This window comes from Phalacrocorax aristotelis, chromosome 12 (assembly GCF_949628215.1).
Source record: "Phalacrocorax aristotelis chromosome 12, bGulAri2.1, whole genome shotgun sequence".
Taxonomy (NCBI): domain Eukaryota; kingdom Metazoa; phylum Chordata; class Aves; order Suliformes; family Phalacrocoracidae; genus Phalacrocorax; species Phalacrocorax aristotelis.
This window is the reverse complement of record NC_134287.1, coordinates 11,793,025-11,937,203: the sequence shown is the minus strand read 5'-3', so window position 1 is coordinate 11,937,203 and position 144,179 is coordinate 11,793,025. Positions and strand designations below refer to the sequence as shown.

The 144,179-nt window shown below is 45.4% G+C and overlaps 2 protein-coding genes and 2 long non-coding RNA genes across 14 annotated transcripts; 1 reads left to right on the top strand and 3 right to left on the bottom strand.

Annotated features, from left to right (window-relative positions):
* Positions 1-25,207: 25,207 nt before the first annotated feature.
* On the bottom strand, positions 25,208-47,055 carry LOC142063850 (uncharacterized). The gene is made up of 3 exons (XR_012662919.1): positions 46,805-47,055; positions 42,000-42,141; positions 25,208-26,942 (listed from the first exon to the last, which is right to left on the bottom strand). It is a non-coding gene; the product is annotated as an uncharacterized LOC142063850 (long non-coding RNA).
* A 1,906-nt stretch (positions 47,056-48,961) lies between these two features.
* On the bottom strand, positions 48,962-65,865 carry LOC142063849 (uncharacterized). Its single transcript, XR_012662918.1, has 4 exons — positions 65,322-65,865; positions 54,605-54,732; positions 52,274-52,457; positions 48,962-49,059 (listed from the first exon to the last, which is right to left on the bottom strand). It is a non-coding gene; the product is annotated as an uncharacterized LOC142063849 (long non-coding RNA).
* Positions 65,866-65,971: 106 nt separating this feature from the next.
* SMNDC1 (survival motor neuron domain containing 1) lies at positions 65,972-76,125 on the top strand. 2 transcript variants are annotated; one of them, XM_075108143.1, is made up of 6 exons: positions 65,972-66,106; positions 66,754-66,873; positions 70,553-70,695; positions 72,641-72,802; positions 73,903-74,056; positions 74,393-76,125. In XM_075108143.1, exons 2-6 carry the CDS (start codon positions 66,754-66,756, stop codon positions 74,528-74,530), a joined length of 717 nt encoding a protein of 238 aa, XP_074964244.1. In that variant the 5' UTR covers positions 65,972-66,106; the 3' UTR covers positions 74,531-76,125. The 2 variants fall into 2 exon arrangements, with proteins under 2 accessions (XP_074964244.1, XP_074964245.1); XM_075108144.1 differs by lacking the exon at positions 65,972-66,106 and adding an exon at positions 66,555-66,573.
* On the bottom strand, positions 74,853-141,300 carry MXI1 (MAX interactor 1, dimerization protein). Of its 10 annotated transcripts, XR_012662916.1 has the most exons (8): positions 141,006-141,277; positions 130,384-130,516; positions 117,751-117,807; positions 113,836-113,865; positions 112,651-112,753; positions 88,064-88,178; positions 86,693-86,864; positions 74,853-85,306 (listed from the first exon to the last, which is right to left on the bottom strand). XR_012662916.1 is itself a non-coding variant. In XM_075108136.1 (7 exons), the coding sequence occupies exons 1-7, from the start codon at positions 141,187-141,189 to the stop codon at positions 85,143-85,145; spliced, it is 855 nt and encodes a 284-aa protein (XP_074964237.1). In that variant the 5' UTR covers positions 141,190-141,254; the 3' UTR covers positions 74,853-85,142. The 10 variants fall into 10 exon arrangements, 6 of the variants coding, with proteins under 6 accessions (XP_074964237.1, XP_074964243.1, XP_074964238.1 ...); XR_012662917.1 differs by lacking the exon at positions 117,751-117,807 and having other exon boundaries at positions 141,006-141,270; XM_075108136.1 differs by lacking the exon at positions 112,651-112,753 and having other exon boundaries at positions 141,006-141,254.
* Positions 141,301-144,179: the final 2,879 nt, after the last annotated feature.

Genomic DNA, 144,179 nt, shown 5'->3' with positions numbered 1-144,179 from the left:
ACCCAGCTTCATTTCACTTGCCTGGGAGCCCATATGCTTCGAATGCCTCCTCCTCCGCCGCCTCCTCCTCCGCCTCCCCCTCCTCTGCCTCCTCCTTCGCTGTTACTGGTGGCACCAGGGATTTACGAGGCAGCAGGGAGCATTTCCTAATATTGGTTGGGTGTAACTTTCCAGCATGACTGATTGTGCTATTAACTGTGGCAAAGGGACGAGCACGAGTGGGCAGGCAATGGAGAGCGCTTCAAACCCTGGAGATGAATGATAAGTGATATTAAATAGTTCTATGTATGCAAAATAGGCGTTTGAAGCTTGCAAGGCTATTGTTACAGACGTTGCTGTGTTTATTAGAAAAGGGGAAAGCTATTTAGAAAAGTGGAGCCTGTGCAGAAAAAATTGAGATCTATGTAAACAAGACAGAAAGGAGCTGGGACTTAATGGAGTTGCAGGAGAGTTCTAAATCAAAGACTGGGGTAAGGGAGAGGTATGGAAGAACACACAGTGTGGTTGAAACTCTCGGATCTCTCTGTTAAGGGTTAAGTGGAAAACAGAGAAGACCAGTCCCAGTAAATGAAGCCCCAGTTAAGTAAGGTGCACGTGCACACACAGACACAAAACATGCAAAAATAGATAGTAGCCCACACAACATTTAAAACCATTTCTGTACAAATGTCAGAGATTTGAAAATAAAGGAAGATGAACTAGAACGCCTGGCTTTAAATAAGGATGTTGGCAACACATGTATCTGGGAAACTTTCTAGAAAGAACTAATTAGTAAATACTATTATACCAGGTTTAAACAGTATAAATGTCAGAACAGTTCATGCCAGGGAGGGAAAGACAAGTAAGTGACTCAAGTTCTCAGAAGATCTACATAGACTGAATGTACCAAATTAAACATTTACCTTTAAAAAGGGGAACCACATAAAATTGAGGAAATTCGTTGAAATCAGCAGCTAAAAACAGTAAAGCACTTGTAGATGATATAAGATTGTTTAACGACACTCTACAGCAGGCTTAGCATTAAATAAAAAATATTCAAAGAAACAGAAAAAGTAAAGCAACATGATTAAACCATGTAACACTTCTGAGATGTAAAAATAAATTCTTCAAAAAATATGATGTTAAGGAAAAAAAAGAACACAAAGTCTGACAAAATGGATGTGAATCTGCAATAAAGTACAAGAAAATGAAAAGCAACTTGCTAAAGGCATAAAACTGAATGACAAGACTTTTTCAAGCACAGCAAAGGCAGGAGGCTGCAAGAGAGTTTGTGGGGTCTGTGACCGATCCGCATGTAAAAGGAGCACTTGAGAGAGACAGGCCGCAGTAGAAAATCAAAACAAATTTGTTCTGTTGGTGTTCCGGTGGAAGCCCCGCGCTGGGTTACTCTTTAAGGATGATCAGTCTTAGGGGGCAGTTTCGTGACACCTTCAACAGGACCAGGCCGAGGCTGCTGTGACTTCTCCTTTCTCCTTGGTCTGGCTCTCCTGTCCCGGTCAATTCCCACGCATCAGCGCCGGTCGTTGCCTGATCCCATGGTGAGCTGGCTCAGGCAGTGAAAGCAGACCCAAGCGATCCACCGAGGGGACGGGTGACACTGCACACAGCCTGGGATGCCAGGTAGCAGAGGCAGGCTCCAGAGCCAGGGACTCCCCGCCTCAGTGTTATGAACAACCAACTTTCCCAGGGAGAAGTTTGATGGGGAATTTCCAAAACCGGGGGATGCGCCACCAGCTGGAAGCTCAACCCAGCACGCAACAAAAAAGACATTATGAAGGAGCTGTGAGAGGGGCTGAGACCTTGGACATTAATGCAAATATGTTCCCGGGTCTCCTCCTTGCCAGAAAATGGGCATGTGTTGGAGGAACACCAGGACTATGCCATAAATATATCCGGGTCTGCTGCTGCATGTGGGAGCCAACAAATCTCTCCCTGCTGAGCACAGAGCCAGCGCGGCCCATCAGGTTTCCGCACCACACCGTATCTGGGTAGCACTCAGCAGGCAAGGAGGAGCAATGTATTCAGGATGTGAATGTGACATTTTTGAGCTGGATGGTTCAGAGACAAAGCAGGTGGACGTCAGTCAGTCCACCAAGGTGATTCATGGAGGCTGGTAAGGGCTGGTATCCTTTACCTGATGCAGAACTGACACAAAGCAGAACATTCACTCTCCCCGCCTCATTGAATTCCTAAATAAATTAGGATAATATCCACCTCATGAGGTTGTCTCAAGTATTAATTGATATGACCAAAGCTTTGAGATTCTTAGATTCACGCACAAATTATTTAAACAGCTTTTAAGCAGTTCTCTTTTAAATGTGAAACAGACATGGTTACGTCAAGGTCCTTTCAATTGGCTATGTGACCAAGATGAAAGTGAGGGCCTGGAGCTGATCATCTTCAAAGTGGGAGCACCTGGGGTGGCTGCTCTGTGTGGGTGCCAAGCACCGCACAGGCACTGGAAATTCAAAACATTCCAGCTGGTGATTTGTTACACTAACCTTTTTCATCTAAGTTAGATCAGGCTGTGAATCAACGTGGCACAGACTTCCTGCGATGGACAGAACCACGCTGCAGTCATTTAAAGTAGTGGCATACTACAGTTGTACCCTTTTAATTTCTGAGCATTTCTGCTTATCCAATAATTAAACAATTTAAAAACTTTCAGTTCTCCCATAAACATCTGCCACCAGCAATTACATTTAGCCATGTCTCGGCAGGTGTTAGTTCCATAAGCAGTTTTTTGTGATCATTTCTGTTTTTTTAACGGTAGTTCTCCAAGACTTTATTTGGAACCATGTTGTGCTATCCCAAGGAGAAAGACAGACTTTGTACTTTATCCAGACCCAAGTATAGGATTCTTTGAAACCAAACACAGCCAGAAATACAAATAGATGACTGTCACAATATCTGACATGCTAACACTAATTAAAACAAAATTAAATGACGATAATGAGCCTTTGACAATTACCTCTTTTCCTTAATTTTGGTTATTTGGCATTTCCTAGCCACATGGATCTTCCAAACTGAAAATTCAAGTGTTCATTTTCTTCTCCAAGTGTCAGCATGCTCTATCTGAGGGCCCTAGAGACTTTCTGGGGAGGTATGGTTGGAAATACTGTCTGCTGTCTGTCCCAGCCGAGCTCCTGAGCCACGCTGGTATGGAGGGCACCCGAGGTTGGTGTTCAGATGCTTCTGAGTGAAGCTGGAAATCTTGGCAAATGCCTTGGATGCACTGGGTGCTTGATTCCTAACATCCCTCCCTGAAACATCACATGGTCCAGTCATGCCATATGGTCTAACAAACAAGCTTAAGGTTTAGGTTGTTGTTGCTTTTTCAATCAGACCTTAGGTCACCATCCATTAGGTCTTAGGCACTTTGAAGCTCATGCATGTAATTAAATCCAGTTAAATAAAGGCTAAAATCCATCTTGTCTTTATACCGTCTTGAGTGCTGACCTGGAATAAGCTGATGTTGTGTTTGCACTTCTCAGCACTCCGCAGTGGAGATCAAACACATCCCATTTCTCATGTTGGGACTAATAAGTGGCTCCCGGCTAATTGAACCTCTCAGCTTCCATGATACCAATACATGCAACACTCTCATTTCCAAATATTTTAGCCATTTTCATGGCTGCCATTACTGCAGTCTCTGATCTGTATCATGGTCTTGAATGCATATATACTCATCACATCTCTGTGACCGACAGCTGCTCTTTTGCCAAGAGTTCAGATGGACATCTCCAGGCCAGAGAAGAGAATACATGTCCCACACCAAGGCAGACACCTTCCAGCTCCTTGGAGTCGCTGGCAGCCAGCACAATCACTGCACCAACTTTTCTTTCCCATTATCCCTCTAGCAAAAGACATGGGCCACACCCCACTAGCACGTATGAGCATCTTACCATGGGCTTCACAGACCCTTTGCTGACTTCAGCAAACTCGGCTCAAACCTCATTGCTCCTGCCAGCCTTCCTGTGTTCCTGGACTTTGCAGGGTAACTGCTAAGGACAGAAATAAATCCTTTGTTTACTCTGGTAACTGGAGAGCTGCTTTAACCTCTGGCTAAAAACAGGTGCATTTTCCTATCAGGTTCATGAGTCACTCATCCCAGGAAAGACTGGTGAACTTGGAAAGCCTAGCACTTACTGAACAACAGGAAAGGATGACTTTTTAATTGAATGGTGGCAAATTTCATCATCTGGTTTTCCTGGGTGGCTTTTTTTCTTTTTAAGTCATGTTAAGTCATTGGTTTAACACAGCTCAGGCCTGTTCCTTGCAAATTCCTTTTCTGTGTGGTATTTCAGCATCATATCCAGTTTGGGATGGAAAACACTACCGGTGTTAGACTCCTACAGGAAATAGCAGGTGTAATATGTGACTACATAAACAGTGCAGGCAATTAATATCTCTGTAATAGATTTTGTGCTTGGTCCAGCATAATCAGACCTTTCAGCACAGGGACTTGTATTTCTTTTTTTCCTTTTTTTTTTTTTTTTTGTTTAATGTGAAAACAAAGTGCTCCCTTTCTACAAAGCTATTTTCACAGAAAACAGTATCGCATCTCACATACCATCTGGCCAGCAACAGCCAAGGAATTCTTAAAAGGTGACCTTCAAAGGTGACCTCTTTTTGAGGAATTAAAAGAACCAACCTGCAATATCTTTCCTCTCCAATTTTAACACTAGAAATTCAGGTCTCAGCACCCTGTTTTTCCACAGCTGAGGACTTATGACAACATTCTGAGAAGCCGCTCTGGGGATGTTTCTCCACTGCACAGTTAACTCACGTTCTGACTCAAATTAAAACCAGTGGTTCTTGTCATATACAGAGAAGAAACCTCTGATGGGGCTAGGCCGTGCTCCTGGTCTAGGCCAGCTTACTCGGTTGGCTGTGGAGGGCAGAATATGGGACTGGACCTTACCTGTTTTGCACTGTGACTGCAGAGGGGAAAATTAAATAAAAAATCATTTGAATACTTGTGCTTCTCCAATGCACCTCCTCTAGCTCCCCTTTGGCAACCAAGTGGCTGCGAAAGAATCCTACAGCCTCTGAGCACCAGAAAAGTCTGGCTCCATGGCCAGACACGCAGAGATGAGCACAGCATCGGCAAGGTCACAGAGATATGGGCAGGTCTCTGCTTGAAATTGGGCAAGGTTAACTGTGCAGAGAAAACAAAGCTTGGTGGGGAAACTGATTTTTGTGTTAAATCTCTGACGGTTTTGCTAGTGGCTCACTAAGTCAAACGTCTGTGAAATAAGAAGTCACTTGGTCCCTGCATGGCAGCGATATTCAAAAGAGTCCTCTCTTCATGTCTGTGTCCTTCGAGGAAGATCAGTGCATGAATGGTGAAGAGAAGGCTTAACATTCTTGGCACTGCAAATGAAGCTGATAAGTGTATCTTTGGTGTAACAGAGGAAAACATATATAAATCCCTCTCAAGAGAGCTATACAGAGGAACATGAGCAAAGCATCTCCTCCTTTACAAAAATCAAAGGGGTTCTTCTTTGTTTTATATCATAAACCACAAATATTTCCAGTTCCTGCCAGGCCCTACCCCATTCTTCCCTCTCCCCCTGCCCTGCCCCACTTCAGGTCGCTTTGAATGACAATGGCACTACTTACAAAACCAACAGAAAGTCAATTACCCACATATATCATTGCAGGGTTAATTTTTAACCTCTTCCAGCTGCACAGTCAGCTGGCTTGGTAAGACGTGTTCCTCCAGCCAGTGATAAAGCGACAGCTTTCCATTCCTGTTGTGCATGATTTGGAGGCTCCTGCATGAAGTCAGAGTCCCGCAGAGCTGCACTGCCTGACCACCTCCCTGGCCCAGGCACACACCAGGACAAGCAGCAGAGGCCAGACGACTGCAGAAACCTCCTGTGCCCGAGGGCTGCAGGGATGGATACAAGAGGGAAGATGAGATGAGTGCAATACACGCATCTGAGAAAAGTGATGTTAATTTGGGTCAGTATTAGTCTTAGAGGTCTACAGGAAGGGTGTCAGTGTCACAGCCAGTGCTTGTTCACCATGACCAAAGGCAGTGTCAACAGGCTTACAGGGAGCAGAGCACTGGCCAGTATCTGTCCATGAGCTCTCCAGGGGCCACAGACCCCAGACTTGGTGGAGCAGGCGCTAGCACGCACTATACACTCACTCCACACCATTAGAGAGAGGATCTGCAAAGCATAAGTAAACTCTGGTGGGCCAGGAGTCAGTCTTTGCCTGGCTCACACACGGACCCACAGCCTCACAGCTGCAGCAGCACAGAGCCTGCCACTGACTCAGCTGGGGAGAAGCACAGGGACAAGCATCATGTGGGGTCCCACAATGTGGGGAGAGCCCAAACAGAAAGGATCCTGCTCCCCTCTGCCACCTCCTGCAGCCTCAGTGCCCAGCTGAACCAGCTTGCTACCCCTGCAGGACACCCAGCTTAGAAAAATGTGAAATAAAAAAATATAGAAAAAATATAAAATGAAAGGGATGAGCAGGTATTTTCTGGCATAGCAAATTCGTCCAAAGCATTCAAGGAGCACCAGAACTGTTGTAAATGGTGGGAGAAGGTGACAAGGACCAGGATTGAGGGGGAAGAAAGATTTTCTCTCTGGTGATGGGTAGCTGCTAAAATACCTTGCACCATGGCAACATCAGTACCTTTAGGTTGTGTTGAGGGAACAGCCACTTGAAACTGCAGATTTCTGAGCTGAAGCAAGACAGGCAGTGCCTGCCCTCTCCCCAGCTCCCTCCTTCAGCCTTCCCTGCAGCTGTACCCTGTGTTGCCCATGGCCACCAGCTGAACCAGGACTAGAGCTGGCATGGGGGAGAACGGATTTGCACTGGATCCAAGTGCCCGTGTGATTATGGCAGGAGTCTAACAGCAACAAGGAAAGAAAGATTTACACCTTGCTGAGAAACATTCTATAAAGCCAGTGAAGTTTTGTCTAGCCTCTTTCTGGAGTTATGCCCATGCACTTTTCAACTGAAAAACACTTTTCTGCTTCTCAATTGAAGAAAAGGTATGACCATATCTGTAAAACACCCCTAACTGCGGATGGCCCCAAGTACAAATACTTTTCCCATAGGTGTAGAACAGAATCAGAAAAACGTAATGAAAGAAAAGTTCAAAACAACCAGGTTGGTGATGCCTGTGCAGGCAGCAAAGTCTCAGCCTCCAGCCCCACTTCCAGTGTCCAAGCTTGTGCATGAGTAACCCTCCCAGCTAGATGAGGCTGGAAAGGGAGTTTTTGACAAGAAACCTGCCTAAACAACAGCCCTAGCACTGCTAGCCCAAACTGTGTGAGAAGTCAAGAGCAAAATTCAGCAGAGCGTGAAACAGAAGCGGCAATGGACTGCGCTCAGACATAAAAGTGACCATATGTTCTGCTTAAAAATAATGACTCGGATTTCATCTGTCCTTAATACCATTAATAAGGAAACTGGTTATGTTAGTATGTCTTTTTTTAAAAAAAGAAATACTACTACTACTAAAAATACCTCTACTTCAGTGACAATTTAATGAAAGCTTCTCAATTCTCAACACTCCTGAGCCCTATGGGATTAGACCACCTTTAGGGCAGCCAGTGTAACACGCCATGTGAGCACAAACGCAATTATTTCCAGATGCCGGCTTGGAGGCCAGTACCCTCAGAAGCCAGCTCAGCTTGCTATGGGTCTGATCTACTCCAGACACTGTAAACCAGGAGTAAGAATCCACCTCTGCTTCCGCCACCACCACTGTCAAGCCAACACCATCTCTGCTAACGGCAAAGAAAAGGGACAGATCAAAAGCAGTGCAAAAAAAGACCTTTTTGTCCTGCCAACATTACCGATTGAAAGCGTCAGAGAATGGGAAGGTGGTAGTTTGGTATGTTTTCACAGCAGAGAGGGGAAGGACGTCAATCATACAGAAAAATGCACCCTGCAGCTCTTGTGGTGCTGTAACACACATACAGAATATTGATAAATGGAGGGCTGAGACTAGGGTGGACAGTGAGTGGGGAAAGCAATGATGACAAAGGAAAAGCTGATGGGGAAGGAGCCAGGAATTGATTCATATGAGAAAATTAGGAGCATGTAGTTAGCTTTATCAGCTGTCCACATGCAGGTGAAGGGCATAAGTGGGCAGGCTGGCCAAAGTGACAGCCTGGCTGCAGGAGGTATAGGTTGTTCATCACCACGGAAAGGGTCAGGTGAGGGACCGCAGTTTGATGGGAGGCAATGGCTTTTGTTTCTACACTGCTCAATTTAACCCAAACCAGCCCAGCCCCACGCACCCATCAGCTGCTAGGCTGCAATGCAGACCAGCCTGAAGCTCTGTGGTCCAGCCTCCAGCAGAGACAGAGCAAACGGGTTTCTCATTGCCATGTACTACCCTCTGCCCTCCACCCTGCACGATGGCTAGGGCCAGGCTGATTTAACAGGATTCTCTACCTTTTGCAGGATCTGGTCCTTCAGAGGTCCACAGGGTGAGGCCAAGACATAAGGGAGCAATTTGCAGGGAGAGAGAGAAAATCCAGTGATGGGGAATCCTTCCCCCCTGCAACCAGGAGAAGCGGCATGGCCTCTCTGCATGCCCATAAGTGCTTCTTCCTGGGAAGTAAATTGCTAGTAAATAAACCAACACATATGTCGAGGATTGGTTTGTTTTTTACAACCTTTCCAAGCACTTGGCAGCTGTAAGGAGGGATGGGAGGATCTAGTTTTGGTAAGAAATTAGTGAAATCTCACAGTTCTTGTTTATGTGTCAGGCTTTGAGGAGCCAGTGGTGAGCTGGGGCTGTCCACAGCCATCGGCAGGCCACGAGCAAGTTGTGCCTTAACCACTGTGGGGGAGAGCGAGTCGGAAGAAAATCCCTTGTGGATTCCCAAAACAGCCACTGGCTGATCTGGTCCTATGGTGACTAATAACAACTTGGACTGATTTGACACTTTGTGGCTTTACTGGAAAGTTACCTTTTTTTCCTTGCTTTTTTTCCCCCAGTATAAAGAGGCCCCCTCCCCTTGCTGGGTTCCAGGGAAACACAGAGGAAGCTCAAACGAAATAACAATTTACTTCAATGCTGTAAATGTCACAGCATTGATGTGCTCATGAGTGATGGTCATGGGAGGGAAGTGGGGAAATTCATTTGATCTGTGCTAAAATGTCCTAACTAGATAATGTTCAGATTTGGCATCTCAAACAGGCCCCACAATAAAGAGGGCCAAGAGCAGAGATCAAAAACACACGCTGAAGAGGAGAAATTTAAGCCAATCTCTGTCAAAATGTAGTGCGAGTGGGCCTCAGTGCACCTTGCTCTTGTTCAGCTTTGCTAATTATCCTTCCTGGGTTGGTGGGTTGTTTGCTTGGCTTTAAAGTACTATTTCCCTGGTCTCTGGTTCAAACCTATTACACCTGCTCTCCAGGCTTCATGGAAGCATTATCAGCCTTCAAAACCTCCTGCATTCCTCCTCCATGCTCCTATTCCTGCATCACATCATCCCCCGCCAGCCCAGACGCATCAATTAGAGGATGACCCTAAGGCACTCATACGATGCCATCAAAAAGCTGCCGTGTCACCTCCTCACACCACTTCCTTGGCATTTGTTCCTACAATTCCCATTTTGCTGGAAGGGAGGAGCAGGAAAACAAAGGTGACCTGTGCTTCTCCAGGACATAGTCGCAGCAGCTCTTTCTGTCAAATTAGTAAGAGGAGCTGGCAGAGAAGAGCCTGTTACTCCAGTTCTGCCGGCTGCCTGATGACAGAAGCAATTGATCCCAAATGCAAATAAAAATGTTACGAAATGAGTAAGAGTCAGTTGTCCTTAAAAAAAGTTTGCAACCAGAAAACTGCATTTTTTTCTTTCCTTAGTAACAGGTTTGGAAACAGAAATAAATGTGTCAGCTGAATCATCTGGAGGTGTTTAGTCTGCAGGTTTCTTGAAACAATACTGAAAGATGAGGCTTTTAAAAATTGGAGAAGAGGGATACAAGCAAGTTGGACCCTTCTTCTTCCCCTTTTCTAAGCATCCTCACTTGCCTTATCAGCATATGTACAGAAAACACAACAGAGGGAATTCAAGAAATGCTACATTTTTTCTATCAAGTTCTGAATTTTCCAACATCAGTCTTTCCGAGTGGGATGAAGAGAAATTTTTATTTTTTTCTCAAGAAACAAATAAACAAAGAAGCCACCCACAAAGCGTAACACCACAAGCCATCCAAGTCGTGGCTTCAAAGTGAGCATTTCATGTAAACCTAACGTCTAGCTTTGTGAAATTGCTTCTGAGAAATGCTCTAAGCCACAAATAACTCAATTATAACATTTTCAGACCTGAAGTTCTCAGGATTCATACTGCTTTGGGGCATTTGCATTTATCTCCTCCCTCACTTCCTAGTTTGCTACAGCAAATGTTTCAGAGTTAAATGCAAATAATCTGCTTTCCGTGCCGACTATAATTTTCAAGTAGACAGTATTGAATGGGGCGGGGAGGAGAATCTATCTTGATTTTTTTGGTGGCTTTGTCCTGAATAACAAAGACCAGATGGGTAATTTCAAGCAGAATAATTTTTATGTCTGAATGGGAAACACAAAGAACAAATGAGAGCAAAAGCCAAGCCTCCTGCGTAGCAGGCCCCTCCTATGGCAGCCCTCAGAATGAAACATGAAGAGTATCCCTGCTCCTGCAGACCCCTTAGAGACAGAAAGCTTCGGAACACTGCAATGCCTTTTTAAAAGACACTTCATAGCTATATGAACCAAATTTTAAAATGTGTCTATTCCTTTGCAGATGATATAGGATGGATGAGCAGTGAAAGGCAAAGCGCTTTTTCACTCTATTAATATAAACGTGGCCAATCCTTTCCTTCTTGTGCAGAGACTCTTGTGTGCATGCACTTGGTGTGCAAATAAGCCAGTGCAACGTTATTCTGACTTAGTCTTTACCTCTTAGCAAATGGCTGTAATAGGGAACAAACATTCCTGTGATTATATCTTGCTCCAGTCTCCAGTATTTCTTCCCATCCCTTTGCTATGACTTACTTAAACAATTATTTCTACACTTATATCATCCTGATGCTAACTGACTCACCTGTACCGATTAAACTGTTGTAAAGGGATTATCTCCATCTAATCCTTGTGGTCCTATAGCTACACATTACAGCAGCATTTGAAATGCACACAAGCCAACTCAACCTGTGTGTTTAACTTACAGTTTCCTTCCTTGTCAAGGTGTATGTGGCCTCCCTTGCCTTAACAAATATCTCCCTATTGCTCCCCTTTCCAAAACTCAACCATATTCCCTTCTCCATCTGTGTCTGCTCTTTTACCAGCTACCCAGCCTCTAACACCCTTTCACTGTGCAAATGCCTCTGAGCATCTCATGCACTGAACCCTGTCTGGGTTTGTACCTGTCCCTTCAGTATAACCAGAAGAGCATCCATGAGCTGCTGCTCTGCTGGACACACGCTCCAGCCAGGGCACGGAGAGGAAACAGTCAGTCCACAATGGCAAGGCCTCTTTTGATTGTTTATATTTCTTGCAAATTTGCATATTTTGGAAATAAAGACAAGCCTGAAGCTGTATGACCATGGCCCCCTCTTCTGCAGCTCTCCCTCTTTAACGTGTTACATGTCATGTTGCGAACTCTGCTCTGTGCAGTGTCTCTGCTCCCAGTTTTGTAGATTGACATGATAAGCCTCCAACAGTGATTTCAGTCTGAATGACACGATAATAAATAACCAGTAACAAATAAACCATAATAAGTTTCCACAGGCTTACTGAGTATACCTGAAGGCTGCACAGCAGCGTCCCTTGTGATTGCTTGAAACCGGCAGATCTAATACACCAAGACTTGTAGAAGCCTGGAAGTAAACAACCTCTCTATGGCACCACCCTATGCTCCACCCACCAACTCTACTTTCCAAAAACAATGGGTGGTGAGTGAAAATGAAAGGGTTAATTTCTCTCTGTCTCTGGTTAACCTTTCCAGGCTATTCAGTTTCCTTTCAGACTCCAGCCCATCGGAGGCATGTGAGGTGAAGGATAGAATTACACGCTGGGCATATTTCCTGTACTTAGTGGGTGGATAGAGCACAACTTCCGCACTAATAATGTCAAGGTAATTAGGACATCCTGCAAAACCTGTAACAGGGAAGAAATAACCATTGTTTATTGTAATTTCTATTGCTGAGGTGGTGGGGTCCCCTCACACCTCTTCTTGCCCTTCGTTTTGAGCCCATCTCTACTTCAGCGGAGACGCAACTGGGCCAAATACAAGAACCCAGGATCTGCAATATGGACTTGGGCTAAGATCTGATTTTTTTTCCCAGCCCCACCCCTCCTCCCATCCTGGCCTAAGGGCCTGAAGCAGTCACTGAAACTGCACCTCATGCGAGCCTCTGAGCCACCGGGCTGCAGAAGCACATCTCTGGCTCAGCAGTGAATCAGTTTATGAAGTGTGACACAATCCCAACAACATGGATCAAGGGCACATCTCACACACTCCCTTCTTCCACGAAGGAGACTCTAGCATAGTGGTCAGGATGACCCTCAGGCAGATGAGGGAGAGCTCTAGAAAGGCATCTCCCTGCTCATGAAAAGCCCAGTGTGCAACAGCTTCTCACTAGAGTAACTTCTCCTTCCAGCTTCTTCTAGAAAGAAATGCTTCTTGCCTGGCTCCTGAAAGAAAAGGCACCAGCACCGACCTTCAAGCATTATGAAGCCCAGCAGCCCCCTCCCAGGCCATGGGGGCCACAGACTGGGGTAAGATTTAAATAATTCTGCTCAGTGTTTCCTACTGGCTCCCTTAAAAAGCTCCTTTATTTGATGTAGGCTCTGGTGGATGCCATTTAGAGGAGTGGAGCTCTTCCCATGCCCTTTGGGAAGCCAGATTTTGGAGAGAAGTAACAAAATTTTCTTGGGGCCAGAGAATGTAGCTGAAAAAAAAACCAGACAAACTTCAGGTAACTGAAACTTTTTTTAGATCTCTGTTTCACAAGATTTTTAGCAGCAGAAAACTGACCCTACAGGTTTGCTATGAACTGCCTCTCCTCTCACTAAAAATATGCCAAGGATGATATGGTTGCATGGGCGCAATACTGGGAACCAGTTGGACGTGCAGCCCAGGCCCCCAGCCCAGGGCTCTGCATTCGCCGAGGGGGATGGATGGGAAATGAGACAACCACAAGACAATGTGCAAGCCTTTGCCTCTCAACAAAAAGATCCTCTGCTTGTCTTTTCTGGCTGCAGTCACCACGGCCTGTGCATGCACACAGATGCCAGCACAACCCATCCCATATCACAGGAAGCGTCTACGTGGTCAGATGCAGACAGTCATATGGCAGCTCAGCCTCGCCGGAGAGCTGGGGCTGCTGTGTTCCTGAAGCCATTCAGATGCATTAACAAGGACTGTCTCAGCATCACTTAAGCCTTGGCAAGGGAACGTGACTGTGCAGACGTATCCTTGACCAGGGCCGCTAGGTACTAATGCGTGTGTATGCTGCCCAGCTAAATGGGCCTTACGTCCGTAATGGAATACAGATAGTGATCTGTTAAATTATTGCTCTTTCCTTTCGTAAGATTTCCTGGTTGCTGATGTTTGTAAGCTCTTCAAGGAAAGCAACACTGATTTTTCCTCAGGTGGAGGATTTCAGGATGCCGCGTGTCTCTTGTTTGCTTCGCCAAACATACTTCCGAGAGTTGTGGTTTTGCACACATTGCAAGCACAGCCTGCATCAATATCCTTGTGGGAATTGTGATTCTAATTAATGACAGAGTCCTTCTAAAGGTGTCTCTATTTAGCTCGTACATAAGGGCAGTCTGCTAGGAAATTTCCCTTCCCTCTCATGTGGCACAAGCTGTTGCCATCTACAACAGTTATTGACAATAATTCTGAGCCTATACGGTTAAGTGCACTGCTGCTGGGCTTGGGGGTGAGAGCCACGTGTTGTACACGCCCTGTCTGAAGGGGCTTGTGTGTAGTGAAATTATGCACTTGCTTTTCAGAACTGCCAGGTTTTCAAATTGCGCTTGTGATTGTCGTCAAATTCGGCCTGTTAAAGAAAGCTGTGCATTTCAGATGTGAGGGAGAGGCAGGGAAAAAGGATCTCGGGTCCTGAAATAATTAAAGATGACTCTGAAAGAGTCTGAAAAGATTAGATTGTGAAAATAAGTAACAGCATAAGTCAACACAAGATTGCTAGCAATCAGAAGATAATGGTTCTCTGTAACAATGCTTTTCACCCTACAGAATAATGTCGTTGTCTAAAGGCTGGTCTCCACTCAGAATTTACTAGCATAATTACACTGCTAAGAACACCACGATAGCTCTGTTTGGATACACTTAGTTCTGAATAAGAACATTCATATGGGGTGGAAATACTGGTGTAATATAAAGTATAATTATTCTGGTAACCTTCCCTTCCCTAAGGAAATAAAAATCTTGCCTGGTTCATTGTACGCACTGATCTTAGAATCAGTCTCCTGTGTGCAGACGAAAGAAAGAGCACATGCACCCAAAAGACAGGTCCCCCAGCCTGTGTGTTTCTCTATCTGCCAGGCTAGAACCAAAAAGCTGAGACTTACAGAAAAATCCACCTTTCCACAAAAGTCTGTAAGGAGGAGACTGGTGGCCGAAGTGACTAAGTAACAGCAATGCCTTTGGTCTAGCTCACTGTTTCCTCTTTGCTGCTACAACGTGGGAATGAAGCTGTGGGATAACTGGGGGTGGGAGAGCTGCAATGGTTGGTCTGGGCAGTGCCTTTCCCTCAGAGACTGAGAATTTCATATACAAAGCAGCCTGTGCCTCTCAGCCTTCTGGAGGAGGGCAGGCGGCAGAGGTTAACAACTGACCCTAATCCTTCTGCCTGGGAGGGGGGTTGAACTGAGGCAGAGGCAGCAGAAATTCCTGCTGACGGGTCCAGAAGGGTCACCTAGTGATAGACTTGAGCTCTGTCCAAAGTCTGAAGAATGTCACTGCTTGCCAATCTTGCTAGGCCACTGAAAAGGTGGGGATTTCATGGGGCTGCTCAGCTACAGGATTTTCCACCCAGTTTTCTTCAGAAAAGGAAGACCTCAGCCACTTGGGCACTGCAATCCCGAAGGTCATCTGTGAGCAGTCCATGACCATTCCCTGCCTCAGCACTTTGCTTAACTCAGCCTGCAGTGACACAAGTTTCACGGGTTTCAGCCACTTCCTTTGCAATGCTGCCTCATAGATATCCCCACAAAGAATGCCATTTCCTTTTGCTAAGCCTTTCTTGCTGATTCTAGTCATGCCCAAGTAGCTATTCTCCTGTCTTACTTACTCATCCTTTGAAGACACACAGCTCCTAAGAGAGGCAGATGCCAGAAAGCGCTCTTAGGGGTCCAGCATTAGGACATGAACACTTAGTTGCTGCAGGCCTTCACGTCCCAAGTCTATTGCACCAAATCCACTAGCAACTACTAATAGCAATGAAAGAAATGCTGTCTTTTGCCCTAGAGACTCTCAGCTACTTGTTTGTAACAGAGGGCTTTCGAAACAAAGCAGAGCTGTCATGGCTTGGATACAGACCAGACTCAGTTCTGCTCATTGACTGCCTTTCTAACAGAGAGAAGCAGCTGCCCAAGACTCAAAGTTCTTCAGATGTTGATTCAATTTGTGCTCAGAGCTGTGTCTGCCCTCAGGAGCTTGGAGATGTTGGATAGGTATAAAGAAGAGCATCTGGCGGAGGTTGTTTGGAGCAGCTCTGCTGTCTGCTCACAGCTGCTGGAAAACAGAGTGGGGCAGGATACAGTGAGTGAGAGAGGCCTACAGAATAATACTGGTCATAGTCACGTTGAACAAAACGTTGTGAATTTACCAGTGGAAACCCTTATGGAGAGAAATGAGTCACCAGAGAGCCTCACAGCAGGCTACAGACATCACCCAGCTCTTAGGGAGGAAACAAACTCCCTTCATTGTGCAGTGCCATGCAACCAACATATCTGCCTCTGGGGACAAGCATCATGTCAGGAAAAAGCATCCAGACTGGTGACAAGCAAAGAAACTGAGATGCCTTGCAAGGACCCTTCTTTAGACGCCCTCTCACATTTTGCATGGTTTTATAGAATCCCGAACGGAGCACGTTGCCTTACGTGATGCCGTCTGATGGAGGAGACCAGCTGGAGCGTTCAGAAACTACACGGGGCCTCACTGAGTGGCTGAGAGCAGTGTAGATAACCTGTGCTGGAGCTCAGCTGCCAGATGACATTGGGACTTTCATCAGACAATCAAAGGTCACAAAAACCATATACATATTTTAAAATAATAATTTAACTCCCTCAGAAGAGACATGAAGAGTCTTCTTTACACAGTTATTACAGCTTTGTATAGCTCCAGTTGGTGAGAAAACCTTAAAAGCACTCGTCTTATAAAAACAACCACAGAAGAAATATTTCCCATCTCAGCTATCCGTCTGTGAACATCGCAGAGCTTGGACTTTGCTTATGAGAGGCCCTGGATGTCAGGAGTGAGGTAAGTCTACTAATTCCCCTAAATCATGCCTCCTGGTTCTTCAGAGAAAACAGCAGTCTCACTAAAGACATATTGCTTATTGTCGTTGTCATTGAAATTTTCACAAAGAAGAGAAGCAGAGCCATTCCTCACCAGGTGACCCTATAAGGGACATCCTGTACAGACATGCTAACAGACCCCTACCCCAGCTCAACAGACATCTTGAATGATCATGAACCCCACAGGCACCTTGTCCCAAGTCTAAGTGCTTGGAGGCACAGCAAACAGCAGAGATTCCCCCTCAAGCTCTGCATGGGAGACTCATGAAGTCACATCTGAACTGAAAAGCAGGGTCGGCTGCTTTTTTTTTTTTTTTGCCTTAGTTCACCCTAAAACAATCCTTTGACTTGATGCTAAACCAGTCCCACTCCTGTGAGGACACAAGTATGTTCCAGCGCCACCTAGCCACCTTGCCTTAGAAACACGCAGAAGCACCTGAAGCATGAAAGCCATTGCAGAAGTTGTCCCTAAAAGCACAAACCTCTCACCACCAAACCCAACTGCCAGCACTGGTCCCAACGTACACCTTGGCTTGGCAAGTTTGCTAAAGGAATCTTGAACTATGTTGGCCAGCAAGTTCAGTGCTACCTAGAGATTGAGTTTCATATGCCTTTGCTACCAGAAGGGAAAAGATAACAAGGGAGCTATTGTGTCTTCAACTAACTTTCATTTCAGGTTTTGTAGTTCCTTTGAATGAGAAGCAAGAAGTGAAACCTGAGTGTGAGGGTGCAGTGTAAATCCCCAGATAGATCTAATTAGATGAAAACTAGAGTCTCTGTTCAGCTCCTTGATGTGGCTTGACTGGCATCAAAGCTGGACTTGGTGAGAGAGAAGACTTTGCAAACTACTCCAAGCAGGAAACACAGCCAGCGCTTGGAGGTAGGATGGCTGTGACGTGCATGGAAGGAGAACCAGTGCTAACACAGACTAGCAGCTTTCAGTAAAGGATTTGTTTTCATGATCAGTTTAAGCCAATCTGAGTCTGCTTCCTCCCTGCCATACACTGCCATCAGCTCTCTTGTGTGGGTGCCGGTCATCACAGGGTTAGGTGCAGTGCCAGACTGGCCTTCTGATGCAGTTGAAAATCAAAATCCTGAAAGGAAGAGTCTTCATACAGGTAGCAACTAATCCTTCTCCCCATCCCAAATGCCAGCACCAAGAAGAGAGGTGGCAGGAAGATGTAGCCAGATGTTCAGGGGATGGCAGGACTGCTTCTTTTGGCCACAGTGCAAACCTAAAGCATAAATCCACACTCCTAGCACTCTAGAGAAATCATTTAATTCATAACAGCTAGCAGAGTACATGCTCAGTGTCCCCACTGAGTACGCTTAACTCAGACGTGAACTTTCATGTGAAACATTAGAAGACGACATAGAGGAAACCAGAAACTGAACTGCAGTAGCAACGTAAGAGTGCCACCTGTAAGGTGACATGTTTGAATGCTGACCTTTTTTACTGAAAGTTCACTCTGCATCTGTCACAGAGTAATAAAAATAGATATTTGTTTCATCAATTGCAAACCAACCTGCTTTGTGTGTACTGAGGATCCTCAGCATTGATATGATACAAATAAAAAAATTCCAAGGTAGAATGGTTTACTTCTAAAAAATTAACAAGCAGTATTATTTGGGGATTAATTATGTACACACATACATATATATAAATATACATAAAAATAAGCAAATCAGTACACTGCACAATTCTTTCTGGCCTCATGTGGGTTAAAGGCCACTAAATTTTAGTGGAAGAAGTTTTGTGACAGCAGAGTTTTCCTTCGTAGCAAACACTATGGCAGATGTCAGCACAGGCAGTTCTGTAAAGTTGGGCTGATGTGAAGCACCAAACATCCCAGTAATGAGTTTCTGAGAGTATGGATTTGTGAATGCCTAATTTTAGAGAACCTGGGAGTGGTATCCCTATTCCACTTGCCTGAGCGACGGCAAATATCTCATGAGCGTTCTGTACGTCTGAAAAGAAATAGCCTCTGGTTGGTCCACCTTGGTTCACTGGTCACCAGAAACTGGCCACAGAAGACTGTAGCCTAAAGCTGCATGCTGAAATGAGACATGCATTTGCTTCCCAAATGAGCAGTTCATCGTCTTTAGCAGGGAAAGCTGCAAGGGAAACACAACAGCTACTATCTCCTGCCTTTGGAGACCATAAAGCAGTACTGTAAGCACTCATTTCAGAGGCTTGAGCCTGATGCCCTCAACCCACAGGGCTCCCTGTCCAGCAGCATAAGCACTAGTTGAACATAGGGTGTCCTTTTAGCAAATATCTCAACCCTGATGGGATGGTCTCTCCCAGCAGAGACTTAGTTTAGGCAGGAGCCATTCAGACATTTCCCCCCAAGCCTCTAGCACAGATGCCAGTCAGTGCAAAGGGCACCGGCGGTTCTTGGCAGCGTGGAAATGCAGGTCACAACTGCCAAGTCATAGGAGAGTGACTTGAAATGGCCAGCTTGGCATGTCCCTAGGACCACAATTTCCTCACTACAGCATGTGGACAAGACTGCTTTTGCCAAACCTCTCTTCAGAGACATAAGGTAACAGTTCAACTTTCACCCATTGTCCAACTCTCCCTGTCCGGAAGACTCACTGGACTGGCAGAAAGCAATGGTGTGATGTTACTTTCTTGGGTTACAACCCATCACACATTTAAGAATTTGGCCTTTTGATTTGTAAATGCTTTTTATTTTCATTTGAAAGGATTTTAGTGCAATCTGGAATCTGTGCTTTCCCAACCACTGGAAAAGCAAAAGGCTCAAACTTCAGTCCAGAACTTGGTGAGGAAACCACTGACAGGACCCAGTGTTTCCAGTTTTTCAGATCTAAATGCTGACACCAAACCTTCCCCGCTCCCCGATGTTACATGAACTTTGATACAGCTGCTTCAATAGGCAAAAAGGCGGCGACAGCTGAATTGCAGATCTTCCTGTATCACTCCTGCATCACCTCTGCTTGCATTAACCATGGTAGGGCTGGACTCTCCATCTCTGGATTTTCTAAATGAAAGCAAGGATGTATTTCTGAGGCATGTGCTTTAAAAAAAAAAAAAAGCCAGAAGTTATTGAGCTCAGCACGAGGATAAGCAAGATGAAATTCTCTCTAAAAGCATGTTTCAAGTCTGAACAGCAGCAGATCATTTCTGTGTTATAAACCAGGATAATGGGAACACAAATGCAGTTGCTTCTTAAGTGATCCAAGTTTGTTCCCTTGAAGGAAAAGGAGGAGTGTTGTACCCATGGTTTTTCCACGAGTACTGAGTCAATCTGGTCTGCAACTACCAGAGAGCCAGGAAATCTGTCCTGGTCACCCATCTAGTTACCAACCTTCCCAGATCACCACTTGAGGTAGCAACATGGCAAATGAAGGAATGATTTGATGTCACACCATGAATCCAGTAGAAATTTATTTAGGAGGCTCTTATTTACAAGTAGGCTGTGTCAAAGCAAGTCTGTAAGAGTTACTTGAAAGTTACTAAAACGATCACTGAGCTGATGCAGAGAAGGGCTGAGATGTGGGTAGATTCTCTCTATTTAGCAGAGAGAGATAGAGAGGAGTTGGCCTGGCAGCAGCCTTTTCTGTATAATAACATCACAGTGACAGGAAATGCATGCTGTTTTCCGGTATTGAATTTCTAATTCTGGCATCTTGCTTCCCTCAAACAATTTTTGTCGTGTATGTAGCTGCACTAAAGCATTATTATCTTTTGAAAGCCTGGTTTGCAGCTTTTTGTGCCGTACTCGAACACAAGCAGTTTTTTGGCTTTGTAAAGAGTAGCATATTATTGCTTTGTCATCAGGAAAAATGGATAAATTTCTTTTAAGGCAGAGAGGAGTTGTGGAGGGAGAGAGAGAGGAAACGTAAGTCTGTAGCTTATTATCAGCTTGATGGGGATACTCTGCTGGTTTTGTCAGTAGCTCTACAGCTCTTATATAATATTTTTGGGCAATGGCCAGCTCAGCCTCACAGAACTGTTTTGGTTAATGTATTTGGGAAAGTAGGAGAGGATTTGAATATATCCAATATCTACGGGTAATGGAACGAAAGACAAAGATGATGCAGTTAAAGCTGCAGCCCACGTACACAGCTTCTAAACACAATCCTTGAGAAAGGGATTTTATCAGCAACTCTTCCCTGGCTATGTATGGTAAAAGTACAACTGAATGCTGTGACGGCTAGGAATCCTGAAGAGCACCCAGGGCGCCCCTACCCAAGGAGATAACACTTTGCGTTAATCCGCCCCCCAGTACCTCTGGTGGAGTCCCACCTGTACCCAGCACAGAGGCACAGTTTGCAGAGCGGGAGGGGAATAAGCATTGTTTTGTATAAAAAATACCTCTTACTAGAACAGCAGCATAGTCACAAGAAGCTTTACAACCCGCCTGGTTAAAAACAAAACAGAAGTAAACCACCCACCTAATCAGTGTAGTTATACTAGTACCACACCCCCCTGCCACCTTCAACAGGACACCAGGCTGGGTCAGATGAGCACCTTGCAGGGAGGCCTGTGGTTTGACATGCCAAACAAAGTATTTGGAAATTACTGGATAGCAGGAATCCTGAGCTCAGTGTATGCCAGCCACCAGAGACAAAAATACCCCAGCATTACATTATACCTATAGCACTATTTATGGCATATATACTTACCTAGGGGTAAAAGGGAATTACTTCTACTGTGAAATATTTTTCCTGCTTCAAAATTACCACTCTTTCAGTAAATACTGAAAAGCTACTGGAGATGCCCCTGTTGATGCTCTACTTTGTTAAACCTGCTCTGGTGCGGTAACTATCACTGTGCCTAAAGGTGGTTGCTCCCTTTGCTTGTCCATTCAGGCAAAGTGAGCGTGCAGTACTGTAGTTTTGGGCTTGCTGAGCAGATGACTGCTTTGAATAGCCTGAAGTCTGTCTCTAATAACTGAAGCATCAGTATCAAATTATACTATTCCTATGATTTCAGGATACACCTAAAGCAACCAGCTGCTTTCTCGGATGGTCCCTTTCAACTGTACCTTCAACTCAATCCAGCGCACTTGCTATCATTTCAACTCCCATATTTGAAGCTGGTGGGCTGACGCACGCACAGGGTGCAATGTCACCAGGGACTCCTCAGTTCCCAAAAGTACCAGCTGGCACCAGGAAGGAGAAAGGAAATGGTGAAAAGTCATTAATCCTGGTGGCATTAAACCTTGACATTGCATCCCGTGAATAAGAACAGCCTCATAAACCCCTTTGTGCCTGCCTGGGGATTTGCAATTTCAATTTTTAATTTATGAGAAGTGGCCAAATTTAGTTTCAACCTATGACACTCCTCTGTCATATTTGTTCCCATCTATATTCTTGATTCATCCTAAATTAGCCTATGGCCCAATCCAGACTGTAACAGTCAAGGACTCAATTACAACTTGTGTTGCAATCAGGTCTGGGAACAAGTGATTTCCGTTTTGTGGCGTTGATGGGAACTGTGCCCATGAAAACTTGAACCCAGACAAAGCCAGATGGTCCCATCAACTCCCTTGATGGGAGAGAGGAGCGGTGCTGGCAGAACTCCTTTTGCACTGTTGTGCTGGACTATTATGAAAGCAAATTTCTTTCCCCATCCTTTAACCCAAGCTCACATACACATTTTTGGTGGGTGGCACATCTGGCTCTCAAACTTATTGTTTCTCTGACTGACAGTTGGCAGAGGTTGGTGGGTGATTTTCATGACAAAAAGGCTTTTGTCTGGTGCTCCTTTCCAGCTAGCAGATGAGAAGCAAAGACGCACAGCAATATTCAATGAACACAGCGCAGCTCTCTCCAGGAATATTTTCTTTTTGAGCCTTTTCTGTAACAAAAATGGTTTTTCCACTGAAGTCTACACATTTCTGGAGAATTTTTATTTTTATTTTTTTAAAAAAATTATATATATTATTACTGTTACTGAATAAACATAGATATTTTGTATTTTAGCCTGTCTGCTGGGAAGACTCTTCAGCTCGAACAGCCTCCCCGGAAGAATCTCAAAAATGAATGAACAGATTGAACACAAGTCTCAGCCTGATTCCCCTAACCTGTCTAAGCAAATTCAGCTCAGGTCTGAACCTTATAAGCGTGAACCAAACAAACTTCCCCATACTGCTCTGAAATAGGGAATGACCGCCTGCGTTATATAAAAGATTATTTCAGTCTTGCACAGAAATCTGTTTGCCCAAGGTCACAAGAATATTCTGGCAGAGGCAAGAATAAAAATCTTGATTTCTCGTCTCCCAGTCTGCCCTTTAATCAACTGAAGTCAAGCAAGTACCCTGGGGAAGGAGATATGCAAGCACCACACCAAATTGGGAATAGGAGGGGAAGAGAATCTGACATTGTGACAGGACAAATAGTCTCTTCCTCATGGGAACTGTATCTCTAAGGCCTCTTCCAGCAGATGCTGGAGCTCAAAGAAAAGGATGGTCTTTGTTCTTGTACCTCAGAAGTGCTGGGAGCCCACAGACAAGCTGTAAAACATGAGCACCGACATTTCCCACCCCTTCACTGACATCCCAGGAGAGTTCACGTCTGACACCAATTACTCCACTCGCTCCACATGGTTTTCAAATACATACCAGCAAATATTTAAGGTGTGTTTCTTTTTTAGCAACTGCTTTTCTCTATGGCTTAAAGAAATGTCCATTAATGAATGGATAAGAGAGGAAATCAACAGAGGAGTGGGTGACTTGCTCCCATACCTCACTTCCCAAATCGCTTCAAGACTTTAACTGTGAAATAATTCTTCAGCATGTTAAAATGCATTAAAGCAAAGCTTGACTCCAGGCTTTGGCTGCCCAGCGGTGTCCCCTTATGTCTCCCAGCACACCAACCCCAGCAGCTGGCACCCATGCCCCAGGTTCTCCCGCCACCTCTGGCTGGTGGCTCCGCACTGACTCCCTGCGCTGCCATCCCTTCATTGCTGTACCCCGCTGTGATACAGGCTAGTGCTAAATAGGAGGTTGCCTTCGTGAGAAAGGCCAGAGAAACAGAGAAACAGGAGAAGGGCTACTTTGCAGTGGGGCCCTTGTGTGGCGGCAGGCTGACTCCACCGCCACGGCAGTCTGGGAGGTTTTTTTTTACCTGCCTCTGAGAAAACCTCCACAAAATGATGAAGTAGCACCTGGCTGCTGAGAGGAAGAGCGGGCTGGTAAACCTTAAGAATATCGTGCTTGCTCAGAAGCACCCTTTGACAGAGTACTGACAGGCACTGTCAGCACACTGGTTTTCTAATCTGAGTTTGGGAGGGGCTGAGGGGATGCAGTAGGAGGAAAAAAGTGTCTAAATGTGTAAAAGGCATGTGAGCTGTTAGACACCATGCTGTCAGGTGAGTAATCAAGACCATCCAGGGCTTGCCTGGATTACCACTGTTGCAGCAGTGCCTAGAAACACCGGTCCTGGCCTGAGCTGCCCCACACTCCTCAACATGGTGCAAACACAGAACAAAGATTGTCCTTATGCAAAGAGCTTAGCAGAGGATACCCCAACCCACAGCACCACCAAAGCCTCCAGTTGCTGTCAGTACACTGGCTTGTTCAGGTTAGGAAAAAAAAACCCATCTGTAAAAGCCTGTTGGGATCTTTGGACAAGATCCAGAGCCCCTCCTACAAGGCATCTGTAAGAAAAAATAGGTTATATTGCATTGGCCTCTGAGGATAAGTCCTCAGGATAAAGCCTGGGCCTGCTTAAATTAGCAGGCATTAATACCAACAAGAGTTCAGGGTTCATCAGTCAAGCTAATTTGTTGAACATTACCCTGCTGTTGCTTATCTGGGATAATCTTTCCTGCTGGAGGAGGGCACTGGCAGGCTAACACACTTGGTCCCCCTTTGCATGAACCAGTTTTATCTTCCAGCCAGTGCTCCTGCTCTATCATAGCATTTCTGTTTAAAGGTGGCCACAGAGAGGGAAAAACGTGTATCGGTGTCCTTTTTCTTTCCATTTCATGATGTACCAAGGAGACAAAGGCAGCTTACTTCCTTACGAATACTGTATCTGTGCAGTTTCAGCAGCAGTACCAGAGGGCTGATATCATGATAGGGTGAAACAGAGGGTTTAGGAGAAAATCAGTTTTGATTAAAATCAGATTTGTGAAACTTGTTTTTTGATAACCCTGATTTTCATTTATTTTCCCAATATACACAGGAGAAAATGTTGTGTGGGAGATATGCCTGCCTCTTCCATCAGAAGCTGAGAAAACTTCTACTTATCAATTCACTTGTGAAATTCTCCAGCAAAAAAAACTGCCGGAAACTTTTCAAAAACACAGAACGTGCAATATTAGAAGGAATCCAAAAATAACCCTTCCCTTGACAAAGCCTTCAATGAAGGCAGAGTAAATTGTGACCCAGACTGCTTCAGCAGGGAACCATCAATGGAATGGAGCAGGGGAAGGGCTGAGGGACCACGTGTTCACTGAAGCATATGGTTACCAATTTGCTGGACATATGTTGTATTTCTCACAGGGCACAGGAGGACTTTTGGATTAAAGGGTGTAAATCATTGGTTATCATCATAGAATTAAGTTCTAGTCTAAATGTACAGAGTCTAAATATATATACCTTTTTCTCCTCAGAGATCTCTTCCCCTAGTCACAGCTCAAAAAAACCCCACCAATCACACTGTGCATTGCTTTTAAGAAATAAAACAAAAATAACTGTTCACACAGACTTTCTTCCCTTTATTATAATCCTTTTTGGGAGGCAGGGAGTGACAGAAAAGGATGTGGAGAAAGTAGAAAGATAGAAAAATGTCTTGGGAGATTTTATCCCATAATTTCCAGAGGGAGCCATTGATCACAGATGTGCTTTTACACCACAGCAACACCTAATTATTTTTCAGGACTGTTGCAATACATGTTTAGGAATCTCTGAATAATAGAACCATATGGTAACATTGTCAGAAGGAGAAAATAGGAACCCAGAAGGCTGTGGGGAGGGAGAAGGCATTAAAACGTGCTGGCTGTAAATAGAAAACAATTTGTCAAACAAAGAATGAGGAAAAAAGCAAGAATGTGAGTTGTTGAAGATAAAGGTTTTCTTCACATTCTCTGGAGAAGATTCCAAAAGCCTCATTCTTTGTTTCCCAGCCTTTTTGCTTACAGCCATTCCCAGAACACCTGTCCTGTGAGACTGGGTACTGTGCTGTCGCAAAATTTTTGGAGGACTGAGGAGGAGCTTGAGCAGTTGTTTCACACCAGGGCAAGACAGCTGGACACAACATGCTCGGGGAGTTCTGGATGTGCCATTAGTTGTGTGAGGTCTGATGCTTCCATGAAAGCTTCTCCTGGTGTCCTGAAAGGTGCTGAAGCAGCTACAGAAATATGGGACGCTTTGCCGTGGAAGCTTTTCACTTGGGACAATGTCTGTCTGGGTAGAGATTGCCCAGGCAATCCTGGTGTCTGCAGCTACACAACCGCACAAACACAGACTGGAGGCACCCATGCTCTTTCCCGAAGAAGTTAAACCAGGACCCCCTGAAGGGTTTGGCTCTCACAGGCACACTGTAAGAGCTGAGGACTTCCACCTCTTCCTGGAGCATCTCAGAAAGAAACAGACGTGTATGTAATGGATAACACGTATGGGATGGGGTAATGTGATACGTCCATGATGGTGTCCACTCTACTTTATGTACACTATAGTTATGGTTCACCCAGAGCCCAGGTCCTTCTGATGCTCCACACTTGCATGTGGGCTGTGACATATCCCGAAATCCCAAACACCTGAAGTCCTCAAAATCCTCCTGGATAAAATGTTCACTTAGAAAGAAGAGAACTGCTTGAGGAAAACCCGTGCCAAATAACAGGTACGACCATGCTGGGACATCACCACACCTGAGCTCCCTTCCCCCGACACCCTACACCCACACTGTGAAGTGGGCAGGTCAGAGCTCAGCTTCAAAAGCAGCCGGGGCTCCAATCAGCCTCACACAGATGGACAAGAAAACACGTGCTAGAAGTGTGTGTGCACTGGCATAAGGGCTCCTTGTTTAAGCGGTTACAGGACTGGGAGCTACGGTAAGTTTCCAGGATAAACCTACAACACAGCACCAAACCCAGGAGACACAGGCACACACACAAGAGGAGGCTTTTTCCACGACACAGCTTGAGGTGAAATAACTCCACATGCTACTCATCTGCGTGGGCGTTGCAGTGCAGGAAATCCACCCTGCTGAAATCAAGGCATCAGAAGGTGACTGGGGCTGTGCACAGTGGTGGAAGGAGCCCCTTCTGAACAAAAGGATGCCACTGCAGTAATCACAATGTCCCCAGCATGAGGCAGGGGCAACCGTAATTGTGCAAAGTGCTCTTTATTCATTATGCTTCACTGAAGATGTGCTCTTGACTGTGCCTCTCAAAAGAACTTCAGGGCCACTTCTTTCTTGTCCTCAGCAAGATGCAATTTCCTCTCTCCTCCTGGAAAGTACATTTAATCATTCTGCAAGGGACCAACGAGTTCAATTGGCCCAATGAGCTAATTTTAGATCTTCAGATGCACTTCAAATACGCTTTATGAACAGGAAATATAAATGCTAACAATTTTAGGGTCACTTTTTTCCAAGGGGCCCAGAATCCTCACTGCAGCTATGTTCTTTTGCATATATAAATAACTAAAGTCACAAATGATAACTGTTAATTATCTGCCTAATGTGCAAAGAGCACCAGGTAGCCAGATCTCCAGAAGGCATTCCCTGCAACCACAGCTGATAGCAGGAGCAAAATTGGAAACTGCTTCCCACGCACAGGCCCATAATGTCACTGAAGGACTGGAAAGGGGAAGGAAATATGAAGACCTGTGTTCCTCCCCTCAAAAACCCCCAGACCTAAAGAACCCAAAGAAAAGCCATGAGAACTAACTACCCAGCCTTTGAGAAAACCAAAAATGACTACACAGTATTCAAGAATATTCAGCTGAGTCAAACTCTATTCAAAAATAACTACAGATTACATTAAGATACATTGCCATCATCCTTGCTTAAATTAGTACGTTTCAAAGAAATAAGAACAAACTCTTCATGCTTATTTCTTTTATTTTCGTTAGCTAGCTATAAAGGAACTAGTCTGGTGTCATGGTTTAACCCCAGCTGGCAACTAAGCACCACACAACCACTCGCTCACTCCCCCCTGGTGGGATGGGGTAGAGGATTGGAAGAGTAAAAGTGAGAAAACTTGTGGGTTGAGATAAAGACAATTTAATAAGTAAAGCAAATCTGCACACGGAAGCAAAGCAAAACTAGGAATTCATTCACTCCTTCCCATGGGCAGGCAGGAGTTCAGCCATCCCCAGGAAAGCAGAGCTCCATCATGTGTAATGGTGACTTGGGAAGGCAAACACCATCACTCCGAATGTCCCCCGCTTCCTTCTTCTTCCCCCAGCTTTATGTGCTGAGCATGTGGTCATACGGTGTGGGACACCCTTGGGGTCAGTTGGGGCCAGCTGTCCCAGCTGTGTCCCCTCCCAACTCCTTGTGCCCCCCCAGCCCACTCGCTGGTGGGGTGAGGAGCGGAAAAGGTCTTGACTCTGTGTAAGCCCAGCTCAGCAGGAACTAAAACATCCCTGTGTTATCAACACTGTTCTCAGCACAAATCCAAAAGAGAGCCCTACACTAACTACTATGAAGAAAATTAACTCTATCCCAGCCAAAACCAACACATTTGGACACAGGTAATAATCTCCTTATACACTAGGAAACTCTTCACAGGCTGGTTTACTTTGCTCAGACTCAGTTTACTGCTGATACTTAAAGCAATGTAATGTTTTTCAGTGAGCTGTCATTAATCTTGGCCCACGTAAATCCTTCTGGATTGCCTCAGATGGTGGCTAAGGAAGGAGGTGACCATGTGTTAGCCAGGCCTAGACTCACCTATTTCTCCCCAGCAAGACCCAGACTTGTCACTCTTCCAAACACGTTCCAATTTGACATTATTGTCCCGCTTTTGCTTACCGTTGCCAGCTTAATCTCCTTGTACCTTCTGGCTTTCTTTAGCCATTACCACTTCCTAGATTTCTCTTTTTCACAGCATGAGTTTTCCCAGATTTAGAAGTCTGCCCAAGCCAAACCTCAGTGTTGATTTCTGCCCAGGTTTTTAATCCTTCTAAATCAATTTGTATTGCCTTTTGTCAACATTGGTTGCCACAAAACCTCTCCTATCTTGCCATGATCAGCTTTTAAGTATTTTGTTAATATTTTTTTGCTCAGGGCAGAAGAGGAACATTTTAAATTTCCAGTTCAGCACCAGCAAAGCCCAGCACACTGCTCAGGGGCCAATGCATTGCACAGGAAATACGTTCCCTATAGACATTCCTAGATGATAGAGTGGAACTTGCATGTGACAGACCAAACTTGGTTTTCTTAGTGACTCATAAGGGATTTGCATCTACAATAGACACCCAACATAACAATAATTACACTCCTAAATCCTTAACAAACCAAACCACTGAGAAAGACTTCCCAGATTCATTTATCAGAAAAAAGTTCAAGTGATCGCTCTGCTGCTGCTGTGTTTATACATCTGACCTAGAGACACTGCTTCCAGACTAAGAGCAGAGTTTCAGTTTTCATGGTTCGTTTCACCATTGACTTATCATTTGTTCTTTTACAAGGGGATCACAGCAAGTGCCAACAGAGAAGGTATTTTCTGTAGATGTTCATGGGAACAAGAGAAAGACCCAGAGCATCCTATAAAAACAATAAAACACATGAATAAAGACTTGTTGCTCCAGACACAATGGGCGATAGAAAACGAACACTGCAGACCCTAAGTAGAGAAATTCATTGGGTACTTTGTCTTATTTAGGTTTCCCCATCTGCTTGCAGAGATAGCCCCATTGTCTGAACAGCCAGTATACACAACAGTCAGTATGCCTTAAACTGTGTGGCTATAACACAGCCACCTTAGATATAACGTATAGCTTTCTGGATGGACAGCAGTTAGTCTGGGGAAGCCTTCTTAATGGTGACATGAATTTGAAAACACTAATTTCTTAAAATCGTGAAGGTGACAAGTGGATTCAGTTAATTCAGCCTGTGATCTCCTATTAGCCGTCCTTGGCCTACACCTGCTATCCAGTTTTCTGGGCAAGAATAGTCTCCATGGAGCTGAGGCTGGGGGCTTGTACACACTCCCTTGGGATGCCGGTCTTGGAACCCAATTGTCCCTGAACCCACTCTGTCCAGCACACTTTGTGACCCAAAAGATAATTTGAGGCCACATAAAACTCTGTAAACAGGATGCATTTCCAGTCTCTGCCATAATGCTAGCGAGTAGTGGGTATGCAGCAATTGATTCACGTTTCCATCATGTCAGCTCCACTTAGCACCCTGTCAGTTTCTTTTTTGTCACACCACTGACTAACCTGAGAGAGACTAACATAGCATGAAGCAAGGTAACATGATTGAAAAGTCTGAGAGATACTAAACCAAATACATTGCAATGGACTTTGTACCGCTCTAACTGCTTTTCCTCCCTCCTCTTTTTTCGTTGAGAAGAGCGCAGGTGGGGATAAATGTGGTAGTCAAAAACAGAAAGGGCCTTAAAAGAAAATCATGTGACTCCCTCAGTCCAGTAACTTGAAAGCTGGCCTTTATTTGGGAAAGTTTCCAGCAGTGCCAGTAAGCTTACGGAGAGGGTAAGAGAAGACCTCGGTCCTACCCAGGGCCTTTCCCACACTGACGGTGTAGGCACTGCCACTGTTCAATGGAGAATCCCCACAGATGACTCAACGAGCTAGACAACATTTATTAGCTACAACCTTCATTTTCTTCCCTTTCTGCTAAACCTGAATCTGCTCTGGGCCCTTCCCTTCCTTTCATTTCCTCCCCTGGCCCCTGTTTTGACTATTGCTTAAAGTATGATGGCCTAAAAAGTTCTCTTCATTCGTACCCATAAAGTCATCCTCACGTTGGGACATCAGAAGGAAAATGATGCTCCTATCCACAGCTTTCAACCCTTTCCCCGACTCAGGTTATCCAGTGCCATGACTCTCCATTTCTCTCTTGGCTCCTTGGCATCCTTGGGTGCTTTACACCCTGTGATGCAACCAAAGAACACTGGTTATGATATATTTCTGTTTTAAGCTACTCCAGTGTTCTTAGTAGGCCTTTTGCTGACGAACTGCTAATTTCTTCAACCTTAGAGTCATAATGTCTTCCTGAAAGACAGACAGAAAAGACAAAAAGACAAGAATACGAACAACTTGCTTAGCATTACCACCAAGATGTACTTCAAAACTACAGAAACATTCACAAACTCCTGCACCAAAACCTTGCTATGATTAACCAAAACACAGCCATTCTGTAGCATTATTAATGACAATAAGGGGTAAAGTTACAACCAAGTTTCCACTGATTCCACAGTCCTGCAGCTCCGTTACATTGGTATCTTAGTAAAGAAACCTTAGACATCTACTTAAAATCAATTTTTCCACAGAAATACTTTTATGAAATTTCTATAAAATTAGAAAAAATTAACACAAGTGCGATACTGCTACATCTTTGCTTTCATAGAAATGGAGTCTACAGTGTCTGTTGGGACACAAAAAATACCAGATTTTGCAACAAGCAAACCTAATTTTTCTCTCTTTATGAAGTTATTTTCTAACTCAAGCTACCTTAACAATATTTTTCTACTTCTTACTTTTTAGTTTTATTAAAGTTCTCGTATGTGCCTTTAACTTCCTGACTTGCCCTGGACTTTACATGTCTTTTTTGAGGTTTCATTTCAACCTACTTCCCCACCCCGATACTTCAGACTCTTTCCACAGCATAAAAATACATCTTTTTTTGGTGCTAGCCATTCAGAACATCTTCTGGTGTTCATATTGTTCATCCACGTCCTTCCGTGTTGACTCATCTCTGTGACGTCCACTATTATCTTTCCTGTCATTTCCAGTTCATGCCTTAGAGCATTATGATGTGTTTTCCCTTCCACACTTACGGTCGCATATGGTTTGGAAGAGCGAAGTGATAGAAAATAAAGGGCTTTCCTACTGATCTCATGTCAGCTGGGTTACTTCACGATGACACATTTTTCATCAGAACCCCCACCAAAACCAGAGGAGACCTCTGTTCCCCCCCAAATATCAGCCTTTCTTTAGCTGGATGTCCTTAATCACCATTTGTTAATTCGCTACATTCCCACTCAGTGCTGTTCTACACAGGTTTTTGTGCTTGCATAACTTTAGCGGTTAAAGTTGAGCCATTTCTCCATGAAATATCTATAAAACATAAGCTTTTAAAAAGTGCTTACATGTCATTAATAAGTCTTACTGATGTAAGGACCTCTATTCCTATTTAACTCCACCTGTTACCAGAAGGCTCACCCCTTGCAGACCTGCCCACGGGTATGTGGGTAGCCACGCTGGCACAGATGCTGCGCATAGACCAGGCGCAAACGTATGATGGACAACACTTCTGGCACTTAAGCCCTCCTGCGACAGGGTCGCCGAGGGTGCTGGATGCTTTAGGGGTAATTGACCTAATCAAAGGACACAACAAGTAGCTACACTGAGATGTTTGACTGAACCTACCCATGCCAGTCGTTGTCCTTGGTAGTTCCATGGATTTTGGCAGAAATCACATGCTTGTGTGGCTGTTACCATAAACCAGACTAACCAAGGGGTTCCTTTACATGAGATAGATGAGTGGATAACAGGTGGTGCTTAACAGACCTGAAATGAGTAGTGAGAGAGTAGGATGTGATAAAAAGGCATTATTTAGGGACACACAGAAAAGAGACAAATCAAATCATTGACAACAGCGACCTGAGGACAGATAGCATGCCCAGGAAGTAACAACAGGAAAACAACAGCTTATGTTGTCACCTACTGCTGTCCTGCAATCACCTTGTGGCCTCATCTCACTGCCATCAGCAGTGACCTGTGCAGCTATTAGCACTGTTGCTAACTCAGCACTCTGCTCTCTTATGTCACACTTAAGTGTGACAAGTACTTCATGGTCTGATCATAACTTGGCGAGGAGGTATGTATCTCCCACCAACACTTCTAACGGAGAGGTCTTTCACCGTTCTCCTAGATATCATACCTGTGAAAGATATCCTGGATATGGTACCCACAGATATAATATTGGAAGAATTCCTGATAAAAATTAAGTAAAATCATGGTGACCTACAAAGCAAGCCTGAAGGCATCGCCTCACTTCTTGCTGGCCTACAACACCGGGAAGGTAAATTATTGCATGCTAACATTGTGCTTGGCTCTTCCCGTGAACTGCAGTGGTGGCAGCCTCCCAAAGCTAGGGACAAGAGCGGAGAGGAAGACCGGCAACACCCAGTCCACTCTCACATAGGCTGCAGACCCCTGTGAAAGCAGGTCTGCGATGGGGAGGAGTTTCTGACCTCCCGTCTTGCACAGCCGATGGTCAGTGAGCACCACCACACAGCCCGCTCTCTCCTCAGCTTGAGCTGAATTGACGTTTCAGCCACATGTTTGTGTTCTGCTCCAGGTCTGGGGAGCTGCTTGCTGTTTTGGAAATCTGAGGAGAAGAGAACCAGCAGCCTTTGGAGACCGGTCAGCAACCAGTCGTACACCCAGACAGCTGGACTGATCCAAAAGAGACCGTGTTTGGGAAGGGGAAAGCTGCAGGGAATCAGCTTTGCTCAGCAGCAGCTGATGTAACATCTCTGGAAAGCAAGATAGGCAGAGAACTCTGATGCATCCTCTCTCCGTCACAAGAACAAGAACTGGGGAGGGAGGGTATTCATACAAATGTGGGGAAAAAAGCAGAACAGAGGGAGGAAGGAACAAGCAGACGGGGAGGAGGAGGTGCTGAAAACCGGCAGGGGAACAGCTCTTTCTGGGAGAGAGTAGAAAGGATTTTGCGTTGAGAAAAGCTGTTGCCAGTTATTTTTGTACATATTTTAAAGTTCACCGAACCCAGCTCTGGAAGTTGCATGTTGTGTTTTTGGCTGGCAATATCAACATACCATATGGAGAAGCCTCAGTTTGAGCTTTACAATATTGTTTGGATTTGATATTGACGTATTTTCATTACTGAACCTGCCTTGAATTGTATGTTATTTCTTTTGATGTATGATGTAGGAAACAAACCCATAAAACAAAGAAGCAAAACCTAGAAACAACAGAAGAAATGCACAGGGAAATTCCTGTATTTTGAATTAGGCCTGAAATTCATTGACTTCAGCATTCTGTCTTTAACAGCGTCTACCAGACACTGTAGATTCCAGATAAGAGGAAAAGGCAAGAAATACTCTACTACTGTAGAGACCATGGATGCTGTTTCTCCATCTGTTTGTCCCATAATTATTGGACTGGTTCCCTGTTTTAGGGATTTACTGAACTAGTGGGGTAAAAGGGGGAACAGTCTAAAGATAGTCCTTACATTTACTGGTATAGTAAGAAATTAAGGGCAACAGCTCCCACCTTCTACACTCTGAGAAGATCCTTAGCGGAAAATAACCTGGAACAAAAACTTGGAATGGATGAAAGCATAGAGGCTGATAGGAGTGAAACATGTAGGGAACAGAAGAACCGGAGGTCCCAAAGACATGAGAGCTGAAACCACTTTCTAGTTTTTCTACTTGTAAAGCTTTTATCTTGTAATGTTTTATTCTTCTGCTGAAATTGTGCTGTATGTACTGCAAAAAGCTCGGGGCTTTAGTCACTCCAGACCACTGATCACAGCTGCCAAAGGCAAGATTGTCAGGTAATTAAATGCCATGCAGCTAACCTGCTGACCTGATCACAGCACTTGGTGTTGGAGCCTGGGGACCTGGTCTAAGGTGAGGAGAACAGCCACGGCCTTTTGGGCCAGCCAGCTAATGCCTGAAGGGAGCTGCTGGGAAGAGCTGGACAAGTCAGAGGGTGGGTGTAAATCTCCAGCCATGAGAACCACTGTGAAGAGAAGGGCAGCTTGCTTTGCAGATCCAGCATGCTGTAAACATACCAGTTAATTACGTGGACTGCTGTCCATGGGGAACATGAGAATACCAGGACGCAACTTCTGAGCTGCATGGAGGAGCTGCAGGAATACAGGGGAAGTCTATGGGAGGCCAGCTTCATGAGGCCAAAACTGGCATTTATATATCTAAAGCTGGTTTTGGAGGTTTTTAAAATAATGCATAAAGATTGCAAACTTTTTAGAACATGAATACTGCTGACTTCATTCTCCATGTGCTTAACACCTTGTGTCCTTGTCCTCAATAGCGTCTCTCATTGTTACTGTAATATGAAATCCAACCTCCAACAGTACCCAGCAACCACCCTGTACTAGATTTGAACCCAACAGCTGTGCCGTGAAAAATTTTGTGTTTTGTAAACCTCTCTTCAACCAGCCATTGTCCGTAGTTGATACTTTTTGCTACAACCGGCATTTTAATAAACCGTACTTTCCACTGCTAATTACCATCAGCAGCATGAAATCAAGCAGTACTAAAAGACCCTCCCATGCACCTCTTCCTCCTCCTTGCAGCCCATGCCGCACCAAACCGCATACTTGCATTTTCAGAAACTGTTTGCCTGAAGTGTAATTGAAGACATACAGATCATCTGTTTACAGTAACAAATTACAGTAATTTCAGTGAGGCTTTCGTGATAATTTCACTCCTAACGTGGCTATTTTTGATAGGCAGTTAAAACACAAGAAAGATATGATGAGATGATGAGAAAACTTGCAAAGATGTTAGATGAAGAAGGAATACTGTAGTAATCTTTGCTATATCTATAAGAGAAGCTATACTGAAAAGAGCCTCTTTTCCCTTCCTGGAACTCTAGATGAGGAAATTACAAGTATGTGATTACTGCACTGTACTGTGTGATACTACATCTCTGTAGCCAGTGTGGGTTGTGCTGTGCAAGAGAGAACCCTGCTAGCCATGATCCTGCTCCAAAACCTCTCTTGATCATCTCTCTAGCAGCAACTCCTGCACTCTCTTCCATTGGCATCTCTGTCTATTCCTTAGCCTTTCTACAGGCTACAGAGTATATCCATCTTCCAGGTAGCTGCAGGAACCGTGCAACACAAGTTCAAATTGCTGCTTGATTCACCTCATGAGATCTTATACTACGGTCTGCATTTACTAGAGCCTGGCAGCATGGGGTGCCCAGCACTCTGCCACAGAGCCAGAAACATGAGGGCCTTTAGCACTGGCCTCCTGTCACCACAACTTGCAGAAAGTGTGGTGTTAGTAAAGATTTAGAAGGAAGCGTGACAGCATAGGGAGTTATTCCATTGTGGTTGGAATCAAAGGATCCCTGGAGAAACAGCTTGTTTGTTACACTGGGCACAGGCAGAGAAACTTAGAGACCAGTAACGAATGCAGAATGGATCTCTGATCTTGTAGATATTCACTGCAGGGAAAAGCTCCACTGGATTCAGTGTTTTCAGGCTTTTCCTGTACAAGTGGGTAAAAGGAAAGGGAAAAGGCATAGATTCATTTTTTATTGGCACTACAGGTCACAATCAAGAACTGAAGCCACACCTTAGGGAAAAAAAGAAGAAAAAAGAAACACTGCCCTTGATAGCATCACTGATATCACTTACTTAGACTTTAGTTGATGTGACTGATACCCCACTAGCCTGCCTACCTGCTGCTCAGTTCCTAACACTCTGCTGCTGGTGCTTCTGAAAAAATTTTCCACCTCTGCTTGTGCTGGAGTGGGAGCAGTGGGATGGAGAGAGAAAAAACCACTGCTGAAAAGTCAGCCCTATCACTGTGCCCTCATTTCTACTTATAAGCGCATTTGTGCAACAGTAACCCAGCTCTGTCATTTCATAATCTTTAAAGGTATTTATCACCACAAGCACTGCTGAGGTAGGAAGCAGTCATATCGTTCGCTTCGCAGAGCAGGTCAGGTAATTTACCCAAAGACAACCGAGACACTCAGGTCTGCCAAGCCAAGGTATGGTACTATGCCACCTTCCGTCTGGTTCAGCTGATCTCTGTTCCTCTCTGTTTTCTCCCATGATTTCAGAATATCCACCAGTTTATTCTCAGTTTTAAAAGAAATTAAAGCAATTATTTGGACAAAGAACAGTTTTTCTATCAGAAATCACAGCTGAGTACATTAAATCTTTAAAATATGAAAAGTCATTCTGGAAGCCAAATACTCTGAGTGTTACTAAATGCTTTGTTGAAGTTCTTAAAAATGAGCCATAGTCCAAGTCCTATTAACAGATTACTGCTGTTAGCAAAATTCTTTTCATTGCACAAGGAAGAATATGAAGCATTAATGAAATTATGTAGATTAATAGGGTATAGCAAGTATTACTCAACTACTCTGACCCCATCAAAGTAACACAGTTATTTTTACAAAGCTATTGATCAAGCAGAGACAGCTGGAAAACACGGCTTACATTGAACACAAGGGCTTCCTCGTGCATAACTATAGATTAATTTAAGAGAATAAATGTACATATAAATTTGTAATTTTGCAGGGATGGAGCTATAATGAACTGCAAAAAGTTTCTATATAAAAGAAACAGTAACCTAACAGGACAGAAAAGCAGCATCTTCTAGGTAGAAGACAGTTCTGGAAGAAAGATACTAAGTTCTCACACTCATCTCAGAAAGATAAGACTTCACATCTTTTACTCTTCAAGCAACAACAGGTTATACGCAGAAGAGATGCAAACAGAAAGTTTCTATCAAAGGTCTGGAATTGTCCCATTTATAAGGCAGATGAATTGACCCAGGGGAAACTCAGGTCAATGAGGGAGTAAAGTAGCCTTGCAAAACTGACTTGGTAATTTTCAGATTGTTAGATTTCAGTTATATTTTTTAACTTACCTGCCCCCCCATCTCTAACCTTCTGGCCAGAAATGAACTACTGATCTTCAGGAGAAACAGCCAGGTCGAACCCCCTGCACTTCTCCAAACCCACTTGGCACGTGGGAAAGAAGGATGGTTCTGCGATTAAGTCAAATGAGAGTCGGATTCTGTTGCCAGCTTCCTCTGTGACTGCAGGTGCCTAAAAACTGTAAGTCATTCCTCCTGCAGAAGAGAGGCTGCGGAGGAATTTCATTCATCAGCGTGTATGAGCATGCTTGGGTACTGGAGCATTAGCGTATGACAAAGTCTGTACGTGCAGGACATCTGCATGGTACCACTACCACTGCATTTGAGTTCACCCCATAGACCGTAAGCCAGGCCTCAGACACTCCTCGTACTGAGGTATGCTGTTGCAAAGACAGGGTCAACACACACAATGGGATGCAACGTGGATTGCACTGCCACAATCAGTCCCCAAATTTTCATTTGGCCCTTGGACAGGATTTTACTTAAAAAAAAAATCACTTGAGTGGAAAGAACATCAAATGGAGATCCAGCCTGGCAGACATCACTGTCTACAGCCAACAATGTCCATTACAAACACAGGAAGCAAGATGCTGTGAAGCATATATTGCTTCAGCTGTATTTTTACCTGTATTGCATACAGGCATTTCAATTTCCTATCTCTCACCTATTTATACTGTATCTGTAAGAGTTATGTGAGCTGGTGGCAAGCTCTGCTGTCATGTTGAAGTTGAAAGGAAATCAGAGATTCTCCTACAACAAATAAGCTGAGGTAGATAAATCATTAAGATGATAGAAAGGGGAGCTCTCTGGCTCTGCCTCTATTTCTGTAGCACACCTCTGAAAAGGCAGCTCTGCTCCAGTCCACCATCAGATGTAGGTGTAAGTGGGAAGCAAAGTTCACAGCTTCACAAAGCATTTTATAAATGCTTTTCTAAGCACATGCAGTTATCATTTGCCTCAGCTGTTTAAACCCTTGCATTCAGAGCTCTGCTCACTAGAGTAGCTCAAGCTACACAAGAAAAATTTAATTAAAGCTTCACAAATATTTCTGTAAAGAAAACTAAGTGAATTCTGTGCAAGCAAAAGGAACCAAACTGACTGACATCTCTGTGAGCTGAATTCCCTCATTTACTTACAAAGCAGTCCAAGGGCAAACACAAACCCAATCTTCCTCCTACACAATATGTATCAACCTGAGGAACCTTCTAGGAAAGGCAGGAAAGAATGCATCAATTCATTCAATCTTTTTCTGTCCTAACACTACCAGCCAAGGAGACGTAGCTGCAGAGGGGGAAGGAAAATAAAAACTCTGTGTGAGGCAGACCCCTGTCTGTTACAGGGGATTTGATGAGGGCCACTAAATTATTTTAGATGATCTTTAAAAAAAAAAACAAAAGAAACAAAAAAACAAAACCAGGAGGCATTCAAAAAGCAGGCTTTCTAATAAGGAAAGGATACACACACCTACCTATCATGCCCTTAGATGCTTCCTTCGAGGAGAGACAGAAAACAGCACAAAGAAAACTTACATTGCTGCTAGAGCCATATGAACCTTTTCAGTAGCAAAAGTGCTTCAACCTCCAGATATGCCAGGAGGGAAGTGACATTTATGGCCCTATTGAAAACAGAAATAAAGAAAGCAATGAAGAGACCACTTGTTTCCCCTGCTTTCCTTCCTCTCTCACCGCCCCCCCCCATACCCTCCAGGAAGAAAGATTTTACTCTCTTTTGACTTTTCAGAACAGCTGGTCTGTCTCTAACAAACGAGATACCCAGAAGAGGAAGTTTAGGAGTCATCGAGCTGCTAAAGAGACCCAGCTGACCTCAGGGCATCACCTCCCTTCTATTGGAGAAACCCAGCCCTTCCTAAATGCCAAAGTTGAGGCATTTCACTGCAGCACTTCAGGGAAATCTCTGTTTTGTGGCATGTATATTGCTAATACTTCTCGTCATTGCTCATATCCCACTCTCCGTTTCATTTGAGGAATGCAGGGACAAACTAGCTGCTACTGTTTGGATCATTACACCACTGAAAACTGCTGTAAGCCTGACACACAAAGGGCTATGATTTTAGGTAGAAATTTTAGAGTCATTTCTAACAAGCAGTATTTTCTTACTGGTATAGAGGTGTGTCATTTGCATAGTTATTTAAGTAGTGTTAGGTTTCCCCTAAGCAAAAGGAAGCAAGAATTTCAGATCAGAACAAGAGCTGATGCATTTCAAACCAGATTCATAAAAAATGCTTTCATGTCAAGTGTTGCCATGGGTGGGGAGAGCCCCGCCATTCTGCACAGCTAAGAAAGACTTTCAGAGATAATAGAGTAATACTGACAGCAGGCTGTCCGCATCATTGTTCCACATTAGCAATAGTGCGAAATGAGAGCTACAAAAAATGCCAGGGCAAGCAGAGAGACACTGTGTTCATTAAGGGTTGCAGATGGTACTTAAAACCCGTCAGCAAAATGCCGTGTACATTCCTTAAGCAGCTCAGTTCAAGTAGCAAACACAAATCACTACAGGAATGGCACGTTCCTCATCATTTCCAAAGCACTGGCCTCAGCTAGGGCCAGGGGACCACAAGCTACTAATGCATGTGCAGATGGGTCTTTGAATGATGCTCCACACTCGGTGTCAAAGGTAGTATAGGGTCTGCAGCAATACCTGTCAGAAATGTTGTCCAGCAGACTGAATGACAAAGGGGGATTCTTTAATTATTATTGACAGCAGCCACTTTTTTTTAAGAGCTCCTAAGTTTATTGAAATTGTACTCAAAGCCCATAGATTGTCCAGAGAAGTTGCTCTTTGAAATGCCTCATCTTGAAGCTCCCAACCATAAATCCGCCTCTACTGTCCCTGCATCCAAGCGGACAACTTGGATGTCATGGCATCAAGTCACTGACCTCTACACCCACTTCCTATTAGAGATGAGGAGATTTAGATCTTCATGCCCCTATAACCTGGCAGATATTCAGATGCAAGATCTGAGCCCTGCCTCCTTCTTCCAGCACATGTGGGAAAAAGCTAGCCTGAGTGAGTTAAGGGGTGGCAGTCTTTAGTTCAAGCATGTGCTGCCACAGCATACCATGAAATTATCATCTAGCAATGACTTAATCTGTGACCTGAAAAAGATCTCCTTCCCCAGGAGGGGGAAGCAATACTGTCCAATCAAAGGCTGTCACTCACAAACCAAGTGTAATTAGCCAGAGGCATGTTGCTACTGATAATAACTATAATGAATCCCAAGCAGAGACACCTTCCCTGGCAGGCTGCTGTTTGGGCTTGAAAAACAGCTTCAGAATAAATAAAACAGAAACAGAAGCCATCACATTAGCTACTGAATTTTCACCTCCTACTCAAGTACTCCATAGAGATCCACTCTGGGCTCTGTCAAAAGCAAGCAATTACTCTCAGTCAGAGATATCTGGCAAGGAGGGAGTGACTTAGTGCATTCCTTGGGTGGGTGGGTATTTTTATACTATTTCAGACAATGGAGCTAGCTTGCTGGGTGGGAGAGGACTACTCATTTCTAAGACTACCTCCCAGCCCCCCATTCTGACTCCATTCCTTGATTTTTAACATACTCCCACTGCTTTATGACTGGTGCATTACACATAACCAGCTCCTGAGGTGACTGCTCTGGGTAATAGGAGAGAATTGCTCACATTCCAACATTGGGTGAGTTGATTTTCTTTTTTTCTTTTTTTCTTTTTTTTTTTTTTTTCTGTATTGCATATAACAACATGTCTATTACACTGCACTGCAGCAAACCCACATTTTTTACCCACCTCCACTCAAATCACACAGTTTAGAAAGGTAACTGCGAATGCCAGAAACAAAGAAATCAGATGATGCCCTCTTGCAGAAAGATCTGGCCACAGCTTGTGCTCAGCTTTGCACAGCTGGTCTCAAAAGGTACCAGACTGGTGATCAGTTATCTCAGCCAAAACCAGGACAGGAAAAGAACTGATGTCTGACTTCCAGCTGACATTTCTGACATCTCTGGCCAGGGCCACCAAGCCAATATCCTGGGCTGACGGCTTTTCTGGGCACGTGTTAACTTCTCCCTGTTTTGCCAAGCCAGCATTTGTATTTCTGGTGCCTTTCACTTGCTGTCAGAGTATAAAGTGAGGCAAGAGAAAGCCTGTGCTGGCAAGCTGAGACTGTTCCAGGTACATTCCAGGCATAGTGCTGGCACAGGCAGCTTATTCCAAAAGACAGCCAAGACGTAGAGCCCCCCTTCCAATTCCCGGCTACACCAAACCCGTTACTCCCTGCTTGGGTCCATTAGACTGTGTGTAAAGTGGTGCCGTGTCTCTATAGTCTTGCAAGAACTTAATGGTGTTTGTAAAATTTTTTTTTTTGTTATAAAGTACTAAGGAGTAGTGTTGTACAAAGTAACTTATTTGCTGGCAAGTTCTTTTCGTAATCATGTTAGTAGAACCCAGGAAAACAAATATAAGAGAAATATTTTAACATTATTCCCTGATAAGGTACTCCCCTATTAAGCACAGTGGGTCAGTTATGCCAGCCATGTTATCAGTTTTGCCCTGTTATCACAGTCAGCCTCATTGCCTAGCTGACATAGAGGTGCTTTCCTGGAAGATAATTTACTAGACTTTTTTTAGTTGAACCCAAAGGTTTCCCTTCCTTCAACTTTTGAGTATGCATTTTCCAGAACAGAATTAAGGAAGTATTTACCCGAGATCGTTGAATGACAGTATTAGTTAAATCTCTTTTTAGCCTTATCTGTCCTAGACAGCTGGCCACTGTGGATGTCTGTGGAATCCGGGTAGAGACGTCTTCAGGGGCTGCTACTGACAGTATGCTGCAGCATGAGAGCCTGCAATGTAAGAGGGATTTTTTTTTAGTACAGAATATCTCTCTTGCAAAAAAACCATGTCCCTTGACAGCATAATATTGCCTGCTATATACTAACTGCATAAGAGCAAATAAATTACAGTGGCACATCCAAATCTCAGAGTTTGCTACAGGGAAACCTTGTCAGCAAATTTCCCCTATGGAATACATAAAATGGTCTTCAAATACATTATCACTAGTAGTAGACACCTGGAAGTCAAAGACCAGCTATAAAACCCTTTGAGATATGACAGTGGCACCTTATAAATGGCTATTGTTCAACACCTGTTATAATTTCCAGCACTTTATTTTCTCCCCCATTATGAATCACACTGGTTTCTCTGATATAATGCACATACCAAGCAGGTAAGGTAGCTGGCCAAAGAAAGCAAATCTCAGCTCTGTATAATTCCACAATGAAGGCGATTAGTCATATCCTTGCTCTTATCATTTAAAACAATGCAGAAGAAAGGAAGGACCTACCTAAAACTGAAAGATTATTTAGATTAAAATAGATGAGACTTAAAGACAATAGTAATCTTTGAATGATTTGGGATTCAAACTTAATCCAGAATAAAGGCAGGACTGCTGTGATTTACCTTCTTCAAAGATTTGACTTACAAGTAAAAGAAGTTAAGCTGAAGGAGGTATAATTTCTCTAAAATATTAAATTATTATTAAATATTAAACCATTAAATTATCATGGAGCATTGTGCAGATAAATCCTCAGGTTTTCAGAAACACAACTCTTTCCTATGGAAAAGAGAGGAACAGAAATTTCTGAGGTAGATGTCAGAGCAAATATGCAAGAGCAGAAGAGGAAGGAAATATAATGGAGAAGGAGAAAAGATTTTCAGTTTGGCTATGCATAAGAAAACAAAAATCACTCACTTCTCTCAACCTAAACTATGCTGAGTTTTTCTCTGTTATATAAATTTAGGCTTCCAGAGTCAGACCTACATTAGCATCACAACACTGAGTCACTTGGCTGACTGACGCAGACATACTGAGTTCTCCAGCTGAAGAATTTAAGCATTTCCCCATTAAAAACAGAAACAGTCTTCCTTTCTTTTTTTTTTTTTTCTATTTTTTTATAAACATATTGCTCCTCTTAGGAATATCAACAGCTTTAAAATGGTGTAGTCTAAGTGTTGTAACACAGAAACTAAATTATCTTCTTGGACAATAACCAACCTGCAACCTGAAAACAAATGTTATCTTCTGTGACAGCCTGGTTCCTTTAAAATTTAAAACCTTTTTTACCCCTTTGTGCAACTACCCATGAGTAAAGTAGAAGCCTCTCCCATGAACTGTGGTCGTGGGAAAAGCCACTGCTAAAGTACTACGATGTCTGACTACTGCACATGAGTTTTAGTGTTAAAGATTAAGAAATAATACCCATTGCACAAGTACTCCTGTAACTCTTGAAACGTGAAAGTTAGTTAGCTGTGAAAGGCTAATGAATATTGAAGGTACGAATGTAACCAGAGTGATGGAATTAACCAACCATGGATGTTGCTATGCTCCTTGTACAGCCCTATCCAGCTGGACATTAAGTCTGGGGACATGGAGTATACCAATCGGTGTATTCTTTGATCTGTATTTTAGTCTCTAGGTAATCATTAATGTGAACGAAATAATAGACAATGTGTTTCTGTCAGAAGAGGATGACAAAATGTGGTTTCCTGTAGTGGACTGAGAAAACTGTCCAGGACTGCCAAGATTAAGAGCCAAGGTAATTCCGGCAGGGGGAGATCACGACCACCGACTCATGGACCACCGACCCAAGTAATACCACCTACTCAGAAGAGAACAATGGGAAAGGACAACTGAGCTTGCACAGTAATTTACATGTGAAGTGGGCAAGTTTGTTCCAATCACCAAAGAGAATAATATCAAACATGTATGGATAAGATGAATATGTATATTTTTGGTCTATATAAATCACAAGGCAAAAGTGTGTAAGGTATGCACGTTAGGAGGAGCGATCCCCCATGCAACCGGTGCCATGAATAAAGAATGCCTGCCTTTTAACACTACACTGGCGTTACGAGGTTTATTCCCGATTTCGGTGACACTAACAAAAATGGAATTTTATAATTCACTTCAAAAAGTTCTGACCACAGTAGTTGCCATAATGGTGTCTCATGTTATCGTGTATTTCAAATTAAGAGGATTTAAATGAAAAAATGCAACCCAGTTGCGTATCTCACCACTGATTAACTCACAGTTTGTCTTTTATTAATAAGCAAAGAGCAGCTCTTCGTCATCCTAGCAGATGAGAGCACTTTTCCATTAAAAAGTCACTTGCCCATAAATCAGAGCTTATCAAAAGCAACATTTGACGTGCGCAAGCAGTGGAGTAAAAGAGGAACTCGGCGAACGAGCAGCAGGCTGAAGGAGCGCACAGAAGCGTGCTATACGCTGGACCAAATGTGCGTATCACACAGAGATTCAGCACAGCTAATGACATCTTTTCCTGCCAGGCATTAAGATCCCATTAACTGGTGAATCATTCTACCATCTGCAAAAAGCAGGTCCTTCCTCCCCCCTCCCCTCACTCAGGACAAGTAAAGGGGAAGATTGAAAACAACTTTCATCTCTTTTAATCTTCCTTATGGGCACTTTCATTGTCTCCCTTGATGATATAATTGGTGATATCTCCAGTTCTCTCTCAATGAGATTTTACTACAGTGTAATGTAACGCACAGAGACCAACAGGTTTCCAAGCTGCATATACACCAGCATTCAAAATGACAACCAAAATTGACACCTTTGAAGACAGCTGTGTAGACAAATAGTTGGTTTCATGTTCACTGCCATTAAGCAAAGTAGCATTCATTGTAGAGCCAGAATTGAAGAAATACAAAATATTACAACAGAACATTAAGTTGGGAGACTAACAAAAAAACCTGAATCTAGGTACCTGCTAAGCCCTCAGTCATCTTGCGACTTCCAGAGACCTTCTGGCCAGCCAGATACAAAGGAGGGCACTTTCGTTTGCAGGTCAGCACCTGCCACACGAGTTTTACTTGGTGCTCTGATGCCATACAAAACCCTAGATAAAGAGGGAACTCATGTTACCTGTCTACCTCCAGCTGACAGTTGATAACCACATGCCAGCAACTACTTCTCTTCCTTGTTCCAAGGAGACCAATTAGTCACTCATCAGGACGGCCAGACCCAGGACCGTTACAGTAGTGAGTTACTAGTTCCGAAGTTACTGTGAGTGTGGTTCCCCAGGAATTTCCTTAGTAGCAGTCCACATCCCACATTGTTCCCACCAAAGCTGGCATGGCTGTTTGGACACCCACACTGGCAACCAGACCGGATAACCGATCCAGATGCAAAAGAAAAAGGGTATTTTTTGCTGTGCTAGCATCATTGGGAACCTGGCATGAAAGCTGGTAAAGATGACTTCAGCAGCACTGCTGTAAAAAAACAAAAGCACAGCCAAAGGATCTGTTTTAACATGGAAGTTGTTTGGTTTGGGTTTTTTTTTAAAAGCTGCTTTAAAAAATAGTTAAAGCCGCAGTTCATACTCTGCGTTAGTATCTCTTCCCTTACCTAGTTTTTTTAAGCTCTCATCTGGCTTACAGATCAAAATAAGAGTGCACTAATGGTCTTGAAATCAGCTTAGGGAAAAAAATAACCCACCAACAAACCAATTCAGACAGTCTAACTGATTTCACAGGCGTTTAGAGAGGCTTTTTCACTGCTGAGTTCAGATTTACAATCAACAGCCCACAATATACCGTTGCCCCTCAAGTTACCCTAAATCTCAAAAACCTAGGACTGCTCCCTCCCCATGCCTGAGGGACAAGACGGTATGGAGCCAGTTCAAGCACTTTCCCGGTCTGTTGTCCACATTCAGGCTCCAATTTCTATCAAGATAAAGAAGATATGGGGGTTGGACTAGATGACCTTTAAAGGTCCCCTCCTACACAAACTATTCTATGATTCTAGGAGCGGAGCAAAGGGTCACAGTGCTTAACACCTACTTTTTCTAGTCATTTCCCTGACGTCTCACATTTAAATAAAAAATAATTGAAACAGGAGAAGGGGGAGGCTTGGGTTGCAGTTGCACCAATTTCAAGAGTTCACCCTGAATCGAACAGGACCCTCATAAAGTTGTTGTTAGCTGCCTGGTGCACCTGAAGGATCATTTCTATCTCAAGAATGACTTTTGCAGACCTTGTATTTTTGGGACTTACTTTGTTTTTCTGTATAGAGGCAACAACTAACTTAGCAAATAGTAGATGTTGTTTAGTTAAGATGCAAGCTTACCCATGCTTCGTTACTGTATGAAGCATCTAATCTTTTCTTCGCTTTACATTACAAAGAATGCATCCATGGTTGTTTTTTTTTTTGTTTCGGCTTTAAAGAGTGCATCATTAAGTGCTGTGCCAAGAAACCTGATTAAGACACTATTTTAACTTGTAAGTTCTTCTAAAAAACATTCAATTGACAGCCTGAAGTAGATGACATTTTAAAATCAAAGAGGTAAACCAATTCTACCCTGCAAGAAGAGGAAAAAATTACTGATTTGTTAAGACTAGTTTGATATACATGCACTTGACAAAGAAATGCAGATGGTCACAGCTGTCTAAGCAGTGATTACAGATGAGTTATTCAGAAGTACTAACCATTCCTTGATAAGAGTTATTCAAGTTATTCTATGATGGCAGTGCACTGACAGTGTCCTGATTACTCCTCAATGTCCCCAGCAGCTGGAAGTGACAACTTTGCACCTTCTGACAGAGAGCTCCTGAGAATGGGCAGTTCCGGGCCACTGTGAGCTATGCGCAGAGGAAAACAACATACGAAAACTTTACTGAACATTGCAGGAACCTGAGTTTTCCTCCCCCTCCTGCCATTTCCTTATTCTAGTATTCCACAAATAATCCATTAATAATGTATTCAGTGATTTAAGTTCCCTTTCTTCATCACCACTTCTGTGTGTCATGATGAAGTTTTGTTCTCTTTTGTTCCTAGCTATCCATGTCCCCATTCCAAGTGTACTGCGCCAGCGCCAGCACCAGCTGCTCAGCCAACTTGGACGATGCTGTTTGTGCTCTCCAATGGGACGCGTACCTCAGCACCGCACTTTACGGCAGTCATTGCTGAAGAAGCCTCCATGTCATCGGTGTGCCATGGACATCACCTCTTCACAGGATTTCTCCTTCCCTTCCCTGCCATGTCCTCAATTACCTTCAGCTTGTATGCTCGCTCTTCCAATTTCCAAACACTGTCCTCACTGTGGCCATAACAGCAGATGGAGGAATTTGGTGGGGAGTGGACGTCTCACTATTCTCTCTGCATGTCAGTGCTTCCCTCAAATCACTATTTTGTCAACTGCACACCAGCTAACCTAATGCCTCAGTGTTAGACTCATGGCATATTAGAATTATATGGGGGAAAAGGATATGAGTAGCAAGAGGAAGTATTAATAGAGTGTGTTTAAAGCAGGTCTTTCTTTCCTCTTGCATCAGGTACGTGTAAGTAACTCAACAAGATTTCTCATTTAAGAAGAAAAAAAGTGCGAAAACCTTTTCTTTTTTTGGTAAAAAACTGTAAAAAACACTGCAGGGAGCAAACAAATTTCTGTGTAAGTGTATGTGGCAACTCCTCCTCTGGGAAGTTTTTATTTTCCTCTCTGTGATTTATCCACAACTCAAACCTCTGTGTCCTCCCCACCTTTCAGCAGCTGCAAGTTCACATGGAGTTTTGCGACGTGATTGTCACCAATGCATCTCACGAGGCTTTATAATACCACCTTGATTTTTCACTCTGACCAACTCTTAAACTTCCCACAGGGTAGGAATTTGAAAGAAACAAAAGCAGAGTCAGTCACCTAACTTCATATTTGCAATGAGTGGCTGCAGCCTGAGCTGAATCAGAGCCTTTTGAAATTGAGTCATTTTGACTAGTTTGCTCTAATGTGATAAGCTAGATGGGATAGAAATTCTATATGTTATTACACAGAATTATTTCAAAACATGGAGCTAAGATAAAAGCAGAGTCCAGGGAGGGCTAATCTGTGCCTGGCAGCCCACACTTTAATCACATGCCGATTACTTTGTTAGTCATCTCTTCATCAGTGCTTTCAACCCACTCCTGCTCCTCCTGCAGTAAACTTTAATTAACCAAAGAAACTCTGGAGTTACTCACTGAGAACAGAGAAGCAGGAAAATGGAGGAGCTGAATGCCTCTCAGCATAGATGAGAGTGAATCAGTTTGGAGGTAGAGGAAAAGTCAACTCTTTAAACCAAAGCAGCACGAATATCTGTCTGTGAGAGAACATTTTAAAACAATCCAAAAGGAAGATTTTTGTACCATTGCTCTTTCAAGTTTCCTTCTCTGGCATATGTTTTGGGACAGCAGCTGGTCTTTCACAATAAATTAAATCAATAAAAAAGCAAATAGAACAACAAATGAGTCACCTGCGTGGAGAGTTCACTAAAATCACTGCTCTTCATCTGCTGTGCATTATCCTCACTCTGATAGGACAATTGTTAGCTAAAAGCCAAAAACAAGCAAGTCACATAACAGCAATGTTTGTAGTTTAGGCTGAGCCTTCAGTTCCTTCTAATTTTAGTGAGCTAGCACCACCCCTACATGTCATGCCGATTACCACAACAGTAACAGCATCTGTCATGCTACCAGCAAGTAACATCTGAGGTGTTATGGTTTTGTTATGCTCTTAGGGATAATAATTGACCATTGGTGGAAAGGAAACCACTACAGTAAAGGATGATCCCACTGTACAACTAGTTGAACAAGTTGTCATGACTTGCCGAAGAGAATCCATGGCAGAGCTAAGGTTTTATCCTCCTGGATCACCATCCTTGCACCAGCACTAGCACTCTTTCCCACCACATCAAGCCAGGCAGCATGAGATCTGGAAGATGAATAAAGGAAGATAAGGTCCTGGCTCTGCAGCTGGGTGCATTTTCATATTAGTTCTGGAATTTGAAGAACCTACTCGATTACTTTAGCTATTAGGTAAGTATCAGAGAAACAAAACAGTCTGGCAGGTCCTAACCTCTACTGGGTTTTACAACAGCAGCCAGTACTCTGAGTCACATGGAAGAGCTGTGCTTCGGATGAAAGCTGCCTATTAGCCTTGCACGCTCATAAGAGATTCTGCGTAGCATCCTGCACCCAGCATGCACCTGGCACATTTGGATAATTTGCAGTATTAGAGTAGAAAGGGGATTATGAAAACAATGACTGAGACAATATTCAGCTCCAAATGGATGTGCTGCTACTACCCGGCCATAACAGGCTGCTGACAGAACTTGCTTTAGATAGATTTGTCATTTCCTTGGCCTCTTTGTCCCTTCATTCTTCTCCTAACCTCTGTATTACTCCACTAATACCTCTTCAGCTTTCCTTTCCACCCACTTCTCGCCATGATCTACATTTTGCCCATCCATAGCACTCTGCTGCCATGCCACTCCCTCCCTTTCTCCCACTCCTGTGATATCTCTCTTTGTGCTCTGCTTCAGCCACAACAGACCAAGTTCAACTATACCAGGATCCTGCTTTTGACAGTGACTACCAGCAGATACCTGAGACAGTAAAAATCAGCCTCTTTCCCCTTCAATTGTGCAGCCTCCCTGCTTCTGCCCCTCACCTTGCTGTCAGTCAGCACTTGCTCTCACGTCTGATCATGTGAGGATACAAAAGATCCTAATAACTAGGTTTGAGAGGAACAAGAGCAAAGCTTTACAAGAGCTTCCCATCTGGACAGTGCTTGGTATAGAGCTGTCACTCAGTGCCACATTCGCATGCCAAATTGGATCTATCATTAGAGAGATGCCTGTACACATGGGCTATATTCACAGCTGAAGCAGGGCAAATCTCAAAGAATTCATCTCCATTTTTACACACTCTCTCTCATCTCAGGCAGTGCTGTAGAAGTGGTGTCCCCGATCTGGCACTTCAAGATGCTATTGCTGCATCCCAAACCGCAAAACGAGCACCAAAGGTAAGGAGGGCTTGCTCCTCCTAAGCACAGTGTGAGAGGCAGGAGATTCTTTCTCACCATTAAGGCTCCTGTTCCCCTTAAACAACTTCAGTTTTGCTGCAGCAAACTGCTATCTCCCCCCCCCGAATCCAAAACCCACAGTGGTAAGTGCACTTAGCCACCTCTGTATTTCACAGTCTAGAAAAAGAGAGAATGACTGTTGTGTTGGCTCAGGAAGGATATGCAGGCAGCCGCGCACAAACCTGCTGACCTGGCACAACACTCGGCTGTAATGCCGAACTATTTTCCCGTGCAACTCATTGTTAGCGTTTAATTGCGAACACTGTAGAAAAGACTAAGGGATTTGGAGGGAGGCAATGGGAAGCAGAGCATGATCTGGCATGCTGTTCTGCCATCCAGAGAGGCATTGGGGAAAGACAGCAGAGGCTGCCTGGATAAATGGGGAAGGCTGAGAGAAACTAGGACCGTGCAACAGCCTGTCTCCAAGTACAAATAAGACTGGATTACCACAGAAATCAGGTTTCAAAGTTGCTCTCATGCCCACTATAAAAGGTACATAAATCACATCAGTAATAAAAGAGTAATAAATTACATAAGTATTGCATGGTTGAATTCGGGGGAGCAAAGGGAAAATTCATCATGATGTTTGCAGAAGATTGAAGTCCCTGACTACAAAGGGGTGGCTTTGCAGCTGAAGTTGCCCATCTTTTCATGAGCGCTCGCTTTAATTACTAACATGTAGATGTGCAAGTCATCTGATTCAATGTAAGCGTATTAATCAAATGTGAATCAAATTCAAAACTGAATTTCAGGAAATTCACATACCAATGTAAAACAAGCTGAGTGTAAAGAACTGCTAATTTGTTGTCAGTTACGTCAAGTTCAGACCCTCTTTTTGATGTAAGGTTTCCAACTCTGATATAGATATGTCTTACAGTTTGATTTATACCAAAAGGTCTCACTCATCTCCAGATTGCACAGTGGAGTTTTGATAGTTGAATAATTACTCGCATACTGAAAGAACAGACTTCATCATGCCTTCTGTCATGGTGTGTTACAACTTTAAAGTCCAAATCACTGATAAATGCTGTATCTAGTATGCCTGTAACTACAGAAATGCAGGAATACCTGTATTCCATTCTTGTTCCCTTTCATCTGCTTGTATGCTTTGATAAGAGTTCTAAAATAATAATACAACTTTCAGAGAGGTAGATCAGAGGCAGAAGTTTCAAAAGCACCAGCTCCTCCCTGTGCAAGCTCTTCTAAGCACGAAGTTCTTCGGCTGGTTCCCCTTTGTACTTGTCTGAAGCCCCAGACATTTCTGAACTCTAATCTTCTGTTTCGCTAGCATGAGACTTCTTAATAAGGACTGAGTTTTTGTCTTAAATCTAAGATAGCTTAAATCACAATATGATCCATAGATGGCAGAAATCTGCACCTACACACTTGTACCTGCCAGCTGGTAGAGAAGCTACTCTAACAGTATGTACAGTTAAAAAAAAAAAAAGTCTTCACAGTCCCTTTATCACAAATAAACATCATGCTTCACTATACCATCTTGCCCACCACAGTCCCCTTCCTGTTGGCTCAGTGGGACCCTTGAGTCCCTTCCAATTCCAAATTCTTACCAGGAGCTGTAGCTTATCATGTCACCCTGGTGGAACTCTGCTTAGGATATTAAAAAACAAAAATATATGCTTCGCAATAGCACACTCTTGATTACCTGATTGATTTTTAGAAATTAACAATAATAATGCTAAAACACCCAGCAGCCTAATTATCAGCCACTTTTCATTTATACTCCCATTAAATTCACAGCTGCTTTGCAAAGTGACAGGCTGCTATATGTAGACTGCCTTGTATGCTCTCACTCAAGCCCCTTCCATTTATTCCATAGAGAATGACGACACAAATAACTCAAATGTGTGCTTGGTATTTGGCAGATGCCATTCGCATATGACACACCATTCAAACAGCAAACAGCAAGAATGACATGATGTTCTAAAGGCAAAACCAGGGAATTTTCTTCCTCTCATGCTAATGAAAGTGTTAATTTTCAAGTATCTGCTAAGCTCTTCACTATCCAAAGGAATTTTACTTTGAGCCAAATCTGCCAGCTTACCTGTCTTTTAACAAACCACTGGCAAAAAGTGGACAGCTGTGAATACAGCAACTGCTCTTGAGGGGTGAGGGGAGAAGAACCGACAAGCGAGGTGCCTGCATGACTGGCAGACTCCGGACAGGACCCTGAGGTGTCGAAGTACTGTCCTCCAAAACCCACCCAATAGGCTCCTTGGCAGGAACACCTCAAAAAGAAGAAAGACCCTGCAATTATATTTTGTTGGCTTTGTAACATGCTAAATTGACTGAATAGGCATCAACTTTATGCAGTGAGATATTTCAGCATCTTTAAAACATATTTGCAGGTGTATTTGTAATTTGCCAGGGGACTGACAACACAAATCTATACCAAGAACAAGTCTGCATCTTCTCAGCTAAGAACCTGCGTAGTTTTGCTGGCCAGAACTAGGCTGATTTCAGACTGGGCATTATAAGGAAACCCAGAGAGGTGTATTATACCCATGCACTGCATAGGAACAGGCTTGGTATAACTCAGTCTGCCAGCACTTTGGCCCCTGAACTATTGTTGCCCATAAGGTGGTCTGTCAAAACTGATGCAGTTTTTACACACACATTCCTGTCCACTACGATGCAGGCTGGGATTTGCCTGCCTGTTTCAGGTTTAGCAAAAGGCTCCCACTATAAAATTTTACCTACTATGTATTCCAGCTGGAATCATCCAGATGACTGACGGATAAATGTTCTAAATAATGAACAGACACCCTGAGGCATTTCGTTTTCCAGGATCAACTAATCACACGCTGCCCGATAGCTTAATTCAGTGTCTCCAACGAAAGTGAGAAGACATCTTCAAGTAATTACATTTTCACAGCAACCAATTTTATCACCGTATAAAATGAAGTTATTTCTATCCATCCACACTACCCATTACTAAAGAACCAGGAAGAATACAGAATACATGAAATACTGTTTTTAAAGCAGCCATCAAAAGCCAAACAAAACCTCCAAACTCAGCTGGTGTTTGTCTATTCCTGATTTAAAACAGCAAGAAAATGGGACATTTGGGCCATATTTGGTTTTAAATTTCTCTTAAATAGACTCCTCGAAGCCAGTCACAGGACAGGGAACAAAACACATAGGCTAAAATGTTGGACATGCTCAATTTCTGAAGACACTGACTGTATTTAAAGAAGAAAAGTTTGTCATGAAAGGATGAATATGAAGAAAAGGTGCTGGACACAAGCAGGAAACACAGTAATATACAAAACCAGTTTTGGCAGCATCAGTTGACGTGAGAGGTGGTTTAAGAGCTGTAAAAAAGCAAACTCATTTAGATCAGAGCCCCTGCACCGACAGCAATACTCCCTGTACATTCATCTGGAACAGAGGTTGCTACATTTTGTGCACAAAGATCTTGGGGCAGGTGCAGTTTGTAAACCACAGAACAACCCCAAAGTAGAAGATGCAGCCTTAAACACTAATTTGCAGTAAATGCCACAACCTGTCCTGAAAGGACAGAGAAAGAAAATTTGCATTTGTTATTTTAGGGGTTGACTCAGCTGAAAAGCTAACAAAAATACCTTGAAACCATGTTTTTTGTTGTCTTTAAAATGTTATTTTCAATGACCACTTAAAACTGAAAAATAAGATATGGAAAAGCATAATAAACCTAACAGCCTTGCAGAAATTCGCAGTAGGATCTGCATGCCTTGGTTCATGTTTTAGAACAAATCAAATGTCAAGTTTGGATTTGGCCTAGAATTTTGTGGGTGTTTTTTTTTGCTTTTTTTTTTTTTGTTATTATGGGGTAACCAAACTATGAATAATGTACTTATTTTAAGTTCTGTTACCAAGTCCATCAAAAAAACCTGTGTGTCTTACAGTCTTTTCTAACTACCCTCAGCCAACATGCACAGCTTACCAATGGTATAAACCTGATGAATTATATCTGGTTTCATCATCATGCAGCTCATAAACCACAAAGCAGACCAAAAGCACATTTAAAAAAAATAATTTGGAGTCAATCAGGTTCCAGAGTTTTAAGATTTTGAATCTGGAAAAAGAGCAAGAATCAGGAGGCAAACACATGTGAATTTAAGGCAAAGGGCATGTTTACTGTAAATGATGTTCTCTCTCTTGCATGGCTATAAACATTTGGGTGGCTTATTTTTGAGGGGTAAGGAACAGGCGACAAAATTAGATTCAATGCTTCTGTTTGTTACAGAAAACAAGATGTTTTTATTTACTGGTTTATAACTGAGTGCTCTGGGACCTTTCCTGGTAAATGCTTCACTGGCTGAGTCACAGCGTGCGCAGGATTACTCACGGCTGTAGAAATGTCCCAAGGTTTCATTGACATCCGCAGATTTACCTGATGTATATTAATTTCTTCTGTAAGTTGAAACTCTCTGAAGTTCTGTGTTTCAGAAGCTCCTGGCTCTGTCATCTCCTTCTCGCCACCACACACTCCGCCTGCAGCGTTCGAACATGAGGGTCAGACTGCGACAGAACACAAGAAGGAAGGTGATGCCTGCCGGCCGTGTTAGGGAAGAGGAACAGAGGGCTCACAGCTTGTACATCAACATACGTTATGTGGGCCACAACAGACCAGAGCATGCGTCATGCTGACTTGAGCTATTTTAAGTGGCAATGTGTAACTACATGACTTAGATGAGCGACCAAGCACCCTTCTTTTATTAATGTTCCAGCGGAGAAGTCTGAGTGTTGGGCAGCATTTCTGTGCCTGTTGGTTTCTACCCTGTGGTATTCCCACTCTGCAGATGGGGAGCAAGGACAAAAGATAAGTAACTTTGCTCAGGGTTAAACTGCAAATCACCGGCAGAAAAAAAGAACCACCCTATCAATACCTCAGGCCTCCAGGGTTTAAGTCGCCCCGTCCATGTAATCCTTAAAAACCCTCCGCCTGGAAGATCTGACCTAGCGAAGCCCGGCTCTTCCATGAGAGGCGGCAATAACTGCCTGCATTGGATCATTAAGCAAACACCGGGCACCTTATCTCAGTTACCTTTCCTCACAAGCTTGAGTAAAGTCCGAACACCAGTGGGTGCACGAGTTAGCTGCGTGTCCTCTGCTTTGAGAGGCTTGCACGAAGCAAAAGGAAGATCAGACCTGACCACGTGAGCAACAGTATGAAAGCAGAAACATAGGATTCCTAAATGCTTAAACGTGTACCCAGCTTTTCTGCACCTTACATCCAGCTTTTACACAAACTGCAAACATGGCACTATTTAGACATGGAGAGCATCTCTCACACTGGTGCCCACATCCTGACACTACCTGTGTGAGCGATGCTGCTTTCTCAACAGGCAGTTCACTTTCTGCCCAAGGGACATCTCAGAGACTTGTCCCCAACCAAGTGAACCAGAGACACACTTGAAGTTACCTCAAATGGAAGCCTATCTTAATGGAAAAAAATTTGAAAAGAGAAAATTGTAAATAAAAAATATGTAAACTGCACTTAAAGAGCATGTTATTACAGGAACAGACCCTAAATAAACTTAAAAGCTCTGTTAAATAAATTTTTACACAAAAGCAAATCACAGTGAAGCAGGCAGTGAAGTCTAAATGATGGCACTTAGCTGCTCTATGCTCTCTCACATTGTTTACAGCTTTGAAGAAAAATACAGCGACCAATTTGCCTAATGAAAACAAACAGCTCCACAAGACTATTCTGTTTCTTGTGAGGTGAACATGCATTTTATTCAGTTTAGCATGTCCATGTGGTATGTGCTATACATTGACTCAATTTTGTATTTCTTCCTGCTGCAGGACCCAAACCGTTAACTCTCATCTGTAGGTTAAACCACCCCAATTTCCTTCCTTCTATTATTCTGTGTTCTCCTTCCTCTCTTCCTGTTTCTGTGCTAAGGATACTGACATCTACTTATGACAAAATTTTCCTCCTCACTTTCAACAATTTCTCCAATCAACAAATTGCTGTAGAAGGTTCTTAACTGGTCTTGTTAGACACACGGAGTCCTTTAATATCATGTAAATGTGAATTTACTATCTGAAAGCTTGACTAGCTCCAAAAGAGAAGTGAATCAATATCTACTGAACACTCTGTACTAAATAGGATGATAGCACTAGTCCAGAGATAATTATCCTGTGTTTTAAAGTTTCAAAAACAATAGTGTTTCCCTGCTCAGATCTATACTGATGCTCCAAAGAAATCTGGAAAGATTATTTCCCAAGAGGTTTCACTAAAACCCCAAACGGATTAACATAGCTGATCTAATTTTTCAACCACTCTGCACCACAGTTCCTGATAACAGCTCCCTCAAGGTTAGACTTAAAATTATATCACAGCCTAATTTGGCCTTGTTTTACATTAGTCTGAAACCATGTCTGTATTTTATTGAACCCTGATTCTGTTACTGGTTTTACATATTATCCAGACTAAATTTTTTTTAAGACTGTTTCATGGATTGAAAAGCATCATCATCTACTGGTAGGGAGTTCTTAGTGCAGTGGGAAATGGAATTAGGAAAGATCTACTGACTTAATTGAAGGTGCCACTAAAAGCATTTGTCATGTGCAAATATCCCGCTCTTCCGACTTCAGCAGTGATCCTGGGAGGAGAGTGTGGAGCAAACTACTCTCTGTGCACACAGCAACTCTGCTGTAAAGAAGCCTGTGGTGCAGAACGGGCCTGCCTATGGACATCAGAGCTACCTTTAGACAGTACTGCCTTTAGACCCATTAATGTTATCTATATGATTTTTGGATGTGGAATAATTTGATATGATAATTGTGCTAATGTTGTGCTTGCTCTCTAGCTCCAAAGGAAACGCCATCTCTGGAAGAAAAACAATTCTACACAAAACTCACTACCTTCTCCACTGCTGCAATATGTATTCAAATCCCCAAAGTGACTAAAAAAAGGAGAAATGTACTATGAAAACTCATTGACAGATATGCAAATGGTATTTCCTACGCTCACTATTCTGATTTACCAGGCAGTTACTGTCTTCGTTCTGTTACGAAAAAAGGGAGGTGGAGAGCCCAAATGAATGCCCTAAATCTAGATATATTAACAGCATGAGTGTTACTGAAATAAGCCTGCTTGGAAATGTCTCCAAAAAAAGGCAGAAGGTAAAACCCCTATGTCTGATTTTTGCTACCATGTTTTATCCCTGTGGCTTAAGATATCTTTGTCATGACTCTGGGGACTGAACTGCTCTCTCAGTGACAGGACCTCCTCATACCAGCTTTGTTTCTCATACTAATACAAATTGGTCATCCACAAACACTGAATGAAGAGACTTCCTTATTAGTCATATCTGGATCTATAAAACTTATACCAGAAGATGATGTTTAAACAAGCCGACTGCTGCTTCAGGTATGTGGCCTTCCAACATTTCAAAGCTAAATAGTTTCATCAGGTGTGGGAGGGAGGATGGAAAAGGAAAAAGTTAGACGCACAAGACAGCTGCTTTGTGGCTCTGGATAAAATCTATGGATCAGCACTGATTGCAGCAGTTTGGATCCATATTTAGCTTTTTGTGTTTATTTGCCTGACCAGCAAATCCCAAGGAGATTCTGAGACTGATGCTTAAAAAAAATCAAACATAAAAGCCCACCAAGTCTTCAAACTCAGAAGACTCAGCCCTCAGCTGCACTTTAGCTGATTAGCTGTCCATCCTTACTTATGCTGTAAAGCACCATGCCTTCCCATATTCAGTTAAAAACTACACACCAAACCCTCCTGCTGAACACAGGAAGAACATGCTCTTTGTCTGCACATGCTCTTGCCTGCACCTCTCCTGGAGACGTTCAGCACATTACTGACCTGGCATGAGACTGAAAACTCAGAGAAAAGTAGCCTGCATTGCAATAATTAGTGTGATTATAGGCTCGGTTGCCTAATTCAAAAGATACCGCAATAGTATCAAATAATACCCGTTATAATGGTTGCTGACAATAAACATCATCTTGTTCCCACTGACATTGGTTGTTTTTTGTTTTAAGCTCTCTCCGATGGTAACAGTACAGGGTTGGATGCCATTCAGCAACATATTTTACCCTCTCACCAAATTATGTGAATAGGTTTGACCAAGATGAGGACAAACATCTCCATAATTTCAGGGGACCTGATCAGAATCCTCCACCTATCCCTGAGTCAACGAAGTACCAAGCTAAGTTCTAAATGCTCCTGCAGCTCTAAAGCTTTGGAAAGACTTTGGACCTATAACTACACTGAAGAACTGAAACCGTCTCACAAAGGAAGCATAGCATGGGGAATCAAAATCCTCATGGAAAAAATTCCAGTGTCTGAAACAGTGCAATGTATCAACTATACCTTTTCTCCTTTGTAAGTAAAGGATGTAGATAGCACTGCACTGAAGAAGAGTAAGATGAAATTGCTAAAAAACTTGAAAGAAAACTTTAAAAACCCAACCAACCAAAAACCTCCCATAGATTTTTAGCCAATACACAGGAGTAAAAATTATCCCAGAGCCCAAACATGGTGTGGATACCTCTGTGTGAACAAGAATCATGTAGTTAGGCTTCCAAATCTGTATCTTAGCACACTCTTGGTAAACTGTCACCTTGCTTTCTGCATCACATTAAGATATATATCACAATATTTTAATATGAAATTTAGCATTTAAAGAAATATCAACCAGTAGCTCCAAATTTTTTTTCCCTTCAAGTGACATATAAATAGAAACGTTGGTAAGGAGAGTTCTTAACTGCCCATGTAATAGACTCTCCTTTTATTAGTAGCCGCTGCAAAGCACCATTTGCGGGCCAAGGATCCAACCCGACTTCATCTGGAGACAGCTGCAATGACGTGCAAGACAACTACTGTAAGAGACATTTCAGTTTCATTTTCAGAGGAAACATCTGTAGAGGACTTTCAGTTTCCCTAAGCATTGAATCAGCTGTAGGACGTGAGACAACACCGATTACCAGGAACAGGATGCTAAACCACATGAAAGGAGTCTCGCTGCTCAAGTAGTGACTAACATGATGTAGAAGTGAGCATTTAACAAGTTCATTCACGCAACAGGATGGGTGGTTGCCATCTCTCACCGCTATGTGCATACTCCAGAAATTCTGTCACTTTAGGAAAATGAGTCTGAAAGTCTGTTAGTAAAATGAAGGATGGAAAAGTTTGGAGCAGCGATGCGCATATTTTGCATCTTATGCAAATTGTACAAGTTGTTTACATTGGTAAAGAGATGCATGTGACTTCTGTGGCTACTATAGCACAGTTAATGTTTTAAAGGTTCATGTACAGTGTAGTTAGGAAAAATAACCTTATCATAGTTCAGCATTAAAAATGTTAACTGTGGGCAACTTCTAGGTTCACAGGGTGGAAGCAGAACACGACATGATAAAGTCAGACTTCAATAGTCCTTGATACTGCTCTGATGCCAGACATTCACAATCTGGTTCTATGTCAGCAGAACTCACCATGGACTCCTCAAGATCTATTTTAAAGAGAGAATTCTTCATCTTCTTACTGGCTTTCAGCTGATATTCATTAGCACTATGTCGTAGCATTTTTTAAGTATTCATTTCCACAACATAAGATGGCTTTATCATCCCATGTTCTAAGGGAGGACAGAGAAACAGAGATACAGAGGTCTGAAGGTGATTAAGTGACTAGTTAGGGTTCTGATCTTCTTAACTTCAGGAGAGGCAGCAAATAATCAGAACCCTCTTTATAAATAAGTACCACTATCTCAAATCGCTTTTTTCTATTTTTCACGACCCCAAAAAAACTACTCATATGGCCTAAGTAACATTGATCAGGAGTGGTAGCTCTCCCAAGCCAAGATGTTGTGATTTTTAAAACCTAGGAATGTATGACAGTTCCTAAAAGCAATCTAACTGTGCCCCAGTGGCAGCAAAATTACCTCCAGCTGAATCAGAGCTGCTTTGGTCAGTTTTCAATGGCAATTCCCTTGAGGCAATTAGTTCTAAGTTTACACTCTGAGTTTTCTTTTTTCCCCGTACATGGGTCTACCTCACTCACACTATGTAGATACTCCTACACAGAAGAGTAAATCCAGATCTTTATAGTGGTATTCAGTAGCCCTTCCTTTTTTTCCTCTTTTTTCACCTCACTTTCCTTTAAAATTCAGCAAGCAGCAATACAGGATCTACATACAGCAGCCTATTTTTAACTACACATCATTGATTACTGTAAATCGTGTTCTGAACAGAGTGCTTAGAGCAGGAGCGTGCAGCTCCTGTGTGGGTGGACCACCAAAGACTGATGGCCAGCATGGAGCTGCAGCTGCGGGACACAGCAGAGCGGCTCACCAGCGCAGAGCGGCCAGCCAGCTCTTTGTGGGTGGCTGTTAACCAGCTGCCACAAAGCCCAGCCAGTCCGTGGCATGCGGCTGGCAGAAACCCTGCACTGGGGAAAAGGCACATAGTCATCACTGCTGTCAGCTGCACCTAATATCCCCTTCCTTCTCCTTTCATGTCCTCATTACAAGTCCTCCTCTCCTTACATGTACAATACCCTTCCTTCTGCCTACCCTCACTTCCGCAGGACTTAGGCCTCCTCTCCCCCATAGCAACGCCACAATCCACCATAGCAGTCTGCCTTGTTCCTTACTTCCCAAGTCCCTCCCCACACACAAACACGGAATACCCCTACGCTGTTCCCATATTAACCTCGAGTTCCTGCTTCCCAAACCTCCCACGCTGCTGGCTCGCTCCTTCAAGCTCCTCTCCTAATCCTCCCAGGCTCCTCTGCCCGCTGCAATGGCCCTTGCTCCCTACTTTCCAAACTCCCCTCATCTTCTCAACTCCCCTGCCATTCAAGGCCCTTCTGGACATAAGGAGACTCAGCAACAGACTTCCTGGCACCCTGAGAAGAAGAACCAGCATCTCCAGCTGCCTTCTTCTGAAGTCCTCAGGCCTCTAGAACTGACATGCTCCCTGACACAGATGGCAGAACGCTGCAGAGAAAGAAGTCACACCTTGACTTGGCATATTACTCCCAACTGAAGACTCACATTAAGCTGACACCACCATCAGACAGCCTGCATGTTGTGTAGGCCTGATTATGACCCATCAAATGGACTCGCTGCTTGTGCCAGTAAAGTAAATGATCACACTGGCAGGTTGTCATTTCCCACATAAGCTGGCATTTTGTCAGCTCTCACAGCCGTCAGGTGCCTGGGAATGGAAATCCAAGAGCCTCAGACCATTCTGAAGTGGATGACGTCGTAATGGACACAAGCTTTCTGGTCTGTTCTTCCCAGTTTTCTCCTTATCTCCACGCAGCCCCTCCCTGGCTCTCATTCCTTATCCAGTTCTGATTCACTTTTCCTCCTCAGTTTTAGTCATCGAGGCTTTTTCACTGATGGGGCATAATTGCTGCAATCATTCAGAGCAATCAACATGTTTGAGCTCTCAGTGTCTTTGCTCAGCACCACAATCCGTGTTGGCTACCACGGTTGTAGGGAGTTAAATTATGTTTGGAAATGTGCACGTGCTCACCTAACTGACTTCACTTCCACACAAACTTCTCTGTAAACAAGTATTTCAGAAAAACCTTATTATTAGGCCAAATATCGGGAAGGTAGAACAGCAAAAAGTAAAGCCTTAAAACAAGCAGAATTTCCCCATGAAGTTTCAAGCTTATGCTTTCAAATGAAGAGGCACTTGAATCTCTCAACAGAATAGCTGTATCTTTTAATCACGTGCCTGGCCAATCAGCATTTCCTTCTATAACTTGATTTTATAAGTGTCAAACTGCTGAAGCCTTCCAAAGTTCAGCCAGAGCAAACAGCCAGTGCAGAAAAAAACTTCAGCCTACAGACACAAATTTTGCAGGAGGAACAACAAAAAAATGCCTCATAATGAGAAATAGCATGTTATTGCATCTATGGACGAAGCTGACAGCTCTGCCTACGGTGACAAATGGTAATGCAGAAAAGGGCAATTTTGCTTAGAGGCACAGGTCAACTGAAAGAAAAAAAACCCCACATCTTCAGGAAAACAGCCCTCAAAACTGAAGTATTAATACAATATTTTATTGAAGGTTTGATCCAAATGAATCACAGAATCACAGAATGGCAGGGGTTGGAAGGACCTCTGGAGATCATCCCATCCAACCCCTTGCTTGAGCAGGGACACCCAGAGCAGGGGGGCACAGGACCGCGTCCAGGTGGGGTTTGAATGTCTCCAGGGAAGGGACTCCACAGCCTCTCTGGGCAGCCTGTGCCGCTGCTCTGGCACCCGCACAGGAAAGGTTTTCCTCGTATTCAGGTGGAACTTCCTGTGTTCCAACCTGTGCCCGCTGTCCTGTTGTTGGGCACCACTGAAAAAGAGTCTGGCCCCATCCTCTTGACACCCACTTCAGATATTTATAAGCATTGATAAGATCCCCCCTCAATCTTCTCTTCTCCAGGCTGAATAAACCCAGGTCTCTCAGCCCTTCCTTGCAAAAAAGACACTCCAGTCCCATCCCTGATCATCTTCGTAGTTCTGTGCTGGACTCTCTCCAGTAGTTCCCTGTCTTTCTTGAACTGGGGGGCCCAGAACTGGATGCAGTACTCCAGATGTGGCCTCACTAGGGTGGAGGAGAGGGGGACGATAACCTCCCTCGACCTGCTGGCCACACTCCTTTTTATGCACCCAGGAAACCATTGGCCTTCTTGGCCACAAGGGTATGGTGCTGGCTCAGGGTCAGCTTGCTGTCCACCAGCACTCCCAGGTCCTTCTCAGCAGAGCCACCTTCCACCAAGTCAACCCCCAACATGTACCAGTGCATGGGGTTGTTCCTCCACAGGGGCAGAACCTTGCACTTGCTTTTGTTGAATTTCATGAGGTTCCCCTGGGCCCAGCTCTCCAGCCTGCCCAGCTCTCGCTGGATGGCAGCACAGCCTTCTGGTGTATCAGCCGCTCCTCCCAGCTTGGTACCATCAGCACTTGCTGAGGTTAGGCTTTGTCCCTTTGTCCAGGTCATTGATGACTGTTGAACAGGACTGGACCCAGCACAGACCCCTGGGGAACACCGCTAGTGACAGGCCTCCAGCCAGACTCTGCCCCATTGATCACAACCCTCTGAGCTCTGCCATTCAGCCAGTTCTCAATTCACCTCACTGTCCTCTCATCTAACCCACACTTCCTAAGCTTACCTACGAGGATGTCATGGGACAGTGTCAAAAGCCTTGCTGAAGTTGAGGTAAACAACATCCACTGCTCTCCCTTCATCCACCCAGCCAGTCATGCCATCACAGAAGGCCATCAGGTCAGTCAAGCATGATCTCCCCTTGGTGAATCCATGTTGACTACTTCTGATAACCTTCTTATCCTCTACATGCCTGGAAATGACCTCCAGAATATACCAATGACTTTCAAGCCTGACATACTGCTGTACTAACAGGGCTGCCAGGCTGGCAGTCTACCAGAAAAGCCTAAAAAAATCCAGTGCCCCTCCATTTTTGCCTAGATTTGGATTGCAGTTTCTGTCATGAGAACAGACTGTTTTGTTTGCAGAAGCCAATTTTTTGCTAGTGACTAGGTCCGTGTGCCGAGCACAACAACCCACCCATGCAAAGCTGAAAAACAGGGACATCAAACCATTTGGATACAATTGCCTTTACAGCATTAGTTGCTGCTGTGCACTCCGATCTCTGACCCTTAGCTGCTTCAGGATTTAATGTTAAGGAATATGTAATATTGCTGATTTAAGCATACCTATTTAACTCATACACATTTCAAAAGACTGATTGGTCCCAGCTATCTTCAAAAATAACTTCAGATATATGTTACCATTAGCTTCAACTATAAAAATGATGCAGCAGACTGTAAAGCAGAGACATTACTGTGGACTTAGAACAGCGTAAGTTTCCTGTTCCTAGATAAACACGGCTGGTGGTAACAGACGTGTTGTGCAGCACCAGTACCACCTCCTGGACAAGCCAAGCATGGCTGCAGGACTTGCCAGTGCCTCTTCCAACTGTAAATTAGCTTGCCTTGAGGACAGGCAGCCCCTTTATGAGCCCCAAGGCATGCCCAGCTATACTGGTTACCTGTAACCTCACCTTCCCAACAAGCTGTGCCACTCACTACAGACTATCACCGCTACTGCTACAGTAACTGCGGCCTCACAGCACCAGCATGGCGACAAACCTGCAGTTACACCGATTTTCCCTACTTGTTCCACAAGTACAGTCACAGCCATCATTCAGTTTCCCACTAGGAATCACAGCTGCAAGCCTCAATGCTAACGGCAACAGAGTTTGGCTGAGACAAAAGCTGATCAAGTTCCCTCTTCTTGCTAAGTTACAGAAACAAGTTCTACGGCATTTGTGATGCAGAATTGTCTTAAATTTACATGCCTTCATTTGACAATAAAGTACACTAAAAACCTATGTATCGTGTATGATAAAATGTGACACATATATTCCAGTAACATGGTATCAATTACTTTGTAATAATATTACCACAGTACAACTTTACGATCTGTAAATAATATGCTCAGTTCTATGAATACACTGTAATACCACACTACAATGTATAAACAGCTCATACATGGTAAGGGTTTATGAAGGGAGACAGTTCTGGTAGCTGCTCTGCTGCCCGTGGGTAAGGGGAAAGCACTGGGTGCAGTCAGAAACATTCAGACACAGCAGAAACATACCTGAACTTGCTTCGATCTCCTAACACAGAGGGAACATCTTGACAAACAGATGCACATTGTTTTAAATAGTGCTAACGTGCAGATATCCGTCCAAGCACCAACCCTTTAATGAACTGTACAACATATTGCTTAAAAACTGATCTGTAAGATAGCAAGAATAAGTCCTGCTTACACTGTGCTTTTCCTCAATGTAGTATAAAAGAGCTTCTTCTGTCAAACACCAGAAAAAACCCCAAACCTCTATTTTTGGGTTAAAAGAGATCCAGTTTTATGGATGCAAGGAATGAGAATTTCCAATATCAGAGTTAAATATCAGTGGTTTCAAGATCTGACTTGCCTTCCTATTCAGAGCAGCAAGTGCTTGAATGGTAGCACGTGCTGACATGGCTTCTGAAAAGGCACTACCCTGATCAAGAGAAAAAAACGCCTCTCGTAAAGGTAATTGTACCTTTAGCTTTCAGTCAACCGGGTGCTGTAATGTTTTTATGCTTCAAGTACTTCATGCTATTTTCCTTTCAAATCAGATACACGTTGTATCCCGATGAGCCCAAGCGAGGCCGGCTTACTGGGAAGGCCTGCGCGCCGGCAGGCGCGGGGGGCAGGATGCTTGCTGGAGACACTGATCCTTCTGGCAATACTGAGAACCGTTTCAGGCGCCTGCTTGATTTCCCTCGCTCACCGGCTCACGCACACATTGATTACCGGATTTCCACCAGGAAATATTTTTTTTCTTCCTGTGACAGGCTTGAAGGAGCCACTGTTCTCCTCCCCCGCTCTCTCCTGTCCTAGGGCCAAATATCGAAACTTACTCTCTTCTAAATGGCTGGGTACTAAGTTTTGCATGATTCTGATTATCACGTAAGCAGCCAGAAAGTACTGGGTTTGCTGCTGCCGAGACCAGAGCAAGGGGAGGAGGGACCCGGCAGGGCCCAGCCTCGGGCCCAGGCCCCGCGCCGCTCCCGCGGCCTCGCGCGCCGGTAAGAGACCCTCCTTCCGTCCCCGTCACGTGACCCCGCGGCCGCCCAGCCCCGCGCGCCGGTAGCACGTGACCGGCGGGGCGCTCTCGCGAGCGCCGGCGCGCGCTGTGCCCTCGCCCCGCCCCTCGCCCGGCCCGCGGCGAAGGAGTCGGAAGCGGCGGCGGCCCGAAGGGAGCCGGAGCGGCGCCACCCCCGCTCGTCTGCCCGGCCCCGGCCCCAGCACCGGCCCCGGCCCCGCACCCCGCACCCCGCCGAGGTGAGAGTCGGCGGCTGCCCGCTGCCCCCGCGCCTCCCCTAGCCGCCCCGGCCCTCCTGCTGCGAGGGAGCCCGGGCCTAGGCCTCGGCTCAGGCCTGGGCCTGCCCGCCGGCGCGGGCCGGCTCCCCCCCCCACCCCGCGCTCTTCCGCCGCGCCTCAGCCCGGCCGGCCGCGGGCGGGCCCGGGCCGGGCTCGCCGCCGGCCGCCCCAGCGCTCCCGGCAGCGAGAGGCCGGGCCCCGACTGCCGCCGAGGGTTCCGCAGGCGCGACGGCCGCGGCTTGTGGCGGGCGGAGGGCCAAGCCGCCCTGCGCGGCGGTCTCCGAAGGCGCGGGTAATGCCGGCGCTGCCGGAGGACCCCGCCGCCCGCCTACCCTGAGCCGCGGCGTCGCCCCGCGCGCGGGCGGGCCCTCTTGCAGCTCGCTTGCTTGTAAGTTGCTCGGGAGTAGTTGAACAGTACACAGACTGAGGTGAGCGGCTGTCTGCGGTCAGTCAGTGTGTTACTGAAACTCAGTTGTATTTTTAACGCTTTAGTAATACCTTACATAATAATCAGTGTTGATTATCAATTTTGCTTCACTTGCACCGCAAGGCATGACTAAAACGCAGGAAGCCTGTTTTGATGTGTTGTGCGTGTATGTTTCTTGCAGATGTCAGAAGACCTTGCTAAGCAGTTAGCTAGCTACAAAGCTCAACTTCAGCAAGTTGAGGCTGCCTTATCTGGGAATGCAGAAAATGAAGATTTACTAAAACTGAAGAAAGACTTACAGGTGAGAACTGGAGGGTATGAGTAGCTATCTTAGGGTCTTTAGCTGGTGTTTCATCTTTCCTAAGTATTTGCGTTGCAACAAAAACATATACTTGGTGGGCTAATTACTTTCTTTTAATATACTTTGATGCAGTTGTAGTAGGGCTGGGTTGAAAAAAACCAAAGTTGGCCTATTTTAAACCTGTCTTATAGATCAGTAAAACAGATGGACTAATTTATATAGCAAACTGTTCTGCTGAAAACTTTAGCCAGAGTGATGAAAGATATGCCAGTGCTGCCTTTGCTATTCCTTTTTCTTTGTTTTTCTTGATTGTTTTAAGATTTTTATGTAAGAAAGGAAAAGAATCATGTTCTTCACTTGCCACCTGCATTTTTCTAAACATCTGAGATCATACCACATTCTTAAGAGCTAAAAACCGTTTCTGATCCTTAGATATTATTTGGTGACGGGAAGACCACTAGCCAAATTTTAAGTTGATAAGTGGTCTTTTAGATTCTTGTGCGTATAAAGACACATTGGCATATAAAAAACCCCAGCAGTGCTGTTAAAATTTTTCATGAGAGTGCAAGATGCTGCTTCATTTCTGTTGTGGATTGCTTTAGCCATCAGATGTAAAAATCTATAAAACTACCCAGTGCGTGATTCAGTTGCTGCTGTTCCGTTTGGAAATAACGGCAATAAAAATGATGCTTCAACCAAAATACGAGTAGTGCCTCAAATCAGTGATCTTTAGGATTCCTTTGAAATTACAAAGGCTTTGTGCCCACAAGGCACTTTATAGATCATCTTAATGTCCTTCGTTGTACACTGTTAAAAGCATGTGTATATTTTTATATTTTTAAAATGCACAGCAAAACCCATATGGGATGATATTTCCGATACCAACACGACCTCGGCTTTGATATGCAGAGATCATTGATGTGAAAGGACAACTTGCAAACTTTTTTATAAAAGCTTTCTGCACAGAATGGGGAAGATCTTTACACTTTCGTCCCCAAAAGGTTTGCTATCCATATGTTCCACCTTGACAATGACATAATGTTTTGCAGACTTAATATATGCCAACCTAACAACTGTAAAAATGGGTTTGATGCTTTGCTGTCAGAACTAAGTATCTTTCAAATTAGTTCAGAAGGATGGTAACAAGGTACAATAGCTTTCAAATTAGTTCAGAAAGATTGTTACAATGCAATTGAAACATTTTCTAGCATAGTGATGCATTACTGCTTTTTGTATACTTGGCTTACTCCTGAGTAACAAGATCAAAATAAATATTGCAATATTTTTTTGTAAATACTTTGCTTTTTCACCTTGTGTTTCACTGAAGCGCTTCCAGGGCAGTACCCCTGCACCCAAGGACCAAACTTACCTTTTTATCAAGTAGAATTGATGGCAGCTGTCATCTCCTGCAATTGGAGATATCTGTGGGTGTTGTATGTGAGTGTAGATCTCTGCCTGGCTTTGTAAAGACCAGTTGGTCAGGAAGAATCTTGGCAACCCTAACTAGTATTCTCTGCGGGTCACGCCTTTGTGTCACGGGAAAAGCGGCAGCAAGCCACGATGTTCAACCCGTTTGGCCATAGTGAGCTGCTGTGTTAGTCTAACTCATGCTCAGGAGCTTTCTTTGAATGAGCTGTTCCACTAAAGACTTCAGAACTATCTTATGGGTTGCAATGAAATTAAGGTTTCTGTCTTGTGTGCTTAGCACTATGATATGTGGATAGCAGATGAAGGTTTTTACCAAAAGTTTGCTGTTTGTAACCTGGTGTGTGAGTGACTTCATCAAATTCAAAGAATCCTTGGTAGACTCGTCTGAAACTATTCACACTGGAGTTGTACAATAAACCATCTATGAATGTGGTGAGAATAAGTCAACAGTTTTGTATTACGGGTAGTCTACATAGCTGAAATACAATACATCAGGCACAAGCTACCTGAAAGTGAGTATTTGACCTGCTGAGATAAGACACCCGTTTTAAACCACGATGCTTCTTGGATTTGCAGAATATAGCTGTCTGCATGTTGAGGAATAGTTTGGGATTTTGCATTTGGGAGGGAAAATCAGGCTTATGTTCTATGGAGCACTCTCAAATTCGGTAACTTGATAATCAAAATCTGCTCTGGTTCAGCTGAAGTATTACAGAAAATGGAGACTAAAGTAGTAGAAGTAATTGTAAGCATGTTCCCATGCTTACAGCTGCTGCTGACTGTGCTTACTGTTGCACTTATTAACTAGCTGCTTCTCTAAAACAGAGAGCAGATCTTTTGTTAGGAAGGTGTTGGAAACTCAGACATTAACACAGCTGCAACAGAAACAAACTGCTAGGCTTTTCATGCCAGTTGTATAGTTTATCAGATAAAAATGCTTTTAAGTGTATATTGTATTAACTTCTTATTTGGGAACTGCTTAAGATCCTTTAGGTTCTTGAGGAAGGAAGAACAGTTTCTTTACCGCTTTTTCCTGAGCTAGTCTTTGTACACCCATAGCTGAACTGGGATGTGGAACTGGGAGGAGAGTTCAGTTGAACTTTTTTTTATTAATCTGTAACCCTCCCCTAATTGAAATGTTTCCTGTTAGTTAGGAGGGTGATAATGGTTCATGCTGAGATACTCAAAGAACTGAAGAACTTTTCTTCAAGGACTGCAGAGTTGCTTCGCCTTATATGGAAAGTTTAAATGGCCTTTTAGGTGCTGGCTCCTTGACTTTGAACACTAGTGAAAACCAGGGGTCTTGAGTGGGCAGAATAAGAATATAATATTGACAGGAAGTTGGGGAGGGGTTTTTGCATGCTCCTGTCTGTGAATGAATACCATTTAAAGGAACTGGAAAAATCTGTTATTTTGCTTTTTGTCCTGCTGAATTAGCAAGGGAAGGGCTGGCCTGAAATCTTAAGGTCAGGAACTTTAGAGAAAAAACACAATAAAATCACTTAAGGAAATCAATTTCTTTATTATGCACCCGACTGCCTTCTATAAGTGAGAGGGCTTTACAGAGAGGCAGCCTTGGAAGGCTCTCTTCCACCCTGGCTCTGGGTGCTTCAGTTCAGCTCAGCCAATCCACACATTTGAGTAAACTGAAAATGTTTAATCACTTAGAAATGCTGCACTTGTAGTTGTTGTGTTTTATAGATTACTATATGTAAGGTAGCCAGGCAGTCCTAAATGGGAAGGGAGGAAAGAAACTGCCAGCTGGAGAGAGAGTGGAAGCATTAGGTCCTTTCACGTTTTGTCTTCGGAGCACTGTGCTGCTGCATGCTCGCTCTGCCACATGTCCTGTGATTTTTGGTCGATGACCAACATCACATGCAGCCACGTGTACAGAGTCACACCGTTGACTTTTTGTTTGTTTCTTGAGACCATCTAGCTGTGTCTTTCTGATGATGGATAAACAATTCATCTAGAAAGAAATGATATAAAAATAATAGGCTGCTACTTGAAATTTTGAGGTGGTCATGGGCAGCTTTACAGCAATGCAGTGAGGACCATACATCTTTTGATCTAGGTTGGCAATGAGTGAGTTTATTTAAATGATGAAAAAAAACCCCACCAAACTTAGTCCGCTTTACATCAGCTATGAATTTAATACAGTAACTTAAAAAACAAACCAGTAAGCTTGGGGTAAAAATATGCATGGTAACAGAGTTTGAAAAATTATTTGCATGTTTTTTGTCTTTTATAGGAAGTCATAGAATTAACCAAAGATCTCCTTTCAACACAACCTTCGGAAACTCTTGCGAGTTCTGACAGTTCTGCTTCTGCTCTGCCCAGTCACTCTTGGAAGGTTGGGGATAGGTGTATGGCGATATGGAGTGAGGACGGACAGTAAGTGTAGAAAACTTCTCTAACAGTTACATGAAATAGTTCAATGGTAAGAGACTTTCATTCAGTTTGAGCTGCCCCGAGGGTGACTAAAAGCAAAAAGAAATTTGGAAAGAATATGATATTAGGAATTCTTGTACTCTCTTTTAATAAAGGTCAGTGTTTTAGACGAAATGCAAAGAGATGCGGGGTCATCCTCTAGAAATGCCCTATGTGTTGCTAACCTTATAAAAGTAGGGTAGCTCTGGTAAATTACCGTCTGCTGATGTAATAAGTGGCAGACTTTCATGAATTGATCTGAGAGCAGTCTTCTGTAAAGGTTCCAGGATGCATCATTGATAACTTGTCATTGCATTCGTATATTTGCAATTGATTGCTATCAAGAAAAATCCTTGCTGTATCTCAGTTTGTGTCACTCATTGATTAATTTTTAATTGGAAATGCTGTTTCTTGGCTATGAAATAACTAGCTGTATAATGTAAGTAGAGAATTAAACAACCTTTTGGATTTAGTCTCCGTTCCATTAGCCTGTGAAGTTCTGGGAACCCAAGCGGTTCATTCTGACTTCATAGCATTTGAAATAAACATTCTAAAATAACTTTCTGTACTGCAAAATGTATAACTGTTGCAGCTTTTTTTAAAATTACTCTTTGTGCAGGACTAATATCACAGTCATTACCACTTAGAGAGAAGCTCTGTTGTTCAACAAATGTGGCCCTGTTAACAACGTAGTGATTACAGAGATTCTGGTGTAGCTATTGATGTCTTAGGTAGGAAACAAACTAGAAGTGAAGAGGTTTTTTTTTTTTTTTCCTGTCACACATTAATGGGTAAAAAGCTTTTGTGTAAGAACTTAAAAATTGAATCTCACTGTCTTAGGTTACCATCGGGTCATTCTTGCTCTGATGGCTGGGTTAGAGGATCAGAGCCTGGGGAGGAATGTGCCAGTGTGTCCACTGGAGCGGGTCTTATTGGACTTTAATTGTATTGCTTTTTTTAACCCTCTGCTTCTGTTACATTTCTTAAGTGAGCAGTGTTTCTCGAAGAGCCAGCTAGCCAGAGATTAATATTTTTAACCTCATGCAGTTTGGGTTTCGATGCATTTTCATCTAGCTCAATTCAAGATGATGATGGCCCACTAAAATGGCACAAGAAATTGATTTAGTAACTGTTAACTCGAATATTGTCTATGAAACATCTCGTATTATTCCTCTGTTTGCTTTAGATGTATCCTTTTGCTCTGATGTCTAATGAATTTAGACTCGGTTTTAAAAAATATTTTTGGAAATGTCACTTGTCCTTCTCCCTCTTTCCCATTATGAGCTCAGCTTGGTTCGCCAAAATGTTTCATACATATAAATATGAAATGACCAGATTTCTGCTAAAATTTCAAATTTGCTGTTTTAAATCAATAAGAAAACTTCTAACTTTGTAAATGTTGAAGGGGGAATATTTTGAAAGCGTCAGTTTTTAGTAATTTTGTAATTTTTTGTAATTCTTTCATATGGAGAAAATTGGAACCAAAGCTTTGCTCTTTTGAGCTGACTTTTTCCAAAAGTCTGTAGCAAATTCCCTGAAAGCTGTTCTGTGAATGCAGTATTTTGTTGAGCTTTTTTTTTCTTTTTTAAAATCCCATGATCTGCCAGAACTAGAACCACATCAAGATATCTGACTAGATTGGCCCCAGCAGTAATCATTAGTTTTGATAACTGTGAGGCCATTGCTTCTTGATGCTAAAGGTCAAATACAGCAGATTCCAGTCTCTCTACTTGTGTCCCTTTGTCCTTAAGAAAATAATCTCTTGGTTTGATTGTGTATTGGCTCTGAGAATGAAGGCTGGTATTTGCAAATTTTTTACTTAATGCCATTAGCTGGTTGACAGTGTAGGTGTTGAAGGGCTGAGTATTAAAGCTTTACTCACATGCTTACAGCCATGATATCTTTACAGGTGTTATGAAGCTGAGATTGAAGAAATAGATGAGGAGAATGGAACAGCTGCGGTCACATTTGCTGGATACGGCAATGCTGAAGTTACGCCTCTGTTCAACCTGAAGCCTGTGGAAGAGGGAAGAAAAGCAAAAGAGGACAGTGGAAACAAACCCATGTCCAAGTAAGTAATACACAGGCAGAAGGCTGAAAGCTGCTTTGTTTTGTTGTTTTTTCCACCTGCTCTAAAAATTGGTCAAGGAAATAGAATCTCTCTTTTCTTTTGAAATCTTACATATCTTTAATATCTTCACATATTTGCTTGAAAAAGGATCTTAAATCAATCTAGCAGGTAATGTTTGGTAGGTGGTTGTGGCTGGTACCGTGTGTGTTGTGTATCCTGGCAAGATAATACGATAGACTTCGTTTTACTTAGATTATGCTATCTCAGGATATTGAGTATGTAAGCAGTAGACCAAAAAAAAAAGGTACCTTTTCATAGACAGCAGGGAGCCTGCAGGCTTCAGCCTCGATCTCGTGCAGGCTCTACCCAGACCTGCGATCTGGCTCACAGCAGAGTGTGCTTACCAGCACAAAGGACTTCTGCTTCCGCCCTGTCCCGGTGTTAGGATAGCTGCGGTGACCCCATCGCTGGGGAGACGCGCTTCACTCGGTATCCCACTGTGCTGGTTTTAAGGGCTGAAAACCTTCTGGGGGAAGAAGAAAAAAGTGGTACAATTTCCGAGTGCGTTACAGGCGATGATCCCTCAGGGAGGGGATCATTCTGAGGGGTGCCGTGTTGCGGCACAGATTGACTCCTTTAACTTCCTTATCTTTACCAAAGTAACTTACCTTTGTTGATTTCCTTCCATTCCTGTCCAAAACCTGGTAGCATGAGAGTCCTGCAGATCTCCAGAAAAGTTTGGGCTTTTCACTCAAATGGGCTATTTAAATTTTCCAAACCCTAGATGTTTCTGAAATGTAGAAGAGCTGATTAGGTGCATTTTCAGAAATGAATTTCACTCAGTCCCTTGGGTTGCTGTGTTTGGTATGGTCTTAATCAGGTGGTGGTGGTGGTTGCTCTTATGCCCGAATATATAACCAAGCAGTGTAATGCTTGTGCATTGAAAGACTTGGGTTCTCTTTTTCTAGAAGTGGAGGATATTTTCAAGCTTCGTTTTCTGTCACTTACAGAAAACTGTTGTGCGTGTGTGTCGTACAGGGGTTTTAGTTTCTTACAGGAAAAGGCACAAACATAAAATGTCTTTTTTTCCTTCTCTCTAGGAAAGAGATGATAGCCCAGCAACGAGAGTATAAAAAGAAGAAAGCTTTGAAAAAAGCTCAGAGAATTAAAGAACTTGAACAGGAACGAGAGGACCAGAAGGTCAAGTGGCAACAGTTTAACAACAGAGCCTATTCTAAAAACAAAAAAGGCCAGGTTTGTTTGGTTTTGTCACTATGTGAATAACAACAGGGCACAGATTTCTGTGCAGTGCTTTGGGGAGAGAGGAGGAAGTGGTTTTTAAAGGGATTTAAAAGGGGTTGATCTCTGGGATTCTGGAGTGTGCGGTTTGGTATTTTGTACGCTTAAAAGGCCTGGTTTTGTACTGGGTGGTTTGGGAGGAGTGCTGCTCTTCAGAGGCTGAGCTTGCACTCTGCTTGGAGAGCTGGGCTCACTGTCAGTTGCCAGGTGGTGTTTGCTGGAGCTTAGAACCTTGTTTTTAAGAGTAAGTTACTAATTATTCAGAAATGGTGTTTTCTGTTTCATTTGCAGGTGAAGAGGAGTATTTTTGCTTCCCCAGAGAGCGTAACTGGCAAGGTTGGAGTTGGAACATGTGGAATTGCAGACAAACCTATGACGCAGTATCAAGATACCTCTAAATACAATGTCAGGCATTTGATGCCTCAGTAACAGGGGAAAAAGGTGGAACTTCATCTCTGCAGGGCTTTACACTTATCTTTTTATCATTATATTTTTCTAAAAGTAAATTATTTGTTGGCACACAGCGAGTAGTCCATTTTGTCACCATCACTTTGGCTTCAGCTGATATGAGCCTTAAATCTCCAGCTATTGATTTGACCCCCCTAATCATTAAACTTTTTGTAGGTGCATTAAAATACGTTTTGCAGGTAAATGCTTTCATGAACTACTGTTACCTGTTACTCTGAAAGCAGTTGTTATCTGCAGCTTGGATCTCTGGAATCTTCCATTCATACTAGTAGTGAAGTTTTGGTTTGTTTTTTTCTTAAGAAAAGTGGTGGTATAAAACTGGCACCGTGACAGCCTCCCTCGTTTCTGTACTCAGAGCTGCGTGTCTCAGCGACAGGCTCAGCGTTACAGAGCCGTTGCAGCTCTGGGAGAGAGAGCTGGGCTCCATCACAGCCTGTCCGTCACATGGAATTGCTAAGGAAGTTCTCAGTGGCTCCCTTACAAACCCCCTGAAGATCCATGCGTACAGCTGTAAATGAGGGCACAACAGGGCCGATAGGATCTTTATTACTGAGGATGATTCACGTGCTAGAAACAATAAATCTGACTTTAATTCCAGCCTGAATTTCCTGTGCTAGAAGTTAAGCAGAGGAGAGATTCTTTTTTTTTTTATACTCATCAGAGTTTAATGGGAGGCTATTGAAATGTAACCTGAAAACCACGCTAGAGAACTGTACTTAACAATACCCACCCCCCCCTCCCCAGGGATCAGAGAGTTGGAGAACATAAGCGGTTGCGCTTTCCCCTCTTGTAGGTCTCGCGGGTTTGATGGTACGGTCACAGACCTGAACGCACAGCAAGGGCTGGTGTCCGGGCCTCCTCCGCCAGCCGGGAGCGGCAGCACAGAGCGTAGGCATGCCTCGGTCCCGCTTAGTTGTGAGTGAGTGAAGGTCAGTCTGAAGTTTGTCCTTAAATAATGGACTGGCCCTGGTGTTTGTTGTAACTTCAGCTGTATCACAGTGCTGCTGAGCCCCTTTGGTTTTTATTCAGGAAACACGTGTAGAAGCTCTTGCTTTCTTGTATTTTCTGTGATTTGCTTTCCTCTGTTACTTGTCTCTCACTCAACTGTAGAGGTGCCATCTCTGAATCCCCGACGTGTTTAAAGAAGTTAATGGGTAGCCCTGTATACAATGTAGATATTATTTTTGTAAAATCTAGGGCTGAGTTAATGGACAAGAGAACATCAGCTGTTTCCCCCGTTAAATAATTAAAGGGTGTTTCTTGTCCATTAACCCTGACCATTATTTCCCTGTATATTATGTTAATGTAGCTCATTTTGTAATTTGTTAACTAGATCAGGTCACGTCAGCGATTGTTGATGCACTGATTGGTGGAAATGTCCATCAGTTACCTGAGTCACAACTCAAGCTAAACGCTACAACTGGTAGTTTAGAATCCGTACATAGAAAAAGGTTCTCCCTATGATGGGAGAAGGTGATTTTTATGAATACAAAGTGTGTTAATTTCAGTTTTGTATGTTTAACTTTTATTAAATAAAGTGTTTAAAATCTGCTGGATATATTGGACCAAGTGGGAGTGTGCTTGGGGGGCAGACAATGATCAGCAAAGGGGGGAGTACAGACCCTGCTGGGTGGAAGGTCACACGCAGAAGCGTACTTCACACATGCTGCAAGATGAAGGAGATGTTGCTTAAGTCCTCATCTGCACTGGCAGCAGGCAGGGTGCGCTTTCTTTTGCATAGAAATCCCCTTAATTTACTGTAAGATAATCTGATGGAGGACCCCGCTGCTCTTTAGAAAGGGAGTTTGTACTGGGCACTGCACCTGACAGGGAGGGGTCCCAGCAGTGCCATCAGATAGGTGATAGTGCTGTGACCCTGAGAGGGAGCTGCAGAGGAGGGTCACCTGCGTCTGTTGCAGGGGGCTGTGACAGATCCCGAGTCACTTCAGGTATCTGAGAGGAGCAGAACGATCAGAAAAGGGAAGTTAGAACAGAAATGCTAAAGGAGGCAGAACTGGAACTCTCAGGAAGCCACGGGAGCCTTGCCTTAGCTCCAACTCACCAAACTTTTCAAAGGCTTTGGAGAAAGAGACTATGGAGAAAGAACCATACCTGACTAACAGCACTTTGGTTGGCTCACCTTTTGATGTAATGGATACAATAAATGGCCTATCACAGGACTGTTTATTCACCAGGCCTGAAGAGAGCTTAGTACCCTGGTCACCAGAATGTGATGGGTGCGAGGGCCTCCCTTAGAGCACCTGACAGCCCAGCCCGAGTTAGAACTCGGGGTCTCACGGGCTGCTTTGTATTCGCTGAGCCTTTCCAAGAAAAAAAATACCCAAACTAGTGTTTCCTTTCTGCAGGAAAAGCACCATTTCTTTTGAGTAGCGTATTTATCAGTCACCTCTTACACTCTGGGCTGCCCAGTAGACCCAGCTGTAACGCTTCTGTGGGGCATTGCAAAGACACGGCGCGGGAAGGACCGGATGCAGTTTGTCCTTAAATGCCTTGCCTGGGCTAGTTAGTGCCAGTGGTGCCGCTGCGGCTGGGGTGCGCTGAGCCAGGGAGGAGACCTTGTGTCAATCGAGCACTAAAACTGCCATCTTGGCCACACAGCCATGCCTTCTGGCACTTGGTATTTTCAATGCTGTCTCGCCCTGTGCAGGATGGGGCTGGTTTGTGTGTAGTCTGGCTTTGGAACACTGCCTCAGTAACATGTCTTGAGAAATTAACGTAGGAAAAAATAAGTAATGCGTTAAGCAATGCTGGTAATTGCCAAAACAAACAAACAAAAATTTTTTATTTTACAAACACTGAAGTGAGGTGAAATGTGTGGCTGAAAGTGGTTTTGTTTTCATTTTCCAGTTTTATTAGCTGCTCTAAACAATAAGAAACCTGATTTTTCAGAACTCATGCTCTGCCTTGACTTCTGGGCCTCTCAGCAAGCAAAATAAGTCCCTACCCCAGTGCTAAGCAAGTCCTACCCTAGAGCAGATAGAGGGAAAGTAAGTGAAGTATGACAGTAAAGCGTGCAAAACCACTAAGCTGGAACAGTATGGAAAAGGTATTTGTTGGCTAACACAGATTTGTTCCTTTCAGCTAAGGGTACTGTGCAAGATGACCAGTATGGCTACACGGTTCCTCTTAAGTTACGACAGGAAATGGTGTCTCTAGTACAGCCCCCATCTTGGGCAAGTTTTACTCTGGTGGGGGAATTAAACCAGCACAAACCTGACTCACAAATGGGGGGCTGCACCAGTTGGTTTATGTATTTAGAACAGCCTTAAAAGTAGCAACTTTAAATTTTCACGGTCACGGCAGTCCCCGCCTCCCTTGCTTTCCCTTACGCCAGCGTGAGAGCGCCGTTTCACTTTTTTCTGTAGCTGCTGGTCTCAGAGGTTTGTAAGTACAAGAAACGACTTTAACTTAGAAGACTGTGGTTTCACACTGGAGACGTTCAGAAGGCAAAACCGATAGCAGACATCTGTACGTCCCAGTGGTGTTTTCCCACATGCCTGAATCAGTGCTGTGGCGGTATTTGGTGAAACAACCACCCCGCGTGTGTCTCACGGCAGTTACACTAAGCCTGGGATTATGGAAAATGTTCCTGAGTCAGGCCCAAGAGAAGTATCATGACCTTGCAGCTGGTGCTCTTTGCACTGCAGTTTTTGCAGTCTCTATCTGAGCTCTAAGAAGCTTCGCTTACCAACTGCAAAATAAGGAGGGAAGTTCGCAACAGGACTACGGTAACCATCCATGCCCGCCCCCCATGCAGGCGACCTGTTAACCGACAGCCTGATTAAGTAACATCAAAGCCTCTGGAGTTGTGCTGAAGGCTCAGCTGGGCAGAAGCCCTCATGATGCTTCCTTTTGTAACGCAATTACCCTCTGTGCTGGCCTCTCTGTGCAGCGATTCCTTGGTCTGTACTGAAGCGCAAAGCCTTCCCACGATGGATGCTGGCAGAAAAATGTCTTGCTGTCACCTAGCCTGAAAGGTGATGGTATGTCCAAAGAGAAGCTCTCCCTGAGGAATTCAAGGGATGCTGAGTTTTAAACTTTACATTTTTAGCAGACCTGCTGAACCTGGTATTCCCTAAGGTGATGAATGCTATTTTGTACAGCTGCCCACCAGTCCAGGAGAGGAAAGAGCTTTTATACTTCCCCATCACGCCTTCCAGGAGGAGATCCAAAACAATTCATTGTTTTGAGACAAGTTTAGGGGTTAAATGCAAAGCATTTCCTAGCCTTAGCTGAACTGAGCCCCAGCTAGAGCACTGGTAGCCCAAATCAAGTTACAATCGAGTTCTGTGTATGGTCTGATTAGCAACCACAAAGTTAAAAACACCAGAAAATGCTTTAAATTCCTTTGATGGTTTATCCTACTTTGCTGCAGCGTCCCTCAAGATCAACATTAATCCTTGCTGAAACGCAGCCCTGCTGCAACGTTCACGACCACGATGAGACCTTACAGAAGGGGTGGATTTGGCCCGAAGCTGCCTGCACGTGCACGCAGCGGCTTTCTGGCTCTCTAGCATTTCTTTCAGTGGGAATCATGGGGCGGGGGAAGAACAGATGAACGCTAAATCTGTCTTCTCCCAAAGCACCTCTGCGACTATCACCGCGTGGAGGAGGCACACTAGAGCTACCGCTTGCTGGAAGGCAACAAGAAATGCCCCTGTCCTCCAGCCCCATCCAGGCTACAGTCAGCTCTGTATGAGGAAATGTCCCAGAGGGCCCTACTGCAGAAAATCCCAACCTAGGAGCATCCCTGAGCTGACATTAGCATTATTACTAGTGCTCCGAGCCACTTACTCATCATTCCTCTCTTCCTGATTTCTCCGAACTGCCTCATTTCCAGTACATGAATAACCTTCATGGCCTTAAAAGCACTGGCCAGGGCCGGCCTGTGCTCCCCAGGTATCTATGGACACTGGCTGCCTTCCCTTGACCCGCTGAAGACCAGCATCTTCCTCAGAGTAACGCTGCATAAAAATGAAGTGTCAGCACATGACTGTAGCGCAGCAGACGACAAGCCAAGATATTCAAGGACTTGTTAAAGGCCAGCTTGCTCTGGGCCTCATCAGGGTACCACAAACTAAGGGGCTGATTTTTTCTGGTGTGGTGGAAATAAACTATCACCCACAGCCCTTACAGCACAGTTAACATGGAAGGTATTTCTGGACGAGAGAGGCATTTTGCACCGTTGACCTGCAGCAGCCAGGCCAGCGGCAGGGTGTGACTCCACCGTTAGCCCAGTACGAGCGCACACCTCACAGCGCTCACCCACCCTTCCCGGAGGCTGCTCAGCAATGCCTGATCCCGGTGTTTCTGAAGGGCCCTCAACAGGAGCAACCCTCCTCGTGAGACAGCGCTTTAGTTTTAGTCAAACACAGCAACACCCCAAACAGAAACCCTAAATACTACCTATTTAGTACCAGAGCCACAGCACCGGCACCCAGAGAGTCCTTGTTTCTGCTTCTGCCTGATAATGCAAGGGAGCAGTCCTCCTTTCAGGAGGAAATGAGCAGAGAAGCAGGGGCGCTGATGTATTATTCCCAATTAAACAACCTGCCTTTCTGTAACAGGTCGCTCCAAAGGACAACGCTGTGCACGAAGACAACCGCCCTCCTCTCCTGTGTTCATCCTCTCAAACATCACTCAGATCTGTTGGCCAATTTCAAGCAGATTTGACAGCACATCAGTATTTTCTAGGTATTTTGTGCAGATTGGTGAACAGAGTGGAAGAAGGACATGCTCCTCTTCCCCAAGGGTCCCGCAGGACATTTCAGAGACTCCTGTGGATGCAGAGGCGTTTCAGTCACTATCAGGTCACAGAATTTATCACTCACCAGAGAATCTGTCCACTGGACAACGCCCCAGGAAAACATATCAGACTTTATTCTGTTGTTTATAGACTTTTTTTTTCATTACTAGTAGCATCACATCCCTAACCTCAGAACGAAGTCCTGGTTTTTACCATTATCTTGTAGTGAGTGACCCCCGCTTCTTCTTCCAGTGTCGTATGGCTGGTGCCAGAAAATATGCCATAACAAAAGCTTATGATTCTTGGGGGGGGAGGGCAGGGGGGAGGAAGACTATTTCCATTGAGTGCACATGACTGATCCCACTTCCACTGAAGCTAAATGCTTCATCCATTTCAACAGGGCAAGGCAAACACTACAAATGGGGAGCAGCAAGTACAAGAGAACAAAGCAGAAACACAGGAGGCTGGAGCTCACCGCCCAGAAACAGATGGCAGCAAACAAAGGAAAGGAAAAAACACCCACAACACCTGGAAAATGACAGGTCTGTAGAGTTAAACCCACTTCTATTGAGCAACGGATTTCTTGAGGCAGACGGATTCGAGCCCACCTTCATCAATGACATGCCTCTAATGGAATGGACATTAAAATGACCTTCAAGTGACAACTCGCCACAGGATAACGATGACAAATGCAGCCAGAGAGTCATCTCCACCTTGTCTGCAGACATGAGATGACATACTGTAATACGCTTGTGTCAAAAGAAGGAAAATGCTGGATGGTCTCTTTAATGGGCTTGTCCGTGGCAAAAGGACCCACCGGGGATCTAATTTACAGAGGGAAGACTTGACGAATGAGCTACGCGGGAGCTGGGCGCACCCGTGCACGCGTGCCTGCTGTGTGCGCCAGTTGCCTAAGGAAAGTACATCCAATCCTGGTTTTAGAGGGAAAGTCACCGTATTCTTGTAAAATTAAGCAGAGAACTGATTTAGGACTTCTCTTGCTCTACAAACACAAAAATAAAGCAGAAAACCAATAACACCCATAAAGCAAACCATAAAAAAACCTCACGCGATTTTGCGAAGATGAAGGGAAAATGTGACTGCGTGCCCAGATTACCATGGGGTGAGAATAAGTGTTATTCTGGACGAAACTAGATTTAATGTGGTGGGCAGACAGCGAGGGCCACAGAGGAGAAGACTGGAAGTGAAGTGTTTCACTTTACTCCTTACTTGCAAAGGAGTAAAATGAGGTCTCAGAGCAGCACAAATCCCACATAGTTGCACATCAAAAAATACTAGAGTTGGGAACCCAAACGGCAACATGCTTTCAGTGTCTTTATCTTCTGGGGTGAATGAAAATAACTTATTTTTTTCTTAAGAATGAAGTTTGGCCAAAACAGATTGTAAGTTTCTGGATCACTTTTCTGGGGAAAAGCAATAAATTTGACTTGCTCTACTGGACCTCTTAAGAGTTCAGTAGTGTGAGGGACCGTCTCAGCTTCCAAAGGACACCTTGACCCTCAAGGGTTTGGTTCTGCACCTTTGGATACTCGCTCTGTTTTACATCATTTCAGGGTGGCTAGTAGAAGCTTTGATGGTACTTTGAAAAAGTGACACGACCTTAAAGCAGATCTGGCACACCGGACTATGCTGGCTGGACACAACAGGGACAATTCTGGAGATTCATATGTTTTTAAGCAGAATGAACTATTATAATTACCCAACCATATGAATTGGCCTGTACAATCATCTAAAAGTAACTTAGAGCAACTTCTCTGAGCAAATTAGTCATCCTGAACATTTCAAGGCAACAGACCAGACCAGCGAAGGGAGATGGGAGGAGTGCGGCAGTCCGCATGAGATGCGAGCATTCAGAAAAGGCCAGAGTCCACAGTGCAGTAATAAACCAGTGCAGACAACCTCAAAAAGCCAGAGAAATGTTTCCATCACACAAGAAACTATTCAAACTCTAGCTGAAACCTGCTAAGACCTGCCATAAGGAACTCCCCCAGCACCACAGCCACCAACCCCATGTCTTTAGGAGTTATTATAAAGGTTCTTAATTCTGTTTTATCCCTGGTCATCTCCCTGGCTGGACCACAGCTGCTAGCTGTGGGGACAGGCAAGGGGCTGGCTATGGAAACTTGTCTCCTGTTACATTTTCCCCATTGTATTTGCACTCGATATCAAGACCCCTTCAAGTCTACAATGCTAGAAAAGGTCAGAGGTACCAAACTGGCCCTGGAACATATAAGAAAACATTTCAGACACGTTTATTCCAACCACACACAGGTCACTGTTTCATACCAACTGGGAGAGCAAAGCCATTCCCCACCCCTTGAATTTCAGTATTTCACAGCTGTGATATTTCTTTCCAAAATGGCCCTTTAAAACAAACAGGAATAACAGGAAGGAGGAGGTGTTGGGGCAGCTACAGAAAAAGGGTCATAAATAAATAAACCCCACAGCTCAGCACCAGGGCGGCCAGTGGTCAACTCTTTCAGGGAGAATAATAATGAATAAATAAATCAGGCCCTGCTAGAGCTAAAGTTTCCCACTTTTTGCCACTCAGAAAACTGTCCCAAACCTTGCGTCATCCAGAGATTATATGGACCCCAAACACAAATCAAAGCAGCATTTCTTCTTGGAAAACCCTTTGCGCCTCATTTGTTAAGCTAGATCTCAGTTCAGCCTGTGTCAAGACTCCAGCTCCCGCCAGGTCACATCCCAGAAGGAAGAAGAGCAGGTGTCCCGAGCCACTGGATTACATACACACAAGTGAAAACAAATTTAACAGCAGCAACCTGATCCAGACGTAGCAAGCAAATTTTAAAAACCCCAGACAAACAGAAATCGTTCATTACAGCCATGGAAAGACAGTAATCTTGTGTTGTACCTCTTACAGGGGATGACACATGGTGGAGGGTAGCGGGGAAAACATCAGAATATTTAAACACAGGTAACTTCTAATGCAAAACTCTACAGCCGTCTCACTCAGGATCTTCTCATTGCACGATCGAAAGGCTCAAGAAGAACAAGGAGCCGGCTGAAGTGATACAAATGACCAAGATGGAAGAACACAACTCATTCCAGATACAGAAATGTTTAATGGCGTTAAAGTGCTACTTTAATGGGGACCATATGCTAACATTTAAACACAATTCCACTGCACTGCTAAATATGGTTGTCTTTATTTTTTTATTTTATTTTACCTCTTTTTGCCCAACCCTACCTAAAACAATAAAATAAAATCTAAAGGACTGAAATTAACAACCCATTCAAATCAGCAATAAGTTATGAATTTTATAAAGCATTTTTTCATCTTTTTTTTTCTTAGTAATGAGGGGTAGTTAAATTACTTAAAGATTTACAAAGTTTCAAACAATGCCATAGGTGAGGACTCTATTAAGGTTTTTAAAACTTGGAAAACAAAATAATCCTGGCCATTAAAAAGACAAAAATAAAAAAAGCAAAGCCCTCAAAGTGCAGGTTAGAATGCTCGTCTCCAAGAAAATTAGAAAACATTCGCTATAATAGCTCTTAACAGCACCTGCACAGATAAGATGGCAAGGCCCTTGGGAACAGGACGTGCAGTCAAAACATTACATTAACATGAGAGACGTGCTGAGCTTAACTAGGTTAACTACTGGACTGGAACTTCAAAAGTCAGCAAAGGGAATGATTCTAAAAAGAAAACCAAAGAAACCCCCACCAAACCTGGCCTATTCCAGCTAACACAGCCTTCATCCATTGTGTGCATGGCAAAAAGCATCTTTTCATTTCATTGGGTCAAGTGCTTCATCAAAACAGAGATCTTCTCATGGCATAAATTCATATAAAAGACATTTAAGGTTTCATATGGACAAGCTCTAAAAAGACGCATCAGACTTGGGGTGTTTTCCCTCCCAACACATTTACAAATGTTTATCAAAAAATCTCTTCAAATAAAAAGGTCAGAGTGGCTCAGTATCTGGGCATGACTTTCTGGCATATCACCTCTCGTATGTGCTGGTTTCTTTCTGTCCTCAGCTGGTAGTGTGCCTGCATATGTGCACGCATCTACTGGGAGATCTGCTGTCGGTGTCACAGCCTGAGGCATGACACAGCCCACGATGTGCTGGTAGATTGCAAGTGTGTACCTCTTGCGTTAGCCACGCGTCAGAGGTACTTGCTTTTTAAATGATGTCCAACAGAAAGCTGAGCTGAATGGTGTTCCCTCTTTGCTGCCCCTCTCTCTCTGGGCACAGAATGAGACCTTAATCATTAGCATCACTGGTATTCCTACGCTACGTAAGCCTTCTTAGATTTCCTAGTACTTTACAACAGCATTGGATTGTGATAAACTGTAGGACATGGTCCTTTTAGGACCACAAAAGCTCTTCAGAAGGGTCTAAACTAGGTTGTTCAACCTGAATGCAATATAAGAAATTCTGACATTTCTTAGATCTCATGACAGAAAGAGAGGGATGAGTCTCTAGTATCCTCTTTCAAACAAATAAATTCAAAACAAAGTGTTTCATTGCTAAGGTCTAGATCCAGGTCCCACAGAAACAAACAGATTTCACTGACTTCAAAGGGACTAGTGTTTGGTCTAACTTTTTGCCAGCAGGAATTAGGATTGGTAACATGACCAAATGAACACATGTGGGTTTCTGTGGAGGCTTCCTTTACCCAAAAAGCTTTATGTACAGGTCTCTCCACGACTGGCTGTCAATATGTCATTTCTGAAAGAGGATACTGGCACCTAGGACCCAGTTTGATCACCCCAGTGAAATCATTCGCCCTGCACTGTTGTCTCACTTGGTTCTAGGAAGCAAACGAGAGCTTGACACTGGCGCTGGAGTAACCCTCGTCACTCCCAATACTCTGCAAGCTGCTGTGATCATCAATGTCACTGATGCTGGTTGTGCTGATATTGTCCACTTCTCCATGGGAGAACTCTGTGCTTTCAACGTCCACTTCAATCTCTTCTGAAAAGGAAAAGGAGAGAAATGCACACAGGTTAGCACCACAGACCCAACTGCTCCCTTCAAGCCAGCGAGCTGCTGGGACTTCCCCAGTCAGGGATGAAGCAGCAGCCTGGCAGAAAGACTTCCAGGTTCTCCCTGGAATGGGATGGGCTGTGGACATGATTTATAAAAAGACTAGATATGAGCTTGGAGTTTTTCTTAGGGACTTGGCAAAGGGGTTTGACTCCTCCAGCATGAAGGCCAGACTATCAGCAGAGGAAGGCTACCCCACGCACTGAGCTTGTTCCGCTCCCTCTTTCTTTTAAGCTCTACTACCTCAGTGTTGGAAACAAAAAGAAACAGATAAAACAGACAGCAACAGAGAAAAATGGAGCATGAAGTTACCCCAAAGCATGCTACTTGCTTGATATTACGTTGCCAAAGCCGGGACCACTCATACAGGGCACTACAATGCATTAGCACGGGGATCTGGGTTCCTCTCAGAGACGGTCAGTGGACTTTAGAACATACATCTTATTTTTAAGAAAGACTGAGAAAGCAGAGATCTAGTTAACCAGATATCGTGGTTCCCATACCGTTTAGGAATTTTCCAGAACAAATTTTTTTAAAAAAAACCTACAAACTCACATCCAAACTATACAGCATCTTTGGGTCTGGCAGTAAACATCAAACCATCTATTGTGCCTAAATATCTCTCCACAGCAGAGATATTTTAAAAAACAAAAGTATTTGAATTCAGTTAGCCATTCAGATCATCTCTATCCATTTTAAACTGAGGAGGTGAACTCTACGGGAAGCTTGGGGACAAAAAAAGGGGGGGTATGTGTGTAGAATGACTCTGTGAATTTTAAGAGGCGATTTGCTCGGTTATCCCGCAGTACCTTGGTTACACCATGGCCCAAATACAGAATAAGAAGCTGCTTGCTGCTTTGCAACATCCATTCCAATCCCACCAATATCTTCTTAGATTTTCCTCTTTGTGTTGCTGAGAGATTCAGTAGACCAAAGAGCACAACAGATATCTCAGCTTTACCATCAGGTATTTAGCTACCACCCTGTGATCACATTATTTTTCCTAAGTAATGCTTTGGCATTTTAGAGAGCTTTTCAGAGAAACGGGTCAGTTTAAATGCCACAAATATCAGCTAAAGTTGACAATAACAACACTTCTTCCAGATTTAATTAGAGCTCACGCAAAATGCTAAACTCTTCATATATATATATATATGTGTCTGCGTGTGTCTGTGTCTCTGTGTGTGAGCAAAATCAGTATCGTAAATGCCAAAGGCCATAAGAAGGGGGTACCCGAGAGACAAGAAATGGATGAATCTCATGCCCACCCTTTGCAGAGTCCTGGGGACTCAGTGCTAATTCAGTGACACCCACCTCGCTCCGAGTCCGAGCGATCCGAGGAAATGGTAGATCCAATGCTGTCCATTCGTATTCGCTCTATCTCCTGAGGACCCTGTAGTTGTTCCAGTCTTCTCTTTAGGAATCTTTGTTCTCGTTCCAGGTTCTCAAGCTGGTGTTGGCTTTTCCTCTCAGCCTCTTCAAGTTTCTGACATGATCAAATATGACTTGATAAGTAGTTTCATCGTTTTCTCCCTCCCTCCCACCTCTGCTGCCCAGCCACCTGCTTTGCTTAGACCTTCCCAGGTCCCAGAAGGATTTAAGCTGCAAAAGAGCCCTGAACGAAGCTGCCTTGCAGTCTCCGGGAACAATGCCATCTCCTCACATCTTTTCCACCTCCCAAGTCCTGATAAATCATACACATTAGTACAAAAAGTCTCTGAGGGCAGAGCCTCTCCAGGGGAAACGATCTGAATTGTAGCAGCTTGTGGGTCATTCCACACAGGTTCTGCCACTTGCATTACTAAATCTGGCCACGAAGGGGCCTCAATTCCCTTAACCAAACCAATTCAGGGTTTGTTATGATCCGCTGTGACATAAAAACGTGCCCTGGGAGTTCTGTGTTCCGTGCTGCACGGTTTAGTAGGATTTCACAGAAACAGTTTTCTATTCAGTAAGCGATTTACATAACCTACTACAGATTTCTTTGATCACAGCTGGGAAATCTACCAGGGCACTGTTCTTTGTTTCCTACGACAAGCACATTGCATAAGGAGGAGTCATTTCAGGCTAACTCTGTCCCTTTGGCAGTGCTTTTTCTCCTTCACCACCCATCCTCCCTCCTGCTATCCTGACCTGCAACAAAGTACTTCAGCCTCCTCCAGATACTGACAATGCTGCATTTTCTTCTGAAGCTTCACTTTGCCAAAAGTGACTCTAGAAGAGTGCTGGGCTAGCTGGCAGGTTCATACATGAAACCCCAGCAGGCCAACCCTGCCTCACGCTCTTGTGGTTTGTGCTAGTGCTTCAGTAGTGGAAACTCACTAGCACATCAGAAAAAAAAACTGCTGCATTTCCCATCAAAATGCAGTCATTCAACAGTAGGTATGTTTTTCTTTAGAGGTGCAGCTGACAACCAGTGATCACAATACCGAACAAGACCCCTGCTCTCCAAATCAATCATTTCCATAGTTAACAGAGTTCATTATGGACTCTTCTAACAATGTGGCTTGTAGCAATGATAAATGATTAACCAAGGGGGCAAGGCTTGCTTGCCATTTTTTTTTTTTTTCTTTTTTTTTAAAACATGTTAGTCTCCGTCAACTACCCCTAGGCAGCAAGAAGGAGTGATTGAATTGCACGTCCCAACAGCCCAGTCTGAAAGCAGCTGGGAAAAGCAGCTCTTACCTTGATATGTGCTTTGGCTTTGTTGAGCAGCCCAAGCGTTGTGTGCCTGGTGCAGTCTGGTCCTAGTGGTATCAGAACTTTTAAGCGTTCTAGACACAGGCGGAGGTGAGCTCGGCTGCAAGGGAAGAAGAGGAGGATCAGAGCTATGCTTTCAAAAAGGGAATGTCATCTCCTTCTCTAATGCCCTCCTATGAAGCAGCTCTCATGCTTCCCTCTTTCCACACCTCACAAGATTCCCCACAGGTACCAGGACAGACTGCCACTAAACTGTTTACACTGCAAACACCAGTTGCTCGCTAATACTTGCATTATTGCTAACCTCTGACTGACAGTGTTTATTTTCTTGCTGTCTGAACTGATAATCTGACTCATCTGGATGAACTTCGTGCAAGGGCAAGGCACACAGGCAAATGGTGCAAGTACCTCGTGGGTTTCCTCTCTCAGACAAATTTGCTGTCTGTTTTGATGAGAACTTTTATGAAAGCAGTTTCAAGTGACTGCCACCCCCTGCGCACTTGCGCCTTGCTGGCTCAGGGACACTTGCTATGAACTGACATAAGCACTGTCTTTTTGCACAAAATTAAGATCACCAATGAGAAAAATGGTCAGCTCAAACCACCCAAACAATCCCTGCTGGCAGTTAAAGGAGCTAGAGGCATGGTAGTTCCCAAGAACTGGGCTCTTACTCCTTCCTGGGTCCAGGTCTGAAACGCTGTTGGGGGTGCAAGGTCTGTGGGAACAAGAGAACCCAAGACCTTCCCCTGGGCAGTCTTCTGACCTTGGCTCACATCTACAAAGACAGGCTAAAGCACGACAGTGTTGCTGATGGTATAAGCCATTTTCTGCAGAATATGGAAACATGTTCTGGGGAAAATGGTTCAGGCAGCAGTGGCAAAGCACATAGTCCTCGGGCTGCACAGGAAAACTGTTCTCGCTCTCTCCTCCTCTGTATCATGTATGCGGGAATGAACAGCAGATTTATGGAAAGCTATCAAGCATGGGTTGCCTTTTTCCCCTCCCTCTCTCTTTCCCAGACATTAATGATTTATGTCCAAACTTGTCATCCCAATCAATAACGCAATGACATCAGGCCCACCATTCACACGCAAGAAACACCAGTGCAAAAAAAGTCCTGAAAGCCTATCCCAGTCCTTGCTTATGCAATAAAGAAACTGAATCTTAGCCTGATCCATCTCAATGCAGAGGAAGGAGGAAAAAAAAAAAAAAGAAAAAAGAAAAAAGAGCATGGACAGTTCATTTCCATTTGTTTTTCAAATTCACTATTGCACCGAGTTTGAAAGGGGTGGGGGAGAGGAGTCTGTAATCAGGCAATTATGTCAGTGACAAGCAAGGATGATTAAGGGTGGAAGGGTCAGGGGTTTTGCTGATGAACTGTCAGCACAGGGGAGCGTTCACTAGTGGTGCTGTAGCTGTGAGCTCCTCACTGTTTCTGTTATAAATCTTTTTACAAAAGGGTCCATCATTCTGCCTCAAGAACAGCCACAGGGCTGCATATGACCAGCAAGGGCCTTGAAGAACACGTGTTTTTCATTAAATATTAACAATTGGAGGGGCAGGAAAATCATAATCTAAAAATCAAACTGAAAAAATAGTAATCACATCAATCTCATCTTTTACTTCTCAGCTTGCTCTAGGGCAAACCCCACTGACATTAAACCCATATGACTGACATGGGGGGATTTTTTCTTCCTAGAAGCCCATTTTCGATGTCGAGCTTGATCAACAGGAGTTGTGTGCACCCACTACAGGTGTTTGCCCAATGTTCCATGATGACCTGTAGGGCCAGCAATGAAAAAGCATTGCTGGTTCATACTGGCACTATAGTTCATGTCATCCCATGGGAGCCTGGACACTGACTTCTTGCAGCTAGAGACAGGAAGAGGAGGAGGATCTTGTGGTTAAAGACATTCTGGGTTTTGAATCCATTTTTGGCTATGCCACGGATTTCCTGAACGGCCACAGGGGCAAGTCACCGAATCAGAGCTGTCAGAGCACAGCCATCAAGCTGCAGCACAGAGCAGCACGTCACTCTTCACAGCGTGAGTAGGAACACCAGCCACACACTTCACCTACGAGTTCAGCCCACGTGAAAATGCAGCTCAAGTAGAGCTAAAGATGCATACACAGATCTGGGAGCTGAGGAGCAGGGCCAGTTCCACCTAACAGGGGACTTGTTGCATAGCACCTGCTACAGGTAGGGAACGCAGACTCCCCCTGCACCGCTGGGCAAGGGCAGCTCCCAGCCCATGGTGAAAACTGAATTATTTGTCCAACAGAAAACAAAAAGTTTGGGGAATCAACATCTAACCAGTGTCAAACATATCACAGCCCACTCTCGAACGCAGAGAAAAATGGACAACACATCTATAGCCTGAAATTTGGGCCAAGTCTCAGCACTGGAGGTTTTACCAGGAACCAGGGAAGGCGGTGCACCACGAACTGCGATTCCTGGAACCAGCAACCAGCTCTGGGCAGGCGCAAGCACTGCCTGGATTGCTGAGACAGCAGGCAAAAGATTGGCACTGCTCTGCCACGTCAAAAGCTACATTATGTGCAGACTTGATGATATCAACCATGTTAAGCACCTGAAAGCTATAGGCAAAGATCCAGCCATGTAATAAAACCCTGGACACTGAAACAATTCCTGTTGTGCCCCAGGACCATGCCAGATTGAAGAAGGCTACTGCGCCCTGCAGGCCCTGACAAGGGCAGGGAGAGGACAAAGCAGTCAGAGGGTCTGTCCTCACAAGGACACTGGAAAAGCTGGCAGAGAGCTACTTCCCCAGCACAAGTGGCCCCAAACGGAGACACTCCCCTGGTTCTAGATCCCCACACTGGCTCTCAAAGCCCAGATGATTGGCCCAGGCTCATACAGATGGTTTTCAGAGAAGCCACTCCTGCCAGGGGCTCTTCTGGCTGGTCGCCAAAGGCTGTGGCCTGCAGCAGGGGTGATGGCCTCTGCTGGCACACCAGGCATCCGGAGGGGTGTGCTGGGTTAATCCTGGCTGAATGCCAGGTGCCCACCAAAGCTGCTATATCACTCCCCTCCTCAGATGGACAGGGGAGAGAAAATATAACAAAAGGCTCATGGGTCGAGGTAAGGACAGGGAGGGATCACTCACCAATTACTGTCACAGGCAAAACAGCCTTGACTTGGGGAAATTAGTTTAACTTATTACTAATTAAATCAGAGTAGGGTAATGAGAAATAGAACTAAAGTTTAAAAACTTTGCCCCAACACCTCCCTTCTTCCTGGGCTTAACTTCACTCCCTATTTCTCCACATCCTCCCTCCCAGCAGTGCAGGGGGATGGGGATCAGGGGTTGGGGACAGTTCATCATACACTGTCTCTGCCGCTCCTTCCTCCTCACAGGGAGGACTCCTCACACTCCTCACACTCTTCCCCTGCTCCAGCGTGGGGTCCCTCCCAGAGGAGACCCCATGAACTTCTCCAGTGTGGGTCCTTCCCACAGGCTGCAGTTCTTCATGAACTGCTCTAGAGTGTGTCCCTTCCATGGGCTGCAGTGGATATCTGCTGCACTGCTAACTGCCACGGGCTGCAGGGGGACAGCCTGCCTGACCATGGCCTTCACCACAGGCTGCAGGGGAACCTCTGCTCTGGCACCTGGAGCACCTCCTCCCCTCCTTCATTGACCTTGGTGTCTGCGGAGTTGTTCCTCTCACACATTCTCACTCCTCTCTCCAGCTGCAATTGCGCAGGGTTTTTTCCCCACTTCTTAAACATGTTGTCCCAGAGGTGCTACCACCATCGCAGTGGGTGGCCAGCAGCGGGTCAGTCTTGGAGCCAGCTGGCATTGGCTCTGTCGGACATATGCGAAGTTTCTAGCAGCTCCTCACAGAAGCCCCCCAGCTACCAAAACCTTGCCATGCAAACCAAATACATGGAGACACCTGCCTGCGACAGAGGGTGTGAGTGCGAGCTGATATGGTCAGGATGGCACATAGCACAGCTCAGGCAACGAGCACACTGCAGGGGCAGGCGGTGCTGGCTGAGCCAAGGCAGGTTTGGAAGAGGTTTCATGAAAGCAATCCCTTCTGTGCTGCTGTTGGATTTTCCCCTTATTTTGCACTCAGAGCTGAGCCACACTGAGTTTTGATGCCACTGCAAACATAAGCGCATTTATATCTCCAACCACAGCCTAACCGAGGTAAAGGCATAGGTCTTTATATTAGCATACAGCAGCAGGCCAGCTTTGGTGCGCAGGCTGGTGCAGACCAGGGACACCCAGGCCCTTCAGCCCAGCAGTCACCTCCTGCTGCTGGGCACGACACTGGCAGAGCTGCTCGGGAGCTCCTTGGCCCGGTGCAGCTGGGATAGCAAAGAGCAACCAAGCCCCCAAACTGTCCAGGCACAAAAGCATGTTGCTTTCCTTCAGAGAGATCAAATCAAACAGCTTCCCCAGCTCTCTCCCCTCCACAGCATTCAATACCTTGCCTTTTTACTTCTAAAATCTAACCCAGTCACAGTCCCTGACCCCTCTCAACTTCCAACAGCCCAAGCAGACCATGACAGGTTCTTAAATCACAAAGCACACAAGCAGGTCTGACGCACCGATGGGTGGCTTCAGTAAAACCCAGAAATAAAACTCCAAAGCTCAAAAGCATCATAGCAAACTTAGCTAGAAGACCAATTCAGAGAGAAAGCAATCACAAACATATTAATCTTTCTTATCAAGTCCTGGAGCTGTACGTGGACAGCTGTAATCCCACAGGTCAGGCCATGATACGAATGTCTTTTCCCCTTGTTTACCTGGACTCTGTTGCAACATGGCTTTGATAACGCTGCAGGCTCTTGTATTCAATGAAAATACCAGCATTGTGCAGGCTCCAGACAGAGCCAGATGGCTTTCCATGTAAACCACTGGATTATGCCAATATTTGACGCATCTGCCAATATCTGGAAAAACAAGTCTAAATGCCCATATTGTTATATAACAGAGAAACAACTCGGGCTTGGCGCGAAGTGCTGTTGCCTCTTGCTGCCTTGATCCTGGGGAAGAGAGAGGATGACAGAAGTAAAATTCCAGTTTCAGCCAAGGCGAAGCCTTTGCACTCTAGCTACAGGGGAGATGGGAGAAGCTGAAGCCCTTCTCCTGCCTAAGTGGCCTTGAAAAAAATTAGGCTCTCACAGCAGCATCCTGAGCACACAGTAGGCGCTGCATGTGCTGAAGATGGAATCCATGGATTTGAAAGGAGGGGGCTCTCCTCTTTCCCAAGAGATCAGCTAAGTGTCCCCCTCCTGCTCAGCCTGACAAGGGAGAAGACTCCTGTTTGACATTCCCATGTCGGGCATCAGGGTGGCCAGAAAAGCAGCAAAGCACCTGAGAAGCTTCAGAAATCCAGAGCCTAGCACAGACCTTGCTGTCCCGAAGAGCTGAGCACAACCTTTTATCCTGTTCCACTTGGCAACCCCAGCTAGCACAGAGCCCCTCTGCTGCTTCTACCTCCTCCCCTGAGCAGTGCCAGGAGCCTAGAAGCAAGTTCCTCTGGAATGTGGAGGGCAAGGAGAATGAGGATGCCCTCTCTTCTCTGCCAGGAGCTACTGTGGGAAAAGGTGTATCAGCCCCTAAACAGATGGGCAGGAGACTGAAGCAGGAGAGGGATGAGCAAGCCCAGAAGCCCCACAGGCCTGCCAGCTGATCCACAAGAAGCTATAGGTGGCTGTACGTAGAGGCAGTGCTGGCTCCTGAAATAGCAGCCCCACTACCAGGGGCATGTGCTGTTCTCCCCACTTTCATTTTGTGCCTGTGCACGAGCTTCTGACTGTATTTGGATTATCTACTTCTACCCTTCCAGCTCCCCTCCAAGCCTGAGCCCCCAGGCCCTCTGTCCTGCATCTCTATCAGAGCTGAGCCTGGCCCTTGAGCCGTGCAGCCCCTGCTTGCACTTGGCTCTGCCTGGCTGCAGAGGGCTGTCATTTCACAGCCTGCTCTCCTCTCCAGCTCCCAATGACATCATCCACTCTGATTATATAAAGCACAGGGAAGAAGCCTTTATTTATGCGTGCTTTTTGCTCATAGCTTCAGCTGTCTTACTGTACAACATGCACCCAAATCTCACTGCAGGAACTGGGATCCCTTTTGTCTGGATCAAAACTGCAGTGCAGAACAAGGTGCGGGTGCAAGAAAAATTCCCCGTTTCCTTCCCCGACTCCTCTGAGGACATTTTTGAGGGGTCTGGGTAGGAATCAACCTCCCCCACCACTCTGCACCACAGCAAGCTGGGCATAAAGCCACCAGCCTTTTCCCTGCCTGGGGAGTCCCCAGAGAGCTGAGGGATCTGTAGTGGCAGCTCCAAGCCTTGTGTCTGCTGGTCCCAAATGGGCTACAGGGCTAGAAACCTACCTACCTTCAACACCTGAGGAGCCCCCTGCAAGGGCCAGCCCAGGGCTGGCAGGCCACCAGCAGTTTCCCTCCCTGGGTCCTGGTGGGCTCAGCCAAACCTCTGTGCATGCTCTGCCGAGTGGGTGACACCCTCACCGCCCCCGCTCGGGTCCATCCTCCTCCTGCCAATGTTGCAGCAATGGCTGCAGGCACTGTCAGGCAGCCATCCCTGATGCAAACTTCCCTGGAAAGACTGCAGCTTCTTTGCCAGTACAGGTTTTGGGTTTCTGAAGTTTTTTTTTCCATCTTCCACCATAGGCAGAAGCAATGGAAACTAAGACAAGAAACTTTCTCTGCTGAAGAATCAAACACAGGTGCACGCTCAGCTCTGAAGCAGCAGGTCTACCAGATTCAGCACTATCCCCTAGTCAGACACTGCTGATAGACTTTGCTGAATCAAGGCCTGAACATCTGCAAAACACACACACACAGACACACACACTCTCTTCCTATCTTTAAAAGATCAAGCCTCCCTCCCAGCAGGAAATGACCAACTCGCCTCCAGCAGCATTTGAAAATACTGAATTCTGATTTTTGTATGTTGAAAGAAGGGAGCATCTGAGGGAAAAGAAAAGCATTTCCCAGATATTTTTGTACTATGCCTGCAGGTCTGTAGGGCTTGAATTCAACAGTGGATTTAAGCATGTGCTTAACATTAGGAATACGCTCAAGTCCCACAGAGGCTAAATCAGACACTTAATCTCCAAGAGATGTTAAAAAACCAGAACCAAACCAAACAAGAACCACCAAAAGAAAGAGCAGAAAGAAGATCCTAACATGGAAAAGGACATCATCATCCTTCTCCTCTGCCCTCCTCCTTTTCCCTCTGCACCTTTTCAAAGTTGAGTCTAACTTATGCCTGAAATTAGAAACTTTGTTTGGATTTCAGAGCTAATAGATGGCTTAAAAAATTCAGGAGGAATCACTGGTTAAAGAAAGCAGTTCCTGGAGAAACACAAGTGACCCTGCATCAATAATTCATTAGGTGAGAATGATTTTGAGATAAAAGTAATGAGAAACATGCAAAAAACACAGGGCAGGGAAAATGGGGAAAAATACAGTTTCCTTCTAAAAGCAATTCACAGGTCAGAACCGTGCTTATCTCCAACAGCCATCATACGATTTGATGTCTCTTTCCTTACTCTTGTCTTTGACTCCCAGCCCAGCCCTCTCTGCAACGTATCTACCTCCTGCTTTACTGGACGCTTGCCTTCAGCGAAGGAAGAGGTTTTGCCAAGCACCTGGATCAGGAATGGCAAGGCAGCCGGGCACTGGGGGCTGAGGCTGTGCTTTCTCTGCTGCAGAGCATTATGCAATTGCTGCGAGCCCTCCAGCCACGCGCAATAAAGCTGCGGTGGCATCCAGCCCGCATGCAATAAACACACTCGCAGCCGCTCACCCCAATTCCACAGGACACCAGAGACGAGGCATGTTTTAGAAGGAAATCTGGCTCAGAAATATGCACTTGAAAGTTAATATTCTCCACCTCAGCTGTGAAATCACTCAGAACAAGCCTTGCTTTCTGATTTTAAATCAGGTCTCTTCTAATGATTGTTTTCCTGCATTTGCTCCCAGTTGAAGGAGACACTTGCTCATTTGCCTCTGTTTCCAGTCAATTTCTACCGATGGCTCCCTGACATGTAGGAATATTTGTATTCCAAACGCTAATAAAATGTACCATGAAAAAGTAATTGGAAAATAAAAAAAATGCTTTAGATCTTTACATTTCTTAAGCCTTTCTGTTGTTTAACAGAAAAAAAAGAAGAAAATTTAGGACTGACAATAAAAAGACTTGACAACATATTATAAGTAGGAATTTAAAGGAACAAAACAGTTCTATGGGCAACATTTTCAGTCTGATCTTAACCGTACCAGATCTGCCTGCAAAAGTTAAAGACGAGCATGCACCCAATTGTATTTTCAAACCAAGGGCAGATGAAAAACAAACCACAAATGAAGAGACCCATGATTAAACAATAGTAAGAACAGTAATAGCAATAAAAACAAAAAAGCCAAGGCAATGCAGCTTTTCAAAAACACACAAATCAATGCAGTTCTGCCTGGTGACAAGCTGCGTAACAGGGAGGTAACTGGCGGTACAGTGCTCCAGAAAGCAGCACCCTGATTCAAGCCTGTAAGTGGAAATTAAACAAACAGCAATGTATCGATGCATGCTGCTGTGACAGCAGTGTTTTGTCCGAAAGCTACCTCAGTCACAAAACCAAGACAAGGTACACTGGGAAAGGAAGCATCTTACCAAACAACTGAAATACTTGGAAGAAATGGCCAGTTTTGTAGCATACAAAGCCTCCTCCACATCTGGAACAGAAGCTACAAAAGCCTTAAGGTAAGCATAAAGCAAGGATTTTAACTTAAAATACACTGCCACACTCTCTATTGTAAACCTTGAGAGAGGCTGACCTACAAACCATGCCCTGACTGTCCCTAAGCCCTGCACAGCCTTGCACCTCAGAGCCAGCACATGGCCAAGTGCACCCCCACAGGCACACAGAAATTACTTCTGCCCCCAACTCTTCTAGATGGGAAGACTCATCACTGATACCAACTTTGGAAGAGCTTCAGGCTCTTGGCGAATGAGGCTGCAAGACCAACAAACCTTGTCCCAAGTGGTCTGTTGCCACCGTTGGTCTGTTCCAACATGGGTCTTTCTAAGCTGCTACTGCAGCCTGGAGAGAGACATGGCCACTTCTGTCACACAGCTGCCAAGGTTTCTCCCTTTCCTGACATCCCTCTAAGTATAAAACTGAATGTTATTGAGACGACTCTTCTAATTTCATTACAATTTTAAAAGCAAATTAACTCCTTCAAGGCTTTCCAAAATTGAAAAAGAGGAACAGAAGGACGGAGGGAGGGGAAATCAGGCAGTGCACGACCCCTTGGTGAAATATGGGGGATCTGGCTGAAAGATCTGGCTTTCCTGCAGGACAGGTGTCTCCTTGGCTGCAATACGGAGAGATAATAGACACTTTTGGCTCTGTCTCCCAGAGGTTATTCAGTCCATCCACACTCTGCAGACATTCAGTGCAAATCATATCCAGTGGCTGCAGGGGTTGGCCTACAAACACCTTGAGCTACGTGGACACACGAGAGAGTTTCCACTTCCCAGATTCAAGGCCACAGCACTGCAGACACGGCTGTGAACGGGACACTTCTGGAAGACTTGGGGTCCTACACTCATCTCAGAGGGCAGAGAGCTGAAGCGATGTATCTGGGGCTATTTTTATTCACACAGTAACTTCTTGGCCTTTGGGTCCTATTTGTTGCATATCCTGAAGTTTTTCTCTTCAAATTAGAGGGCTAGAATACAGAAGCTTCATTTAAATGAATAAGATAATAAAAGAGACTATCTGTAATCCCATGAATTCCAAAACTAGGATGCTTAAAGGAATGGCAAAAACATTTGAATACCGATGCTCACAGTATTAAAAACGATACCATTTTGGAAGATGCCTCCTCCAGAACAAACTCACAGCTGTTCAGTAACATGACTGCTCATCCCTTCCTAACCCCTTTGATCTTCAGCGGCACCAACGAGACAGACTACTACAACTCAGTAGAAAAAGATCAAATATAACAGCCTGCACTTCACAATGAAAAGGTGATGAGAGCAGCATGGGCGGCCATCTGCCCAGCAGAGGAATGGAGTCAATCACTGCCCGGCATTTTCTCTCACCCCTTCATTTTCATCCAGACCTAGCAACAAGTTCGCAGTGTCCGTTCATCAGTTTCTGTTCCCTCCTCCCAGCTCCTCCATGACTTTCTGCCTTTCTTTGAGAACAATTTGGACAGTTGTTAAGAGATGTCGAATAGCAACAGATGCTCTGGAGTGGAGTCTATAATTATTCATCAAAGTTATTCCCCCCTAAAATTATATATTGAGGATCTACTATTATTGATCTTGGTCATTAGCCATAAAGTATTTTAATCCCTTGTGAATATAATTAACCAAACTCTATTGTAGCACAATACACAGTGTTACCAGCTAAACCCCTTTTAGGCTGAGCTGTGCTTACAACAGCATGCTAAACCCTATAGCCATCACTGGCCATAAATGCTCTATATCACATTCTCCTTCTGACCCAACACCACAGCCTAATTGCTGCCAGTATGGTCACATCTAGGTACCTCTTGCACAAGACCATTTGGCACCAACTTTTCAGTCGTGCTCACTGCCCACCACACAGGTATCACAGTTTATGCTACCCTGGCAGTAATATATGGTTACAATCCTGCATTTGACTATCAGGAAACATGCAAAGCAAGCCGTAACTTCAATGTGCAACACAGGCCAGTTAATTATAAAGCCCTGACTAGCCCAGACTAATAAAAACCATCTTTGTTAAAAGGTGGTTAAAAATAGACCTGCTCTTTAAATAGCCAATGGTGTCCTGTGCCCTCATTCTCACTAATACCATTATAATTATCCTTCCAGGGATACACAGCATGCTCACAGCCGCGAAGTCTGGTGATGCTGCTCCAGCTATGCAGCATCCTCCTCCACACCACCAACGTGCCTGCAAAGCAGCTGTGCCATTCATCAAAAACCTGCCTCACCAAAGAGAAGGCAGTAACCTGCTTTGCTGTGACCTATGGATTTTCAGCTTTACTGCTAGAATTAGGTCACTGGCAAAGATAGCCAACATTTTCCAAACTCACCAGCTATTCTTCGTTATTCTGTTCAGAGGTTTCCTGGCTAAGCACCATGCCTTTGAAAAGCTTTGAGAGGATATTTCACACTCCTCAAGGTTTCTGCAGTTGGATACTGAGAAGCAGGGATGCTCTCACCCCATAATCCTTAACTGCCTCTAAAACGGCCAGGCAATGACAAGAGCTCTCCAGTTCAGATCTACTATCATTGAGTCATTGCAGACTCTCAAGGAGAGATCAAAGATGGTGCACACCAGAAAACAGATGAATTAACAGGGATCTGCAGAGACCCTTTAAGGCCATCTGCCTGCACTGACACTGCAAGAACCTGAGATATTAGGCAGCTTCCCACCAGGCAGCCGGAGAGTGCCCCTGGACCACTCAACTGGCTGTAGTGGAAAAAGCTACTTGGGGTCCACAGGATGTCACAGCAGTAAAGGCACAGACAGTACCTCAAAACAGAGCCTCTGTTTCTTCAAAATACCACCGAAAGAGACCCTGGACTCTGGTGCCTACTAAATATGGTCAGGTTTTAAACTAGTAACGCCACTAACCAGTCAAAAGAAGCAGCCACTTGTTTTGTAAGATGGACCGTCAATGAGAGAGAGTAAAGGATGCTACCAACTTGTTATTTGGGAAAACGTATTTCATGTTTCAAAATAATGAGTGGGGAATATACTGATAGCAAGAATACATTCTGATCTGGTACTATAAGTTATTTTTGTCATTAACATAATTTTTAAATTACACAGATAAGGTATTGCTACTACAAGTATTTTTACTGTTCATTAAGATAGATAGGACAGAGTTTTTCCACCCAGCTTGTCTCTTTTCTGAAGCTATATTCCAGTTTCTTCACCTCATGGAAGAAACTCATAATTCCTAATGAAAAAATATTCTAAGAATGTGACCATTTGGAGTACTTGTTTACACAAAATCTTTTATGCCAGAGGAAAGCATGTGCTCTTTATCTAATACCTCTTCACACTGTCAGAAATATTTAAGCAGTCATCAAATATCTACTGTACCTTTCAGGTATAGAGGGCATACATCTGGAACAGAGGAAACAGCGCACGTAATCTCACCTTGTAAAATTATTTTAAATTTAACTTCAAACTTCCCAGGCAAAAGGAATTATCAGCCAAGGTCACTATTGGACATATGTGTGAAAAAAAAAAAAAACCAAACCCTAGGAAGGAGAATTTAAGAGATCCTAGCACTATTTTTCATATTGGATATGGATTTTTGCACACAAAGAACAGTAATACTGTGTTTCCAAAGTCTAGGGGTTAGCTGGCATTAAGTGACAAACAATTTTAACTCAAGTTAACTATTTATGTTACTCAGCTGAACAGAGAAGCACAGCTCCCACCACTGTAACACCAGATGAGTCATGTCCTGATCTCATACATAGGGAGGTACCAGAAAAGAAGAGAGGTTTCGAAAGAGGTACTAGTGAGTGTGAAAACACACCTTGTTTCTGCTTAACTGATGCGATGTGCTAACACAAACTAATTGTCAATACAGTTCTTCCAAAGAGGAGTACAATTTATCACCTAGAAAATTAAAACAATGTATACTTCAGGGGAAAGAACACCACCAGCAAAACAATCCTCCTGTTTTGCCCTTTCCCTTTAACTACCCTTGACACCATGCCTGCATTTTCTTTCTCTCCCCTGGGCCTGTGTGAAGGCCAAGAGATGTAAGACCGCTCAAACATAGAACAGGGAAAAAGCATGAAGCTGGGCACTTGGAAACCATTTCCTTGGGCAGGAAGCAAGACAAAATGTATCCATAAGACATGCAAATTGCTCGACTTTTTTCAGCTGAACAACAAAACTCCTAGTGCTTCCAATAGGGCTCAAAAAGGCATTATATTAAGCACAAGATGTTCTACCTAGTGAACTCTTGATCAGCTGGAGAAGATCATCATGACCCCTGCCTGGGTCAGCAATGACACAAAGGGCTACAATTCTAATTTCCCCAAACCGAGAACAGATGGAGTTGAGTAAACTAGCATTTCTGGGAGGATTAGCTGCCTTACGCTTGCTCTGTATTCTCCCAGCAGCAAAAGGGTTACCCCCTGGGAACAAACCAAACACTGAAAGGTTCATGGTTTGTTTTGGAAAGAAAAATTAAGGGGGGAAAAAAAAAAAAAAAAAGGATAGGAGCTGGAACACCTAGTCCTCTAGTTTGGTGGAAACTGGTTTCCATTTGCAACACTATCAGGACAATGTTAAGAAAAAAACCACATGAGCTTAGAGAAATACCTGCAGTGGCACTGCATTATAATACCCACAACCACACCCCTTCTCCCCTGTTATTTTGTAGTGCCTGTGTCCTACTCCGCAGAGCCTCATGAATTTAGGGAGGAAAAATTACTGCTTGACAGTCAGATATTTTCCGTACAGAGTCCCATCCTGGAATGACTCCTTGTTGGTTTCAAAAACCACTGGTGTTAAAAATACCATTAATTAAAAAAACAACCCCAACAACCAAGAAAAAGAATAACAAAATAAATTCACCATGAACCGTTCACCCAGGGAGAGGCTGCGGTGGGTCTCCCCACCAGGAGAGCCAAATGGCAAACCAGAAGCACAGATTTCTTGACTTTCTCAGTGCTGCGCTAGCCAGCCACTTACAGAGATTGCATGCGCTCTCAGGAAGGGCGAAGCAGCAACCAAACAGAGCTGACATTTCAATTCTCTCCACAAGCAGGAAAGGGTTATGCAGCAGACAAGACCTTTAAGTGGGAGTCAGGAGACCTGTCTGCAGACAGCTTGCATGACCTCAGGTAAATCCCTTGAGGAACTGAAGCACGCACTGCTCATCCACAAAATGGAGTTAATCCTAATTCCTTCACGGAGTACTGCACAGCTAAATCCACTCTTGGTTTTCAGGTGCTCATGTAGCTCAGCAATGACACTGGTATGTGAAGTGCCTGGAGAGTAGGACACTTGAGGAAGCTAATTCACTCAGCTTTCTCTGCTAGTTAATAATGCCCAGAGTACAATATGACCACGTCTCTCTAAATGGATCAATAACCCCTCACTGCTCTGCCCCATATATGCAGTAAAACTATTTGAGATTCCTTCTGACCGCTGTCCTAAGAACTTCCCAAGATGGAATTTCAGCAAAGGTCAAAGGAGTTTAATCAGAATGAAGACCACAAGATGAAGGCTGTATTGTTGATTTTGCAATCAAGCAGTCAAAACTTTTTATTTCTTTAAAACATCTAGTTTATGGTATCCTACTGTTAATCCGACATGTCCAAAAGATTACCATTTAAGACCCATTAAAAAAAAAATACACCAGAGTGGCTCAGACGTTGATTAAAAAAAGCAAACAAACATCTACACAGGACACTTACCCCCCTTTCTGTTTTTTAAATACGTAGGTTACACTGGCTCATACACTGGTTTTATGTGGGGAATAGAAACACTTGACTCCAGGTGCTGGGATTCGAGAGTCCCAGAGTATGACCAGAATTGCAGTGGAGATTAGAAGAGCTGGCAAGATTAATGATATTTTTCACTTTAAATAATGGAATAGTTCTTTAAAAATACTCCTTTAAAAAGAAAAAAAGGAAAGCCTTTAAGAAATTTATTTGATTTGCTTCCCCTGGATGGCTGAGGGGCAGCGCAAGGCAGCACCATCTGTACAAACCTGAGAGCCAGCTTGGAGGGCTTCTGGGAGTCCCCTACTTCTGTACAACAGCTTTGCACTCTGACTACTGCTAGCCATTTACAATGTGCCCAGCCCACAGTCTAACCCTCTCTGCACTCTGCTCTTTCCCCACCACATGTATTTTTCTCAGAGATCACTAAGAAAAAAAAAAAACCAAAACCCACAACTCAAAGAAACTCCAAGAGACACTCATGACTGCAGGGGCCTTTGCATATTTTCCTTAAGTATATGACACCAGATACAAGATTTCTCTTCTCCCCCTCTGCAATCCCTTCACTGAAACGCATCCCCATATGTGCTTTTTCCAACGAACACCAAGCCTGTAAGCTGCTTTTCCAAGCCAAGAAAAGTTTAAAAGAGGTCACACCACACAGAACAGGCTCTGCGCATTTCCTAAGAGGGTCATATTACGTAGAATATCCACCGGAGACAAAGTGTTCCCGTCCGGTTTCCCACTTCTTTTGGCATCAAAGTTGCTTTTCTGGGTAGGTGAAGTGGCAAAAACATGCATTGGGAAAAGATGAATATTTTCTTCCCCCTTATTTCCTTATCTCGGCCAAAATTCCTCAGGTCTAACAAAATTCCTTCTAGGGTCTAACAAAGTGATTCTTACTCTGACAGCTGATTACTACATTCAGCATTTGGGATTCTCCACACACACACAGAGGCACTCAACTTTGGATGGCTTTTTTTCTTTCCTAGAACAACACCGAAAGAAATTTCTTTTTAGTTAGACATGAGGAAAAACTTTCTAGTGGTAACAACAGTTAATCAGGGCAATAGGTTGCACTACCTCCCTGGGCAATCCTGCTGTCAAAGGCTTTTAAGGCCATGCTAGATTGGCAACTGTCAGGAAAGGTTTAGACAGAGCTTATCCTGCCTTGGGGTGATGATGGGACAGACCAAATGGGTGCTGCAGGCCCCTCTCAGCTCCATCTTTGACAGCTTCACAAAACACTACGTAAGTCTGAAGAGTGCAGTTTCTTGCCTTCCTTTAGGCACAGGGCCTAGGCCAGCTGCAGGGGCGGCGTGCTGAGTCTCTGAAAGCAAAGGGGAATTTTGCCCCTCTGAGCTATGACCCTGGTGACAGAGCAAAGGAGCTGCTCCAGCTTGGCAGCTGTAGCTGCCACGTGCAGCTGGAACAGAGCAGCAATGCCACGTGTGTGGGAGCAGGTAGGCAAAGTAGAAGGGAGGATCCTGAGGCATCTGCAAGGCGCAGTTTCCACTATCAGAGTGAGACAAATCCCCTGCCCTTTGGGTTGGCGAGGAAAGGACAGAAGCAAAGCAAACAGAAGGGGCTGCAGGGAAGAGGAACCCTGAGACACTGAAACCAGTTACACCCCAGTGAGCTTCTCTGTATGCAGTTATGCAGCTGCAAACACGGAAAAGAGCAGCCAGCTGAGGAGCACCAGGATCCAGTCTAAGAAACACTGGAAACAAACACAGATCAAAGGGGAACACCAAGCTGTATACACAGCTGGGGCTGTCTTCCCCTGTTAAAAAGGGACAGGCACATAGATTTTAACTGCAAGCTCTTTGTGTGTGCTTGCACATAACTGTGTGCATCTGTGCAAAGGCAGGTACTCACCCCACATTCGGCCTCTTGACATTACCAAAGTGTAGCTAATGAATGGTATTTTCCAAGCTGTGTGGAAGATTCCCATACAGCTGGCTGAAATCAGACTGGGCAACCCACAACTGAACCCACCCCACAGACCAAAGCCAAATAGGTGGGAATGAAAGACATGGGAGATACAAAGCAACTTCTTTTTAACCTCTGGTTTCCACAATAAACCTGCTACACAGCTCCCTCTTTCAGAATAACTCATTTGAAGAATTTCATTGAGTTTTCAGAAGGAGCAGAACACTTCCCATTTAAGGGCTGGACTTTGGCCATGTGAAATTACAGTGAATTACCCCAGGTGTTCAACAGGTTGTGTCTTTAAGTAGCATTAGAAAGTCCCTCCTGGGAGGAAAACACATCACCCAGAACTTCCTAAAGGCCTGGGATAGCCAGAGCATTCCCTCCTGCACAATCCAGCTCTGAGCGGAAAGAGTAGAGAAATGCACTGAGGCATCAGATGGAAATGCTGGCAGCTGCCTGTTCTCAGGTCCTGAGACACTCTGGGCTGACCAGGCTCTTCTTCAAGGATGATGACAGCCACAGTGAGCTCCTCAGGGCTGATGTCACCCCGACCCCTCCTGTTCTGTTCCTTTTCTCTCCTGGGCTGCTCACAGGGAGATCTACCCATACACAAATAAGCAGCGAAATAAAGTCTGGCATTAACTTCCTTTTCCTTTCTACATAGGCCCTCTGATGGGCATGTGGCTTTGCCAGCTTTCATGCTCACAGAAGGATCCTTGCCCTTTCTCTACTAACATACTCGCTTATTCATATGAAGAATGGCATCTATCAAATGCCCTCTTTTTGTTGTTGCGTTATTCGCTGTCCTGGACAGTAAGCTGTTTGGTGCAGGAACACTTGGCACCGCTCTCCACATGACTAGGCACAACTATAGCACTGCAGAGTCAAGCAGGGGGAGCAGCAAGTGCCGAAGTGAAGGAGCAAGTATTCATCTGAGAGTCATTAAGAGCTGTGCCTCTAAATGATTCAGATGCTTTTAGATTCCACCCTAGCTCAGCAACCAGTCAGCTCAGAAGATAGCAGGCTGCACTTGACTTTATAAGCATGACTAAGTTTTGTGAAGCTGTTTACTACCTACCATGATAAAAACCACACCCTTACATATGAACTGTTATCAGCCTGGACCATGCGTGAACCCACTGATAGCATTCAGAGTCTATTTCTATTAAACACTGCATTTCAAGCTCATGTCCTGTTTCCACTGAAGGTTTCAGTGCGTAAGCTTTTTTGTATCAATCTCCTTCAGCCTGTCCTGGGCAGAAACGCCTCTACAGGCAATTACAAGATCACCATACAACTGCTACATCCACTTTCCTGCCTCACCTCCTATGAGATGAACATGCTCATTTGCTAAGTCTCCTGTTCAGGACAATCCCTTCTTTATCTTGAGTCCTAAGGTACTCAAACTCCTGGGCAAAAAAGTAAGAGCAAAAAGCATCCATTCTTTGCAGAAGCTTTTCATTTTTCCCTAAATAAGTCATGTTGCTTTATGAATGCACACTCAAAGGTAAATAATTAACAGGCAAGAGAGACAGAAAACCTTATTACACAGCTAATAGGAAGTGATGCTCAGGCAGCAGTGTACGCATAAAGGATACCTTCAAAAGGCAGCCCTTAATTTTTTTTAATGGAACATCAGGCAGAAGACCTGACTCATCCCAATGCTCTGGGATCCGGGGTTTCCTCATTGATCCTCCAGACTCAGACAAATCCAAAACCAATATATGAGATTCAGCCTGCATCTGACAGACTCAAGGGCCACCTTTGAAAAAGGGGATACTCCAATTTTGCAAAGGCACTGTAAGGATTTACCAAAGAGCAAACACAAGGAGTGCCAGGCAGAGATGATCTGTATTTCTGCACAAATTCAAGCTCTCAAGACACACAGAAAGGGAGGCAGGTAGATGACACCATCTACAACTATGTTCTGCCATGGCCCCAACTTCGCCCTGTCCACATTACCCTATGGTTCATGCGAGGAGAATTCCCGACCCTTGGACACACATAGCCCATTCAATTGTTTTATGGTTGTCACATGCACTGTTTGGTAGGAAACCTGTCTGGGCTGTTTGCCCACAGCTATGCAAACTGCTCGGGTGACCAGCACCATTTGCAGCCAGGCAACAACCACAGCAACTCTGAGATGAAGCCCTTTGCTTTCATTTCCCAGACAAGGCTATGAATGCCTGTTACACACTCGCACTACCTACCACAGCACCCAAAACAAGGGGCTAGACGATGCTGTGCCAAGCCTCACCAGCCGCCCATAGCAACAAAGGTACCTTCACTTTGTGCACCTATTCCCTCTTCAGATGCGAGAAGGCATGAGGGCAGCAAGACAGCGTCATGCAGCACCTCCTGGCCCTGGGCAACACTGATAAGGGTGGACACTGAGGGGGACACAAGGAGTGAGGATGAAGTTTTGAAGGAAGCAGAGGTGGAAAAGGGGAAACTTTTGTAATGAAAGAAAAAGCAAGGAACTGCCTGGAGTTGTGGATCAATGAAGCGAAGGAGTGGGTTGATGCAGACTTGTTCCCCCATGCCCGTTACTTCAGGCACCAGATCTATGTGTGTTCCTGTTCCTCACCTGTTAAACAGGGGTGTCTGACTCTTCCCACCTCTCCTTGGCATATCATAAGGCTATAGGTTCTCAAAGTTGTGATACTTCGGTAAAAATGGGCTACATACAGAAAGGAGAATGAGAAAGTTTCTTGCCTACACTTTCTATCCCATGCTGAATTTCCTTTGGTTATCACAAGTCTGCATGGGTTATGTTGCTACAGTGCCCTCAACATACCTACCAGTTACAGACATAAATCAGCACACAGAACTCCAGCTTCTACCCCAAGAGTACAAAGTCCTGAAACTTGCAGTTAACAGGTAATCTGTCTCAGAAATTATATTGCTATTACCTCATCTTCTCTAAGGCATCAACTCCCCAAGTGGCTTTTAGCTAGTTATGCTTTCAGGCCCACAAGCAATGTTAGTCACCTGAAGAAGAAAGTTGTTGCATCAGAATTTCTGGCTCTCAGCACTTCAACAAACGACACCCCAGGAAAAAAAAAAAGAAAGAAAAAAAAAAAGAAAATGAAAGCCTGCAAAGTCTTCAGAGATGCATTTGAGGGAGAGGTGGCAAGTACAGAGCCCTGACACGGTTGAAAACTGAGCTAGGAAAACTGAATGCTTGACTTCCTACCTGGGGCCAGATTCTTCCTGGTCAAGCTCACAGAGGGGATTTGCTCAGTTTTTAATTTTTTTCAGGACAGCCATAAACATACCTAACTGAGGGGTCAACCTGAAAGAAAACTGCAGCAACACAAAGTAGAAATTTGAGGATGCAAGTTTGGGGAGAGGTTCAAGAACGAAAGCTGGCAATGACGCACTCCAAATCAGATACCATCTAAGTACATATGACTACTTTCATTACACATCCACAGCAGCTACTAGACCCCCTCCTGGCTCCCTGAAAGCAGTAAATAACCATTTGATACCTCTTCTATTCACTGCTCTGGCGATCTTAAGCGCAGGATACTGAATGCAAGAACAGAGCCAGTAAATAGGGAGACCATGTTTTGGTTTTTTTTTAAGATGGGGGTTTCCTCTAAAGCCTCCCTTCCGGGAGGCAAGGCGATGAAAGGATTCTCAGCATCAGGCCATTACGCCAAGGCCAAGCAGATTGCGCCGACATGTCTTTCTACATCATGGGAGAAAAACACATCATGAAGTGTCCCTAAAACACATCTTAGTTGAGAAGTGTTTTGTGATAAATATCTGTTTCTAAAAATTGGGTTATAAGAGTAATTTTGTTGTGCAACATTGTTGAAACAAGAACATTTTGCTTTGCAACAGTTTATTGAAAATAGTAGTATTGTTCTTTTTCCTCTTCCTTCTCCAACTGCTATTGGATTGATAGGCGAGATGCAGAGATCTAGGAGCAGGAAGGCAGGCATGCATTCATCCTTTACTGCATCACTTGGAAGAGAATATAAAAAAAATCATACTGAAACTAGAAATTCCAATATAAGCAGTACTGAAGAACTTCTAACAAATAAGGATCATCTTGTTTCCTTCAAATTTTGGCACAGAGACTAACTGTCCCTTTTCAGCAGCTTTGCTCAGAGTTCAAAATGTTCTGCTGCCCAGCCAACATGAAACAAAGCCTTCGCAGGCTTTCGATTGTGAGTGAATTAAAACACTGCTTCTGCCCAAGGAGGCACTTCGCATGAACAAGCGTGGTGGTCAGCGAAAGAGACCAGATTACAGTTTTACAGCATCTGACTGATAAGTTCCCAGAGCAATGCAAAGAAATAACTACAATACAGCAAGAGGCTGAACATACCCACAAAGAACACCTCTCTGATAGCTTTAGTCCACAAACTTCAGACTTCGCTATCCAGGCTAAGCAAAATCAGGCACAGTAGTGCAGTAGTTATCTAGATGTCCTAGAGGAACATGTTTCAACTCTGCTGACAATTGTTAGTCCCAGCTGACAACAGAGGCATCTGTCATTGAAGTGACAGAGTTGAAGACAGCTAGCTACCTCCAGCTCTTGTTCCATGCTGGCCACGGAGACAGGAGGGTTTAGCTACAGTTTCCACAAGGAGCAAGTTGGATCAGTGCATGCTCTGACCTTTGGATGTGTCAAAGATGCATGCTCAGCTGTGTTGGCAATGGTTTGACTGCTGCAGGGAACATCACAGTTTCCAAATTTTATTAATGAGGAAAACAATATGTACTATCAATGTTTGCTACATGAAGTTAACATGAAAACAAAACCCACTCCAGAGAACAAATGAAATTTACTGGATTAGTTTCTTGTTCCAGTTGTCCTGATAAATAGCACTGAACTCAATACCACATTGATTAGTTGGTTCAAGACAAACACTGATCAGATTGCCTTGGCAAGTACGTATAGCACTACAAAAGCACAATCATCCATGTCTGTTCGGAGTAGCAAGGATTCACTGTACTTTCATTTCCCCTCCCTCCACCTTTCCCAGCGCAGACAGCATATCTGCACTGTTTAATAGCAGAACTATTTAAATGCCCTACGTTAAATGCTTTCCCCTCCTTCTCTTGCATTTTGTTAATACACACACTCAAGCCTCTGTTTTAGAGATACAGAACCAAACTGCGCAATTGCTGCAGAGTCTCAGAAAGCCCCACATTTCAGTGTAGGCTGACCCTAGTCATGGTTTTCTCCTAAACATTCAGCAGGGTTTTTCCTTTATCTCATCTGCTACCTCAAATACACAACCTAGCACAGTCAGCTCTGCGTGAGAGACTGTTTTGGAGAAACTCTGCAATAGAGAGTCTGTCACGGCAAAGAGAGAATGGGTGGGGATCCAAAAGAGAGATGGGGGATCCTGGTAAGAAAGGCTAAAACCCATAGTACTCAATAACTGCTATGTGTGTGTCTTCTTCACTTTGTTTCTGATCATCTCAAAAGATACCAGAGAAAAAGGATCTTAGATCACTTCATTCTCTGCTTTTATGCTAAACACAAGTGCTTAGCAACTTGGTTTAGAAGTAGCTTTGTCTCCTTTAGACCTTGGGCTTTTTTTTTCATTTTAAACAAGGTATTTTTGCAGACCCACAAATTCTGTAGAGATCTTCAGAAAATTCTGATTTCAATGATTCTCCCAAGGGATCTTTCCCTCCTCATATCTATCTTTTGTTGGAGCTAAATTATTGTTACCAGAAGAAAGATGTGCCCCAACAACTCATTCTTCACCCTATTACTCAGACTTGTTTTCCTTCCTTCTGCTATATTACAATGTAATCATCACCAAAACCAACTAGATCTACCTAGGACATACTGAAAGACTTTTTTTTTAAATCTGATCAATAGCTTTATAAACATCTTGTTCTATGTGGAGACATAACTTTTCTGACAGACACCACCACCATGTTGGTCTACCAGAACTGCCACTTCACAGAGCAGCAGGAAAGTCGCCTCAGTGCCGTGTACCTTCTCTCCACACCACACTGACCACATCCTTCCTAAACTCGCACGTGTCCAAAATGTTCACAGACAACAGTTAATTCCCCTGTATCATATTTTCTTTTAGAAAATGATGGTGTGCTGCTTACAAATCCGTTTTTTGGTAGGCATGTTAAAGGACTAAAAAATATTGTTTTAGTTATGCCTTGCAGCAGATGAGAAGCAGAATACTGGTTTGTTTAAATGCAAGCTGTGACTCATCCTGGGTAGAGATAAACTGAAACACATACCCATTAAATAAAACACACAAACAATTTTCCAACATGAGGATTAATGACAGGTAATAACTATAAATTAACTTTAATCTTTTATAAATCAAACAAAGCCCCTCATAAAAATGTCACTGCAATCTTTTCAGATAAAAAAAAAAACAACCCCAAAGCAAAGCAGAAAGAGAAGTCACTTAAATATTACAGTTAATATTTGGTACCAAATCAAACAGCTCCTTAGCAGAACCACTGGAATTTTCATGAAATATTTCAAGACCAAGAAAAGGAGTGGAGCTTAAAACATCATTTTAATTTTTTAATATATTTTTAGTTACTTTTTGACATCAAAGGGGTACAAGATTCTTAATCCTGATACATTGAAACATCATCAGCTCTGCAATACTGGTCCAAGTTAAATCGCATACTTAAAAAGGAGGAGGAGAGCATTTTGTTTTTATACTATTCTCTTGCTACTGCTTGAAAGAAACTCTGTGTGATCACTGAATGGGTTAAAACAAAATTTAACCGAACGTAAGAAGGCTGCTGTTCCCAGACAAGAAGGGAAAAAGCAGAGTCAGAGACCTAATAGTGGACAATTTTGAAAATTATAGTGTGTGTCAATAATGGAGATAACAGTGAGATTCAAAAGGAATAATCTCAAATAATAGGGAAAATGAGCACCTGCCAGCCACAAAGCCATTAGTATCAGGGCTTTTATCTTTGCAACAGTTCAGTCTGGAGACACTGACAAACTTAATGACACAGCAAATAAAACGTGGTGAAAATCTAACTGGGAAGCAATCCCCTTCACTCAGCGAACACTGCTGTGGAGTTTGAAAATAAGTGCTTCCAGTATGGAACTTGCTGTCCAAATCATTGGTAACAAACACTGCAAACCCAGCATAGCCGCTACAGGGTCTAGCTGGGCTTGCAGTAGCGCATAGCTGGTCAAGCCACAGCATGTGCGTTAAGGGACAGACAGAAGCAGCGGGCCCATGACCAAAGATCCCAGATACAGGAGTTTGCCTGTACAGACCACCCAGTGTGATCAAACGAGTGTCCTTCCCAGAAAGGGCTTGTAAAACCATGTCAGAGACACAGATCTGGAACACAGTGCCTGGGAAAGCCCTGGAGGAAAAGACCTTGCTGATGGTTAGGAGTCTTCAACCTGGAACAGGTGCGGACTAGGGAGCATAACTGAGACAGGAGGGAGAGAGACAAATTCTGTAGCAAGCAAACAGCTCATCAACATTCTGAAAAAGGTGGCATAAGGGCAAGAACAGGTAATAATACTCCTCTCAGTAGTAACATATATAACGAAGTGCTGGACAGCAGTCAATCCTCATGATATCCCCCGACAGTATTACTGTCCTCAGTTAAAGACAGGGAATCAAGGCAGAAACGTCCTTAACTCACACAGATAATTGGTATCAGGCATATCCTAAACCCATCAGTTTCAGGTCTTTAGCTGGACAGTAAGTACGTTAATACTAGCTGCTGAGATCTCACCCACAGAGAGTTTGAAGCTTCACTGCCTGCCCCACAAGCCTGAAGGTAGGAAAAAAATTGGTCACAGATCCATGCAAACTTGGCCAATGTGAGAAGACCAAGCTGGTACAGGGAAGGATGGAGGCGGCTGTGCTCTAAAGCTGTACTGAGGGTAAGCAGCATTTGCACTAACAATTAGATATGCAAATAAGCACATTGAAAATTAGTGATAGTTTACTGCTGTCATGGAGAAAAAAAGCACCCTCCATTCTGGGTCAGACCCAAGCACTGCATTTTCTTTCCCTCATTGGTAAATAAAACCATAGAGAGCACTGGATAACCCAGGAGCCAACACTTCCCAACACAGCTCAACCTGGGACTGGAAAGGTTAAGACTCAGGGGGGACAGGAGAGTGACATAACCCAAATAAACCTCTCTGTATCACCCCAGAAACACAGTACCAGGACAACTCTGTAGATCCTCATAGTTACCAGGAGGCAGAAGCACAGCCAGGAAGAAAACCTCCACATCATGCAAAGGCCAAACTGCTTCCCACCACTGCTGCTGCAGGGGACACAGATATGGGGGAAACTGAGGGCAATGTGATGCACAAGGAACTCAGCTCTGATTCCCTTGAAGCTACATGGGAAGATCTTGTGTGAATGGAAACACACACTTGGCTTGAAGCCTCTGCGTATCTTTGGTCACCCTCAGAGTGCTCCAATCCCTTGTTAAATGATGGCTGCTAAGAGTGAAGAGGAGGCAATCAACGTATTTAGACTCAACTTTCCCACCCTGAGGGTTTTTTCATAGGAGCAGATGGCCAGAGCACTGCCTTTGTTCCAGCAGCCACCAAAACCACAGACAGCCCCTCTCAGCCCCCCTAAAATCCCACAGAAGAGCCAAGATAAGTTTATAATGGAAACCCTGACACAACCTTAACTATAGCATCCTGAATGGAAGACGATAATCTGATCTGTGTGTGAACTAGCTCCCCTTGTCTCAATGGTATTTATCTTACTTTAACTCCTGTTACAAAAGGGTTGAGTCATATAGCAGAGCTAGCCAAGTAACAAAACTGCAAGGCTTGCTAAAACTTCAGATTCAAGGATAAACAGGCACAATCCTATAACAGGTTAGAAGAGGGAGTCTCCACAGAGGTGCTAGTAGCCAGACCTCTGAGCCTCTGGACAATGGTATTTTCTTCTGCGCCACAGAGATTACCACAGCCCAGTGGAGGGGTGGGAGGGAGAGGGTGTAGAGCACAGGGGTCTGCCCTTCCATTCATGGTAACACTTATAACCCAGGGCCCAAGAAACCTGATCCCGTAGCAACCTCATGTATGGAAAGTGCCCCAATCAGATTTCACTGTGTCAGGAGAAGAACAGTATTTACTCTGCATACAGATTAGTCACAAAACTGGGTCACTTCTTGCCTTTTCAGAGAGAGGAAAAAAACCAGCCAAAAACAAGGCTTCTTTTTCAGATCTTTTTGTGCCTTCTCCCCCTGACTTTTAAAAGTATGTGATGCAGTGTGGTCATTCACAGCTGTCTAAGCTGATCAAACAGCACCTGCATGTGTAAGGTTAAAGCACATTACACTCACTAGACTTGCATTTCTTAGAATTCAGCTCATTAGCTACTTACCGGTTCTTTTCTAGTTCATTGTGCGTAGACCTGGAAGATAAACAAAAATTTGGATTAGCCACCTCTGAACTCTCAGCACCAAAGTTCAATCGCTGCAAGCTGTACACATCCCTAGTGGCATATCACAGCGTAAAGCTAACCAACTACATACATTAAAATCTATAGCTATAACCTCAGTCTCCCTGCTGACAAGAGATTCCTCCCCTCCTAAGTCTGTATTTACCTGCTACATGCAAAGCTGGTACTCTTACTGGTGCTACAGAAAATGGTCCCTAGAGACAAACACACACAAAATCCCAAAGAGAGGCAATGATTAGAACAGGGGACCGGAGTCAGCCCTTTCCAGACTACTTCTGGCTCTGCCACCAACTCAGTACAGGAATGCAGTTATGTTTGTTACGCTTTAGTTTCTCCATCTGCCCTGTAAAAATATCGGTATCATGTGCTAACACAGGAGTTCATGGAGTATTAGTTTATGCACATCAAATATATGGGAACATTCCAGGAGAACTGGCTCTGTAGGGACAACCTCTGGAGCCCTTCAGCAGTCACATGCTAGATTTAGCAAACTTAGTAGAACTCCAGATATGGCCAGTATTTGAGCATGAAACGGGATGGCCAGTACTGCCATGTTTGCAAACATCCAGCAGTGCTGAGTAGCACTTTTAGGATGCCTGGAAACCCCTCGGGGGCTGAAACAACACTGCCACAGCACTAGCTTGCAGTGAAGCAAGTGACCCATGAAGTGGCACTGTGACCACTTGACAAAGGAAGGGGCTTTGTCTTTATACCTGCCCACCACACCAAGCACGCTGCCAGCGCTCCCTAATTCGGAGCTTGCAGCTTGAAAATGAGACCAACTAGAAACAAAAGGGAAACAGGCAAGTTCATTCTCCTTGCCTCTGTGATGAAAGCCTGAGTGGCAAAAAAAGCTTAAATCCTCACTTTCAGGATTTCTAATCTAACAATGTTATTAGTAACTCAGGTATGGTTGTTAAGGATTATTTAAAAAGGATAGCCACTTATCCAACATTTTTCTTTAACAGAAGGTCACCTTAAAATAAGAGTAAAAGGAGCCCAACAGCTTAATAAAAAGGATCTATTTTCTGTAATTTGGCATCACATTTCTTCCGGAGCTCTGAGAAGATTATCCTCTATCTCCCATCTGGAGAATCCCACAGAGAATTCTACAATTAGGGAACTGAATGGAGGATGTGCTCCAAGGGAAACCCTGTCATAATTAAACGCTTCTGCAAAAAAGGCAGGAGGAACGCTTAACAGGTGTTAGAACCTCATTGAAGATGACAAATAAACCACGGATGTCTGCAAAAACCAAGGTCTTAGCTAGCTGTGGCTGAGAGCTGCAGGTGGCCAGAGGAAAAAAAAAACTTTACCGTACGTCTGTGCAAGGTACCCTGTGCAGCAGGATATGGGATACCCTAAAGGTGAGGCATGCTATAGCCAGACTCCTGAAGTGGAGGAAACTCCCAAAGCAAATCCCTCCCTTCCAAAAAGAGAGGATCCCTAAAGTCTGGTTCCCAGGAATCAGAGACACAAACGTAATATTTAGTCCAGAAAATCTCCCAAGTCAAACCCACATCCCCCATAGAGTCTAAACCAGCAAAATCCATTTGTCTGGGCAACTTGGATGCAAATTAAACCACCAGGGCTGAGCTGAGGCCTTTTAAAACCACTGTCCGTATGTTCTCTGGAACATGCTTATTGTTCTTATTTACTGTATGTTCCTGCAGGAGACTTTGTGCTCTTCTTGGCTATGACATTAGCAGTTATAAAGCCAGAGATACGCAATGGCTTGAATTCCTATATTATATCGAGCCAATTATCAAGGCCAGCACTGAAAGAACAAAGTTTGGCCCACTGCTGTGAACAAAATTAAAACAGCAGGTTCTCCCTACTCCTCTCACACAGGAGACTCTTTATTACCTATCCGCCTTCTGATGAACATGACAAGTGAGAGGGGTCACAGGCTTTTCACCAAGTCAGGAAATTTATGCTGTGACTTTTAACTATATTGCTGGCAAGGGAAAAAAAAACACCCACCCCTCCCTTCCCACTGAAGCTGAATGCAAAAGAAAGAATCTCAGCAATGCTGAATGAATCCTACAGGATGTTACTTCTCCTACCTGCCTATGCCTTGCTTAGTCTTACTGGGGACAATTGGAAAAGTTTTAATTTTTCCTTTAATCTAAATTTAGGAAAAATACCCCAGCACCCCACTACCACTGTTCACTAACTCTTATTTTCTGTGCCAGTTTCCTTTTGCTTGGACAATGGATACAGGGAAAAAAAATCACCTCTCTCTTCTGTTCATAATTCATTTAATTTTCCATAGCTCCTGATCTAGAGATTAATTTTCTCCCCTCGTCTTTGGGCTGCACATGTTACTAAGATTTATTTGGAGTTAAACAAGGACAGTGTTGTCAGTGAAGTGGAAAAAAGTACAGGAACCTCAACTGATACTACACTGAGAAAAAAACCCAAAACTTTTAAATAGGTACAGAAACAAATGTAACTGGTCCTCTTTAACCGAGCTGGTCTTATCATCAACTAAGAGCTTAGAGAGCATCACCAGACTGAACTCAAAGCTCCATCCTTGTACACCATCGCCAGCTTTTTGATGGGTACGGGATGAACACCATGACTGTAAACTATTGCCGCACTTGGGGGATGTTTCAGGGTTACCTGTAACACTCTGTTTACAACAGCAAGGAACTGGTGCATTTGGTGTGATGTTGCTTTGCCGCTGTTGATAGTCACAGTGTCACCCAGTGAAATAAGGAGACCATGTTGTGCATGCACCACAAACCAGAGAAGCTCGCATCCCTGCTGTCAGGTGGACAGGGCAAGCAGGACCTTGCCCCCCACCTACAAAGCTGAAACCACAGATGTGCAGGTACAGACATGCTCAGAGAGGAAAACAAAAGCCCCAGCACATGTACTGGCACTGCTCAAAACCTCAGCTGCAATTTAAAAGTAGCTCAAGCACGTTGTCTGCAGGGTTCTCATTTAAAGGTCAGGTTTCTATAGCAGTGAGTTCTTTAACAATAAATTTAAAACATCCAAAATGATAACTACCCCTACAAACTGAAGGAATTTTACATAAAGAGGAGGATCCTGCTGTCTACATTTTGCAAACAGCTTGGAAAAAGATCAGGAAAGAGTTTTAGATGCTTAACATAAAGGAGTCAAGCAAACAACAATGAAAAACAGCAAAGCAGTCCCCATCATGACTTTAAACAACAAAAAGCTGGAAGAGGAGAAACTGAAGTTTATCCCTCTTTACCCCAGATACCTGAAACTGCATACAAAATAGGAAGAAACAGGGAAGCAGCAATTGTCAGTCACTCTAATATAAGGTCAGAGGCAACAACCTTTTTGCACTAGTTACTGTGATTCTGCCTGCAACCTTGCTATCCAATGTTGTAACAAGGTGTTGCTGAAACATTAAGCTACACTCAATTCCCCCAGTGAAGGAGACATTGTAAATAATTTATTACTTTATCCCATTTTCTTTATTTAAATAAAATCACTCCTACCATGGTAGAGGCAGCCAAACATTCCCTGAGCCCAGGAAAGCGAACAAAACAAACCGCATCAGGGAGGAATAAGCTCTAAAGAGCACTGAATTCATTTGTCGTTGGGTTTTTTACTGTAATTAAAATCACAAAGCTGCCACATGACATTAAACACAGCTGACCTTTCTGGTTTACACATCTAATATTGATAAATAGCCCGATGAATGCATTTGCAGCATATTCTCATTTTGGTTTGACTTTTTACTGAGTAACTATTTTCTACTGGGAAGCACAGCAATCGAGAGTCCTTGACCTACGCGATACACAGGTGGCATTTAGACCCAATGACCCTGTCATCTCCTTGTACCTGGTCACCCACCTGTTTGTTTCTGGCACCAGCTCCTGACTCCAGAGGAGGCCACGAACTCCAAGAGCCCTGTCTCCATCACAAAAGAGATACCGTTGGCTCAGGAGATGCTGCTGGCCATCCGTACTGCCAGGTAAAGGGGTGGGGTGGAATAAAAATCACCGCTTCAAATACATGTCCTTAATGCCAACATAGAGCCAGTGCTTCTCCTCCAAATTCACTCACCCCACTGTGCAGCTTGTGCAAACTAAGGCACAGTTACCTCAATAACATTTAGCAAAACAGCAAGAACATCCATCTAGAGACCAGGCTAATCACGTTCTGCCTGGGTTCAGCCACCTCTGCTGCTTATGCATCATCACACCAAATACAGTCTCATTCTTCCTCATTTTACAGACGTCTCCCACCTTCTGGCTCTGTTGACAGCCATTCAACTTACCACCAAATTCCCTGCAGGAAATGCCTTCTTCCATTCCCCAAGCCAAGACCAACCACCCTTCTGGAACCAGTGAACTACATTACTTTTACCCAAGTTCTTCCTCAGAAATGACTATTAGAAACAACCAAATGACAAACCAAAACAAGCAAAAATGAAGGGTGAATAACAATTTTTTTCAATTTTAAATCCACCTGTATCTACAAAACAAAACTTACTGGCTGAAGAACCCCAGTGCCTTGCCAGGGTTTCAGGTAGCAGCAGATCAACACTGTGAGCAGTCTATGAAACCAACTGCACAAGCCATGGTCTAGGAAGCCTACAGAGAAGCTCCATCAGTAGCAGCGGGTGAGGCTTTCAGCCCAACAGTAAGACAAACGATAGCTGTGCAAGAGTCAAATCTTCCTGCCCAGATGGAGATGCTCAAGGGCTGCATTTCTAAGGCAGCTGTGAACATACCTCACCTCTGGGAGGCCCAGGAGCCTGGCTTTTGGAGGGCCGCACGGGAGTCTTCAGAACACATCAGCTTATGGTACTCAACGCGGCCAAGAGCTCCTTGGAGAGGAGTGGGATGCAGCTGAACAGGAGATGGCATAGCTGGAGCAGAATTCCTTCTGCTGCCATCCTTATGGCCTCTGCAGGTACGAGCCAAGTCCAACAAGATCCTCACCTCAGCCTTGCGTATCAGCAAATCTAACAAAACATCTCCTTCCAATCAATACTAAAAAGAAAAGTTATCTTCGCCATTACTATCCCATGATCCCGCTATACCGTCTGGCCTTGAAGTCCAGAATAAAGGCTTCTCCATGAGGAGCTGAAGTGAGGAGCAGAACAGACTGTTTCACCTTCTCACTGACGTCAGCAGAGATGCACCAGATTAACCTGGCCTCAAACTCTGTCTAGTTTTTCGCTCTTAGATGGACATGATATTGGATTCCTCCCAAGGTTCTGATCAAAGCTGTTTTCCTAGGATCAAGCCAGACCCTTTCCAAATTCACATTCTCCATCTCCAACAGAGAAGGGGACGCGGCCATACTGGCACCTGTTCCTGTTTATTCATCTTTGGAAAAGGAGAAATGGACCCATAGTCTGTTTTCAGCTCAAGGGGAAAAGAGCTCCTTCATGTGGTTCACAACCACAGAAAGTCACCTACGCCAGGTTTCTACACAGTATCCTGAAGGCCTCCTGCAATACTCAAGTAAAAACTTTAAAAGGTACACTGCACACTTCCCTTGAAGAAGTAAACGTCTTCCAAGCCACCTACAGTATTTACACAGCCCCTCTCCATTTGGTACCTGGTCCTCAAGATCATTATTTGTTTGCAACACTCTTCCCTAACACTTCTTATGCAAGGGGGACAACAGCAACACACAGAAAAGCTAAATGATTTTCCCAATGACATGCAAGAAGCCTGTGGCAGAGCAGGGTACTTGGGCTCCCTGAACCCCAGGATAAGGCTTGCATCATTTGGTTGCTGTTCTCAGGCATCCCAGAGAGGCATCTAACAAGGACATTCGTGCTATCTGATTCTTGGGTCAAAGACAAAAACAAACAAACAAACAACAAAAAAAAACCAACCCCAAACCAACTAACAACCACACAAACCTAAACCAGCCCTGATGTTTCAGCCACCAGCTGCCAAGTGAGCCAACCCCTCTCTCAAACACCGCTGTATGAGGTGCCAGAGAAGAATCTAAAATGAGAGCCAAGAGCAAAGTACTATTAGTTTACCAGTAAGACTCACCCAACAGACATATTGGGCATAACCGTTGGGTGGGGAAGCAACTGCAGCCTCAGTCTCAAAGAAAGCACTGTTCTGTTGGTGCATGTTATGCTTTTTCAGCACAAGGGAGGAAAGAGCAGGAAGACAGCTTTTCCCTGCCGAGCACCATGAGTCTCTTCCAGTCCCACAGCTGAGCTCCCCAAAACTAGAGCAACACCCTGATAAGCAGCACAAGGTGGCACTCTGCAGGGGAAGGGTTTTCCAAGCCAGGCCACACAACAGCAAGAATGTTGTTTTGCATTCACTACTGCAAACTGGGGCCAACAAAGAAGTCCCCAGCTGGCTTCCCTCCCTGCTATGCAGGCTGGGAACAAGTGTGCTGGTGTCCTGCGCCACCTGAGAACCTATGTGCAGAGGCTGGTCCTAGCTTCAAGTCCTAGGAGGAAACTGCCCCATCTCATACGCTCCCTCACACAGGGCCCTGCATGGCCAAGGGGAACTGGGTTTGCTGAACAAGCAGCTATTCAATATTTTGTTTTCTCCTCATTGTTCAACGTGTGGCCTCAAGCCAAGCCCTGCTCTGAATACAGAACCTGTGGTTTCCTTCCAGGCTTTCTGACAGGCTCACCGAGAGCAGCAGCTAGGCAGTTCACAAGCACGTTTACTATCAAGCATCCTCGCTTTCGAAATTGGAAGCTAAGGAACAGGGAAATCAGAGTTGCAGCTTCTCATCCCTCCAGGTGCCTCTGTGAAGGCCCCCAAGGGCCTGGTTTTCTGGGCCACTTTACATGTTCAAAGCACAACTCCTGCTGATGTCCCTTGCAGCTGTGCATCATCAGCACTTCTGCAGCTCAGATCCCAGGCTTGTACCTCAGAAAAATGACAACATGAGCAATAAACTATTTGGGGGTCTGCTGCAACAAGCTGGGCTGAAAGGGACGTGCTAAACATACAACAGGCTGCTGACAGGGTCCAGGAGTGAAGTGAGTTCTCCAGTGTGCTAAGGTCCTACAGAAACCACCTCCTTCCCTTCCCAGCGCACAGCTAACCACATCAGATGGGGCTGGTGCACACAGATCAGACACAAAGGCTGACGTGTGCTCATTTCGGGAGGTATCTTAGCCATTTCAGTGGAAAAACCCCAGCCCACCTCCCTTGGATATGCAGCAGTAGACATCAGCTATAATGGTTTAGAACTTGGCCAAATTCAGGTGGATTCTCACAGGCCAGGAAAAAGTATGTTCCTTGCCTTCATCGAGGCAAGATTCCTGTCTATGATCCATGATAAAAGAGAGTTTTGAGCTCCTTGGAGACAGACTCTTGACTTTTTATTTTTTTTTTAATACATTGACAAACCCATGCTTTTTAGGACCTGATAAGGAGAAATGTCAGGTGGCTTCACCATGGTACCTCCAAGCTCTCCCATGAACAGAGAAGAGCATGGCACAGAACGAGGACAGCAAAACACAGACCCTTCCTCACACTAATGTCACCTGCACGCTGTCTCCCAGGTCTCTCCCAAGTGCTACCTGGGAAGGACAACCTCCCTACATGATTGTCATAAACAGATCATTCAAAGCAAAATTAATTACTTAAGTAGAATGAGGCACAGACTTCACCCCCTGCTAACACCTTAATACCTCTGTTAACAAAGTTTTCTCTGTTGAATATTCAAGTGTATTACAAAGCAGGGTAAGGCCTGACACTGCAGAGAGTTCTATGTGGTCCCTGCCCTGCCGACTTCCAGAGGCTCCATGATCAGGGACTCAGCCTCTTCCGAGGCCACACCAGAACCGGTATCACAGTTGCTGGTACTTGCATGGCAGAGATATCGTAGTGATTCACAGAAAGAGAATAAAGACAGAGGAGGCAATTTTCAAATCTACCTAGAAAACTTAGGACCCTAAGCCTCATCATCTTTCAAACAGCCACAAGCTCCAAAACACCAATCCTGCTTCCTGAAAACAGGATTAGAAAAATGTGCACATTACCCCAATGTACAGATGGTGGGAACCATATAATGTACAGATGGTAGGATCCATGTAGGTCATCTAACCTGCCCAGATCTTTCAGCCTTTCGGCAGCAGACTCAGGAAACAATCCAAGGGCCCAGCATGCCAGCCCTCTGCCCTATACCATGCTTCTTCCCACACATAACATTACCCTTTCAAGGAAGATGGTCATATCCAGAAATAGCCTCAGCAATGTCATCTGCAGATCAACAGTCTGTTCGGGGAACATGTACTTCTCTGCAACACACATCTTCTGACCTAAAGAAACTGCCTTCAGATGCACTGGGGAAAATGAGGCTTTTTGAGTAAACGCCACCTGACTGAAACATACTTCTTCTGGAAAGAAACTGATGGCACTTGTATGGCTGTGGGCCAGGCCAGACTTTCTTCACTTCTCTTTAGACTTGTTATTTATCTCTCATGTTACAACTATACTGCTGCAATACTGTGCCTGGAGATGACGGGAGGGGAAATATACTCGAAAACAGGAAAATACATTAACACTACTGTTAGCTACACGTGCTATTTAGGAAACTGAGGCACAAAGACTTACACAGGCTGTAAAAAAAATTGGGAAGACAACCCAGATGTCCTGTATCTGTACTCTGTCAACAGGGACATACTCATCTATCACCTGGGAGATCCATGAAAAAGGAAGGCAGAATAAAATGGAAGAGCTCCGATTTCTTGTTCTTACAATTCTGGCTCACAAGCAGCAGCAACTAATATGAAGGCAGCGAGGTGGCTACCTCCCACCGCTCCCAGGTGGCCATGCCACTTGTGAAGCAGTTAATGAACTGCTGCAGTTTGTAGCCTAACGGTTCAAGGCAAACCAGATCTGGTGCCACGTTACCTTACCATATCCATACATTGCTTTACGGCTGCCCAAGCACTTGGGCAATGACAACTGGAGTAATAGTCTCAACAGCAATTCCAATGTCATCTGTTGCTTCCCATAACTTCTCCCTTCTTGATGGTGTAACAGATGGAAGGAGATAAAGAATAAGTGTTTGGAAAATAATCAACTTATTTATGCAGAGGAACTTTAATCAAAACTGAGGCAAAAGAATTGCTCTCAGTCCACATGCCTGCTTGTGACAGAGCAAGCAGCAAAGTATAAACAAGTAATTAAGATAATGTTGGAAATCATCTAGGCTACTTCAAGCTGGATTCATAAAGCAACAGAACTGAAGTGAAATCACTTTCATATCAGAGAATGGAAGTACAGTAGGGAGCACAGAAATGAGAGATGGGAATATATCCAGCAGGATGGAAAAAGCAGGCCTGTTCCCTCTGAGCTGATCAACAAGGCAGTGTCTCATGGAGAAGAGATACAGACAAAGGCCAGCCAAGTGCACAGCCCCAGAGACCCGCAGCCTCTGATCAAGAGCCCAGAACAGTCAACAAAAACAAATCCTATCTTTGTTGGTTCAAAGGGGGTAGGGAGTAGAAGCCAACATGCTCAAGAGGAGAACAAACAGAAGCCAGTCTTTGAATTTGGGCAGAAGTTTGTCAGGAGGGATCAGGAGATGATCAACAGCAGGAACTCCAACAAGCAAGACAATTAACTCAGCAGCATGACGTGGACTGCTCTGTTTGGGTCAGAAAGTGAAATAGATTTGAAAGCTCAATGAGGAGTGAGAGAAGAAAAAGTCAGTCTTACCTACGAACAGGGGAACAGATGGAGACAACCCTACAGGTGACAACCAATTCACTGTCAAGCAAAGGATCAGGTCAGGTTAAACAAAAGCATGAAGGATAACTCCCCGCATGTGTTGTGGATGAGGCATTACACAGAGAAGATCGAAAAAGGGTACAAACATGTGAAGAGGGGAGAAAAACCTCAAACACCTGACAAACAAGGAATACTACTTAAACTAGGGAACTGACTGTACATTTAATATAATGGGAAGAGAAAATGAGGAAATTCCAGAAACAGAGGACCACGTTTCGCCCAAATATCCTCCCTACTGTCTCAGGGCACCAATCTCTCTAGGAGCTGGGGCTAACCACCTTCATTTTTCAAAAGACCCTAAGCACCAAAATCTGAAGTTTATTGCCACTGTGCCAGCACTGCTATCAGTGATGCAAATCAACCCCTGGCAGTCGCAGCACAGCTCTACCTGGGCAGAGTGCTGCAACATGAACAGCATGAGCCCTGACTAGCAGTCCCACTGCTGCAAAACAGCATGCTCCTGTAGAGGCCTCCCCCAAATCTGGAAGGACAAAGGGACCGTGAACCTTCAGCCACAGAGAGCGACAATTCACAGCAGACAGGTGCTGCAGCAGTGAATTATGGCTAAGCTGCACATAACATCAACAACTGGGCCTGCTTCTAGTTTACACAAAGGCCTCTTTGCACAACTTGAACAGTCTAAAGAGACACAAATTACACTTTACACCTATTGAAGGTATCATAATATAAATTCAGCCCAGAATCATGGGTTTCTGCATAGACTCCTTGCCACACAGAACTCCCTATGCATGGCTGTATTACCTAATACACAAAGGAAAGCAGGAACTGCAGCTCTGCACGATCATCCCACTTGGAGGGCTATAAAATAAAGAGGGTGATAAAGGGGAACCCAGTAGGTTCTCCCATGGAAACTGCTAGATCAGCACTAGTGCTTTTGGAAGCCTCATTCCTCACTAAGGAGCAGGGTTTATGCTTCTCATGCCATTTACTGGCTTCACCCTCACTTTCTGTATTTTGCCTGGTAACCTGCCAGTTGTACTGCAAAGCCAAGCATCACTAAGAAGACACTGCATACAAAACCTCACCTAGGTGGGCTATTTTTTTCCCCCAAGTCACTGGCAGGATCTCAGCTCCCAGTATAGATCAGCAGAGAAAAGGAAAGGCACAACTTAGTGCCAGCAGGTTCAGAAACTCCAGCATCATGACTTGCTTGTCTACACTTGCAGGCTGCATTGGGGCCAAATTACATCAAATGGGCAGATGGGATGGGCAGAGGCTGAACTGAGCTATTTGAGTGCAGCCCTACCCACCAACCTGCTCTGATCAACTGTACTCCAGTGCAAACCTATAGAAGATAGTGGGATTTTAACAAGGGGTGATTCTGCGTCTCACGCATGGACCAGCATACCATTTTCCCAGTCTAACACTCAAACTGTCATTATGCTTTCTCAAAGAGGTCATGCTCACACCTAACTACAGTAACTATAGTCAACACTGCTGGCCAGTCCCTCTCAACATCTCTAACAGCGAAGGAATCCTTAGCAGCTCAGCCTTGTCCAGCTTTCCTTTCTTGAAAAATTAACTAGCATATTAATGTATACTCTCTACTGGAAGGCAAGATCCCATCTCCAACTCTTTCTAGACAAAATTTCAACAGCAGCATGAAGATTCCAGATAGTAATCACACTGTTTGTACATTATCGAAATGTGGCATAAATCAAAACCTGGCACAGCAAATCTCATCCATTCTCTGCTTTACACATGTGGATTTGTGCTATACGAAGCAAAGCCAAGTCCTGAGCCACGAATAGAGCTCCCAGGCACTACAAGGTTTGAGACAGAAAGCACAGTCTCTATCCCCACCATATATTACACAAGGGCCAGATTCTAACCCACCTACACACAGCGAGACAAAACTCAGCTCCCACTAGCTGTGGAGTAAGGTGTGATCCAGTGTAAGCACCAGCGGCTAAGAAAACCCAAAAGACTCCAAACAAATAAACAAAGTATCATCCAGAAACAAATAACAACTGACAAAGGCTAGGAAGCAGCAAAACTGCCAACAAAAAGCCTCAGAGACCAGTTCCCTGGGATGTGGGGAAAGGGGTAGGGGCTTTGTGCAGAAAAGTAGAACATGGGCTGACACAGCGATCTAGTCTTTCACAAACTTCTTCCACAAAGATAGGCAAACCACTCAGCTCCCTGCACCTCCCCTCCCCCAGTAAAATCACAATTAGAGCACTGTCCTAACTCCAGAGGCTGTAGGAAGGACTGAAAATTGCCAGGTACTCAGTCAACAGCACAATGTGGGGGCAGTGAACTTCCTCTGACAGAAAACGTAACATATTTTAAACTGTGCTTAAGCAAGTGTTCACCAACCCCCTTACTCCTCCCCTGCACAGCCAGGTACAGCTGCACAGCACTGCTGTTCTGGTAAATCAGGCTTTCTTGTGCACCAGACAGCCAAGGCTGACTTGCAGCTACGCATGCCACATCCTTCTAGCTTCTGCACCCTTGTTTGTGAACCTGTGGCACATGAATCCATCACCTGAGGCACATGAGGTACCTAATGCACACCTACCTGCCACCCCCAATCTTTGCTCAGGGACACTGTGAGCAAATTAAGCTTAAAGCCAAGTGTGCCTGAGGGTTTCAATAATACAGCCCCCACCCCATCCTCAAAAAACAGCCTTAAAGATTATGAGAGTAGAGGGCTACAGAGAAGATTCAGCACAAAACCAAGTGATGGGATCTAGAAGTGTGGGAAAAAAGTTTCAAAGAGGGTGGAGGAGATAGCAACAATAGAGGAAATGAGGAGCTGCATCACTAGAATAGCCAGAAGGGCAAAGAACCCGAGACACCCAGATTTTCAAGACACCATGTCCAAAATGCCTTACCATACCCATTACAGCTGCTGATTCCAAGCTCCGCCGGCAACCTGCTACTGGACTGTAGATGTCTGAAAGGCCTTTGGGAAGCAGCCTCAGACACAAGGGAGGATAATGGGAAGAGAGAAAAATGAAAGGAAAAAGAAACTGGACAGAGATCAAACCCTCCCCCATGGAACTCAGCAATAGATTCTTTGAGTGCTCTTAACAACACGGGCCTCCCGGGCAAGCTGAGGGCTCCTAGTGCTGCTGGGAGGGTGCTTGGCATTTCCCCGGGATCAGACCAAAAAATAACAGGCTTTTCTACATGCCTGAGAGTCTAAATAAAAACAAAACACAATGACAATCTAATATTGTAACGTAATATCAGATTCTGTTATAAATCTTAACTTCATTAAACTGATTGTATTATGTGGGGGGGAATCATTTAGCATCCCTGCTGTTTATTTTATTTCCTGCTGACACAACAATTTAAATTGATTAAAAAGTCTTCTCAATTATTTTCAAAAATGTATAAATATCAAACCAGTCTAATGCTAACTAATGATAATGAACCTTTCAAATAACTGGGTCTATTTAGAACTGCATATGTAGGGTCTGCAAGAGCAGTTTCCAGTGACATCAAATGCAAGTTAATGTACCCACAGAACTGTACTCCCAACATGGACCACTTCACTTCTCTAGCAAATTTCTAGAGCTCGGCTTCTTTCCCAGAATCATCTTCAGAAGGAATGGACATTAAATAAGTGATACTGTATGTTACAATAAATGTCTGCTAATTTTTTATCTCGGTCCAAAAACCAGTAGATACTTTTGCCAAGAGCAAATTAAAACAGAGGCAAAATTAAATTCGAATTTAATACAGGTTGGCTAATTGGTATGCTTGGTTTTTTGCTTTTAGCTATGTGTTAAATGGGATTTCCTTTAAAAAAAAAAGTTTCCCTTGTTTATTATGAACTCTTCATCATAATGATTCTGATTCTCCACATATTTTTGCAGGTGGGTAATTTTAAGTACCCAAATATCCCTGACTAATGCTAGACTGCCTATTTTTAAATATATTCTGGTTTTAACTCACAGCACGCAACACTAGGTCTTTAAAATACTCATGCAAAACACTACACATAGATAATGTCCCGAGGATTGCAGAGGGGAACCCCTCTGTAGCAATCTGCATGCTGCCAGTTGCATAACTGAGACAAATGAAGGAAGAGAAAACCTGAGCCAAAATATCCTTCTTTAAAAATGCATCATGTAAATTAGAAATAATGAAGCAATGTTTTCCCTCTTATCCGCACATCCCTGTTTGGGGTAGAAGAAAAAACTAATTTGCTGGGACTGGGAGACCATTATAGTTCTATAAGAATAAGATTTGCTCCACCATTGACATCCAGAGCTGGACTGCCTGTTCTGTTCCTCAGAACTTTCTGGGTGTTTGTGCCATGACAGCACAGAGCCTCTTGGGAAGAAAGAGCTGTCATGTCTGGGCTGCAAATGCTGAAGAGAAATACTTGGATTTAAACTATGAATTAAAGAGCATCTAGGCTCTGTAAATACCCTGAGCCACATAATCATGGATTATTTAGTTCAATAAAGACCAGCAACAATGCACACGTGTCAATTTCTAAAAGTGTATAAATAAATAAATAAAAAACAAACAAACCAAGCACAACTGTGCTTTGCAGAGGTAGCCTGAAAGACATTTTTACAAGATGTTTTTAAATTACAAGATCTGCGTGAGATCTAAATGCATAATTTCTCTACACTAATTAAACATTTTGAGACAAAAGTCATCTAAGAAAATCTCTTGTCCACACATGAAATATAAGGTTTGCCCCTCATCAAGGGCTTGATAGTTAGTTCACAGGCCATTCAAACTCCACTAGACAGAACTTACTGAATTGTCCCTTTGATTTTAACAGGAAGGGATGATACAGAGCCTTCCTTAAACAAGGCTGATGCTATACTCATCAGCACACAAAACACACTGCAGTGAATTTGGAGGCACCCTGAACTTCACAGTTGTCACTTCCCGGCACTGCAGCCATCTGGAAGACCTGCCATCTCCTACAGCAAGTGCAAGCTGCTACGACTTGCGCTAAAAGAAACTTCCATTTCCAACTGTGTGTTTAAGTTCTGAGCTCCCCAAAAGAACCACTCTGGTCTCTGCCTGGAGCAGACCTGACACTGGTCACTCCCCAAGGATGAAACAAGCGTAGGAGGCAACATACTGGGCAACACTCTCACTCTAAAGATCCAATTTGGACTCAGTATGACTTGCATAGTGAAGATTTTAAGTAAGACTAGAAAGTGCCTTTTGTGCCCCTCTGTTGCCTTTCCCCCCACATCAATATATTCAGCCTGTCGTGCTAAATGACCCAGTAGGCTGGTCTCAGCACAGAAAGGTGCCCTGTGAGAACTGTGCCTGGGGGCTCTGTGCCAGCAGGGCACACTGAGCACCCAGGCCCCAGGACCAGGGAGTGTGCTGCATCCCTCTCTAGCCTACAGGCTGCTGGTTTCGGTGCTAAGCAGCTCCTGAGGGGGATGTGCTTCCAGCCCTCCTCTGGAGAAGGGGAGGTTGCCATGACAAAGGCCTTTGAGAGAATGAGGTGTGGGATGGAAAAATAGTATGTGAGAAACCTAGAGGGAAAAATATGGATCTGAGTTCAGCATTGGCCATAATTTCCCAACACAAAGTCACTGGGATTTGGGACTTTGGTTCATTGGAAACAGTAAAGGGCTACAACTGCCCTGAGATCAGGAAGGGCTGATGAAGGAGGGAAGCAAATATAAACATGCAGCATACAAAGAGCTCAGGATATGCTGATCCTGTTGAAGAAAACTTACCCACAACAAGGTGTCCTAACATTACTTCAAACAATCTTTATTGTCAAATGCTGCCGAACCAGAATCAAAGGCAAGCAAAGGCACCTTTCCCCTAGGCCTTTATGGGTCCTTCCCAAGTGCTTTAAGAAAGCTTTAATCACCTGAGCCACCTGCCACCATTTTATGGATTGCACAGGTCTTGCTGCAGGAAAAGCAAGCTTGCAATTGCCTTTCCAAAATTATACTTTATGCTTCTGAAGTTTCTCTATCCCAGAAGGTCTCAACAAGGTCTGAACAATTGTACAGAAGGGAGCGAAAGAAAACACAAAGAACAGGAACAAGAGGGGAGAAGGCAGATCCTACCACAGCACCAAGTGATAGGCTTAATCCTGTTGTCTCTTCTAGATTTAAGAAACCAAGAAATATGGCATTGTATAGTAAGAGAAGTGGCAAAACCGTGGAGTTCTACAATTGTCAAGCAACCAGAAAGCTGGGAAATCCCACTGCCCTGAAAGGCAGCGTGAAAGACAGCTTTGTCTTCCTGAACTGAATTTTTAATATGTTGTATGTAGCAGCCAGTCATCTCCCTCTCTCCCATTTGTTGTAGGGGATCCATTTCAAAACATCATTTCCTTGCTTCAAATCATGCCTGTCATTTCAATCCCAAAGCACTCAGGCTGCACGTACGCTAGCCCTTAAAAGCAGTGACTTCTGGTTTGGAAAGACATCGGCTGTATATAATGGGAATAGCTATTGCCGACCTCCACCCTGAACCCTATGAACAGATCTCCCTATTCCCCTTCCCGCTGCAGCATCTGAGCCTTGGCACAGAGTCAGCTGGCAGCGCCACTTCAGACACAGCTCCCCTGTGTCCCCTCTGCTCTCAGCACTATAGATACAGAAGGGACACTGCACTTGTGTGTCCCACCTCTGAACCCCCCTGCACTCAAGACTCTTCCCATTTTCCCCGCAGGGTAAGTGTCTCCCCTCTGCCTCCAGCTTTCCTCTCCAGCTTCACCCTCCCAGCCAGCCCCGCACCCCACGCCTTCCTGCCCACATCGTACCTGTTAGCAATACTTGCATTGCTGCCATTGCCGCTGTGTTTCCTTGCCCGGCTCAGCCTCCGTGTGGGCCTTGGGTCTTGTAGTCCAGGACTTGGAACTGAGGGGAAGGTCGAGGCATAGCCATGTTCACATTCTGCATGAGAATCAACAGGCAGGGTGTGAAAAAAAAAAAAAAGGGTCATTTAAAAAAAAAAAAAGTCAGCAGGCAGGCCTCACCACTAACCCGTCAGCCTAGCTGGGGAGGCCCTTAACCACAACAGCTCGGGGAAATGACTGATGATGTATTCAGAGGGAAGCGGACTGGGAGGTGGAGAAAAGAGAGGAAGGGGAGTGTAAAGGCTCTGCCAACCTTGGAGGAAGGACAACACCACTCAAACACCTGAAAACATCAGAAGAAAACCTGACAGCCCTGAGAGCACCTTGTCTCCTCCTGTCCAAGCTATCTGAACCGGGCAAACCAGGCATATCTCACTGTACATCGAGGCCTCTGCAGAGCCTGCCACCCACCTCCCTCCCTCCTGCCCGCTGGGAAACTTTCACACCAGTCCCAATTTTCCTTCCAAAAAACGCATTCACCTCAGCCTCCCCCTCTCTGCAAAAACCTTCCACCTCAGCCACCACCTCCAGGAGGACCTGTCAGCCCTGTCCCTCACCAGACCCCTTGCTGTTCGATGACTGACTACCAGCAAACACTCGCTCCAACCCCCTTAGCCAGGGCCACTCTCACCCCTCCGCAGGGACCTCGACCCCCACCCCGCTCCCCCCACGGAGGGCTGTTATCCCATTACCTCTCTCCCTTCGCTCCAGATACTCGGCCGCCTCCAGCAGCCGCTGAATGTTGATCATCTGGACCCGCTCCATGGCCCCCAGGCCGGCAGCCGGGGGGCTCCGCAGCCCCGGCGACCCCTCCGCCCCCGCGCTCCCGGCTCCCCCGCTGGAAACGGGGGCGGCCGCGGCGGGGAGGAGCGAGGGATCGCCGTCTCTCCCCAGTCCCCGGGCCTCCTCACACCGACAGCCCTCTCGTCCCGGGGGGGGGGGCGGCTCTCCTGGGAGGGCGAGGGGTGGACGCACGGAGGCGGTGAGGTAACACGCGAGGAAATGCCGGGGGAAGGACCGGGACCGGAATCCTCCCGCCGCGGGTGGCAGCGAGGCGAGAGCTATTCCTGACCCAGACCCGTCCCTGCGCCCGGCCGAGCGCTGCCCCCACCCGCAACCCCCGCTCCGCTCCGGCCCGGCCCGCAGCCCCCCGCCTCCCCGCGCCGGTCCCGACCCGATCTACCCCCGCTTCGGACCCTGCCGGGATCCAACCCCTCAGCCCCCACCCGGGCTCACCCCCCCGCCCGGCCCGGCCCCTCAGGCAGCCCCGCGGCGGGACCGGCCCCTCAGGCCGCCCCGCCCCGCCGCCCCGCACCACTTTGTTTACCTCTGCCCGCCGCTGCCGGCGGGGCGGGGCGCGGGGCTGACGGGAAATGTAGTTCCCCGCTGCAGCCGGGCACCGCGGGGCGGAGGGCGGCCGGCCGGGGCTACCGCCAGGCCGCGACAGCTCGCCCCATCCCCGGCCGGGGCTGGCAACGCCCTCCGCGCCCCACGCGTGGGGGCCCAAAGCCCCTCGGGGCTACGGCTGCCTGCCCTCACACCCTGAGGTGGCCATGGCCAGGCCCTGAGGTGACGGCCCTGTGCCCGCCCAGGCCCTGAGGTGACGGCTCCGTGCCCACCCGGGCCCTGAGGTGGCGACGGTTTGCTCCGTCCTTCCTCCCCTGCTGCTGGCTCGCAGCCCCTGCTACATCAGTGGCGCAAACCCAGCGGCGCCCACAGCCCACGCACCCAGCTGTAAACGGTGGGGCGATGAGTGGGCACGGCTTCCCCCTCCCCGGGCCGGCGCAGGGCCAGCAGCCGCCGCCTCACCACAGCAGCCTGCAGGCCAGAGCTCCGCGCTCCGCCAGCGCGCTAGGGGCGACACGCACATCACCTAGGGGGCAAGAGGGGCCTCCTCCACCTCTCTCCTTGCAAACACTAGGGCTTTCTGCACATGGAAGTGCTGGGACTGTGGCAAGATTAAAGCAAAGAGAGGCTACATAGAAACGCTGCAGTCACAGGGTGGGAGCTTTCCGCATCTCACCTGTGGAGATGTATATAAAGACAAGGTGCCAGGCTCTGGGAAGTCACACCTGGAGTGACTGACACAGTGTTTCTGACAGGAGACAGAGGTGCAAGCACCGTTTTTTTAATGTGAACAAATTTGAAATTACAGACAAAAGATGTCACAGACAGCAAGCTCCCCATATTTGAAATTGCATGTGAACAAATAACAACAGTGAACATCTCAACATATCGCTCTCTACAACTACCCGAAAGGAGGTTGTAGCGAGGTGGGTGTTGGTCTCTTCTCCCAGGTCACTAGCGACAGAACAAGAGGAATCAGCTTCAAGCTGCGTCAGGGGAGCTTTAGATTGGATATTGGGAAAAATTTCTTCACTGAAAGAGTGGTCAGGCACTGGACCAGGCTGCCCAGGGAGGTGGTGGTGTCACCATCCCTGGAGGAATTTAAAAGACGTGTAGGCACAGCACTTCAGCGAATGGTTTAGGAGACATGGTGGTGTTGGGCTGATGGTTGGACTTGATGATCCTAGAGGTGTTTTCCAACCTTAATGATTCTATGACTCTATGATTTTAACAAATACCATCACACCTGTGCCCTTCAGTCTGATCACTCTTCTCGGCATCTTAATAATTACACCCTGATTTTCATAAAAGCACGAACCCTTGAGATTACTTCTGTGACTCTGAATTTTACCAACTTCTGTTAACATTTAATTGTATGATACCACGCTAAAATATTTGTTCTACTCTCAAAAAGGGCACAATCAGAGAACATTCAAAATCAGAACATTCAGAATAAAAATCTGAATCTCAAACCGATACTGACTTAGAAACCTTCCAAGGATTGTTTTGTAGTTCTAATTAGGGTTTTTTTCATGGGTCTGAACCTTCAGGGTGTGACTGGTTACATTTGCAATCATTCATCCATCAGACCGGAGCTAGAAAAGTATCTTGACAAAAACCAGAAAAGCTGAGAGTCTCAATTAATGGCTTGTGTCTGGCAGCAAGAGCTTTAAGGAGAGAACAAAGTATCAGGAGACTCGTGGTGAAGTTGCAAGAGTTGGCAGCACCCAACTTGAGAAGGCCTGAAAAAAGGTGGATTCAGGGTAGCTAACTTTTCTTTAAAATGTGTTTTGCTGATTCACCATTTTTGAGGTTTCCTCAGAAAACTGCAGGCTTGCAGCTGATGGAGGTAAAAATAATACCACTATTCAGGTTTTACACAGCCCTTTTCATCTCTGAATCTCAAAGGGTTGATTTGTTTTGTTTCTCTTAAGATGGGATAGTTGAAGAATAACGGAAGCTGAGACACCTTCAGGGACGTACCTCTCTTGTTCTGCGCTGCAGAAAAGCAAGCCCCAGCCCTCGCTCAGGCGGGACAGCCTCTGTTCACATACCTACACCGACCCAGACCACGCGCTTGCGAAGAGCGGCTTTTGTCTGGGCAAGAGCTCAGGGAAGGAAATATTCTCTCTCTCCCCACCTCTTTTTTCTGCTCTGGAAACTGCCAGTAGAGCAGACTGTTAAAAGCGCATGGAAAGTTTCAAATTTGAGCAGTCTCAGGGACTACTTATATGACATTGGATTACTCATAAAGGGAAAAGGACGCAGATGCACACACCTCTCCACAACAGTGGGGTCAACGCAAGAGCATTTCTGGGCTCTAACTGTGCTTCCTCCGACCTGCTTCCAAAACCAGGGAGCCACTTGCCTCTCAGGATTAGCAATACTAAACATTAAAACCTCCCCCCACACCCCACCCCCCCAAAAACCCATGACGAAGCCTCAAAATCACTGTAAGGCAGGTTCTTGTCAGCGTCCGCAGCCACTGGCTTTTCTGACGGCACATTCAAAGATACATGGTGCCACTCTAGGGATTAAATAGGGAAAGCCACAGCTGGAAAATGAAGGGGTAGTTTAGGAGCATATCAAAGTGTCAGCCTCCTGAAGCTAAAGTTCAACATATGAAATAAAAGAGTGGGAAGGAGGGGGACAATGATACACACAGTGACTTAAATCAGCACTGGAACAATGTAACAGCAGGTTCAGTTCTGCGTGAAATGATGTAGGATCAGCTCTTCCATTTACACGTCAGCTCAGCTTCCAAGTCTTTGTTTCTGAAGTAAACAATGTACAATTAGAAAAACAATTCTGTGTGAAACAAAGACAAATTTGAAAGTAAGCTGCGGGACATATTCCCAAAGAAGGAGCCCCGAAGACGCAGGCAAGCCATCCACAGAGCCACAGCAAAATCTCTCAGTTGCCACCCCAAGTGCTCATGTGGGCAGGTCTGCCTGCAAAATGCCAGAGTTGTATGTGACAGAAACAAAAGTGGGTGGAAAGTGAATGGCACGAAGAGGCCCGATGCTATTCAACTGCTGACCAGAAACCCCCCAAAGTCACATTTAAAATGTGGTTGAACAATCCACAGGCAATGCTGGGGAGGGGCTAAGGGAAGAGTATTTTAGGGGAGAATGAGATCATTTAATTTAGTGGCTCCGAATGATCTGTAAGTACAGTTTTCTGATTATAAGTGCTTGCTGCTTGGCATCCCTTCTGGCAGCTGTGATTCACTTTCATTGTGTGTTCTGCTGCTTCGCCCTTTAGAAAAGGGCTTTTTACATTTTATTAAATGGCACTTCGGCAGCCCTCCATTTCCAGCCTTAATAATGGATTTGTTAATCTCCCTGATAGCCTTTCCCTCCTCCTTAGCAACAATTTAAATATCCAAGAAGAAATCTGCAGTGCAGAAATCAATTAATATTTACATCTGAAACACTGCTGTACTATTTTAATCAAGTAGAACAGATGTGGTCTGTTTTTTACCAATACCACCATCACTTCCATTAAACCAGCCTCCTTCACCAGGGAAATCTTCTAAGAGCTTTCCAGAAAGTAATGTTTTAAGCTTCTCAAACCTGCAATGACTTTAGCTCTTTTCTTGCCACTCTGCAGGAAGGGAAACTGAGGTGTAAGCAACATAATCGCTTGCATGAAGACACACCCTAAGCTAGAGGTGGAACAGGAACACAGCTCATGAATCAAGATGCCCAACCCTTTGCTTTGAGCACAAGGCTTAGAAATAACACAGTAGTTTGCAACGTGGAAGTTATTTTCAGTAAGGGCAATCCCTTTGGCCGAACTGCCTAGTTTTCCATCCCTTCTTTGGCTTTTTCTGAAATCTTCCTGTCCCCAACTCTTTGCAACCCCTGGGACTAACATAAAGATGGCAACAGTTGCAAGAGCTTTCTTTGCCCACCTGCACACAAGTCCTGCAAATTCTTAATATTGCTTTCTAAGCCTTGAAACCTAACACTTCTGCAACCATGGCATGAGCAGAGATCCCTGGTAGGAACCATTTTCCGCTGCTCTCAAAGCAGTGAAAAGATTCACCAATTCCCCAAATTTCTGGGGGCAGCAGATCCACAAAACTCCTGCTTTTCTAGCCAGGGGAACAAGGTCTCTGGCATACCTGGAGACCCCATCTCCCAGCACACACTGTAACAAGCAGGACTCCATTCTAGGACTGGTGACTGTAACAGCTCAGCATCAGAGGTCTTGCAGCAGAGGGCTGGGGAACATCCCAAGTCCCACCTACTCAACACCCTTCCAACGCCTGCAATACCTGCAGCGAGGGATCTACACCGCCTATGGGACATGGCCTCATTTCTCATCGGGGAGCCTCATTCTTTCGCGAGGCATCAGATAATCTCTTTCAGCACTCCCACTGGTGCCTGGAGCCCATCCACTGGTGAGGACAGACAATTCTCAGAGCCAAACCACCTGGACATCCAAGAGTTTGAACAGGAATAAAGCACATGCTGTATACCTCACTCTGATTCAAAGACCAAGCTCTGCTAATCAATAAGGCAAAAGCCACAGGTGCACTGGCTTTTTGGGCTACTTCCTCCCTTCCTCCGGGAGACGTGTTGCTCTGTTTTCAGCTGTGCCCCGGCTCATTCTGAGTCAGTGGCTTACTCTGTGACTTTGGTCAAGTCACTTGACTGACCCAGCTGCAAAATGAAGTAATAGGACCTTCCATGAAAAAAAAAAATACATCACATACAGAATGGGGTCCCTCAGCTGAATAAGAAGGCTGGATTCTTCAGCCAACAGCAGAAGGTGCTTTTCCGCCAGCAATCAGGATGGTCTGCTGACAAAGGATGGGATCGGTTCTCAGCAGCGTGTCCGGCACAGACCCACGGTTTTACCTCTGCCCTATCATTTCTCCTGCTGTGGCTTCTTTCTGAAATTTATGCCGAGGTCCGAACAGTGTGAGTCAAAATAACCCAACCTGGAAGTGGCTAACACATGAATCACTGTGGCCAGGTCACGAACCAGGAGGAATGAAAGGGGTTTATTGTGAGCTGGATGAAAACTATATAAATAAAGGAGCCCCGTACTGCTCCATATATCACACTGCCGTAAGATCCAAGACCATCTATACTGACCTTGAGCCACGTGTTCAGCTCTCATTGATTCAATGGGAGCTCTGCACACGGACCGAAGGCAGTCTTGTCTCCTTCCGCCTACCGCTAATTATAGGTTTCTGATACATTTTTACTTTAGTTTGTCAAAAAAAGACCCCAAACAGTGCATAAACAATGAAAGGAGCCACATGATGAAGATACGGTTGACTCACCCTCAAGGCTCGGTTTTCCTCTCCTTCAGAGAGGATTATTCAGGAGCAAAGGACAAATCCAAGGCCACCCCTTTGTTACTGCTGGTCAGAAGGTCAATAAACACAGCCAGCACTTGAAGAAGATCTAGCTACCTTCTGTGAGAGGCCAAAGTCCACTGTCCCATGCTTGCACACCTCTACTTGACTTGTGAATAAGGACACCACAGTTACAGTGGCTTGCTTGCCTTCATGTTTTCAGAAGAGGATATGGCAACATGGGTCTGTACCTCCAGTGAGATCAGTGCATATTACATACCCTGTCTATTACAGATAAGTCATCGCATCCAAAGAATTCATTGCGTGTTTACGCAACTGCTAGTGACGAAGTGTGAGTCCACACACACAAAGGGATGCTTGGCACATGCTAAACCTCACCTGAGTTTACTCCAGGTCCTTCTAACAACATCTTCCAAACTCTGGCATTTCAGCTGCTACAGACTTCCAGCCGTGCTTATTCATGAAGTGGCATTTGCAGAGGTTACAGATACACCAACAGAGCTGCCCTCAGCACAACCCTCATTTCTGAAAACAGCCACTGTATTTTTTTTTCATGTGACATTTCTATTCCTTAGATACCAAGCTTAAATTTCTAGAAACAGGTCATACGGAAACCTGTGCATGTCAGTTAGCAAGGTGTGTTGGGATTGGGTTTTGTGGTCTCACCGTGAGGACTGCAGCAAGCAGGCAGGCAGCACTGTTACTCATTTCCAGAGGATCAACTGGAAAAAATAATTCAGTTATATTTTGGCAGCTAAAATACTCCAGTTTACCCAAGCAGTCTGATAACAGGCCTCTGGCCTCCCCAGTCACTGTAATACAGATCGGTTTTATGCCGACTCTAAAGGTGAGTGAACACTAAAAGGGTGGTTTCACTGCTGGGCAGAGGTGCTGAAATGGCACTGCTGGAGCGTCGTCTCCCACTGCCACAGCCCTGACGGTACATCCTGCTTTGCTCCGTGGTGCTCAGCCCGGTGCTTCTGTTTCCACACCACACAGCCAACTTGTGGCCCCTCTGCTATTATTCATGACCACGATGACGGGATGTGGGACTTTTACATGTAAAAAAATCACCTCCTTATTTCCCCCGGGCACCAAGCAGGTAGGAAACTCCCGCCCTAGACACAGGAGGCTCCACCACCCACCTCGCACTGCTGACCTGCAGGCAGAGGTGGGAAACCGGTGAGTTTTGGGGGTGCAAAAGGGCCTCGTAGCTGCTCCTCCAACTCCATCCCCATCCCCCGTCCTGGCCAGGAGGAGACAAACATCCACCTGTTACCTCTGTTTTTTTAAGGCTGCGTTTCCTTGGGGCAGGGCACTGTCATTCCCCTACGGGTGCAGCACCTAGCACAACCGGGCCATGACTCAGCCACCTTCCTGATGGGAGGAACACCAAAATAGCTTGTTACAGCCCTGTGTAACACCACAGTCAAATGAACTGGGCATCCTGCAGGAAGCAGGCGAGCGCTGAGTCTGCCTGCGACCAAGTCTGGCTGCAAGCTCCATCACCGAACTTTTTTGTGCTGGTCTCCTCTGTTATTGCTAATTGCCAGGTCAGAGACTGTAACAAGAAGCGACTGGCCATTACCGACGTCTCTGCCAGGCCGCCAGCACGGGCTGCACCGAGCGATCCCTCCTGCGCTGCCAGGCTAAAGGGCAGAGTACCCTCTTGGTGCAACAACCTCAGCTCCGCACGCAGGTCTCTTCCCAGTAAGACTATGTCTCTATGTTAGGATACAGCCCTCCCACTTCTGCAGCTATTCCTTAGTTTAGATAGGGCCCGTAATACTCAGAGATTGTTTTCCAATCCCAGCAGCATTCTTCTTTGTTTGGGAGCAACACGTAAAAGCTGCCTGGTTTATGACGGTCACATTCTGAACAGCGCATTCAATTGTTGAGCCTTTGGTTAAATGGGACTTTTCAACCTAAAATGCCCTGACTACAAATTAAAATTTTGAAAGGTTTTGCAGAATTGCCTAATAAAAGTGAGGATTTTTAGTGCCACGACCGTGACGATTGTTAGTGAGAGCTCCAGTGAAAAGGAGCACTCAGGAATGGAGTTGTTTGGATGCAAACGCCTCTTTTCAAAATTTAGCAATAAAAAAATCCTGTATCCTGCTGTCCTGCGCATTTGCTGGTTCCAAACAAGGTACCGCATAAAATGCATTTTTAAATGGAGGATATAAAAGATCAGATACGATCCACTTCGACGGCAAGAAAAATTCTATCCCCGCCCCCTCCCCCGAAAAAACCCCACGATTTGAACAGGTCCCCTTCAAGACAAGAGCGCTCTTAAAGAACAAACCCAGAGCAAACCAGCAGTCTCGCACTGGATCTCCACAGCCGCGGTGCCGCCGCTGACACGCGCAAACCAGATTTTTGCTGGCAACTCCTGTCATTTTCCTGCCGCCGGCCGCGGTGCTGCTTAGCTCCTCAGGCGCGCCGCTTTGCGCACTCGGTACGGAACAATTAGCACGTGAGGGGAAAAAAAAAAAGCCCCCACCCCAATATTAATTCAACTTTCAAAACCAGAAAAGCAGCCTGGGTTTGCTCCGGGCGAGCGGAGAACAAGGGCTTTCGGCCCGTCACCACCACGGCTTCAGCGGCGGAGCAGCTCCTCCGCAGCGGGACCCGGCCTCTGCGGCGGCGGCTGCCGCGGAACGGGGCGCCCTGTGCCCCACCGCGCGGGACCTAGAGCCTCCGTGGGGGGCGGCGGGACCTATGGCTGCCGGGGGGGGGGGGGGGCAAGGGGAGGGGGGGCGGCGCGGCGGAGGCGCGCGGCGAGGGACTCGCCGGTGCCATAGTAAAGTTAAACGAGAAAGAGAAGGCAGCACGCGCTCCGCGGGGGGGGGGGGAGGAGGGCAAATAAAAGAGGAAAAGGGAATAAAATAAAAGAAATAGAAAATAATTCAAACCCACAGACCAAAAGGAAGAATAACAGAGAAGATAGAGGAAAACAAGGGCGAAGCGCGGGGGGGGCGGGGCCCGGGGCTCCCCCGCCCCCTCGCGCCCCGCTCGGCAACGCGTGACGTCACGGGGGACCCCGGCGCCGCGCATTGGCGGACCGAGAGGCGCGGCCCCGCCCCTCGGAAGGCCCGCCGCCAATGACCGCGCCCGGCTGCCTCCATGTGCGAACCATGCGGCTGCGGAGGCGGGGCTTTGCGGGCGTCCGCTCGGCTCGGCTCTGCTGGGCTCGGCGCGGGGGCTCCGCGGGCGCGCACCCACCGCCGCGGCGGGCACGGCCGCCGCTTTGTTCCCAACGCGACTGTTCCCCACGCCGCCGCCGCCGCCGCCGCCCTTCGCGTCCCCGCTCGGCTCCGCGGGGGAACGGCGCAAGTCTCCGCGCACCCTCCGCGCCCGCGGAGCAGGAGGCCGGCGGCGGGGCTGGCCTCCGCACCGCTCCGCACCGGCCGCTCGTCCTGCCCGCCCTGCCCTACCCTCCCCGCCGGCTACCTGGCGAGCGCTGCCGCTTGCCTACGTGACTCTGCCCATGCCCCGGCGGGGGGAGCGGGGACGTGTCACCGCCTCCTCCCCCGCCACTCGGCCCCGGCTCCGCGCGAGGCCCCCCGGCCCCCCTCCGTGCCCTCTCTCCGCTGAGTCCGCCCCCCCCCCGTCCCGTCCCGCTCTCCAGCCCAAACTTCCCCCGGCCTCCGGATGGCGGAGTGGGGGGGTCCCACGCACGCCGCGGCGGGGCAGTGGGGGGAGGCCGGCCTCGGCGCCCTTTGTCACTGTGCCCCCGGCCCCTGCCGCCAGCCAAAAGTTTGGGTTATTATTTCCGCCCCCTCCCTCACCCTCGCCCCCCACCGCCGGTCACGCACACGCGCGGCCGCAAGCCCACACTTACTTTCATTCTCCTTCTCGATCCGCTCCAGGTAGCTGGCGGCCTCCAGCAGCACCTGCACGTTGTAGAGGAAGGTGTCCATGCCCGCCGCGGGGCTCGTGTTGCAGATGTCGCCGAGGGGGCACCGGGCCCCGCCGGCCGCCCCCGCGACCCGCGGCTCCCTCCGCGGCCGCCCGCGCTTCCCCATGCCCCGCCGCCTCCCTCTGCGGCGCTGCCTGCGCGCCTGTCCGTCTGTCCGTCTGCCGGCGAGCCCGGCGGCCGCCGCGGTCCTAGCGCCGCCGCTGTCCCGCCCCCCCCCGCGCCCCGGCGGGGCGGCCCGGCCCCGGCCGCGCCTGCGGAGTGCGAGCGCCGGCGGGGGGTGGGGGGGGCGGCGCGGCTGGGGCGGGGGGTACCGGCGGGGCGCCCACCAGCACCCCCGGGATGTTCGCACCCCCCGCAGCGGCAAATGATCCCCTGGAAACACGGGGGGGGGGGGGGGGGGGGGGGGGGGCTGTGACGGTGGTGGCACCGCGGCCCCGGGACGGTGACACGGGGCTGGCGGTGGCGGTGTGGCGGTGTGGGCAGCGCTGCGCCCGCACCCAGCAGCACCCTCGTCACCCCGTGTCACCTCCTGTCACTGCTCGAGGGTCCGTCCTTGTCCCGGGACCCAGGGCGACAGGCGGGCTGGGGGCGCAGCCCCCCGCTCCAGCGGAGCTCCCGGCTTTACTATCAAATCACTCCTTTGTCGAGCAATGCCCCCCAGAAAGCCCTCTCTGGGTTCAGACTTCAAAAGCAATTAATAAATGCGTTTTTTCCAAAGCAAAGCCGGGGAGCGGGCCCGGGGTGCGCCAGCTCCCCCCACCCTGTGTCCACCCCTGCAGACCCGGGGTCAGGCCGGGCACACCGGGGCTGGGGCCGATCCTTGTTTTCCCCTTGCTTTGCAGTCAGGCAGGTGGAGAAAGAGCACCTGTGCCCCTGGGGAGAGAGCGCAGGACTTGACCGGGACTGGGGAGGGGGAGGAGGAGGAGTCTTTACACTTCCACAAGCCATCTGCGATCTCAGGTCCCTCAGTTCTGAGGGGGCAGCAGGAGGGGACCCCGCTGGCACCGGGCTGACAGCAAGTGCCCTCCGACACCCTCCCAGCCCTGCTTCCACCCATGGTGGCAACGCCCGTGCCACAGTGCTGCGCTGGCAGCGTGCAACCCTGCTCCTGCCAGGCCGGTCAAGTTGGTCTGGATCTGCCGAGGAGCCCTGCGGGAGTGGCCGGGGTGAAGCATCGCCCCAGAGATGTGCTGGGGCGCGGGGACCTGCTAACGCCTGGCTGCCACAGGGCTCCGTGGGCCTCACCGGGCTCACCGGCCCCACAGGGGCCAGCACTGGCTGGAGGTAATGAGAGAAGAGAGATCATGGTGGCATTTAAAAGATGCTGTATTAGTAAGTGTTAATTGGTACCTGGAGCCTGCAGCATCACGGGGACCTGAATCACCCAAGAGGGGACGATACCCCAGACGGCAGCGCATGCAATGAAGTCCCTCCAGCTCCCGATTGGTGGGGACCAGCAGGCTATTTTTGGGAAGCATGGCTGCGGGATTTCATCAGTCACGTGTGGAAGCCGGGTCGGCTCTCCTGGTGGCTCAGCCCAGCTTCTCCCGCGGCCACGTGGCACCTCCACGCCAGCAGCACCACATGGCAGCACCACATGGCTGACTCGTTCTTCCCAGGCTGCTTCCGCATCAAAGATGCCACGACTTGTCCTGTCGCCGCGTTTGGCAGAGAGCCCCTACTGCCCCCCAAAAGGGGCTGATGGATGGCACAGGGTGGTCTGGCAGTGCCGTGGGAAGTCCATGGAAAATTGGGAAGCAGGAGGGCACCAGGCATCAGCTGGATTCAGACGTGGCCTGGAGAAGGCAGAGCTGAGCGCCCGGCATGTGGAAGCAGAATGGGACGGCACGCTGCTGCCGGGCTGGGGCATGCCCAGCACCCGCAGGCGTCTGGCCATCCACAAGAGCAGGGTTTCAGCTGGAAGAGCAGGGGCTGACTGGAGCAGGGGGTGGAGGGGGGAGCCAGGCTGAGCCATAAAGTACATCCAGGCAAGCAAAGGACTCAAAATGTACTTGCTTTTATTAACACCACTAACTAGCTGAGATAAGACACAATTCCCGCTTTACAAGTGTGCACCGGTAAACGCTCCCATTAAAATGTCAGGCAGAAAGTCTACAGCTTTCTAACTGCACAGAGGCCAAGCCGGCGACATGGCTCTGCTCTAACCAGAACCCAGGCACAAGCTGGAGCCCAGCTCAGCGTAGCGGTGAGGGCTTTTTTCTGCCTGCTTACCAACAGGGAGAAAGCTTTCCCTGACCTTAGTTTAAAGTACAAGAAGTCGTTACTGAAAACACATCAAAGGCACCAGTCAGACAGATTGCTTGAAAATCACATGATTTAAAAACCTCGGCCCCTCTCCCAGAAGAAGATGAGGATGCGTATGGCCATCTGGAGTTCATACCATGGATCCCGTGCCTAATGGCAGCATCCTCTGGTACCTACTGCATTCCTTGGTCCTCCCCGTGTACCTAGGATTTTTTCAATGCTTTGTATGAATCGGTGCTTCTTTGGCTGTCGGTAGCAGGTACTGCTTTTCCAAGTGTGATGTCCCCAGGGTTTGAAGCCAGAATAATCATAATTTTGATTTCCTTCCCTTCTAGCTTAATCCTGAGATTTTTTTTTGTTTGAAGTTATTTCCACAGGGAAAATTGATCTGAATTCTAAGTCTCCCCAAACAGCTTGCCCTGGAAAGGTTCAAGCAGCTCTGCCACGGCCGGGGCTGCAGGGTGTCCCAGATGCCCTTGAGAACCATGGTGGTTCTGGCCCAGCTTTGGGCCCAGCTACCAGTCCCAGAGCTCCTGTCTGGGTGGGGTCCATGCCCTGGACCCTTTGGTGCTCTGTTTCTTCTAACACTTTTTCTCTGGGCGTCCATCCTTCTCCACCAGTGGCAGGACACCGAATTGGCCTGGCTGTCATCGTGCTTCGCTGTAGCAGCCCCAAATCACAGCTCCCTTCTGAATCCTGGCAGCCGGAGCGCGGCTGCGTCCTTGGTGGAGAAGTGTTGGAGGCTGCGCCTGGACACCCCCTGTGGGGACAGTCCTTGTCCCATGAGGTTTGTACTTGGACACAGCCCAGGGCAAGGCACAGCTCAGGCTC

What these genes read in the sequence shown, in the direction of transcription:
- MXI1 (XM_075108136.1), bottom strand. Translation starts at nt 141,189, where the DNA reads ATGGGGAAGCGCGGGCGGCCGCGGAGGGAGCCGCGGGTCGCGGGGGCG. An exon ending in GATCGAGAAGGAGAATGAAA is followed by an intron (nt 130,517 to 141,005) that starts GTAAGTGTGGGC and finishes ATTCTCATGCAG; the next exon opens with AATGTGAACATGGCTATGCC. An exon ending in CTGGTGCCAGAAACAAACAG is followed by an intron (nt 113,866 to 117,750) that starts GTGGGTGACCAG and finishes TTTATCTTCCAG; the next exon opens with GTCTACGCACAATGAACTAG.
- SMNDC1 (XM_075108143.1), top strand. Translation starts at nt 66,754, where the DNA reads ATGTCAGAAGACCTTGCTAAGCAGTTAGCTAGCTACAAAGCTCAACTT. An exon ending in ATATGGAGTGAGGACGGACA is followed by an intron (nt 70,696 to 72,640) that starts GTAAGTGTAGAA and finishes ATATCTTTACAG; the next exon opens with GTGTTATGAAGCTGAGATTG. An exon ending in CTAAAAACAAAAAAGGCCAG is followed by an intron (nt 74,057 to 74,392) that starts GTTTGTTTGGTT and finishes TTTCATTTGCAG; the next exon opens with GTGAAGAGGAGTATTTTTGC.